At 40.9% G+C, this 144,179-nt stretch overlaps 1 protein-coding gene across 8 annotated transcripts; it reads right to left on the bottom strand.

Moving 5' to 3' along the window:
* Window positions 1-54,057: 54,057 nt before the first annotated feature.
* SATB1 (SATB homeobox 1) lies at window positions 54,058-143,259 on the bottom strand. Of its 8 annotated transcripts, XM_088521184.1 has the most exons (13): window positions 124,291-124,408; window positions 124,128-124,198; window positions 121,199-121,434; window positions 117,259-117,435; window positions 116,246-116,372; window positions 115,395-115,518; window positions 97,584-97,695; window positions 94,374-94,828; window positions 87,202-87,414; window positions 78,881-79,036; window positions 58,540-58,743; window positions 57,933-58,028; window positions 54,058-55,301 (listed from the first exon to the last, which is right to left on the bottom strand). In XM_088521184.1, the coding sequence occupies exons 3-13, from the start codon at window positions 121,407-121,409 to the stop codon at window positions 54,819-54,821; spliced, it is 2,358 nt and encodes a 785-aa protein (XP_088377310.1). In that variant the 5' UTR covers window positions 121,410-121,434; window positions 124,128-124,198; window positions 124,291-124,408; the 3' UTR covers window positions 54,058-54,818. The 8 variants fall into 8 exon arrangements, with proteins under 8 accessions (XP_088377310.1, XP_088377311.1, XP_088377309.1 ...); XM_088521185.1 differs by lacking the exons at window positions 124,128-124,198; window positions 124,291-124,408 and adding an exon at window positions 143,212-143,259; XM_088521183.1 differs by lacking the exons at window positions 124,128-124,198; window positions 124,291-124,408 and adding an exon at window positions 142,675-142,772.
* Window positions 143,260-144,179: the final 920 nt, after the last annotated feature.

Below are 144,179 nucleotides of genomic sequence, written 5' to 3'. Positions count from 1 at the left end.
GTGAACAAAGCTGCTAACGCAGTTTTGTGCATCTCTGGGTAACCTACGCCTAGATTTTGAAGCCTATTTTTACATGTAAGTGTTTTTATTAATAATTTGGAATCTTCTCCACAAAAACAACAACAACAACAACAACAACAACAACAAAAACCCTAAATTGCCTGTAAAACCATACATTTCCTTACAGCTCATCAATCATTTTTCCTTCAGCAAAAATTTCCAGCACCTATTAGGAGCCTTAAATCACAAAAGCTAACTACTCCTGAATAAATAAAATTCAGAACTTGGTATGGATGACCTACTATTTCATCCTGGAAGTGACAGAGGACTGAGCCTGGGGATTGGAAAAACCAGCATCATCTGACATAAAAGATGCTCCATCTTCAGGATAGAAAGCAAAATCTTCATCCTGAATAGCTTCAGAAATTGTATGTGTTCTTTGCTTTCTCGGCTTTCCAGAACTCATACCATCTCTCAGTGGGAGAGAAAAGTTTACTTGTTTTCTTGATCCAGATTAAAAAAAAATGTGTTATTGCCTCAGGGCCTCTAGTGACTCTAAAAACTTATATTTCTCCATTTCCACTTTTTTTTTTTTTTATTTGCAATCTCAGTATCTCAACATTTTCCACCCAAAAGACTTGTGAAATCTAGATTTCTGTAAAGCTGATTAATGGTATTCTGGAAGTAGCAACCAGAGCGGAATTTCTGCATCCTCAGTAACTCTTAGTTTTACCTCTTGCTGGTAAAAAACATGTGTGTTTCTATGTCCAACTGGATCCAATGCACAGCAGTCCATAGGCCTTCTTTTCTACTGTATTCCTCTTTATTTGACTTCTGTGGTCACACGCAGGAAATAAATGTGACAATGGAACATTAAATGTCAATATACATATGTTCATGGCAATCCCCTTCATGTTGTCTCCTCATAATAGATTTATTGATTCAAACTGTCTCTATTAGGGTAGACAAAAGGCAGATATATATATATATATGTGTAGAGCATGCCCTTCTGCTCCTAACAACAGTCAGGCATGTGTTATCCAAGTGTGTGGCAGTGTTAGTGAAATGCTGACAGTTCAGGATTACCACCTTTATTGCTAGGAGTCAGGTTGTGGTGCTCCACGGTGCAGCTATTATAGGGTGATCGTGCTAATAATGCGAGCTGTGAAAACAATGTGTGGCGATGCTAAAAGCTACTTCTCAAATGACATGGAGATGGCAGAGCTTTCTGGGTATAGCATGTTTTCACAAATGATACATCACAAGCCTAAATAATATAGATCATTTCTACATATTTTATTATTAGTGTGAAATAAATGTAATTATAGTGGATTTTAAAGTGCCAGGTGGCTGGTATTTTCTGTTTATCATGTATTTTGCTGCTGCTCTATCTCATGCTCATCTTAAGCATATTTAGTCAACACCTCTGACTTCAAACAGGCAAACTCTTTTATCTGACTTCACAGCGTATTCTTCTCACAGTGGTGGATGTCACCATCATTTTATCTTGACATTGTTTTCACCACGTACTGTGACTTCCATTCTTCCTCTCCTGCATTTGTGTTCCCTTCAGTGCCTTTTGCAGGAACATGTTTTGTCTGCCTGAAAGCAGAGTCACAAGGTATGGGGTAAAAAGGAGAAGCAGCCGTGTGGCTACACTGATGCAGACCAGTACTGCGTCAGTCTATTCACTCAGGCTTGCCTCTGACATCATATATTCAATTCAAAATGCAAACTCTTGGGGGCATACGACACATTTTTGCAGTGTTCTCAGAGGCATCAAGTTATTTTGGGTACCATCAACTAAAGAGCAAGGATGTCTATAGACTCCAGCACCCAAATCTGTTTAGAACAAGAAAGTAACTGCTTAGCAACTAAACCAGTGTTTCTTCTTCAAAATAACAACTAGAAAGTCCAATTATTCACATTAAGTAGCATATTTTGAAGGGACAGCATGAGATTTGAAGACTCCTGTAGGAGAAGTAAAGATGGGAGAATCTGGCCTGAAAAAGAATGAAAAATGGACTCTACAAATGACAGAAGACTGGTTCAGCCAAAGGTCAAGTGATCTGTGAGTTGAAGGAATTAATTTTCCAGGCACTAGCAAAGCAATGAGGCTTATCAAACAATGCTATTTTCCATGAAGGAAAAGTGCCATGGTACCCTCTATTTTCTACATTCATAGATTCCCATTAAAAAGAAAAAAAGAAAGAAAAAATTTGAGCAGTGAACAAAGACATTTGCCTCTAGAATGATGGAGCCATGCACATTTTCAGCTCATTTCTTTGCTGAAGATGTTTAAAAAGGCTGAAGAGAAAGCTGGAGTTGGTCAAATGATCAAATTTAGTGAAATTCTAGCCTCATTGTGGCCACAAGCATCTTGACATTTGATCACAACGTGCTCACAGTGCGCCTCTCATGTCTTGCCACACACCTCAGGCATCATCCATGGCAAGGCTTGGGTCTGTACCACTTGCCAGCTACCCTCAACTGGTATTCAGGATGACCACAGCGCCCAAAACAACATGTATGAGGCCCCACGTCATGAGATCTCCTGGTCTTTTCTCAGCCACCTCCTTCCCTCTCCTCTCCTCCCTTCTCTGTGACCAATATATTGCATGTTCATGTTGTTGTGGATATCGGTGTAGGGCACTGAGCTGCCTTCCTTGTGCCCTGTGTTATAATCACATCTCTCTGCTCAACTGTCCAGCAGAGTACTGAAAACCCAGGCTACTCCTGGCCACTACAACAGCTATAATAAGAGCCCAGCACTTCTCAGGGATCTAGCTTATGACAAGTTTCTTTAAATTAGACAAGATCTTAAGTGCCTCTCATAAGTCAGTCATCCTTCAAGTGCTCCCATTTCCTCCATGTGAGCTCTTTACAAATACATCCATCTGCTTTTATATACAGGAGTGTGACGAAAAACCACTGTAAGTACCAGGTCCACACGAAGATATCTGAGTTAGAGGTCCTGTCCCTACAGGATATATAAGACAGATATAAAGCATAATTTCACCAGGGTTCTCCTTCCTGCAGCTATTAATCCCATTCCTCCTAGGTCCCTGCTAAAGTCCAAAGGGAGTGCTGCAGAATACAGAGGAAATTGAAGATTTAGCTGAGCAGAATGTTAGATTTCAGAAGCTTTATATGCCACTGCTTCCTCTTCTCCTTGGTTTAGATAGTGCAAAATTTAAACTTTATCACCATACTAGTGAAATCAGGGCTCTTTTTTTAAAGCCATGCAAACAAAAGAAGAGGCTTTTCTTCTCCTGCTCCCCAACGCTTGCACCCATCCGTTGCTTTCTCAGCTGAAGTCATAACCACTTGTTCAAAAAGATTTGGCAGCCAGGCATTTCTGAAGGACATTTTATGTCCTATATCAAGCACGTGTCTTAAAGTAATGTCCAAAGTAAACGAGTTTTTGGGGTCAGTGGCTGAGCTGCTAAAAAACAGGGATAAAAATGCATTTCAGGCTGACCAGAAGCAGCTTTTCCCCCCTTTTTTCTTTATGATTTGGAAAATAAAATTGATATTGAATAAATTGCCTAAGGTAAAAATTCTTGCTGTTTTGAGTATTTTTAACAAATAAATAATAAAAAAACCTCATTAGGTAAATTTCAAAACAAAATGTTCCAAAACAGAATGTCATAATATTGCTTTGTAGAAAACTGAATCTTAAAAGTCTTGACTTCATCAGCTATTTCTGATTCTTTTTATGGCTGAGACTAGTCACTGAATTTGAAATAAATATATGGGTAGTTGTGGCCAACCTCAAACTGCATATTTGGCGAATAAACTGTTCTCGGGGGGGAAAAAATCCCCAACCCTAATTACAAGATCTAATTTCTTCTCTCGCATCACCTTTTGACAGAAATAGAGGAATATTTGGATTTTGAACCTAGCCGTTCCTGTCAGCAACAGGATATATTTGGCATTCCACTGCTTTCCTTTTAGGAATCAAACATTTCTCTCCAACCAAAGCATTCTTAAGCTAAAGGTTAGGGAATAATCTTCTCATCTAACGAGTGATCTGCCTCATCTATGTGTTAATTTCCCTTATCACTGGTGCCCTCCATAGAAATCTGGGTGTCCTCTGCACCTCAGGAATGTATAGGAATGTTTCCTCAACTTCCTTTCCCCAGTTTGCTGCAAGCTCTAATGTGCAGGTTTCTCTCCTTGCATTCTCCTTGTTTTCCTTTCTAGGCTGCTCTTGTTAGTTTTAATTACAGCAGTGGAGGACAGTATGCTAAAGAGCTCCCCAAGGAGGTGGCTCTAGTGGTCACACGTCCCCCCTGAGTGACAGCATCCGTTCTGGTTGCAGTACTACAAAGACATGGGGGCAATTCTTGTATGGATTGGTAAACGGACTTTATGCGAGAAGATAAATTAGCAGGCATCTGCGTTTTCTGTTTGAATAGGCTATGTGTGACTCAGTAAGCCTTTTGTTCAGTGGGCTAAAATATGGCATGCGACTCCTCGTCAGTACTGAAATTTTAAAGCATATTAAATTTCTATGGCATATTTTTTGAGGCGTGTAAAGAAAAAAAAATGTGGTGGATTTAGCACTGTGCCTTGCAGAACATCCACCCCAACAATAAAAGAAAAAGGATTATGAAAAACAATGTCAGAAATACCTGAACAGTTTTATACATATAAAGAAGCTAAGACACATGTGAAATGCTACTTTCAATTGTGGTTTTATTATGGTATCAATGCACACTGTGTGTGCATACATATGGTACAGATTCCTGTTGCTGTTTTTGTGACTTGTATAAAGCATACTGAGACTTACATCACAGGATGTGACTTTCAGAGGTGTTTTTACGCCAACCTTTGCCAAAATTCAGCACGTGATTTTTAGTTTGCACCCACCGTTGCATTTGCCAGCATTTTCCTGAAGTAAGAACACTAGGCTATGCATACTGTGCACTGTTAACATACGTTAGCTATGCCTTGTGGCAGTATTCAATCAGATGAATAAATGGAACAGTATGTCAATGCACAGTATGATTGCAATTCAGAATCATACGGAAAAGTTGATATTGCAACATCTGCAAAGACACTGTGATAATGTCAAAGAAAAAAAGTAATAATGCTGTTCTTGTTCCATTGGATCAAGTGCAAATAAAGCAACCATAGAAGGTATTTTGAAAAATATTTTTTAATGGTTTCAAAAATAATTATAATTAACAACACAAAAGAAAATGAAACCGGAATGCAATATTTGCATAGTGCATGCTAAGCCTCTGAGTGAGACTTAGTCTTTGTTTACTTAGCCTACGAAGAATAGATTACAAGATTCATCTCTGAGATAAAGCCATCAGTATGCTTTTGGACACTGCCAAATACTGCTACTTCTATTACTGTTGGTAATAGTAATTATTATTGCAGAAGAAATAGTGCCGTACTTAGAATATTGGGTGACACCAGAGGACAAGTTATTTTACTTGTGAGGGTTTTGAAAGAACCCAGTTCTATGCCTAAGGAGAAAACAGAACATCTAAATGAAGATCCACTAAGACTAAAGATAGGAATTTTCCATAATGTCCGACATTATAATAATCTTGCTTTCTTAGAACGCCAGCTGAAACGCGGGGAGGGAGGAGATTAGACGAGGAACAATAGATCAACAGTTCTCTCCATGCTTAAAAATTCACAGCACCTCTGCTACACCAGAATATTATGTGACAATAATGTTAGGCCCCTGATTTATACCAACAGATGCAGGGAAATTCCAAATTAAGGCTGTCATTTTCCCCTTGCTGCAGCCCCTCTCTTGGTACAACTTTATGTAGCCCCTCCGAGTTTGGTGGAGACCTGCCAGGTTACATGAGCTGAGGACCTGGCCCACCGCGGTGCTGAGGCCTTCGCTCTGCCTAAATCAGACCCACAGTTACCGGTAACACAGTTGTTCCACACTTAATATATATTTACAACACGCAGGTGTAAAACACACACAGTAAGGCCATAAATTTGGAAGCTCGCTATTAAAAAGCCTCCTGGTTATGAAAGGATTTTTAAAATATTCCCTTTGTTTTATCTTCAAACGATGCAGACCGGTGGAAAAAATATGCAAACGCTATGCCTTTAAAACACCAAATGCAACTGAGTTTTAATAACCTATCAGGATCTTAGTCCATCATAACATTTAATCTGCATTACATCTCACTTCCTAATCGCTACTCTCATTCCAATTGTGAGCAGAAAGGGTGGGGGAGAGATGAGAATTTCAGATAAGTGCCAGTAAAACAAGTTTGCTCTACAGCTGGCAAGCGCCGCGCACACGTTAACGGTGCCTTATGGCAGTATTCAATCAAATGATTCTATAAACTAAAAATAATCACCCTAATACTAATACCTATTATTCTTCATTGTTACCGGTCGCTATGGTGCTGCATTCGACTATGAAGAATCCAGCGCCATTATCGCCCCGCGCGCCTCGCGCTCCCTGAAATGTGATCTAATTGCGGAGCCCACACCTGTTCCACGGCTCGGGAGCAGCCTGCTTTTGATGGGAGCGGGCTTGCAGGCACGCACACGCACGGCCGCGCGCGGGCACGCGCCCTCCCGATCCACGCAAGGCGTCAGCTGCAGGGAAAATACGGGTGCGGGTGGATCGGGAAATAATATCGCAAGGAGTAAAAAAAGGAGGAAAAAAAAAAAAGGAGCTCGCGTTTTGTGGTCATTGGAAGATTGCTGATGGGTGCATAAATAAAGCATGCTGGAACATCTGTTCTTTGTTGTGCATTCAGCTTTTTAATGTCTTCAAAGAGCAGCACTGACGCATCACTGACTACCACTCCCCATTCAAGCAACATTTTACCAGAAAATAATAAACCTTCCTGGTGGGGTGCAAGGAGCCAAGGCATTTGGGCAATGCCATTAATTTGGAAATATCTCTTTTTCTGGGATTTTTAAATATCTCTCCCTTTGAACGTTGTTCAAATTTTGGGATCCAGCCTGGAGTCCCTATCAGCCTGAGCAGTAAATCAGCCTGAATATTCTACTCAAGCCTTTGCTTTCTCTACCAAAAAGAAAAAAAGGAAATGAGAAGGCTGCTGTCAAGTCAAAGTTTATATGCATTTTCTCCTCTCTTAATTCTAATAATTAAAAAAATTATGTCTAAAGGGATTCTTTTTTCCTTAAGTTACAGTATTTATTTATACTGGTAAAATTCAGCGGCAGTGAAGACCCCTGACAGTTTAACAATATTGGCTGGTTATTTTGATACACTGTGCTAGGCAGCAAAAGATTAAAACCAGAGCATCCTAGACTGAGAGAAACCAGCTTGAATTCTAAAATAAAATTTTAGCAGCATGGATTTCTCTTGCCATAGGCTATGAGGCTACTATGAATTTCAGATGCATCTCCAGAGCTGTCAATGAGGTGGAAAGATGGGACTGGCATTACAAAGATTTGTTGCAATGTGATTCAATGTAATTGCAATCGAAGGTATAGCAACATTAAATTGCAGCTGAGAAAGAGCTGTTTATGTATGTACAGTATAGCAATAAGCACTTGCCCCACCACTCTAGGACCATGACGAGAATTTCTTTGTGCTACTTTCTTGTGCTCCGCTCTTTCTTTCTAGGTCACAGCTCAGAGATATTGGAATACCAATTAGATGCTGGTGGGCTCCATTTGTAATGAGCCTGACAATGATCTGGTGACAGAATGCTTCACAAAACACAAACACCTTTAAGGACATTTTGGTAATTAGACACTAATCTCTCTGTTACATGTTAAGAGGGTTTTGGCCTCTCGATTGTTCATCTTCATTTTATCTGTTCTGTTAAGTAACTGTTGTTGCATAGCCTGGTGCAAGGAGTGGGAGATGGTGGCTTGTACCTGCTACTGACGTTGGTCAGGACAATTCCTCCCGATTTGGAGGGACCATCACCCCCCATCTCCTGCAAGCATCCCCTCAACAAAGCTATGCCTGCTTAGGCCAGCTGAGAGCCGAGCTTAAGCGCTGGGATTTGGGGCTTTCTTCTGTCGCTCCTTTTGAAAACTTTGTTGTTTTTTGACTCAGTGGTTCTGCCTGGAGAAACCACGAAACCTTCCTCCTTGGCATTTTATAAAGCCTGTGGCATGACTGTGCTACCACTAACATCAAAGGGTGTATTGCTACTGATTTTAATAAGAGCAGGAATAGTATCACGGAAATCATTAATGTTCTCACAGTGCTTTGAGATCCTGAGATGCGATCAGATGAAGGCAAGTGAAGTGTATTTATCACAAGTGCTGAAAACCTCTGATGAATACATAAGATGCTTACTGAGGTGAAGGATGGATCTTCTTATGGGTGGGATCTTGGTTTCTGCAGTTCTTAAACTGAAAATCAGCAATGGATTTCACTCTCATGGCATTGCTGGCAGAAAGAAAATAAATCTATTCTGATTTTGTGACTGGGAAGCCAAGGCATAGAGTACTTTAAAAGGCTTTCAGATAGAGTCTGCAGCAGGGATCAAAATGGAGCCCATGATTTTGAATCCTACCCGCTGTTATTTGGTGAGAATCCATGGACATGGATGGCTTCTGTTCCAAGATTACTGTGCCAGGAGACTTAAACTTGGTGGATTGGCAGGTGAAGAGAGGTATGTCGGGATCCTCACACATCTTTCACTTCTGTGGCTTGGTGATGATTTTGTTCTTAAATCTAAGAATGCTTTAGAAGGTGCACTGATAGGGAAGAAAAACATAGGCAGAGAACCTTTGTAATGAAAATAGAAGCAGGACAAATTGACCCTAATAACGCAATATTTAAATGTGTTTGGTCCTCTGTTTTGAGATTCTTTTACAAGGTGCCATCACGCAGTACTTACATAGTAATTGCTCATTGACCATTTAATTACACAAGGCTGTCACCTTTGCTCATAATCAGTACACAGCTTCCAAATAGTTGCTTTGATATCAAGTTGTTGAGGGCCTGTTCACCTGGTAGCAGTAGTCAATATGAATACGGGAGCAAAACCTGGCCCATGATAATTACTATGTAGCAACACAGTGTTTACATAGTAATTACCTTATTATTTTTATGGAAAAAGACGTGATTATTTTTGTCCTCCAGCCCAGAGTGCAGGCCACGCAGTAATTACTTTTGGGCATAAGTATAATTGTACCAACACACTTTTTATTTTTCTGCCTCTATCTTGCACGCACATGGTTACAAGTGTACAGTGCACACAGTTATTACTGTATTTATCAGCGCATCTTTTTTAAGTCCTGAACAAAATCTTTTTTTTTGGTACATTGGCCCCATAAATTAAAAGGTCACAATGAAGAACATGTTTCTTTTCAGCAAATGATCACAATGTCTACTTAAATTTATTTTTCTTAATGCAACACTCTTCTTCAGTGTCTATCTCTATCCCAGGCCTGTTGATGGAACAGGTCAAATCCCTGTGCCTCCAGGAACTTGTTTTAAAATCATATTTAAAGCTAAAATGAACTTGAAGATAACTGTGTTTTCTGGACACACACAGCCAGGTACTGGCTATAAGCCAAAGGAATATCTTGACTCACACATTAGCTCATCCTCTTTTGAGTATTCCATTGGTGACATTTCATGATGTTTAAAAGTGGTTAGCATTGCTTGAAAAGACAGAGCTGGAAGCGGCCGGGGAGAAGATATAATATTAGAGAATCGACATGCCAATGTACAACAAAGACCAGTCTCAATACCAAACTGACATTGTAGGTGGATTTTTATAGAATTTGTGACTGTTACTAACTGGGACTGAGTCTGAACGCTCTGAACATGGCTCAAAAATAGCTTCGACCAAGCATGAGAAGCTGTTTTCCTACATTTCTTAGGCATTAGTTTCCAGTCACTAACATGTCGGGTGCAGAAAATGAGAAAGCAAACTGTGCCAGTGCTTTGGATGGGAAGGGACCAAAATGCCTGTGTGAATTTATTTAAAGTCAATAGGCTTGTGTCAGCTGCCAGGTAAAACAGCACCAGACCCAGAGCAGACTCGTAAGAGCATGATCGACTATGATACAATAAGTATCTTTAAGACAAAATACATTATTTGAATGACATTCAGCATGAACTCAGGTGAAAAACTCCTCCAATATATGACAGACATGAACTTCCTAGTTAAAAGATGTATCTTTTCTGACTGCTCAATCCACTTTTAATGTCATATATGACTGTGCTTAAATCTGCTTGTCTTCCCTGTATGCACTGATTATTGAAGACAAAATTGAATACAGCAAAATATCACCTAATAATCTAACCCCCATATTTTAAAGGAAATCATAAGATTTCCTATTTACTACTTGACTATTTATGTTAATATGTCACCTGAAATGTAAGTAGATTTGGGTGTCTATTGCACTGAAGACATGACAAAGATTTATAAAGCTTCATCACAGTGAGCAGAACTCTCTGAGAATATTGACAGTGACTAATGCTGCCTACATCTCAATGGCAGCACTCTATACCTTATCCATTTTCTTCAGAGAACAATCATATTACTACCGATTAGTTCTTTCTATCCATAAATGAAAACTCTCCTTGCTTATTGATTCACTTAGTTCAGTCATTTATGATACACTTGAGTAGATACATCCTACTTAAAAAGGGTTGGGATATTTTCTTCTGGTCAGTGATGGGATTGGAGAATGGAGTTTGCAGTCTTGAAACATATTACATCTTTAATAGAATCAGCATACAGTTTTGTGGTATAGAGAAAGTATTTTGGTTTTCTGATCTCCATGTCATTCAGCATGAATAAGACCTGGCCAGAACAAACACAAATGAATACATCTTCTTTTAGCTAACTGCATGTTCTCTGCCAAAAATACATGATTTACTGTGACAGATCCTTGGTTGGGGATGAATAGATAAGGAGAAGAAAAAGAAGGATTTGAGAACATGGAAGAGAGAATGATAAGAAAGAAAGTACATATGAAGAAAAAAACATAAATGATGCTTGGTGGGAAGGAAAGGGAATGATTACATCTTGAAAAAAAATACTTCTTTAGTGGATGCTGGTATATGGAGACCTCTTCAAAGCATGTGATGCGTCCTCTAAAAATATTAAATATCTCACTCACTTCATGAGTCACATTAATTTTTCTCTAGACACGATTCCCACAACTACCTACATTTAACTGAGAACTACAACGTGTTTTTCAGCTCTGTTATAAAACTCTATAGTGGACTGGCTCAATTTTCCAAACAAAATTTGGGAAGGTGGGTAACTAAACACAGACTGCAAAAATGTACTAAGCAAGATACAGCTGGTGAGGAGTTGTCCAGCTCCATCCCTCTTGTTCTTTCTGGTTTAGTATGCAATTCCCTAGGCTTTGGGTGCACTGGAACCAAGATGAGAATGTTTTAAGAGGTCAAAACAACAGCAAATGTTAGTTTTCAATCATCAGAAGGTCTCTGTAAACAAACAAAGTTTGGGGGGTCCTTACAGAGCTACAAGATAGCAGCTATGTTGTGACCTTTCAGATTATTTCCCTAGGGATGTCTGATGGGCCCACACAGGTCCCAGGGGGACAAACCGCCCCACCAACCTTTATCTAGATCTACTTAAGAGAGAAAGCTGGACTTAGAGTGTCAGAAGTAAAGGTCAGTGCTCTATTTACATGAGCTTTATATGCTAGACTTCTCCCTATGCTTTCTTTTTCATTCCCCAGAGATTTCTGCTTAAATCACTCCATCCCTTGAACTACTTCTCAGTAACAATTTTTATCCATCCACAAGCGGGGGCTAAAGAAAGTCACTTTTGAAACACACACTCAGGCAGCAATATGCTAAGTAACAGCAATGTCCCGTCATTTGTGTTCTTTTCCTCTGCTGCCTGAGATCTCCCTCAGTTTCAATACCTACCACAGAACAAAGTATACATTTACTGCCAGGAATCGGAGCAAAATCAGCATTAGGAGAAAGCACAACTAGGTTCCTTATTTTACAGTAAGAAAAAAAAATGTCAATAGCTGTGTCTTTCAAGTATTGTGAAATCCCCAGAAGAAAAGGTCTTTATTACAGGAGCACCTTTCAGGCTTGAAATGCTCACTCCTCAATTCTGGAACAGCCTTATTTTCCACTATATCTGCTTTTTTGTCTCTGGCTGGTAAAAAGGGAAACTTATTTAATAAAGTTGGGGTTTCATCCAGTGATTCTTCATACCGGTAGGAATCTTTCTACTGAGTTCAATGGAAGCTGTGTTCTGCTCTTGAATTGCTATCATTTTCCAACAAGTGAAGACACTTGAGCATCTGGTGCTGTTCTAGCGAGCTTCTTACACAGCCTTGGTGAGAATTTTGAAGCTGACATAGAAAGAATTTTCCAGGGCTCACATGCTCTTTTGTGTCTTCTTTTCTTTTTAGAAACAGTCCTGACACACTTGCGATACTGTTTGAATATGAAAAAATAGATGATAAAGCTAAACTGAGCATTGTAAAACATTCTGGGCAAGCGTTTGCTTAAGTTTAAAAATGGACTTGCTTCTCTGTGCTTATACAATTTTTTAGCACTTTGGTAGAGCTGAGATATGTGAATGCTCTGGGAATGCGTAATTGAGGCTCCCCTTCCCCCTTCCCCACTCTCTCTTTGGAGATGGCGAGGGGCTGGGCTCTGTAGAAATGGCCATGTTGGGGACAGTGCTGGGACAGGCTCCTGGGGCTTCTTCTTTCTGAATTTAGGTGATAAGTTTCTCCACCTCTGTGTCATGATTGATTGCCTTCATTTAGGGCTTGAGGAACATCACTGACAATTCTACTCTTTTATTATGAGGGTGATGATGGTCTAGAAGGAGGAAAAACACGGTGTGATCAATGTTATCAGTAACAGTGAAGGGTCACAGCTAGATTTCACATATTCAGTGTCAAATATTCACACTGAGCTGTTTGTGCTCTCACTATCAAGTAGAAACCTACTCAAATTCTATGGAATGAGGATCACATTTAGGGAAAGCAGTCTGATCACATATGTGCCATTAGCAGAAAGACTGGCAAAAAAATTATCTACCGTGAAATATGTGCCAATACAAGTGCATACATGATACGCATGTGTGTGTGTGAAAATCCATTTAAACATGTTTGGGCATATGCATATGTATGAGTTTAAGTGTATCATCTCCTCTCTCTTTACCTCTCTTTCAAATACTGCTATAGCGAGTGCAACAGCTGCCATGATACTTCTCAGACTCTGTCTTCCATACAGGCCTGGGTACCTTTCCTTTTTTCCTCTCTGCTCAGTCATTTTAATAAAGAGGCCCTTTCCTTGATACCCAATTCCATAACTCCCACCCACTGACTCCAGAACAACTCCAGTCTCGCTTGTACATGTGCGCATGCTGAACAAGTCCTCATAAAATGCCTATCACATCATTATTTTGTTTAAACATTTTTATTTCTCCAGAGAATTTAAAATACACAAACATGTGATTCCATGAGGAAATGATCCAAAAGAGATTATAAATACAGCTATAAATGTCAAAGTTCTCAAAACATTTCACTGGCTCTATCTTCAGAAGAGACTGTTTACAGAGAAAACCCGCGTCAGTGTGTTTTATTATTGTTATTGTGTGTTAAATGTTACAAATGCAATCTGCTTGCCTTACACGTAAACCACAGTCTCCAAATATCTTTAAGAATCACCTCTATAGTTGTAGGCAGAGACAGGAGTATAATTTAGTAGCATATTAAGCAATCGCTCCACAGCAGGAAAGATTTTTGAGTTTCATGCAATTCTCATCAGATATACCTATTCTTAATTTTTCTGGAAGAGAATATTTTGCAATGGATCATCACCCTGGGGTCCATATTTGTGAGAGGGATTGATCACAGAAATTTTAAAATACAGACTTTTCAAAAATGTGTTCTTTTAGACTAGGGAATAGGCCATTTTTATTTATTAAGGACAACCAAAGCCTTTTTTCTTTTCCTATGTAATTTTGAATTTCTTTTGGCATTGGCCTTCAAAATGAGGCCTATGAGATCTCTACTACAAAACGCTCACGCATCTTTCCTTCTCCATTAAACAGGCTACCTCCAGAAATGAGTGAGTCGGAGTTGGAAGGAGGCAAACAAGCCCTAAATCTCTTGCAAAATGCAATATGTCTAAATTTGACAGTGTATGTTTAAAAGCCACAGCATGGAATGAATTCTAATACTAGAGTAGCACATATCTGAAATTTGTCATGGATATTTAACTTGTGAGAAAAAATATTCAGCCTGGAAGTTCTTTTTTCTGGGGTCTACTTGAATGTTGATGGCAGCTGTTTTCTGCAATTATGGAAAACAAAGTAATATTTAAATTTCAAGATGTCTCTTTAAGGACTGCACAGGAATTATGGACGCGGCTTCCTTGTAGGCACTGGGAACCTGCGGCAGACATTTTGTCTGAGGGTTCACAGGACATCCATTTTATGCACCAAGAACAACCAAGTCTTTTCCAATAGCCTCTACCCTAATTATGGGCAATAGCTTCAAAACTGGGATGTGCCACAGGGAGAGAACAGAAGAGGACAGGGACATCACTTGGGTAGTAGATTGTGAGCGCATTTGTTAAAGGAAAATACAGTTGGAGAATGCAAAATGTCTCCCCAACAACCAGTCTTCTCTTCCTATCTCACAAGGGAAAAAAAATCTTTTCTGACCACACATCAAATTCAAATCCCAAATTACACAGATATGGGCTTGTGTGTCCCATGCTATCTTAATCCTAGTCTTTCACCTTTATGACAAGAAGCAGAAAGGATTTGAAGCATTCAACATTTTATTATGCTTTAATTATTATCCTTTTGTTATGCCTGGAATGAGAGGTGCGCTCTTAGCCCCTTGAATTTCATCAGTAACTAAACAAACTAAAATTTTGCTCTTGCGCATCCATTGAGGCTATGCCCACAACTGCCAGAAGCTGAGAGGAGACTAAGCAGAATGTGGGAACAAGTTGATCACAGCCCCCTCTGCATCTGAGGCCTACAGCAGGAATGCACAAAAGGGAGAAAAACTGGCAGCACAGTGGGGCCAAATCACTTGCCCTTCATTTTTAGTGGTGAAATTTATTTATTGGCTGCCACTTACTGGCCCAATAGTCCAGGATTAGAGGTTTATCTCCTGAAAGTGGAATGTTTAATTCTAGTTTTGAATTTACCCCAAAACAAAGTCTCTGTAATTCTGGTTTTATGATTTATTGGCTGCAGTTTTCCCGAGATGAAAGTAGGAGTTCAGCAATCTGTTCTTGGAAATCCAGCATTTTGCAAGGATTCTCTGTCAGCAAACATGTGATAAGCAAAGACATTTTCTTGAGTTTCAGGCCAGTGCCTTATTCACAAGCTATTTCCCTCTTAAAAAACAGGTCTTCACTCTCCCTGTGCTGCTCTATTGATCAATCTGTTTTGAGAGAGAGTGTGAGCTCAGAAAAAGGAAGATGTTTTTTTACCACATTAAATCCACTGAATTTCCCTGAGCCAGACATGATTACTGTCCAAGTGGAAAGGGTTTTACCCTAAGTAGGCCTTTCTGGATGCTCCTACAGCACACAGGGAAAGGAACCAGTGAAACTACCAGAGACTAGCAACTTTGCGGAACAACTCCCTGTGGCAGAGGGAATTAACATGTTGCCTTCTGACACAAACCTTTACTCACATCAGCTAATATTTTGTGTCTATACTGGGAGGAGAAGCAAGGAAAATGATTGGTGTTTACCGTCAAGCCTAAAGCAAGGGGAGTATGCAAAATACAGCCTCCGGAGCTATTGCAGTGCTATAGTAACCTATGCTGTCTGCATTTCTGAGCATGTTTATTCCTACAGAATTCAGAGTAAGCTCTTACTCTTCAGTGGTTCACAAAAAGCCATCAAATTTTTTCTTCATTTATCTTTTTCCCTAGGAAATTACTTCATACGTGATTTCCAAGTCCTTGAGACCATCCATGGAACATAGCTCCACATTCAGAAGCTTTCTATAAGAAACAATGCCTGCTTGTGTCCTCTGGCATCTCTAGGGGCAAAGACTGACATCTTTGAATAAATGTTGTCTTTGTACCAGTTTAAAGTATTACTTAATAGCTCTTCAACTGAAAATGTGAGAGCTGGTATCCAGCAGAGGTCTATACCATTGAACTTCTGGTAGAAAAAACTTGTGGTGATACTGCAAACAAAATTGATATTCTGACCTTAGTGTTTAGGGAATCTGGTATTTGGTATCAGAGGCAGAAATCTCTCCAAAATCAGAAGATTCTGATGCTTATTGAAATTGGAGCACATTAATATAAAACTTATTTGGCCTTCAAAATAGTAGCAGAAATACATCAAGAATAGGATGCTTCTATGAGATTGCAAGTTCTCCTCCCCTTTTGGTTGGAAACACTAAACCAGCCATAGCACTTTCCATGCTGGTCAGAAATAAGAAGCCCAGAGACTTTCTGAGAGAAAGAATGGAAAAAGATCAGTAGATTTCCCTCCTCACCGCCCTTCACAACACCTGGAGAAGTTCAAGTTGAAACTAAATTTTCTATATTTAAAATTTTGTGTCCCTTTTTTGCATTATACATTTTATCTACCAGAGATTTTTAGAATTTTTATGTTTCATCAAATTTCCAAGACGGAAGAAGCAGGAGAGAATTAAATGCACTTGAGTATGTTTTTGCTTCAGCTTGCAATCCTGAGCAGATTATTCCATTTGCTGTACTTCAACTTTTGCTCTTGTAAAAACTGGAAAGAAGAGCTATTTACCGCAATTATTTCCCTACCCTCCATTCATGTCTAAAACAGTGACAAAAACATAATGGATCACTGTGTTCATTGAATAAACAACCCACAAATGCAACTTTATAAGGTACATTCCCAGGAAACAGATCTATAAACCTGGTAAATGCACCAAGACCCCATCAGGGATGTTTGAACTAAATCTTAATTTGTCATTCATGAACACTTCACATGCCCCTCTAAATGAGTTATGTACTGCATCATCGACAGGAAATATAACAGACTGCACGTTGGAGATACCAAACGGGGCTTGTGGGAGTGTTTTATGGAGCATTGCACAGGTGTTAACAATAGACTGGGTAACAGATCAAAGGATTGTGCAGAAGCCACTCGGTAAGTTTTAAACTGCTCTTCATCTACCTTGCCTGATAGTAAGCTGCATGTCCACTCCCAGCTCTGGTTTACCTTTTGAGTGCTTCCTTAACAGAACAGATATGGGCAGCAATGTTGCTACTGCTAGTTTGACTCCATGGCTTCCAGCTCTGGGATCTCCAGGGTTTTATGAAAATTCAAGAGTAAGCTTGAAGTTGCTCTAAACTGTGATGCTGACATGCTGACAAGTAGGCAGTCAGGCAAAAAGAAAAAAAAAAAGAGTGTGGTATAAAACAAACCCCATTTTTCCATTTTATCAGGCCTTCTACATGGGGCAGGCTGACAGATAGCCCAAATGGACAACATCATGAGACCATATCCTCAGATATCCAAAGAACCTCTTCTGTAATGCAGACTGGCTCACACGGAAGGCTGAGAGGCTGAGGAGGGAGCCACTCAGTCTAGAAGCCTTGCTTTGAGACTTGCAAAGAACACCTCTTAGGAAAGCCTGCCAGTGGTTCGTTAGCTTTCTGCTATGGATTTTCCTTCATAGTAGTCACTAATTCATAGGTGACTAATTCATGGAAGACTTAAGGGTTACTGCTTCATGAAACTGGGGATTGACATAATGTGGTGATACCCAAATGCCTGTAAAATCACCTTCCCTTCCTCGTCCTCCATCCGCACTGGAGCTGTATTTTCTCTCTGGATTATCAAAGAAGGGTTAGAAAAAACAAATAACCAGGGGTCATAACTGTCTAGATTTTGTTTTGTTGCAGTTTACAGACTCTCCCCTTGGTTTTCAATAAGCTTGAGAGCTTTGCTTCAAATCAGTAGTCATGGTGGCAAGTGCTGGGCAGTTGGCTGAAACAATTTTATCTTGAAGAGATAAAATAACATATTACGAATGGCAGTGACAAGGTTTCAATACTGACAGTCTAACTAAAAAGAGTATGTGAAAAATGTCTGCCCACTGGGCCTAGAAGTTGTTACTGTACTGACTGTGCTACAAAGGCACTAGCGCTTTTTGCTACCAAAGAAACAGATGGAGATAGAAACACTGATTTCCTTGTATACATTCTGTTAACATCTTCTCAGCTTAAAGTTTGCTTCACGTCCTAGAGCCTTCCAAATAGCATAGTAATGAATATGGAAGCACAGTGCATGTTTCTGACTGTGCATCAACAGAGTACAACACAGTGAAGGAGCCCTCCTCCTAAAGGTTATCATTTCTGCCTAGAGAACCTAGTCCCAGCAGACTAGCCACACCGTCTGGTGCTGAAAAACACCAGGCACAATTCTTGCTCTGAAGCCCTTACAAACAACTTGGCAGAAACAGCATTATTTTGCTGGTTTTATAGATGGGCTACAAAGGTCAAGAATGAGTAAGTGATATTCCAGTGTCCTAAACACAAGAATTGCCCTCTTTCTCACAGCTACTAACCTATATCAGCTGATACTCCATGTATGCGGGCTGGGAAGAAAGGTGCTTATTTCAGAAAAGCCCAGCCTGCTGACAGGCAAGACAAGCAAATGGAAATGTTGCAGCCAGACAGTTGCATTTGCAAGTTTTGAAAGTGGTTTGGCTTTCCTTTCTTTCTCTCTCTCTTTTTTTTTAGGCTATTCATTTGTTCTTCCAATCAGTCAGTCCCACAAAGGCAGAGCTCCCCAGGCACACACCCAGCTAGCAAACCTGCATCTGCAGAAGGTCCCTCCTTACACAATATGCAAATCCTTCTGGAAGCCGGGAGTCATTTGACTTATGAGGTTCCTGTCTTCTATACCCAAGTCATTCATCTAATTTACATGTATTCAGCTGCTTGTTTGTTTGCTTAGCATGCTAAGTATCAGTTTTTAGAGCGATCCCCCATCTATATATGCTCTTTACAGGGTGTGCTCATGTGTTGCACACAGGCTTTTGCTTTGTTTACCTCCCACTGACTCCCTGGAGAGGGCTGTGGTGAGGTCTCCTGTGCACTAAGTGAAGACTTATTTCCATGCTGTATAGTATGTGTGATATAGTGCGCTTCATTATCTGCCTCACTATAGGTCCAACTGCTCTGTTCTATGGTCTTCTCTCTCTTCTTTCCGTGGCAAATGAGATACCAATATTTTTTTGCATTCTTTATGTTCACCAAAATAAACAAATTATGAGCAGTACACACCACAGCAGGATTAGTGGGTTGGAGAATTAGCTTACATACTGTTTAGACTCTCTGAAAGAATGGCTTCATAAATCCTTCCAGGGAAAGCTGTTCTCTAGCCAGAGCTGTGGCGTAACCTTTGGCGACATATGATTTTAATACTTAAGATCCGTCAAACAGAAAGTTCTCCTAAAAACAACAACAAAAAAAAATCCAGTCTCTAGAGGTAAATTAAAGAAGGGACAGATAATTTTCTTTTCTTATCCTAAGGAATGTTTGTCAATTTTTCAAACTTGGTCCTTGAAGAACATATAGCTAGCTCTACTTGGGCACCTTGATAGAAACAGCTTGATTTTCAGAGGTGCTGACTCAACTTTCTATTGACGATAACGGCATTTGGATCAGGCCCTCTGTTTGTACATGCCTCGTAGGTAAACAGAAACTTTAACATCTCTTGCTTGTAATCCTCTCTTACATGCAGAGAACAAAATTCACCATGTGAAGAAAGGAAGGAATAAAATAAACATACAGGTCATGCTTGCCAACAAAAGCAAACAGCAGGCCCTCCAAAGCAGCCTAAAAACCTTCCCGTGAACGGCTCTGGTGTCTCAGTGCCGTTTTAACATAACAAACCCCTTCTGGGACTACCATGGTAATTGCTGCAAGAAAAATCATTTTCATCTGGTAGCTAACTATGCTGCATTTCAAGCCAGTGTCTAGATTATCCTTAAATACCTTTGACCCCAGGGAAATTTAAATTTAACCTTTTGTAACATTGCATTTGTCAGTTCCAAATTCCTATTACCATTATTTTAAGTTATATGTTTGATAGGCTGTGTGACCTAGTGCTGATAAGATATAATTGAGGCTGGTCAAAAGTAAACGATTGTTTCACAAGCTCTTCTGGGAACTGATCAACGCATATGTGTCATATCTTTCAGAGTTGACTGATCAAGTGCGAATAAGAAGACCAGGAGGTTTTCATCTGTCTGTTTTGGCATTTCAGCCTGTAGCCCCAACTCCTCCATATTTACAGCTGCAGCTAACTCTAGGCTGACAAGACAGGGGGAAAAAGCTTTTTCTTAAGTCCCTCCACATATTGGACTGTGGCACATTGAGGATGAAAAAGACATTATTCACTCACATTCCCTTGTGACCCAGACCGTGAAAACGGATGGTTCCCATGGAGTCTCTCGGCTAGCAAGCAGCATCTCCATAAGAATATTGTCCACAGGGTAAATTTTGTTTCTTATGACGATTTTTTTTTGTATTAAGAACACCAGAGTGAATTTGATAGCACTCATACTGAGGACAGTGAGAACTGGAAGAAAGAGGTCTACAGCTCACAAAAACTTGGAGTAAAAGCTGAGTTGCATTAAAAGAAAAAAAATGCCAGAATTAGTAAGTATTTCTGTTTGTCCTTCAGCTGTCCTCTCTCTCTTTTTTTTTTTTCTATTAAAATCTCAGGAAAAAGTGACAACAGTTCATCTATTTTATTAACATCTTTTCCTCCTAGGAGAATTAGATGGGTGCAGACAGCAAGGATGGAGAGGATTATTTTAGGTTAATACCTAGGGTATTAATTATATACCTAGGGTATAATTAGGGTATAGCTTAGAATCCTGGGATAATTATAGGAAATGGAAAGCTGAGGCTGAATATTTAAAAAAAAAAATCACTCTATCTGTACTGAACTGTAAAATACTTGCCCAAGAGAAAAGTTCATTGCTATGCATATGTAAAAAAGTGATGGACAAAGTGATTGGGAACTTACATCTTTCAAATGTCCCTGCTTTCAAAACATACTTTTCATTTTAGTGGAAGTGTTCCATGTGATTCACACCCACTGGCATCCTCTGATTTTCCCTTACGTGTTGTTTATATCAGAAATACGAGATCAGGCAACAGAGGTTCAAGAGTTGCCTGTGTGCTGAAATAGTCATACTACTCCTTTCTCCTATTTTCACTCTTTCATTGACACTTGATCAGCTCATTTTGACACACAGTGTCCAACTAAGAGAAGATGCGGGATGCTAGGAACCACATTAAATGTAGCAACGTTTCCAAGGAAGAAAAATGGACAGGATATAGGAAGTGGTCTACTCTGCTGCTAAACTTGGGGGTTATCTGAAGATGGTAAGAAAAAATGCAAGAGGAGGAATAAGAGGAGACAAAGAGTAACTGTCCCTGTGCCTCTAGCATTGATCAAAAAGTGGATTATTTGTATACCCTTTCCTCCAATGGTACCTGGGAGTACATGCCGCTTAGCCTTAGCTTCCTGCAGGTGGAGAACAGAGAAGACTGAGAATTACTGCTAATAGATTGAGCTGCAGGAGAGGGTCCGGGTTTCTTCTGTTCTTTGCAGGAAGCTAATTGCTGTCATCTTTCTAGGAGAGAGTGCCCTTGCAATTGAATCTCTAGAATTTTGCAACACATCTTAAAAAAGATTTGCTTATTATTTTGAGCTTTTCTTCTTCCTCCTCTCTTTCTGCTGATTCGCTACAGAACAGCTAAGAGTGCTGTGCATAAACAGCTAGACCAAAAGCTACTTAAGCTTTTGTCTCTAACTTTTTGCATATGTTTTCAATGACATTCAGAGACAATCTGTAGTTACAATAATGCAATGGATGTTTATTATTATTGCTGTTACAGTATTATTATACTGTACAATATTACTATTAAATTGTAAACTTGAACTCTGTGGTGCTTTTTTATAGTTTTCTGTGATTTGCAAGTGTTTGGGGGAGCATTTGCGTAAAATACAGAACTGATGGGGGTTTCATGTGCTCTACAGCAGATTTCACTTTGTAGATTTGTTTTAAAAGAGTAATGATGTCGCTCATTTTTGATTACCTTAGTTATTTGCTCTGCCTCTAGTTGGTAACAATTTTAATTTAAAGAAAGGATTCAGTGTCTCAGAGGCACTAGAGGATCCTGTCAGCGAATCCCACAGCCTGTGGGAAGTGCTGATTGATATTCAGAGCTTTAACACTTCTCATTTTGTTGAAGGAGGAGCTTCAACACAGACATCTAACTCTTTGGGCCCTATTTTTCAGTTTTTACTCCCCAGCCATGTGTCTCAGGCCTTGCCACAGGCACAGTGCTGAATTCCTCATTAGAGACCTCTCTGAAAGCAAAGAAGTAAGCCCACAGTTATAAGTAGTAGCTCTGCAGTTATAAAGTCCTCTGGGCAGTAAAATAGCACTTGTGTGGGTGGACAAGGCCTTCGTCCTCCTGATTTCACTCATTTTTTTTTTTCAGTTGTCTTTAATAGAGAATGAATTCTCTATTAAAGACAATTCATTCAGGCATTTCCTGAACTGGGTCAATCATGGGGATGTTTAAATGTCTGTGACAGCTTGGTTTGTGATTGTGCTCACAAACTGTGAGGAAGTTTGTCACTCTCCACTGATCTTTGCTGCTTTATCCACCAGTTATCTCCATATCCTTTTTGGGTAGGTAAGTTATTCTGTATTAACCAGCTGGTAAGCAGCTATTGCCTAACTTAAACATCTTGCTGTTGAGCTGAGCAGAAATGAAATTTAAATCCAGTAAGCAATGTGTGGACTCTACCTTCCCCTAGTACCTCATAGGGATGTTGCAAATTTCTTCATGGCCACATTTTCAACAGCTTCCCCACAGTTCTCCAGACAGAGAGAGGCTTAACTGTGTTCTTCCTTCTGAATATGGCAGAGTGAGGAATGAGGAATATGGCTCTGGAATTGTGACAATTTCTGATAATCTCTTTTTTTTTCTCCTCAAGAAATCAATGTACTGGTATGTTACGTGTTTTTGGCAAAAGCAAGAAGACAGAACATCTATCATGGAAAGGAAGGGGCTGAGGCCTGCATGAAGACAACAGCTTCAGGCTGACACTTCAGAAAAAGCCCAGAGGCCCCCTAGGGTGGGGATACTCTTTCAGCACTTGCTGCTGACTTGAATAGAAAGAGACAATGGATTTAAGCTCCAGGTAGGTTATTTCTACTAGAGTTCACAAGATGGCAAAGATAGGGGCTGCTCTGTGAAAGGCTTGGGCAGCTTTGCTGTGCCAGAGAGCATCTCGGAGGTGAGGTGCCACCACACCCCAAGTGTGAGGCCTGGAACAGAGCCCTGGAACAGAGCTTGTGGCAAGTTAAAGCAGTGGCTGGGCAATCACAGTCATTGATGTGAATGACTGATGAGGTTATGGTAGCAACTCAGAGCTCCCAGGCAATTCAGCTAGCAGTAATTACATGTGGAGGGCCTTTTCATGAAAACAGAGGGCAATAAGACAAGCAACAACAGTGAGAGTGAACATGATCAAGCCTAGTGATTTCTTGGCCAAGGCAACATAAGACTAATGTCCAACACTCCTCTAGTCATAGAAATATGCCTCCTTGAGAGTCAGGGGGCTGCAGGAGGAAAGCTGTGACTTCTCACCCATGCTGTCACTACTGGGACTCCTGACACGGTGCTCTGGAAGCTGTGCTCTGGAAGCTGGTAGTCAGCCACAAGTATTATTAAAAACCTGTTATTTCCTTTCTGCTTCTTGTTCCCCTGTCCCTTTCCCGATAGATGTTTTTCTGTTTATGTCCATGTGCTTAACTCCTTACCTGTGCGGGGAAAAAGATGTTCCTTGAGCACCTACACCACCAGATTTCCTGGTTTTCTGGGTTGGGAGATTGTGCCAGCTTTTAAGCATTTCAGGAAGAGTTCCCTAGAGGTCCCTCGCGGCTGCCAAAAAGCACCCTGGCAGATGGGTTACCACTCCATGCCTGGATGTGGGCGAGTGGGAGGACATGCCTGCTCATCATGCCACAGCCCTGAGTCGTCTCAGCACAGACACTGAACCGTGCTGCTGCCAGGTCGCTCCTGCTTGGCAGGAGGAACTTTCCCAGAGAAACGCTGCTCCTATGTAACTATTGATCTTACAAAGTGTTGCAGTAACTGATCATTTACAGTATGCTCTGTAATCAACATGAAGCTGAGCTTTATTGGAATTACCCTTGTCAAGGGGCTGGGGTATTTATCTGAATTCCTGGGTCACCATTGATCTGAGTGGCTGCAGGACTGCGCAGGTTCTCAATCAAAGCCCATTTATTTTAGCCGAAGTAGATACTTTTTTTTTTTTCTTGGAGACTGGAAATAAAAACCCCTCATCAGAGGTTTAAAAAAACCCGAACACTAATTAAAATAAATAACTAGGAATAGTGAGAATGTTTGCCCACAAGGCAGGTTCTTGCAGGCTGTATTCTTCAACATTCCAGAAAATAACCACCGAAAATTTCACTTTTTTAATTTTTTGCAAGCATCTGCTTGCAAAGTCCTTTCAGTAGCACGGTGGTTTCTCTTAAACATTTAGCATGTCACTGTTTGCAAAAAGGCAGGGAATATTTTCTCAGCACATTCTAAATTATTTGAAGCTTTTTGCTAAAATAACAAATTAGTGCTCACCTTAGCCAAACCCACAAATATTTGTACAATTAAACAGCAAGCTTTGTAGTCAGAACAGGAAAAGCATTCTCTTGTATTTTGTGGCGCCAAGCAGATTTTTTTTTGTCCCACTAGATTAAGTTAGATTAACCAATCAGATAAAAAGAGCAACAGTGAATGTATTAAACAATAAATTAAAGCCTTCTTTTTTAGGAATTTTTAATTCATTAGCTTTGATATTTGGAAAGATTGAAAAGCTGTGGAGGTGGGATGGAGATAAGGTCTTATCTGTCAATTAGACCTAGGGCTTTTAGAGGATTAGAGGGTAACTTCAGTACACAGGTGGGTCAAAACCAAACGAATGGATAGGAAACAAGGTGGTATGCTATGTCTCATAGACATCTCTCTTTTTTGTGCCTTATGTAAGTTATTGTTATGCAAGTGACCTGCACTCAATTCTCCTTATTTTCAATTCCCATCTACCGTAGGCAGCAAGGAAGAAGGTAAAAGTGAGAATAAAACTGGTTAAAAAGGGAAAGGAGAGGCATGGACTATTTCTTCAACCTGGAGCAGCAGCAAGAGCGCAGTGCCAGCGGGAAGGATCCAGAGAGGGGTGGCAGGTTGAAAAGGACCTGTCAGGGGGACAACTTCCTTGATGAAGGGTGAGGAGGAGGACCCCCTGCCCTAGATGCAAGGCTGCTGGTGCAACTGTCAGATGCGAACACACTCATCCATTTATTGAGATATTCCTCATCATTCACTATGGCCAAACCAAAGCTGAAATATTTCAAGAGTAGTTTTTAAGGGACGTGTGCAGCTGGTGGAAAGGAGCATAGCCCCCTTCCCTCCCCCCTGCCCAGCGCAGAAGAGAAATGCTGCTATTTTTGTGGGAAGCGTCAACGTACTGAAAACTACTCCATTGCTTTAATATATAATTTCAGCCTTTCTGTTTCCAGGGATATTTCCATAAAGACATGGTCTTTATTGCTTGCGAGATCATCTGCTCCTGCTGCTTATTCATCACTCGCAGCCGTATAACACACGGTCCTCTGTGACATCAGAGTCGTCTCCGGAGCTGCTAATTATGATGCCACAATCACGGCAGTGACTTCAAGCACGGGACGAGCAGCAGGAGCAAATGAACTTGCTAAGTAACAAATAGTCTGTTCTCAGGCAAATGTCCCCAGCAATAAACTAGACGGAGAGCTGGGGGGGGGGACCTACGGCAAACGTGACACACGGCCAGAAACACTCGCAAATAGAACATTTAGCAAAGTTTTATTTATTTTATTTTCGCAAATGCCTCTTTGATGTGACATGCTCTAACCAGCTTCTCTGCACCAAATTCTGAAAAACTTGGAAGAGCTCCAAGGATTTAAGTCACTTGCATTGTTGGCACAGAGGCTAAATGCACCCGATTACTCTGGATTTGCCCCAGTGTAACTGTGCCTACGATGAAAATATAATTAAAGTGACATCACATGGGACTTGCACATTCAGATTAGGCAAAATGCAAGAAAATTGATTGTAAGTGATTAGCCTCAAACCAAAATGGTTATAAATGGATCTAGTCAGAATCCGTCTTTCAAGAGTTAATGGTTATACAGGCATAAACACGAGAATGAAACCATTTTGTCACCTATGTTACCATACTCTTTAAATGATAGCCCTGAAGAAAAAAGTTAAAATGGCAAGGGCCACGTGGGCAAGATAACACTGTGGAAAACTTCAGGCTTCCTGTGGATCAACTTGGTTTCAAATAAAGAAAAAAAAAATGAAAGATTTGTGGAAACTGAAGACTCAGTGATTTTTTTTTTTTTAATTTACAGAAAGTATACTCTATATTGAACAACAACAGATGTCCTAGGAGTGAATGCAGGGCCGTAATTCACTCTCAAGGCTCTGCTGCTGTTCATAAACTGCTCAGGCGCTTTCTGACATCAGCAGAGTCCTGCAAGTGAATTACAGCCCCCTGCCCACGCTGGGGCCATACATTATTGCATGCAACGGGCAGCCAAGACACAGTTGGCTCATGTCACCAACTGGCTTGCAGGCAGACTTGTAATGAAGGAAGAATTTTTATTAATCAGAGGTATTTTTCTGAACGCCTTTGCCACTTTTAGGATATTTTCTGAAGCGGGCATTGGTACTGCTGTGTTAACTTTGGGATATGCTGCTGGAATAGGAGCGAGGAGCTTTGCAGAGCATGTTAAACTCCAGGGCAACATGATGTTGCATTTCATTTGTGTCTGTCTGTTCAGTGGGAATGGATATCAGGGCACCTGACGTGGTCTGGAGAATAGGGTGTTACATCCTATTACAGATAAAAATAGACCTGAGAGTGCCAAGACGTAGCCATTTCCCAACTACTAGAAAATGAACAAGATGGTAGATATTCTGATACTGGTGAATCTTTAATACTAGCTCATGAAGATTTAACATGCAGTTCAGTTTTAGCGCAGATGTAAACTCACATCTTACACTCACACCAAAAGCTTCCTTAACACAGTGTGGCTACTTGCACCATAAAACAACTTAAGCTAAGGCTCACCAGCAAATAATTCATTTTATTTTTTTGAAGATTTCCTTTTTTTTTTTTCTGAAAATATTTCCCAGCTGTAATAACTTTGTTCTCAGCCTTTTTCTCCTGGGATTTAAGTAACCCACAACCCCTTTTCATCTTCCTCAGTAGCTATAACACTACACACCGGAAGAAAATGTGGCTGAAATTCTTCACTTAAAAGAAATATACAGTTTGTGTTAGAATCCTTAATGGTTACAGACACCACCTCAGCCCCTACCATAAAGTCTTTGCTACCGTTCCTGCCCCCTAATCCCCTTGCCACATCTCCAACAACTGTCTGGGTTTATCAGGCTCTTTAGGCTGGAGGATGCTCAGCTGAAGGCAGTGGGAGGAGAGCAGTGAGTTAGCAGTAGGGGCTACACTGCAGTTGACTTTCATTTTGTTTCCCCTCCACTGCTAAGGATTTAGCCAGGAAGGTTAAAATAAGGACTATCACAAGAATCGGACTTGTAAAAAAACTTAATGAGTTTTTTTGCTTGCTTATTTTGGAGGGTTGCTTTTTTTGACAGAATGTTGTGGGATGGACCAAACTATAACAGCCTACCTTTTAGGCAAAGCTATTAATATGGGCAAGGTAACATTCATTAGGAATGAATTAGGGAAATCCTCTGATAGCTTTTATCAATGAGTTATATTTTTCTTCTCTGAACTACTCCTTTGTTTCCTACACAAAGGACCTGGTGTTAGGTAACCGTTTTGGAAGAGGAAAGAAATAGCATGCTAATGTAATTCATGGTCAGATGATATGAAGTCAAAAGAAGTTACAAATCTGTGTGAAGACAGAAAAATTACAATAGGCTATAGAGAGGCTAGAATCATCAGCAAAAATTGTATAAAGCGGTTCAGCATGAGGGAAAAAAAAAGAGTAGTTTCTATGGAACAATAGAGGCAGATGATCCAGAACACTGAAATTTGATGGAAAACAAAAATATGAAAGCAGTGGCACTGAAAAAGAGGGAAATGTTGTTATAGGGCAGTAATTAGGTATGAGTTTGCATTGCAAAAAGATCAGCCAAAAAAGCAACAGAGGACAAGTCCAAAATCTGGTTGTGCATGTCAAAGAGTAACATGAGCGGAGATTCAGATAGAAGCTGTGTTTGAGTTTACTCTTCCTTCCTGAGGGCCACAGGAGTGAGGGAAAAAATAGTAGAAAATCATTAATTTCTCTGAGTCTTTGATGAGGAATTTAAGATTTATTTTGTTTCTTATCCTCCAATAGCTTATGATCAGAGAGGGAATATTCCAGTCTGTTTTTGAGAAGTGCTGTTGTCCAAATCGAATCTGATAGAGGCCAGTTTGCTGGCCTGCCCCAAGGCCTGGCTCTCTCCATTGACATGTAAGTGCTGAGTATTCTTCCAGGTATCTCTGGTATTAAACAGCCTCCCTGCTGACATCCCCGTACAAACCATTACTGCATTTTTTTTTCTGTCTTGAAGAAATACACTAGTCTCAAACCAGTCATCTGCATGTTAAGCTGTATTTAGAACAAATCATTTTAAAGCAAAACAACAACAAGAACAACAAAAGAGCTATGCATTTTTTTTTCTAGATTTTTAACAAAATGTTTGATGTTGTAGAGATTTCCAAACAATTAATGTGAAATTGGGGATTGTTGTTCCCATGATTTATTTACCATCTATAGAGAACTCAGCTGTGGTGCTGCTGCTATTGCTACTTTTCCCTCTGCATTTAGAGTTGCAAACTGGTAAGCTCTTTGTTGGGGCATGTTTCCATCAATTTAAAGTGTGCTGGAATTTCAAGGTTCAAGCTATAGCAGTGTGAAGCAGAGCCATTTCAATGAAGCAGATGTTGATGGGGCTGGCTTTGGGGCTTTTCTGTTCCCTTCTCTCCCTGATACACCGTATAACTTTGGGGAGGTCTGAAGAGTCACGTTTTTAAACATGACTTTTTGTTCTGTAAGGAAGGTAGCGTGATTCCCACAGGAGGAAACGGGAGATCTGTGTCCAAAGGTCTGGGGCCCCTCCCTGCCTGTGCAACACTCGCCACATGCCATTGGAAAATCCATCATCAAAAGTCACTTGTTTTTGAAGGTTTCATCCCCTTTTCTGGAAAATTGCAGTAATGACCTTGTGATGGGCCCTCTTTTTGTCTAAAACGTGTAAAGCAAGTAAGCACATACCTGCTGGTAATTTCCTTTGCAGTGCTGTCAGCTTGCTGTTAAGAAAGTTTTTTTCCACAGGGGAAGAAAATGTCCAGGTTGCAGCAGATGCAAGCTGCAGACGCAGGCAGACACACTTGCAGAATGCCCCAAATATTTGTCCTACGCAGCTTAATAGACAGAAAAGCAGTGATATCCATGATGCATTCAAGCTGATTTTAAGTAGGGAGGGATACTTTCAAGTGCCATCTGAGGTGATTTGCTCTAGTTTTGCTCTCAGTGACACGAGGAGAAAGGCTGGTTGCCTGCCCATTGCCCCGATATCGACACTCTACCCTCATTGCCATCAGGTCCCAGCTGCACCCTGCCTGAGCCAGCCCTGCCGTGTCCACCTGCAACTACTGGGTTTAGTTCCTGCTACACTTTGCTGGCCCCAGAAGAGAATCGGTTTACTGATTGGTTTCTATCTCTATGTAGAATGGAGAGAAGCAACACAGAGATTGGTTGCAGATGATGAGGGAAAGGAGGTTGTTCTGTTTGTCTGTACTTTTCTTATCTAGATAAACATTAGTTTTGGTTTTGTTTTGGATTTTTTTTTACCACTGCTACTAAGTGCTTCTCTTGTCCTTTTAATACTTCATGGCTGGCTGTAATGTCATCAGCATAGCCAGAATTAGATCTAATAACAGCCATCATGCAGAGAATCCTAGATGCAGTACCACATAAATAAACCAGACTGGATATTCTACAGAATTGTAAAAATGAAATAAGGAAGGTGTGAAGTTAGGGCTTTGATTTATATGTGAAAAACTAGTGCCAAGAATATTGTTATGGGCCTGGCTCCTAGAGGCAAGATTTGTTAGCAGAACTGTCTCTAAATATTTATGCTTGGCTAAATAATTGCTAAATAATTCCAGTTCTCAGCTGGAAATTCAGGATCAGGCCTAGCCCAAATGAGTAGTTGAGTAGGATGGTATATTGGTATTTTATACAGCAGTACTCTTACTCAATGACACTTGCAACTTTCAGGATATAATTAATCTCCTTTTATAAAGTGCTCTTCATGGTCTGTCATTGGAACACTTCTTTTAGAAGTATTTCTTTAAAATAAATGAAGAACTTAAAAGCAATATATTCGGTGTTATTTATTTGGCAATTAGTAAAGAAACTTGTGCTTTTCTGCTCTGATTGTAGACTCTGCTTTACATGAACTCTCTATTTTTGTCAGTTAACAACTTTGTGTGCGAGAGTGAGATTATGCTATTACTGTCATTATTTAGGCTTCTGCAGCTTAGGGACAAGAGTTTTTTTAATGTTCTTTTTACCATGTTGGCTAATACTTACTGTGCTCAAGATTAATGGTGGGCTCCCTGTAAGGAGTTTTTTATGGAGAGACTCTAGAAGAAATTACCTCTTATGAACATACAGGGAAGAGAGCGCCTCATCACTCAATGCAGCTGGGAGACAGACATCTACAGTACAATATTCTTGTATTTTCCTCATCTCCGAGCAGTGTTACAGTGATGTGGCAAAGGGGACTATTTTGAGTTTATGATCATGAAACAAAGAAACATTTTAAAGGGACCTTGTCAAGATTGGGAATTATGGTGATAGTGCAGGTCCTTGAATAGGCTGGCTTTTGCTTACCTCTCTTGTCTTTCCCAGACCATCCCCTCCTCCCTAACAGACCCCTTCTGTAAATCTGTTGAAATAAGCCACGGTGAGGATTTATGTCAGATGTGATCACAGCAAAGTAGCAAGTGACAAGATGACAGCAAATGGGAAAAGAATTGCTTCTGGGCAGTTAACACAGGAGCACCAGGTCCTGGTCATGCTGGTCTGAGTGAGCAATGGGCATCACGGGCTATTACACACATGTGTGTTGAGATTTGAGTGTTAGGGATACCCGATAACATGTTCTTGGCATCAGTGAGTCAGTAGGTTAGGGTTTTTTTAAAAAAAATGGGTCCATATCCTTAGAGTCAAAAAAGTATTGACTTTTTTGAAGATCTGTTGATGGGCAATAGACATACAGAGATGTTGGGGAACATTTTCAGGGTTCATATGCCTTGACACTGACGCCACAAAACTCTGGGACAACCTGACAGGGATTGCCACTTGAGAACCCAAACCTTTCCTCATCTCCTCTCAGATCCCATTTTAATATGCCTGATTGCCAGAAGCACAGAAGAGGGAGAAGCATTTCTGTAATGTTAACAAAACAGCTTGTCAAAAAATGCACCCTAAAAACTTAACACGATTGATATTCTAGACTCTAAGATCTTTATTGGATCTATGGAGAATAAGGTATCTCATACCACTTACATGTACAAAGCAGCACCTATCTTCTGAAGCAGATATATTTTGTATATTTATGCAGAAACAGTTCCTTTATGCATTTTCAAATGCTCCTGATCTAGTTTAATCAATTAAAACTACATTAAATGCATTTGAATATCTCAGCTCTTTTTCTTATCAATATAATTCTCAAATGTTTTCAGAGCCCAAGGTGATGAAAAATAGATTCATTTACTCTATTACTTCTTATAATTGTGGTTCCAAGATTTTTTTCTCCTAATTTTGAAGCCACAAGAAGACTTTATGTGGCTCTAAAACTGCTGTTGGTTTTCATACCACAATACTCAAGGGCATATCTCCCCTTCAGGCTGCTATTGTTTGCAATCTGGAGATAAAGGCACACTTGATAAAACTCTTTTAATGATGTTAATATTAATACTTTGGTAGAATACTTTATCCTCTAGTAATAGCTTTAAAGAGTTTGTTGAGATTTTGTCATCTCATACATTTTAATAGAAAATGAGGTTTGTGATTAACAAGAAAAATATATCTACCTGTTACTTTATTTTACTTTCACTGTCATGTAACGGCTGCCAGTGGAATAATGTATACCTTGCACCATATGTAGCTCAGCACTCAGAGGGAATGCTTGATGCTTCAGATGGCAAAGGAGGTGCAAAGCAGTTATGAGCATAAGCGGAGGCCACACTGCTTAGTGTCAGTCCCCGGGGATGCTCCCTGCAGAGGGAGCCTGCTGTGCAAGGAGGGAGTTTATCTATCTGATGGGGGAAAGCTCCCAAGCTGACACGTTACCAGCCCTTCCCATACTCCCTTGGCAAAGGGGAAGGTCGTTTCCTTACCTGCAAGAGAGCAGCACTGCGTATACCCTGGAGCAGAGCCTGGAGCTCCTCATTTGTCCCTGTCTGCTCCTTGGCAAGTATTTGTGCCGGTGGAAGTAGAAGGGTAACGTGAGAGCGCTTAACTGCAGGGCGATGGAGAGGAGGCAAGAGAGGAGTCCCCAGGTGTGGGGGGCTTTGCAGGGTGGAAATGGCACCGGTGACCGCGCAGCATGCGGGGCACACGTGGCAAGAAGCTCTTCGTAGCAGGCAGGGACATCCTGGGCCAGCGTCGGGTCCCGCGCAGGCTGTGACTGCTCCCTGTGCAACGGGTTGCACCGGAGAAGGTCTGGATCCTTGTAGCAGATCTGCTCTAATGAAAGTCAGGACAAGAAAAAGTTCAGGAGCTACTTGGTGCTTAGGAGCACTTGCTTTAATGCTGCCTGTCTACCAGCCATGGCGCTTGCTCTACTAATGCCCCCAGCTCCCGCTTGCAGCCCACTTTCATTATCTGTGTTATACATCTCCTGAGTCTTGGCCAAACTAGCCATCCTCCAGGCTTTAGGTTCAGGCAGTCACAGGGACTTCAGTACCCTGCTTGCTTTAGAAATGGGAATACCAATGACATTAGCCTATCGAATCTGCGGTCTCCCGTGTGTATGTAAATGCACAAAAGCTAAGGCTTCACTAAAAGGACTTTTGCCCCAATATGAGAAAATGTCCTGTGACTCTGGCATTCATCGAGGGAAGCAGCATTTGCCACATGGGCCAGAGGTGGCAGCTCCCTCCGTGGAGGACGGGGTTGCTGTGTCCCAGCATGGGGCTGCAGCACTGCTATGTGTGTTATGATACCCCTGTCCTTGCCCAGGTCAGTCTCCTCGGATGCTGCCGTGTTCCCAGCTGCATAATTTATTGGGCTTGCCACATGAGGGCTAGTGAAGACAGCCAGAATGAAGTGCTGTGCCAGTAACAGCCTTGGTAAATTAAGTAGTGATGGGCTTGAGCAGTAAGATTTTGATATGGATCTGAATTTTGAACAGCTCGAGTTCAAGGGAGCTGGGATCCTGATTTTGGGTTCTGTCCCATTTAGAATTACAGCAAATGAACCCATCACCATTTTGAACCCAATGCTTCACACTGTGATAGTGGCTGTGGGAACACTTGATCAGCTGCTGTCAGTCAGAGCAATAAATTGGCCAGCTTTGTGTCAGCTGATGAAAATGCTGCAGGAAAGAAAAGTGCAGGCTTTCAATGTCCTTTGGTCTTTTTACTCTCAGGCCGAAAAACAAAGATCTTCATAATAATATAAATAAGAGTGAATTCCCCTGATTCCCGTCTCTTTCAAGCTGGTAAAACAATCATCTTCTCTTCTTGCAATGCTCATCAGAGCTCAATTCTTTGTGTCACAGCCAAGTATAGAAAAGCCACTGCAAATTAGGGAAAATAAACATTCTCGTCTTGCTTGTCATTTGAAGTTATCTTAACCTGATTCTAGCTGACTGCCACTTTGCAGGCCTCGTTATTCAGCACAGCTATTTCTTCACCTGAAGGAACTTGCCTCCTCCTAAAAAACTTCTCTGAGGGGGAAAAAAATTCCACCCCTCATATATGGGTGGATTTTAATCTTCTAGTCACTGGGCAGGATTTATGTGCTTCATAATGAGCTTCCACCATGGATCGGGCTTGGGATTTAAACCTGTTAGGTCTGGTATAATGTGTGGATGAAGGCTAATCCTGCTTGGAGGTCCCTAAAAAGACATACCAGCATGTACTGGTGAGCAAACCAGTAGGACTCTCTATATTCGTAGTTCATTGTACTGATCTCCTGTTTGGGCTGTTCTGAGGGCATCTTCTTACCTTTCAGGTCCAGTGTGTAACTGTGAGCTGACACTTGGCTGATGTGTTTAACCTGGGATTAATGCTTTGTGCAAAGTGTAAGGTATGGCTGTTACCTTGCAGGAGATGCACTTTAACTCGTCCTGAGAGTGTTGGAGGCAGAAAGCCTTCACCTTACATTAAGGAAATATCATATAGGCTACAGGGTAGCCTTCTCTTATTTAGTGAGGAGCTGGGCTATTATTTCCGCTAAGCTTGACAACCTCAGGTATTAACAGTCTCCTTGACCTGTGTTAGATGTCCTCTACTTATGTGCAGGAGTGCTAGAAATATAGAGCTAGAAAAAAATGAGTGATAACTCACCGAATGCCCAGTGTTCATCACATCAACTTTTTCCTTTCTCCTCTTGTTGCCCCAAGATTAATTAGTAGTATTTCCTGGACTTCCATGGCCAGGGAAACTATTTCTCAGTTCATTTATTGTTTGTTTTTGCCACTCCAGGTGTAGTTGTTATTCCTGGGATTTCTTCTTCCCTTGCAATTTTTCTTCCAGCATCATTTCTCTTTCAAATAGTTTTCATTGCCCTGAGTAACCTTGCTACCAAAGATAGTGGACTTTCTAAAAGACTCTTTAAGTCTCTTCTTCTGTGAATAATCCTAATTGCCTAAACAGTCCATATGGCTTCCATAAGATTACTTGTTTACATAATAGTTTTTCTCTCTGCCTTACTGTCGCTTTCAATCTATCTGGTAACCCAAGGTTATAATTGGTCACAAATACTTTGTTAATTTATTTCTGCAATTCAAAAAGAAAAAAAAATCATAGTACAAGGTTATTACTCTTTTTGATGGTTCAAAATTCTAATGAAAATCTCTAGGAAAATTCTGAACAATTTTCATCTTCTTGGCTCTTCTGATTCATGTTTTTAAAGTCCATTTTCCCTATCAGAAATCTACTAGCTTTGCCTAATGTGTGTGCATGACACTAAATCTGACAGTATCAACAGTACAAATAAGATTCAGGAAATATCGTTGTTCTGAGGAGGGCTTTTCTGTTTTGATAGTGCCACCATGCACTGTGGTTCCTGACTGTCCTACACTGCCTTTTACGCAGTTGCCTTTTCCCAGGGAATTTTCAGGAGAAATTTTTAAGTGTGACGAGGCGATAATCTGTAATAGGATTTCTGCCTACAGAGTACTCGCAGGGTTTTGAAGCTAACAACTTTAACTAAAGATATTAAAGCATTCTTGAAGTAAATGTGCCCAAAGAAAGTGTGATCTCGATTCCAACGCAGAACAATAGACGCCCCAACTTAAAGGCTAACTGGTAAGTGCAGATGTTCAGGGATCATGGCTAATTACATCAAAAGCTGGCAACCACTGGATTCTAAGTACCATATGTTGTTTCTCAAAAATAAGTGATGCTGCTCCCATCCAAAAGGCTGCCACCACTGTCAAGGAGCTAATAAAAGAGTTTGAGGTCTCAGTGGATCCGCACTAGAGCCAACGATGTAACTTTGAAGCTGCCACTTCACAGATACAGCCACACAGATACAATTTGTTTGCCCAAGACCTAGACAGCAGTGCTCAAGCCACAACTGTGAGAATTAGGCTTTATTCCTTCTGAGAATAATCTTTCTAGCAAAAGAATCATGGCAAATTTGGGAAGAAAACAGGGTACTGATGGTAACCTTGAAATTTCACAGTGTTTTTGTGACTATTCTGCAAATATTTCAACAGTCACTCCTTGTTCTGTGGAGGATCATGCAGACTGAGGCCCATGGATGTTAGCCGTGAAGAAAAGGAAATATTATTAAGTAGTTCTACACTGAATAGTTCATGTAGCCTGGTCAGAAGTATCTATATTCTGAAACAACATTTGTGCAAGAAGGATCTGCAGTCATATTTATTGATATTTAGATGTTCTGCTTTTCCATACTCACCATTTTTATCTGTTTTATTAAATGCCAATCGCAGAAATCAAACACCTCAATTTGTGAAGCTATAGTGTAAAAACATAGGGGAAAAAAAAAGAGTGAGTGCTGAGGGCTCTGAAGTTTAAATACTTAAACACAAGACCTCATCTTCCATTTCATTGCAATAAATGGGAATTTGATGAGCAATTTGAAGAATAAAGTCATTAAGAAACCTAATGTTATGCATCCAGTTTTGAAAAGCCTATGCTGTATAGTTTTTATGATACATTATTGTCTTTGTATTTCAAATGTGTGGACTGTCTTTCTTACAAAATAAATATTTTCTTCGAAATACCTCTAAATGGGGAATAAAAAAATGTGCTTTTAGCCAAGATCAGACTTTGTAAAAGTAACCACACTCCTAAGTAGCACTAGTCTAAAACAGCAGCGTAGAAAGTTGCCACAATAAACTCAGCTTCAAAGTTTCAACCAAGCAACATGGAATTTAGTGCCTGAGAAGCAAAACTTCTACCTATTACTTATTATGACAAAAACTTCTAGCTCATAACATCTCACATAGCAATTGTTATCAAGAAAAGCTTCACCTAGCATGAGAGGTGCATCACCAGGTGTGCTGGAGCAAAACTTGCTGCACTTGCACCTTCCTGAAATTGCTTATAGCTGTGACACTTACTATCCTGCTGTTTACTCACATTTAAGATTAAGAAATTATTCATCGTCTAATACAGCATGTAATGCCTCCCCTAGAAAACACCTCTTCTGTGCAAACATACAATGTATTTATTATGAATGAAACTCATTAATACGTAGTGCAATCAATATTTGAGCTCTTGCAAATATCAAATGCTAGAGGTTGCTGTTTGGTGGCTGTTTGTCTTAATGTCAGGATTTGGAGAACACGTTGTACTTCAGCAGAGGTATCAATTTCCATAAGTCAAAATCAGAAGTCGTGTCACCTGTTTTGCCATGTATCTACTAAATCTTTCATCTGTCTCTTGCACGCATATTGCAGACACTAGTCCCGGCTGCAATACTCACTGGCTTCACTTCTTATGAGTGCTCTCTATGCCCAAACCATGAAATGCTTTTTTTTCAGATGACTCCCTGTTAGGTTACCTTATACAGAGGTAGGTTTCTTCATTCTTAAACAGACTCCCATGGGCTTACTTGTATGCCTCATTACGTTCAAGATGCCTTAGTCTTTTCTGACTCCACAAAATGTAGAAAATGGGTTGGAAATGAGAGTAGCTCTGATCAAATTCCTTGGTGCAGCCTTTGCTTTCCAGGCTGCGCACTGCTGATGCGCACTCAGAGCCACGACGTGGAGGTACAGCTCCAGCTATCCCCAGGCTGACTCTGACCCCATCAACACGTGGGGCTGTAATGGGAGAGGTGGGTGAAGCAGTCCAACAAAATCTATAGGAACCAGGAAGCCAAGGCCCTGACTGAACCATCAGTAAGGTAGCTTGACCTCCCCCAAAGGTAGTCTCCTCCCTTCCTTCCTTCCCTTCTCTCTTTCTCTTTCTCTCTCTCTTTCTCTTTCTCTTTCTCTTTCTCTTTCTCTTTCTCTTTCTCTTTCTCTTTCTCTCTCTCTTTCTCTCTCTCTTTCTCTCTCTCTTTCTCTTTCTCTCTTTCCTTCCTTCCTGCAAAACTTGTTGAAATACATAGGCCAGGTGCTTTGCATTTTTTTTTTCTCAATACAAATCTCCTCACTGTAGCAGGACAAGAAATACTGAATTCAGAGCAAAATGAATTCAGCTGTTTTTTATTGTTTCTTGCCCTTCTCCTGAGTGATTTTTTGAATTTGGGTAAGTTCCATTTTGGAACCCTAAGAGTTTTCCTTTGCGACTTCTTAACCTTCCTACGTTCAAATTTCTCTTCTTGATCATGAAATTATATATATTTGTTCATTTTTTTCTTCTCTTTTTCCTTACATCTGTTCTTTTAAAATGCTTGTTCCACATCTCTCGACTCTGTTTTCTTTTCCGAGTGAAGAAAATTCACTGCACCAAATCTTATTCAACATAAAGCTGGTCTGGAGCCATCCTACTATTTGTTAGGGCCGGTCTGCTCTGATTATTTATTTTATTTCATTTACAATCACTGTAATGCCTGACCCATTCACAGCAGACATCCAGGCATCAGACTTCCTAGCCTCACTACCAGTAAATATAGGAATACAGTAAAATCTAAGAATACAGCAAGATCAAGAGTATAAACAGAGTTCATAGTGTCAAGCTGAAATCATTAGCTGTATAAAAACAGATAACCCAAACTATCACAGCAGTACATATGCATGTAATTTAACTCTGTTACAGTCATATTTTAAGATGTCATTGTGGCACTTCCTAAGCTGAAATTGCATTTTTTCTCTATTTTGGGGCCATTAAGCAACAAAATTCCTATTTGTTCCTGCAAGGAAACATCAATGCCGATTTCACTGGCTCATTTTCTGCGGTGTGGATACCTTGCAGTGTGGCCACAGATTTGGAAACCTCCTTTCCCCCACTTTATTTTTCCAACAGCCTGTGTAAATCAGTGTCATTCCGTCTAAATCAGTGGAGCTATACTGATTTACGCAGGCTGAGGCACCAGCTGAAGACGGTCATAAATTTTGTAGTGTTTTTTGACTTCAGACTTGCTCCTTTTTCAAGGATATGTGTGATGAGATCTCTCATGTAGCCCATGGAGGACAGGGCTGTTTCTTTGCTTTTGAGAAGCAGTGTAGGGTTGTGCTACATATAACTCCTAGAGGTGTTTTTAACTGTCCTTGATTGTTCTTCCACTAAGTCAGCAGAACAGAGCTCTGAAGAGACACAGTTTTTCTTATTCTGACTATATTTTTCTGTGATTTCTTGTGAATATTGACATCTGTAATGCGTAACATATTAACTGGATAAATGCCACTTCAAGCAGTGCATGTCTGAACTTAAATTTTAAGCAAGAAGAGTCTCCTCTCCTTCACATCACAGAAAGCTTATACACAGTAAAAAAAGAAACAGTTATCTGCTGAACTGTATTGGCGTCCTCCGATATAGCCATCTTTAAAGCACTCCTTTGGGTAATAGTACTAATTAAATCCTGCAATGCTTATTCAGTCTTCTGTCCATAAAAACTCCCACTGATGGGATCTGAGAGTCCTCTGAAAAGCAGGGCTAACTTACTTTATTTACGTGTATAGATATGGATTCAGATGACTACCATTACAGAGTCTCTTGGAAAATGTTGGCTGCTATGCGTGAGGACCACAGAATAAGAAACTTCAGGAAACTGAAACTGAACTGAGATGAACTGAAAATCCAGAAGGAGCTTTTTCAACCTTCTACCAGCACAAAGATGGAAAGAAAACGGCAGTCTATACTACTGAGTAGAATTTGGTTTTTTCAAGGAAAACACACAACAACAACAAAAACACATATTGAAATGACAAAAAAGGGAATGTTTCAATGATACAGAAGGAATTTACAGGATATGAGTTCAAGGTAAGGCACGATCACAAAAAGAAACTTTCAACTATTCATTCATAATGCTGTGTTCTAAAACACTTGTAAACACTCTGGAGAAAAGATCTACACAGAGCCATAAATATCAGGAGAAGGGGTTTGCTAAAATACTATTTTGATGGAAAAAAGAAAACAGAAAAATTAATTATACTGTAGTGTGATTTAGGCATATTGCGTATGGATGTTCTAAGTAAGTCCTTAAAAATTTGTTACAGTTGGTGAATGGTACAAGACACACTGGTATTTCTTCAGTTAGCTGTGGGATAATACAGAGAGGCCTTGGAGTGTCCAAACTTGTGATTTGAGCAGTGGGTTTTGTTCTTTTTTTTCATGCTGAAGTAGATCACATTGTTATCAAGTATTTTGTTATATTCTGCCTGGATCTAACTAGATTTTGGGGGGTGAGGTGGGGGTGGAGGAGTCGTGGTGTTCCTCCTATGTTTTCCATTGCTATAGACATGCCAGGCCACTGTGAATATGACCTTCAAAATGTCTCAGCAATTCTACTTTACCTACTTTATTGTGGCTACTAAAACCCAGCTTTCAAGGCTGCATGTTTATATTTTGATGATTCGGACCTTTATTTCCTGAATATCAAGCATCTAAATCCCTTTGGTCTTGCAAAGATAAAAGAGGACTGAGGAGGGATGGGGATGGTTTCTGTATGTCACTTGGAAGACTATCAGGTAGTTTATTTTTTGCCTGTTCATCCAGCTGCTCAGCCATTTACCATCCTAATAAGTCTAAGTAGGCAACCTTCTGTTTCCCTAAGGAGTCTAGATTGCCTGTGGCTACGTGGATTGGTCTCTAATAGACAAAATATCCTATGTGCAGAAGAGGTCGTGCTGGTTCGTTGACATTTGCTCAGGGAGGGGAGTTTGCCATCCCTGTCCATCTCCTCAGCTGTTTTTCAGGCAATTTCTGTCTCTCAGAAACATCCCTGTGGCTCCTGCATGTTAGCTGCCTCCTCCTGCGCCACTAACCAGGGTTCAGCCACGGAAGCATGGGGGCCTGGGACCCCTGCATGGACAGCACAATTTAGAGTGGAACTGAGCCCTGAATGCCCCTTCTTAAAAAAAAATAAAATAAATAAAAATAAAATAAAATAAAATAAAATAAAATAAAATAAAATAAAATAAAATAAAATAAAATAAACACAAGGGTCAGAGCAAATAAATCTCCTGACCTTGGTGCTCAGGCTGAAATGTCACCCCAGGTGACCCCTGGCACCATGGGGGCCGGATGGGAGGCTGCCCTTGGAGATGGGCAAGGCAACTACCAGCTTTGAGGAGCTCCAGGCCCCCGGCCCCCTGGCCACGCTGCCCCCAGGCACAGCCCCCGGTGCCCTGGGTGGCCCAGCACCCCGTGGGGAAGCCCACGCCACAGCCCCCGGTGGCCTGGGTGGCCCAGCACCCCGTGGGGAAGCCCACGCGCCCCTCTGGGGAGGCCAGGGCTGCCCTTTCCGGCTCTGCGGCCGTTTCTCTGATGTCAGCTCCTCTGGATTTGACATTAATACCTCAGGCAATTAGTGCTTTCACAAATCAGTTGTGAACGGCGGTTATAAACTGATTTTAACAACTGGAGCATGCTGCCACGAGGAAAGCAAGCAAGCTTTTCAACAGCAGTATTTTAATGAATAGGAGAGAGAAAGTGACTGTACCTACTGCTGAGTGTGTTGTATTGTGTTTTAAAGGAAACCAGAGTTCGGCTGTATTTTTTTCCCTCCTAAGTGGTAGAAGATCAATTCTTCTGGCTGGACACAGCACAGGAGAGAAGTTCTCAGGTTTGTAATTCCCTCAAACAGGCAGCAAGCTTGCAAAGCAATTACGGGCTTCTGTGGATTAGGATAAATAACCTCTCTGAACTACCGTGTAGCTACACACAGAACCAAAGTATATCCTACAGCAGTCTCTTTGCTGTGCTTTAGTATAGCTCGAACCTACCAGAGACTGACTCGATATATGACTTTCTCATAAGCCTGGCAGTAAGTGAAATACTTATGAAATATCCAGACGATTGAAACAATGCCTGCTTTTCCTTACCTCTAAGGCAGGAGGAAGCTCAGTGTGCCCTCTTTTTTTTCTCTTAGGGGGGAGGTCCAACCAGACACTGTATTTTTTTAATGATATTGTCTTCTCATGAGCTCGCAGAAAAAGCTGAAGTTGTGTCTGGGGGTGGCAGGGGATGTGGTGAGGACAAAGCAACAGAACATGAAGAATTTTCCCACTGAGATTTTGAAGGAATTTTATGAAAATGTAAGGAGGCCTCAGTATTACCAGAAGATACCAAGGCACTCAACTGAGTGAATATCCACTTTGATCTAAGTGATGGATGGGTACACAGATGTCATACACATCAGTCTTTACCTGTGCATCCATCATGGCAATATTCTTAATCCTTCCCACAGAAAGAGATGTTCCAATATCCTCTCTAAGGCCTTTGGATTGCTGTGGTGGAAATTTTAGGAAGAAACAGATCCCATGCTTCAGTAGGGTTCAAGGGTTCTTGGCCTCCAAATTATGACATAAGGAAACAAAAGATCTGAAAGGAAGCAAACAGGGAGAAGCAGGATGCTCTTTAGTCCACAGCCTTCCTCCGAGGACCAAGCTTAGCCTCTGATTGGGGCTGCACAGGGGTACCCACTGCTGGACCAGGGTGCTTCAGCTGAGTCCTGGACCACTTACCATTGTTAAAGGAACCACAGTGTTTTAAATGAGACATAACTTAGCCATTACTTTCTGGTTATAATCCAAATGAGTAATCATATTTTACACAAGTTGCACACTCTTCAGGGAGCGTTTTTGATCTAAGGCTACTCACTATTAATAAGGTGGACCTTTACAGCAGTAGGTGATAACTCATTAACATTCTTCCCTGGACCTTCTACGTTTAGATGTTATGTTGATGATGCTGTCTTCTTGTACAAGTGCTCAGAAATAAAACTCTAATATAATCGGCAAATTAGCTGCAGAATAATAAGCTTCATTACAGCTAGCCAGCTACTCCAGCCTTCTGCTTTTATCAATGAATTAAAAGCTCTTCATCTGCAGTTATTACTGTAACATGACACGGCAGCAATGCTGAATAGTTGAGAAGGCGATTTTGCTGCGATAAGCATGGGCCCCCACAGGCTCTGTGGTTCAGCAGCATGCATCCCTAGCCATGGGATTGTTCTCCGTAATCAAAGATTTCATTTAAAAATAAAACTACATTACATCCAGTGCGCCTGTAAAGGCAGGACAATTTTAAAACAGTCCTCCAGCGTCAGGGTGTCAGTCTGGGTCTGCAGGCAGACATAAATTCCCAAGGCTAATTCGGTCGCTGCCTTCCTACCTGTGTTTTGTGCAGGGCACAGTGCGGAAATGTTCATGTCCCTGTGCGAAGAGTAACCTCAATAGCTGGATGTTTAGAGAAACTCTTGGTACTTTTGAATTACCCAGTAGAACGTTATTGCGCTCTGCGTCTTTATCATTGCTAGTATCCTAGGTTTTTGCATTCGGAAAAGAGTAGAGCCTTTAATTCTCCAGCCCAAGATTTAGAGACCTTTATGCTGTTACTTTATGTCCGTGATGAATTTCCCATGTTGCTAGAATTCTACTTGGCATTTTCAAAGGGATGTGGCTAAGGGGGATGAAGACAAATGCATTATGAAAAACAGCTTGAGAATATTCTGAAAAATCATTTAAAGGTAGCTGTCAGCTAAACACATGATTGGATATCCCTACTAATGGCTGCAGAAATTACCCAGGTTTTACACCTCCCATGCTCCCAATTGCAACTTCATTTTGAAAGGGCCGCTCCCTGGCATTGGTGATACCTTCTCAGGTGGAGAGTCCTTTGAAGGGTGATCACTGGACACAAGGACACCAGGGCCATTGTCTGGAAGTAGTGGCAGACTGGACAGTGAGAGAGAAGTGCCTGGGTGCCCAGGGCTGAGGAACTGTAATGGTGTGAAGAAGTCTGGAGAAACTTCTCCTGTGTTTCTACTGGTGAACCCTTCCTGCTGAGGGAAATGCAAATATCAATATGGTTTTATGCCGACTATTCTTAAGAGCTGGGAACCATTTGTGAGGGGTGGGAAGAGAAGAGAAGCCAAGCAGGGAACGAGAGTGAGGTGTAATGTCACAGTGGGACTGCAGCTGCCCTCTCTACATTGAAACTCCTGGGCTTGAAAGAAATCACTAAGCAGTACAACAGCACACCAAGAAAACTACTGTACACTGCTATACAAATCTTTTTCCAGTGGAGGAATTTCTCTTAAAAATTTGATTCTCCTGTGCAATATCTAGTAAATCTATTAACATTGTTTTTGCTAGTCTTCTCCTTCTTCCTTTCCTTAAACTCTCCTTAAAGTATGCCTGCACAGGACATCAAATGAAGCACTGGAAACAGCCTCTGTTGGCTATGTACAAGTTAATACTCCTTGCTGGCACGAATAAAGGCATGGCGTGAAGGTGGGAATGAATATCCATCAGAAGCTTTTGGGTTACACTGCAGTTCAGAAGAAGTTGTAAGTACTCATATGTTCAAAATCTAAAACTGTGAAAAAGCCATCTTTTCAACATCTAGAAAGTCCTCGTTTGTGGAAGTTTCTGTCTTGCAAGTTCCTTTCTGCAAGGATAAGCATATGCCCCGAGAGCCCCCTATGGAGGTAAGAACTTGAAGATTTCTACAAAGGCCTTAAATCTTTTTGTTAAATAAAAAACACTAAGGCAATCTCAGCCTGAGACTTCATGGCTTTTGAATGCCCAAGACATGACTACACAGATCAGTATCTGGAAAAGAATAGCCATTTTTTGTGCTGAAAAAATGTGTTCCTGAAATAAATGTATTATTTGCCGTGTGTAAGGAAAAAAGAAAAAAAAAAGCATAATTTTCTAATGGGAAAGTTCATCTGCTATGTAGGAAAGTTCGAAGAAGCAGCTTTTTTTGAGTTTGCATGACTTTTTTTTTGTGCAGGTATTTTAAAATGCCCGTTCAAAAATTAAATGCAATTTTGTATCTCTTCGAGATATTCCACGTGAAAACATTTTTCTCCTAAAAAAATTTTTTTACCCTCGATTTGATTTTCTTCTAGTCAGCTTTAATAATGATTAATACTAGCTATCTCCTTATACCAACTCTTTCTTGGCACATGCCAAAGGTAGCATGTATAGTCTGTGTTGGCTACAAAAATATCCTGTCCAATCCAGGCACCATTGGCCTTTGCAGGTGCTCCCAGAAGGCAGGATGGGAATGTTGTGCTCCTCGGACCACGCAGATGCTCATTGCCAAGGAGCTGGTGCAGAGGGGGGCTTGGCGTTGCCAACTAGCCAAACTTGTCCGCAGCGGAATCAGTAACACCGTTGAAGTGCCAGCATTGGGAGGCTTCCAGGTTTTTCGGTGGCCGCCTTGGTCACTGATATTGGTGCTGGACGGAGGCCAGCTGTTTTCTTCTGGGCCAGGACAGTACTTTTCCAAGGGATGGTCCATCCAAGAACCAGGTAATGTCTACTGTGTTAACTCCTGCAAAGATTTTTTTATTTAGCTTTACTGGGGATGAGGGTTGGTTTGATTTCTGTTGCACATCCGTCTCTGTGTAAAGATGAGGCAGGACTATTTCTGCGCCAGGAGAGGCCCATCATTGCAGGAGAAAAGAGAACAAACATTCTCACAGTATAATCAATCTTATACAGCAGATGGATACAGTAATTAGAGCAAAAACAATTTTGCCAAGAATATTAACATTTCAACAGTTTATCAGAAAGGGGGTGTTGACACCGGTCAATAATTTTCTGATTATTGCAAAAACATCTTAAGTTGTTGACTATTTTGTGCAAAATAGGACAGACTAATTTTGGCCTCCTGACCTTGTTTACAGCAATGGGAGGTAGCATTGCCACCAAAATCTTTTTTAAACAAACAAACAAGCAAACATGTGTTTTCCCATGATTTGAAGGTGTCGTAGGCCATAAAGATGTACAAGGTTTCCGAAGAGCATATTTATTTATATTTTGCTCAATCTCGTGGTACTTGGGTGCACGCTGCAAAAAATTAGACAACTGTTGCCAACAGTTAGCACAAGTCAAGCCTACCCATTCCTCCCCCTCTTCCTATGTGTGGATGAGATAAACATCATGCCTACAAGCCTGAAAGAAATAATAATAATAAAAAAGAACTTAGAAGAACCCAAGTTCACTAAAGTTTAAAGCACTGCCTTCACTGAAGAGGAAATAGCTTTCCTTTAGTTCCTACCAGCTGGCAAATCTTTGTGAGACACAGGAGGAAATTCTGGAATGAAAAGAGTATAGATGAGGGATAGGATATTTTGCTGCCATTACTGTATGTTTCAGTCATCCATTTGTTATGTTTCCTTTATTTTTCCCCATTCTACTTTATCATTCATTCTGGATCAGGATTCATTTGCATGTTTTCTCCGTTGTGCCGTTCCTCACTTGTCTTTTTTGTTACTCTCCTCACACTTTTTCACCTTTGGGCACATTAACACGTGCACTGCTACACAAACGTAGCGGATTCTCACGCTGCTCTGAAGGACCCTCTCATGTGCCTGTGAAAAGGAGCTCCTCCACTGTGCAGCTAGGTGCCTTGATCTAACTTCAGATTACACAGCTGGATGCAAACATTTCGGAGAAGTCAGCACAAATCCCCTGAAACAATTTCCTGCCCCTACAGCTTGCAATTGTTCGTGTTTAGGTCCTGTGAAAGGATGGGGGCTGAGGGTGGGGGTTAAGAAATCACTTTGTTTCTTGCTTTCCCTTAATGAATCACACAATTCAGGCTCTGGCTGAGCCCAGGAAGGAGAAAACAGCAAAAAGAGGGAATTTTCTCAGTGACAGTACCCAAATCCTGAAAGTACTAAAGTGAGTAAAGACCCAGGCATCCAAACAGGAAAGCTGCATATCCTGTGCTGCAAATAACGTTTGTTAGTGGTGATAAAACTTTGCAGCTATGACTCCATAGCCCTAAACTACGGCAGTGCAGATTGCTTGATAGCAAGAAGCAGTACTCGCAGCCAAACCAGGGAGGTGAGGGGTAGTAGGGCCTTAAATCACTTTTGTTAGCTCCAGGTGAAGTGCCAGGTGAAGATGAGGCCAGTTCTTCCCATAAATCAGAGCAACACAAAGACTGTTTCAAGTTATGCTTGGCTGTTCATGACCTCTCTGGGATACGGCAAAACCCAGGACTCAGAAGGCTGAGCTAATGTGCTGGCCACAAACATTTCTTTCCCATCAAACAATCTTATCCTTGGGAACTGGTGTGAAGTGGTACAGGCCAACTGTCCTAAGTGTGTCTTGGAAAGGACATCACATTGGTTAGTCCTCCTTAGTAGAGTAAATAATTATTTACAATATGCAGCACATTTGCTTCTCTGATTTACCCTTGGATGTTATTCCAAGGGAGTTGGTGAAGCTGTGCTCCAAAACAGCAGAAAAGCTCAGGAGTGCCATAGCAAGATGTCCTTCAGCAGATAACTTGGACATCAGGAGTTGCTGGATCCCAAATCTGACATAGCTACAGGTATCCTTAGATTGTAGGAGTAACCATCCCAGTATCAGACACTGTGTGGAAAGTATTTCTAGGCATTGCTCTGCCCTCTTTTATGCAATAAAAAGACTTCTTTTGTGTTTTGCAAATGGTCTTTTCTTCAATAAATGCTGCAGCTCTAGAGGCTGGTCGTTCCCTGCTTGATTTAGCTTCTAGCTGAATCAGTGCACATCAAGTGCATGGCAAAAGGAGCATCTGCCCAGCTCTTCTCAGCAGGAACATGTGAACTGGGATGACCAGAGAGATGCTGTACACTCATGGTAGGCAGTCTGCAAGGATGATGCATCTGCATGTCTTTTTAACAACAAGTTGAGGTGCCAGAACCAACGCCCAGGAAAAGCTTTCGTGTCTTGTCTTGCTTCTCTTACTCATCTGCTGGCTGCGTGCAAGGTAGAGCAGCCCCCAGGCTACCCTAAATGTGTCCAAAGTGGGTGTGAACTGGCTCTGGGGTTTCCCCAGATTTCTTAAGTCAGGTATGTTGAAGCCTTTGCTGTGAACTCTTGATAAGAAAGCAGTTTTTTCCTCTTGCCGGAGCAACAAAGTCGGTGACCGTCAGGAGAGCTGCTCGGCAGCTGCAATAGGGAAAGGGCAGCTGCTACTCAGAGCTCTTGCAGCTGCTCCAGGCTGGACCCAGTGGGTTAAAAGTCTGGACTTAAAAGTCTGTGTGAGAATAATTGTCCCATCCCCTAACTGTCTGGCAGTGGTTATAATCAGCAGCTGATGTACTGATTAAACGGGGGAGAAAATGGGTAAGCGGGTAGGCTTATAGTGGCAAAAACAAGAACATGCAAAATTGAAGCTAAATCACTGGAAATCGGATCCTTTTAATCTTTAAAAGTCCAGAGTGTGGATCCAAAGATCAAGCGGTGCAGGCCATGGCAGTAGAGGGAGTGCCCGAAGGGGCTGAAACAGACTGAATTTTGGCCTTCAAAGTTTGTGTAAAGCATCTCTCAAATAAAGGTGGAAAGGAGCAGGGCAATATGGAGCCAAGCCCTAGGGCAGCCTGTAGCAGATGTTGCTCACTCTGGAGCAGGGCTCCACAGGACACGATGCCAGCCTGAGGGTCTGCCTGCACAGGAATGATACATTGGATTAGGCTACTCACCCTAGCTTCAGGAATGAGCTGTAGCAAACATGAAATGCAATCATATTGCTTTGATCTGCTTTTTTTTTTTGCCCAACAGTGTGCTTGAAAGCAGTGGCACGTTCATGTGCGGCTCAGCACCCAGTGTAGGCTGCAGTGTCCTGCTGGCCAACGTGCTGCTCCGAGTGCGGTGTAGAAAGCCCCCGCGGGGCAACTAGAGTTTTTGAGACCTGGGATCAAACTAACACATTTCTGTGATTCTTCTGGGCCTCCCATAATGGCCCCTACATAGCTTGGGAATAAAATCTCATGAGGGGATGGTGCAAATATGTCATTGTTCTTTTTCCCCAGTCATCCTGGAAGCCCTTACTTGCCTTTCCCCAGGGTGAACCTTTTTAGCGGGCTTCTGAACAAATAAAGGAATAGGTTGGTTAGACCTGAATCCCAGTGGGATGTGCACAGGGCAGACTAAAAGAAAAGTGGCACCAGATACTAAAATATGGCTAGAATAAAATAAAATCAATTCCTTGGAGCCAAACAGGGTCAAAGGAGCTGTAGCTTGCTCTCACTTCGCTTAGAGCATAGCTGTGAACAGTGAATGCACTGGTGCCATGACAGTGGCCAAAATGATTTGGCTGCAGATTTTCATACTGGTGTATATGAAGACCTGTCCTTATTTCCCAGTACTAGCTGTCATGCTGAAAATGATAAAGCATCTCTTTTCCTACACTTTTGAGAGGACATTCTCATCTACCTTTCCCCTCCAAGGTTTCCTCTGAGGTAAGATGTTTTCCAAATTGCTTTTCCCGTGTAAAAATATTGGTGACTTGGGGTGTTTAGGCTGCGAATGGTTGCGTGAAGGATGGATAAGCCATTGTGGAAGGTATGAGGTGCCAGGAAGTCCATGAAAATGGGGCAAGCAGGGACACAGAGCTGTGGACCAGCGCTCCGTGTCTGCCTTTAATGAAGATCCTACAATCTTGGTAAGGCTGGTCTTGCAAAGGCTGCTTATTTTGCAAACTGAATGGCATAGCAGAGCAGCCTTTTCTTTAAGTACTGCCTTGTAAGAAAACCCACTGTAGAGTTAGTAGGATTCTGCATGAATTTTTCTGACCCTAACAATTTCAATTCATTGCAAATAATGCTTTAAGATGGCTATAGCAACCTGAAATAGCTCTCAGAAACCTGCTCGGGGCAACTTATTTGCCCCTAAACTGAGCACTTTTATATAATTGTGTTAGACAACAGATGTAATGCTTTTTTCTATTCTCTTACACTATGAAAAACATCTGGGCCATACAACACATTTGAATTTTTTAACTCCTGTGGCACATCTGGTGTGAGGAGGAGTTGGGCTGTAGGAGACAGCTCAGAAAAATGGATTTGCAAATGTGCTGCTGGTGGTGGGGTGTGATCCTGCAGAAAAATGAGATTTCCTTTTTTACAGCCTGAACATGCTGTGTGGATCATGTGGGTAAGGACGTGGAAAGAGAGTCCTGACTTCACCTCGCATGGTAGCTGTCAATCTGCACCTGCGTGCCCAGTGTGCTGGGATGGTATCGCAGCACATACTGGTAGGGGACCTCCATTGCCCTGGACGGCTGAGGAGTTTGTTGTGTTATCCTGCATCTTGTCTGCCAAGGGAAATCCCATGATGACTATTGATGATTGTATGTGTGGGGTCAATAAAATTTTCTATAGGTCTTGAAGTACCTTGAAGTATTCCTGCGTATCACTGCAGCAGAACGAGCATGTTCTTCCATGTGAGGAACAGATTTGGGCCCTTAGTGATGCTCTTGTCCTTATCTGTCCTTTGACCATCTCAGTTGGAGCCCTTCCTCTTTTATTTTCCTGACTCCTCTTTGGGGCCATGGGCCTACTCCAGCAGACCTGACCCTTGGTGAATCTGCTCCTGACATAAGGCCCTTTTCTCCCAAAGGATCTCCTTGAGCTCAAATTCAAGCGATTCTGCTGGGCTCCTGGTGCAAGTGGTGACTACCTGTATGATACTGGGTATGTTCTGTCCTCGCTGCCTCATACCAACACTGGGCATCCCTGTCTGAGCACTCTCATGTCAGCAGTCAAGAGGGCATGTGGGCCAGAGAACCTGGTCAGGTTTACGTGGAACGAGGCTGCACGGGAGCGCGGGCAGCCCTCCAGGAGCGGGACAAGAGGGGAGGCTTCCCCATGGCCCCCAGCATGGACCCCCAAGAGCGCTGCTCCTGCTCCAAGGAGGAGCGCTTACTGCAGCGTGAGTTATTGGCTCATCTGCTGTAGGAAAGGGCTGTGTGGACACAAGGTGCTGTAAGAAGAACAAGCTAAAATTACATCTGTGTGCAAAAAAGGGCCTGGGAGGGTATTTATATCGCTGCTTTGCAATGGGACTCAAAGCACAATATAAATCATAAATCAGAAAGCCTTTGGTGTCTGCAATGGACCTGACATGAAACCACAGACTCAGTAAGTTAAGCAGAAATGTTAATTCTTGATACTCAGGCAAACCTTTCATGGTACCATCTAATCTGCAGTGGGACTTCTTAACGTATGGGGCCTTTGCTTTGGCAAGTGGACCTGGTGGCAGTATTTGGTGCTTTCCCAGTCCACGACCAAAATACCAAAATACTTGACTCACTCTATCACTGTTTAAATCATTCCCTTCCTTCTCCATTGACTGCACCTTCCAAACTTAGGGAAAAAAAATGCAGAATAATTTACTTTGAAATTTGGATTTTTTTTTTTATCACCTAGCTAGTCTAAAGTAGCTAAATGAAACACAAATGTAGAAATCCTGTATTGCAGGGTAGGGGGTCTTTATAGTGATAAGCACGTGTGACTGGGACTTCAGACCACCCCAGGGCTGCGGTCTTCTGGGAGTCTGGGCCATCTTTGGTTATATTTCAGACTTGGAAAAGGCATGCTGGAGACACATGCTTTATCATACCGGCATAAATCTTGTCACTTACATATATATTAATGGGAACCAGCATATAGTAAAATATTCCGCTTCTTACGGCATGCAGCATAAAACATGGTAAATACTTCCAGTTTATAGTAAGAGTTAAGTCTTGCCATCCCCCCTCAGCTGCCTCTTTTCTAGGTATTTGGCTTTCTGCACAGCTAGATGTATATAAAACACTCCCCTTCCATGCTCTCTCCTACTAGCTGGTAAGTTCTACTAGTAACTCCCCAACTAACAGCATTCTCTGGCCCCAGTTTGTGTCATGTTTAGAAAGTCTATGTAATAAAAGTCTAGTTTAATTTCTTAATTTTTGCAGAAATTTGAAAATCATTTTACAAGTTTATATCAGATGGTAAGAAAAAGGAACATAACAGGACATAAGGTATTTTCCAGGTAGACTACCTGGTCCATGAGTCCAGGTGATATGTTTGTAATAGCCTAAGTCCTCATAATTCTGGGGTCCTAAATCCAAATTTTACACTTAAAAATGCTGCTAAGGATCTAACAAAGTTACTGTGGGTCACTTAGACCAAGGTAAAAGACTGTCCTTATAGCCGGTCCACTAGACATGAAAATGCCCTTGTATTTGGAGGTACAGCTACGTGTGACTACAGAGCCTGAGCTACTTGAAGGAAAGCCTCAGCAAGGCCAGAAAAAGGGAATACAAAGACACCTGAAAAGAAACAGCTATAGCAAGCCCACATGGTCTCTACATCAGCATCTGCAAAAATTGAAGGGATAAAAGAAAAGGAAATTGCTTTCAAAATAGCAAAGACCATTTTATAAACATTTCTGTAGTCTTGGTCTTCTGCTTTTGTACTTGTTGGTCCTGTTTCTGGCATTAGAAATGCTTAGCTTTCAGGGTGGAGAGACATATATGGTGGGAAATTCTTCCCCCTCCTTTCCTTCCTACTCCACCTGTCCGAGCATGTACACACATATTAGGCTAAAATGGTGGGAGCTTTTTTGCTTAACAGCCCTATTGCCATGGTTGCTTGTCACTTCAGCCAGCAATATTATGTGATATTCACATCAAAATGATGCACATGGCTTGAGCCAGGGCTGGTCCTGACACACAGCTGTGAACAGGGAGCCCTCCCAATACTGGGCAGGATCCTCCTGACAAGTGAAGGGCTCCAGGGGTAGCACAGGGGACACTCTGGCCTTGGCTTCTGTTGTGCAGCCAATGCAACCAGCGCAGGTTTGGGGCGCCGGTAGCTTTTCAGCTAGTCCAGACCCCTCTGGAAGAGCGTCCATTCTTTCCAAGCACCACAAGGCCAGATTACGCTGCCTCTCCCTCATAAGGCTCATTTCCCTCCCCGCGTGGCAGAAAGGCTCTTTTGGGGCTGTTTTGAAATCGGAGTGGATCCAAAGTCTGAGTGAAGGGTCCCTGCACAGCCCTAAGAGCACCCAGGGGTGCTGTGCCTGGGAACGGGGCCTTGCAATGCGGGATGATTTAAACCCATGGAGTGAACACCAGTTTTGCCACCTACTGCAGATCCTCTTAAAGAACTCAATACACCTAAAAGGAGACATTTTTGAGAACCTAAGCATCACTTGTGCCTGGGAATCTCATCCCGACGACACTTTGCAGCCTTCTACTCATTTTAGAACAAGGGCACTGCAGTTGCATCTCGCGTTAAAAGCGGAGCCACGCCGGCTTCCAGGCTTCTCTCCCCTGAGCAAGGGGAACAAGTGCTCACTCACAACGTTCAGCCGTGGCGCTCTCCAGCCTCAACGTGAGTTTTGCATAAATTCCAAGCTCACTCCTTAATATGGCTTTATCAACAACCTTATTAGTGATCATTAAAAATAATCTTGCTCAGAAGGGGACTGCGGGATACAAAGCCCATCTTTCCTATTTACTTTGTGACTATTAATACTTTTTTTTTTTTAATGTTTCTACATTAGTGTAAGGAATAGTTAGCATAATTCCAATGTAAAATAAAACCAGCTGTATCCATTATAAGTGCATTACTGCCAGGAACTGTAAATATGTTTATGCCTGATAGCCTTTTGACTCAGTAATATCCTGCTATCTTTGTTGGGCAGGCAAGTTTTTAAACCAAGGAAAGACAGGTTATGATCTTCATAACCAAACTGTGTTTCTTTTTGAAGTATGCTATCTAAATTCAAATTTTAAGGTCATTAAAAAAAAGTCTGCTGTGATTTTAGAAGCGAACAATTGAAATGTCATCTTCAAAGTGGTGGCAAGAAGGTACGACGTGCACTAAGAACAAGTTGTTCCTCCCAGATACACACATACGCAGACAAACCCTGCCATATCATACCATACAAACAATTTTAATTGTGTAGTTACAGTCAATAACCACTCCTAGTCAGAACATTTCTGCATAAAGAAAATTGTGATACACTTATAAAAACAGCCAGCTGTAACAAAATAACTGGTGTTTTCATAGCAATAAACTCATAAAAAAGAAATACACCTTTATACAGAAAATTTATACAGCTGTAGCTTTAAAATTGATTGTAAACCAAAGGAAGACACATTGCAAACATCAATTATTTTCACATTAATTGCATAAGTTTCTAAGGTGATCTATTAGTTTTATTTACCTAAGCTTATTTGCATGATAGTAAAAATTGCATACAACAATAAGAGTGAAGCTTATAGTATGAATTGCTTGGATAACATAGAGCACTTTTTATAGGCAACTGTGTAAAGCACATTTTCTCTATTTAAAACTTTTAAGACACTTTGTTTTACTGCCCATCAAAATACATTTATAAATAGAAAAAAAATCAGTATGATAACAAGAGAAGCAATATTACATTTAACGGAAACTTCCAAAAAAATTAATTACAACATGATGCTGCAGGTTCTACAAATAAATAATGAGGACTAAATTGTGTTTCACATTTTCTTTTTCATTTTCTTTAAAACCATGTAACAATGAGAATGGAAAAAAAAATACAGTGACCTTTATTTCCAAAAGAAAACAAATCTGAATTACGGCAGTGCCATATAATACAAGGCATTTGTTGGCATATGTTATCTTTAAACTGCATTCCACAGTCTATAGTTCTTTTGTAACATACAATAGAACAAGAGTAACAAACTCTTTTTATTTTATTTTTTTAAATAAATGTGAGTTTCCAAAGATCAAGTGTGGAGTGCTACAGTAATAATTAAAAAACAAGAACGAAACAGAAACAAAAAACAGTAAATCACAAAAGTTGTAATGCTTGTCTGAAGGCTCCAGAATCAAAATCACTGGTATCATGCTTATTGGGTACACTCACAGTGTATCCAGTGAACACAAATTAATATCAAACAATCCTCAACGCTTCATCTGTTGCTGCGAAGCAGTTTGTAAAACAGAGTAAAACATCTAGTGCAGTCTGCATTATCCTTTTTTCAACTTTTGTGCAAGTTTTGGAAGATTCATTGGCCAAACAATGAATAATAAAGGTTTTTGACAGAACGCAAGATGGAATTTTCATTTCATTACTAAATACCAGTGGCACTGTTGAATGAAAATAATACTTTTAGATCAGTCTTTCAATTCGGCATTAATCTCTGTGTTCCCTTCTACTGATAATTCTTCTTCTAGTTTAACTGAAAAAAGCGTGTTTGCATTTTTGTCTTGGATGCTGTCTTCTAAATCCTTGAGCAACTCTTCCTCCTTGTATTCCGCCACATCCACCTCTAACCCGGAATTGTCCTTCAGCTTCCCGTGGTGCTTGAGATAGTATCGCTGGTTCTGAAAGAACTTGATTATGGTGTACTTGGGGAGGTCAAGCTGAGCCGAGAGAGTCTGGATTGCTTCTTCGTCTGGATACAGGCCTACGTCTTGTATGAAGCTCTGTAGGATCCCAAGGGCTTCCACAGAGATCTTCGTTCGCGGCCGGGGTTTCTGGCGATTTTCATCCTCGGATTCAGCTGGCGAGGCTACCGTCGGTTGCCTTGGGGGAAGCCTGGGACCTGGCTGCTGTTGCTGTTGCTGCTGTTGTTGCTGCTGTTGTTGCTGCTGCTGCTGCTGCAAGACAAAGCACATCGTTTTTCGTACGCGCAATGTTGCTCGTTTTTTGTGTCACCAAGCAAACCCTGAGAAAAATTTGCAAAGCTACAAACAAAGGCTCTGTAAGTTAGAAAAAGATAGAAAAAAAAAAAAAGGACTCATTATTGCTGGTACTAAGGAGAACCAGAATTAAAATATGAATTAGTAACTCCCTGTATATCTTGTATGTGTCTGTATGCATGTAAACAGAGGCTTGGGATAAAGGGAAAGTGGGATACAGGCAGAGAGGTGGAACAGTCAGGCTTTGTCTAACTGAAAACGCAGATGACGCGGTGTCAGTGTGGTTTTGCTAACAAATTTGAACGAACATGCTCCATGAGTCAAGTGCAGACAAGACAAAATGCTAAGTAGGTGACATAGTATAGAATTAACTTGACCAGCTTAGCCAGAACTGTAGCAAGGGCAAAGTGAGAAAAGTGCCAGATGAGGGCAAACACACAGGAGCTCTGCCAGCAGCAGCAGCTGCTGCCCAAAAACAAGGGCTGCAAATCTCCAGCAATGGCTACACCAAGGAAGCGGGGGGAACGCGGAGCATTTTAGCTAAGTGCTAAAATACCCCACGACCAATCTGACCTTAGCACGCACCGCAGTCCTGTCAAACTTGCAAATCTGAGGACAGAGTGAGTTAGTGGGCAGCGCCTAACGTCACGCTGTTAAAGCCGGTCTCGGCAAGGACAAAGGGATCTGGAGGTAGGAATTCTTTATTTCCAGTTCTGGCTCTGGCCCATCTTGCCTGTGGTTTTGCAGAGTATCTGCCTTGCCTCTGTTCAAGTACCCCCAATATAAAAACAGGGAACAAACACATTTACCTGCTTCGGTGTTTGTGCTGGGGATTATTTAGTTAATATTTATAAAGCACTAAGATGAAAAGCTCTAAATAAGTTGTACTATTATTATTAGAAGGGAACATGCTGCATTCCAAAAATTCAAGCAATAAAAATGAGCCAGTGTGCACATCAGAAGAAAAAGATAAAGCAAATCACGATGTAAATAATTAACAAGTGCTTAAAATGAAGTTTTGCAAGCACAGATTCAGAAACATTCTTGAAAGGTGAGGCACTAAGCCCTAGGGACAGAAATGTTTTTCTCGTTCTCCAGTGGAGTACATTATAAGATCATGTATAAAATCAAAAGTAAATTTATCTGCAACTGTTTTTGTTGACAATTCTTTTGCTTTACAGCACAGGAAGCATTGGTTAGTAAGATACTTTGGATCAGCAAATTTCATGTCATATGGTACAAACCACCAGTTATTATTAAAAAACAACAGTAGCAAAACAAGCAGTTGCTATCACTAGATTTCATTTCCCTTTGCGAGTATCCCCTTGACAGTTTTGTATGTGTCAGTCAGTCGTGGTTCCCAAGCTTCCACTCGCAGCCCACTTGCAGACCCTAAATAGCACAAAATATTGCATGAATAGCATAAATATTGGATGAATTGCATTTCTGTCCAGTTTGCAGTGCCATTTGTAGTTGCAGAGACATCACATAGGTCTCAACATGCACTTTAGGAGCCACTGCTCTGACTGATCTTATTATTGTAAAATCAGACACAAATGCTGGTGGAATTAGGGCTCTTGTCTCATCCTTATTCACATACATTCATGTTTTATGGTCTGCGAGCAGTCCCATTCAAGCAATCCCAAAGAGACTCAAAACTCTACTCCCAGCACATAAAATTCTTACAAGACTTGAGGCTTTGTATATACAGTCAAAAACTTGTGTCTTAACTACACATTTATGCATCTGCAAAAATTACAGTGTAGAAGAGCACAGGCAAAACTCAGGTCCGATCTCCCAATCCTTACTCTTACAAGTCATATTAAGAGATTACAATGCAACTGCTTGTGTGAATAATATTTGCAAGATCAAACACACAACTTATCAGCAAGGCAAGAAAATCTAAGTAAGTGGCATAGTGGTGGAATGATTATACTGTAAGCTTCTCCTTTTATCCCCTTAAGAAGTGATTTTATTAAAAACAATGTACATTTTCAAACAAGTGCTGTTTTATTACTTAATATAGATCTTTCTCTCTCTTTTTGCTAAATCAAACAGCAAGTTTCCAGCCTTTCACAATTATTTTAGTACTTGATATCCTAAGGGATTGTCTTATTCAGTTTGCTTTATCTTTAATATACACTCGTGTGGTTTCTGGCGGCTAGATAACTCTCTCCTTCCTAGCCTTGTAAATAGTTTTCTATATGGATAGTACAAATGATACCCTAGGTCTCCGCTGAGGTTGGGGACTCTGAAAAGCCCCAAGGGGGTAGTTTCTGCCCTTTAAGAGGGAGCAGATAAAAGGCTGACCTCAGGCCTTTAGTGGGAAGGGATTACAGAGTGTTGGGCGGCTCGCAGAGGCAGCAGTCCACACTGCCGAGCCACCCTGCGCTGCCGACAACAACAGCCAGCCGCGCTCCGAGTTTGTGGGCCACCTCGCTCGTGCATGAGGCTACTGTGTGAGCAGAGCCTGTCCCCGAACAACGAGGACCTGCCACGGCTGCTCCGGGATGCAAGGCGCAGTGTGGAGCGGGTCCTGCAAGCCCCGGCTTCTCTCCCTGACCCGTTGAACTCGTGCCAGCTCACCTGCGGAGCAGCACCCAGCCACGGTCCAGTGGTCAGCAGGCCTGGTAAGAAAGCGCCTCTATGCTCTCCTTTCCCAAGGGTGGTGGGAGAGGGGCTCTAAAGGAAAAACAAACAAACATTGACTCATCCCAGGTCTCAGCTGGGGTTAAAGTGGGATGAGGATTCAGGCTGGGTCCCCTTCCCTTCACTCCTACCTGAGGTGAACCACAGCTCCTGAGCATTTTTGGCTGTTCTTAAGGCTTTGGGCGACAGCACAACCATTTCCTCCCACTTTGTCAGCAACATTTTTGAAAAACAGTGCCAAGTACTTCTGCCATTCAGTCCTAGGTATGGACTGCTAACGTGGGCAACTGCTTCTCCACCACCAAGCAGGTGCACACGAGCCACCACGTCTACGCTGGCTCGAGGAAACCAAACCGAAGCAAAGACGTGGGTGGCCGCCCGCCTCTCCTGTCAGTGCCGGCGGCGGGCGGCAGCGCGCCGCTATCTCTCGCTACGAGGAGACCTGTATTTAGTCTGGCCTGGAGGAAAGAAACACTTATTTCCTTTGCTACGTTTAAAGCTTTATTTACTTAGTGCTCTGCTGGATTGGCCAAGGTAAACTAACCTGAATCTGTTCTGCTGGAACATGGATAATGTGGGAAGGCCTGTCACCATGGTGATGAACTGCATTGCTTTCTTGTTCATAAATGGCATCTCGTTCAGGCTGAGGAAGACTGAGGAACCTTCGGATCATGGAGAGATTCTCCCAGAGGGTCCTGTTCTCTGGTGAGGGATCTTCTTTCCAACGTAACAGCTCACAGAGCCACCCCTTGAAGATAACACCAGCAAAACATTAGTTTCCCTCCCTTCCGCGGGGGCAAAAGAGGGCGAAACGCGTGCTTGAGCAACGCCGCGTTCTCGCGTGCCCTCCCTGGGTTACAAAGGACTTTCTCATTGCACACGGGGTTTAAATCAAACATCAACACACCAAGAGGCTGCCACGCTATTTCACAGACCTCTGCAAAATGTGGGCCTTTGGGAAAGCACTATTTTGTTGGTGCTGCGTAGCTTGTTCAGAAACACCTATCGATCACGGCAGAATCCCCTAAGCGCTCCGATTCTCTTTTGTCTGTTTCCTTTTACGCAAGCCTACATCCACCTGTGAGCCTTAACACTGCGTTTCAGCAGCTGGTAGGCTGTCCTCTGGGCATTTTTAAAAATCCTGGTACTCCAGTTTTCCTTACTCAAAATAAGGAAGTGCTTCAAATATCCGCCTTGACTGCGGAGCGACCTACTGTAAATCATCGTGATGGAGGGGCTCCCTAATGCCCTGTTAAAAGAAAGGCATCTTGCGACTAGACGCAGAAAAGTAGTATCTGCTTCCTCCCTGCCACGAGCAGAGGGCCACGTGAGCTTATTTCACGTGAGAGATGTTGATCTGTTTCTGGATCTTTCTCACAGATCTCACAGAGTTATGCACGCTGTGAGGGGCCTGGGGGGCACGAACCATGCGCGGGTTTTGGGGCTGCCCTCCCACCATTCCCAGCCCCGTGCGCTGCCTGAGAGCGCCAGTCCTCAAACCCACACCCAGGTGGGCTCTGGGGAAGCAGGCGAGCACACGGTATATGAAAACAGAGAAACACAAAGTATTACACACATACAACATGCATATTTCTTTTCTTAGCTTCAAGGATCTGTTTTCAAAACTGTGTCCATGCAACTGTATTTCTTACTACTGTAGGAAAGATAATGTGACATTTTATTGAATCAACAAATAATATAAATGTACAGAAGCTTTTAGATCGTTTCTAAATGCAATGGTAGTTTAAAAATGGTTTATCTGGACTAGCTCTATTACTAGATACATAGATACAATAGAGATATAATATGTGTTTTCTTCAAAACACTCATATCTTTAGCTAGCAGTTAATAAATGCAGTGTAAAAATATCACCATAACAGGAAGAGGTGAAAGTAAACAAATAATCTTAATTCATTCATATTGTATAAGGAAATATTTAGTGAGGTGTGCATAAAAATTTAAAATATATGCTCTCGGATATAAGTGGGAAACGGAGCAAATGACACAGGAGAAAATGCCCCCGAGAAACAGAAATAATCAAAATGACGCGTATTAGAGAGATGGTGGTAGCACAGCGGAGAAAGCAAGAATGTAACGGGGGCCACTTGGGCTGGTGCTCGACAGGAGCACAGCAAGGCCCGGGGGGCCCTTTGTCCCCATGGGGACCTTGTGTCCCCAGGGTGCTATGGCAGACAATGCGCATTGTCCTACAGGGAATGTCCTACATTGTCCTACATTCCCCTACAGGCAGGGAAGGGTGGCCCAAGGCCTCACGTAGGGCACATGTGACACAAGATGTCGTGGGCTATGTGAGGCGCGGATCATCCCTGCACCTACGGAACCAACACGTGGCTCTCGCCATCCTCGTGCTCCCATGGGAAAAAAAGGCAGGATTATGCTCAATGGTAGTGGTAGTTTTCTGCAACAAGGTAAATAGATGCAATCAGAAAGCGTGGAGGGAAAGGGGAGAAGAATCAAACCAAGATCTTTGAATTACAATACAGCTACCAAAACTTTAATTAAAGAAAAACCCACCCTACCCCAAAGCGTAACAGCTGTCCTTTGGATGTCTGCAGCCTGCACCGCTTCCCATCAGGACCTCTTTGCAATGCTGCTAAACCGGGAGCAGAGCTGACTACCCCAGCAGCCAGCAAAAGCAGAAAGCCATGAGAGCCAACCTGTCCCCTGCCCTTACAGCTCTCTAAGGTATACACACTGACTTACAGAGAAATCACAACATCCGCTTAGAAGCTGCACATACTCTGTCTGGTGACCATGTGCATCACAGATGTTCTTTGGAAAAAGGCAGTAGAAACTCTTTTTAAATGCCCAGTAATAATAATAATTCCCCAGCAATCATGTTTTATGCTGACTGAACATCTATTTCACAACAACAGCTTTTATTACCTAAGAAATTTCTCTCCACCATAGAGTCTTTTCTATGTTTCTCTACTTAGTAGAGTGGACTTTATTTTTATTAATTTCTGATAACTAACATTACATTTACAGTAGTTTGCTATTAAGCTTTGCACTGAAATAATACTTTTGATTCTTTATCTTTATTTAATGAGAATGTCTGAAATGTTTTTGTATCTTCCAGGATAAATAATCAGCCAGACTTTCTCACCGTGATTTTTAAGTTCTGTAAAATTTGTAAGGTTTTTTTTTTTTTTCTATTTCATCTAAAGAAGTTTTAAGTCCTGTAGTTAATGTAGTTTAATTTGCACATGAGCCTAGCAGGGCTTAATTGTGCCCTCTTACACTCACTTAAGTCTGGAGCAAATTCTGTCAAATTCAAATGATTTATTTCTGATTTAACAAGATCAGTATAATCAAAAGAAGGTTTGAACCACTGTGTTTTCATGTGCTTATAATTTTACTAGAAGAGAAAAAAAAGCGTAAGATTATAAAGAAATGTTTATAGGCCAAACGAGATCGCAATCAGTTTGCGCAGCGTATACAGTACATTGTTAAAAAACAGACTGGCAATAATTAGGCTGATATGCAGCAAAGCAAACCCCCCAAACTCGGCAATGACATTGGGAAGAACCTGAATTTTAAAACACAGCAAATTTGCCAGGCAACATTACGCTGAATATAAAGAGAGTACAAAGCAAAATATAAACATTAGCCACATGTAAATATGTTTGTAGAACTTTCAGGATGTTACTACTTTTCAAACTGACAAAGTTTAATTTGACACCTTCTGTTCTAAAACCTTTGTTTCTATTCAAAATCACGCCTTTAGCTGCTATCAATCACTATGCTCTCCCCGTTACTTAAAATACTGGCATGGGCCCTGGGTAAGCTGAAAATGCCATGCAGATGAATTCTGAGATAATATGTTCAAACCTGTTATATACAACACAAATCCTGTAAAGTTATGTATTGTAAACCTACATTTATTGGGAACTAAAAGTCTTAAATCCATCTGCTACAAAGAAAATACTGTTATGCACTTTCAAGTAACCAAGTACCATCTGCAAAGGTCTTGCTACAGTAAGCAAGAAATGGTGAAAAAAAAAGATGCTAAACCTAAGATATTTAAAATAAATAACAGTCTTCTGTCTGATTTTCTGATGGGGATTTAGTAAAGAAACATAAGACATTAGAGGAAAAAAAACCTGTGAAAGCTGAACTGCCAAACCATTGCAGGAAAAGCGCAAAGAGGAGAACTAACAACCATTAGAATCCGCAAGACCCCGAGCTTATTTTAAAGGAAGCATATATCCATTTTACCTATATAGCCACCTGATATTTTATTCAGACAGTCTACATGGTGCTGTGTTTAAATAAAATGTTCTGCTCTCTCCTACTTTCCTGTAGAGCTTCAAACAACCCACTCCAGGTTTCCTGTATCTTTCTTATTAAACAAACAAACAAAAAAGATTTACATGTGCACTTAAAAGTGTAAAGACTGATTCTAACTAGATCAAAGCGGGCAGCATTACAATCATTAAAGATGTTCTCTGAGCAAAGCCTCCCAAATCAGCAGCAAATATATCCAGCCTGGAAAAAAAGGGCTTCAAGGTGGAGCAACTGAACTCTCTTGTTTGGTGCATTTGTTCTACTGATAATAATTTCCTAAATGATGAATATTTCTTACAGTATAACTAACAAGGAATCAAACTTTTTTTTTTTAAAAAGCTGTAATTTGAATCTAAAAAGGCAAAACATTTTACAGTATCATTGCTAAGACATGAACAGTTTTTCTTTGGTATAGTATAAGTGAAATTATTTTGTATCAGTCTCTGGGGCATATAGTATAATAAAAATATACAGTGTTAGAAAGAATCAGTCTAAATAGGGAGGTATTTGATGCAAACATTTTAGCAGAAAGTGTGAATTGCATTTCAGCATCCACTATGAACAAAGACTAAGTACATAATCCATTAAACAGTACTTCTAGCTCAAAAAATGAGTATTGTAGACTAAACTAAAGTAGGCATTTTGAATGAGCACATTTTCAGCAACTAACTATAAAGCTAGCAATTTATCCTTCAGCAAATAATTTTCTACTTTTAAAAGAATCTGTAAGTGTTACTTATGCTAATGAAGGCTGTTTTTAATCTGCCCACAAACATGCTAATAGAGGGCAATTTTTTTTATTTACAATGCTGAAGGCACTCCAGTTTATAGAACACTGATATGAAATTACACTTGGTAAAATGGGCTCTTAATTGTCTGAGCAACCCAAATCCTTCACCTTTAACACAAAAGCTTATAGACAAAACAAAGGAAAAGAACTCATGAACTAAACTTTAAACACTGACTTCTCCCCTTCAAAAGCCATCCAACTTGCCTTACAAATCTCCTTCTTGTTTCAAATGGCTGCGTTCATCATAGAGATTTCCATTTCTTTTTGAAACAGAATCCATGTATAAAAGAGAAGAAAAAAGGTGGGCATTGCTACCACAGTGTACACATGTCCTAGCCTTAGTATTAGGCTCATGAGCTGCTCATTGTACAGAAAGGTTGCTGTTGGAAAAGTCGTAATACTTTGACTGAGATACATAATGGTTGCAAAGGAGTACTGAAAGCATTTTAAATTATTTACTAGGTTAAAAGGGTGAAATGGTACTTTAAATACATCAAATTTCATCATCTGGGCCATTTTTTGGTGGCAAAGTGGTATTGATCTTTCCAAATGCTTAAAATTAACTATTTCCAGAAGGTCATTATTTGATTAAAGGCATTAAAGTTGAGGGCAAGAAATGATGCACTTTGTCTTCTTTCCCATTCAAATAATCATGTAATTTAATCAGAACTATCCCTTCATGTCCTGTAATAAAAATGTTTGTCTTAAGATATTGTTCTTTACCTAACATATTAACCTTTAAATGTTATGAAGTTCTTAAGAATAATCTCTGCTTAGAGAAGATTCTTCCATAATGCAATGAAAGGATCTCCAGCATTTAAATTGATAAGGCCAAATTTCCCCTACACATTGATTGGAAAATGCATTAAACCCTTCAACTGAGATTTCTCAGTGTTCAACAAGATTGAAAATTCAGGGAGTTCGGAATAAGTAAACTCATACATATGGTATTGCCAAGCAGCACAGGCAAATGTCACTTCAGCACAAACAAATGCAACATATCGGTAACAATGGACTCTGCTTTAATTTATCTTGGAAATGCCGTTTGCCTGACATTTGTATTATCCCAAAATCCAGCAGGGAACATCCACTGCAGGATGCAAACAGCACTTATCCCAGCCCCAAAATAAATCTTGAGTTTATTTAAATTTGACTTCTTTCGGGGTGAAATACCTGTGGGTTCGGGTATGAGTACAGCCTAGATGATCAAAATGGTCCCTTGTAGCCTTAAATATTCTCCTGGAATTTCCTGACTGCTGGAGTTTTTCTGACTGCAGGTTTATTTTTCCTATAATACATAAATTGACCTGATTATCTTCTATGCAAAGCTGCATAGGTCTAAATACTTCCTGGAGGACCTGAAATCTACTACTAGAAGGGTCACTGGATATTTTCTAAAATTTTAAAAAAGCAAATGATCTATATGGCTTAGTAGCTTTTGATACTGAATGACACATTTGTCAGTGAAAATCTTTTCAGTTTGGCTTGTATTTTCAAGAAATGTTAAAAATCACTCCTGTGAGGCATACACTTTCAGGCAATTTTCAAAATGCCTGGGAATATTCCACAGTCCAGGATTTACTGATTTGCTCAAAAATGACAGCATTGTAATTCAAGAAGCAAAAGCTGTTTTTCAGGCTGTTCCAGAAGATCAGTAGAGATACCAGAATAAGAATTCCTCTCCTTGAGATCTGGCCTAAAGTGATAATAAACGTCCCCAGAAAGGCAGTTGTTTTATTACTTTATTTACACTAATCAGTCTTAAGATTTAGGCTTTGCCTTTGAGCATTCTACTAAATCAGAGAAAGTTTGAAACCTGAAGCTGTCCTTTATCTCCAGATATCTCGGGTTTATCTGTTTTACCGGCTTTCCTTACTAGATCATTGAAAGGGGAAGCCCAGATGTGAATTTTGAGCAAATCTGTATCTGCCATCGTAACAGAGGAGATTTAGTAAAACAAACAAACTGGAAACCCCACAACCTCCTAGGGCTTTTCAGAAGAAAGGTAAACTTTGCTAGCAGGAAAATCTTCCTTTGAAGCAGATCATGCTATCTCCTATCACTTCTTTTTCTACCTACTATTCAGCTGCAACACCGTTCTGGTCTCATCCTCTTCTCCAGGTTGTAAAAAAAGATATCCAAGGAGCCAACAGTGATATGGATAATATTTCACTGGTATTTTTGTGTCATTTTATCGGACCGATAGCTACAACACTTACAAATTAGATATCTATTTCTACTTTGGGGTACATCTAAGCAAACAAATAGAAAAAGCAAACTTCTAAAGCAACCTGTAAAATTCAGTGATGAGTAGCAAACGAGTGCAGAAACACCAGCACCCAGACAGCCGCGGCCCCGCGCGGGCAGTCGGGTCTGTCATCTTTGACCTCTCTGCACTTTGCAGCCACAGGTTAGTGACTAAATCCCTGTACTATTAAAAAACCTGCTGGATTAGGCTGTGGAACTGTATCAAAAGTGTGTAAAAGGGTGTAAATTCCCCGAGTAAGAACACTGGAGATGCACTTTCAGTTCTTGGAAAGAAAAGAGTAGAACACCACTTCTAGCCCTAGTTCTAAAACTGGCTAAAAATGCAAAATATCGTTACTTTTGTACATTTCCATACACAGTATACTGAACAGAGTATATCGAATAATCTAATAAAGGATTTCTCCCAAACTTAGCTACACAGCTCTTAGCCTCGTCCACCTTTCCTACCCCTTATACAAATTTATCTTTTTTACAGTATTGCCTTCAATTGCCTAGCAATGATAGGCAAGACCTAATCAAAAACATGCATTTCTTTGAAAATCTTACATAAAATGCAATTATATTTGTATGTAAAAAAGAAGGGAAAAAGTAATATATGTAAAAGATAGGGGGTGAAGCTTTATCCTGCCTTCCTCTCCTCCACATCCCTTCTTTTTCACACACACATTTCGATTAGCATTGACAAAAATGGACTTAATAAAAGAAATTAAAACAAGAAAATACAACTGCTAATTATTAAATAAATCGGTCTTAGCCTGGTACATTTCTTTTTATAGTAGAGGTATATAAAATGGGTCAGTGGGTTTCACAGAGGGTAACTGGAAATATATAGCCCTTTATCTTTTATTTAAGGAAAGAGAAGTAGTGATTTCACTGCAATATCCATGCTTCATGTAAAAGTAAATACAGCCTTAAATTCAACCAAAACCCTTAATAGTCTCATATTTATTTACTCTTAAATGTGTAATCAATTTTGGTATGGCAGCTATATCTAACAGTTTAGTTAGAGAAGTGTCTTTAACAGAAAGAGCCTGGCAGTTTTTAACATCTTTTTTACTACCATCAATTTACATGTGAACAGCAAATGTTTATTATTATGTTACTTACAGAGATTTAACATTTGCTTTGGGGAAAGACCTCTAGTATAAAGGCCACAGGCCTGAAGTCTCACTTCCACAATTACTTACACATGAATATATCATATTGTTGGCCATGTTTATTTATTTATTTTTAAAGACTGCAATTTCCCGGAGGGAGTATTTTAAATCCCTAGCTTCTTATCATACGCTTTCCCTTTTCAGAATTCATTTTGGATCATAGGAAGATCTAACACACACTGAAGAATCACAAACTTGCGGCTATTTGGACTCGACTGTAAATTCAGTTCCCTCGAGAAAATGTTCCAACGAGCAACATCAGCACAAAAACACACTGCCCAAATACATTTTCAGATACCCTTTTGCATTTTGTGGCCTTTTTTTTTTTCATACATATTTGAACTAGGCATTTATATATTCTGATAAAAGTTGACCTGCTTTTAACATTTCTCCTTGCAATTCAGATGGATTCTGTAGCTCCTGGTTTCATAGTAAAGAACACTTAACGTACGACAGTGCCGAAGGCGAGGGGTGCTTTAAAGAAACTGAAAATAAACTTTTCCCTGGCTTTCCTTCAGATTTGGCTAACCACAGATAGAAAATTAATAATGCCCTAACACTTAAAGAAAAGAAAAGAAAAGAAAAGAAAAGAAAAGAAAAGAAAAGAAAAGAAAAGAAAAGAAAAGAAAAGAAAAGAAAAGAAAAGAAAAGAAAAGAAAAGAAAAGAAGAAAGAAAGAAAAAGAAAGATCTTTAAAATGCACACCTGTCAAAGCCAGAAAGCTCGCAGTAAGTGAGAAGGAAGCAGTCAGAAACATACATCCCACCCACGGGAAAACGAAGGCAGCGAAGCCTGCAGAGAGCCACAGTCCCCCCACTTGTCGCATGGCGGCTGGGGGCGTAGAATTAAAAACGTAGGAAAGCTGGGTCGGAAGGGAAAGGGAATCGGCACGAAGCGGCTTTGGGGACTTGGGTAGCGGCTGTGCTGGGCACGAGAACAGCCTCGAAATCAAAGAGGACAGAAAGCTCCAAGGGAGGGACGTGCTGAGGGTTCAGCTTTCCTCTCCGGCTAAGAAAACTGCCACGCGCGCTATGCCCAGCACTGCCCTTATTTATATATTTTTATTTATATGTGGTGAGAGCCGGCATGGCTATTCCTGCCCTGCTCCCTCCATCCCTGAGCCCCCCAAATTCATCCCTTTGGTTAGACTCGCTCCTCCGACTAAGAATTGCAAATAAATGTTTAGAGGTGAAGCACACTGCCTACCCCAAAGCAAACAGAAGAAGAATCTTGTTTAAGCCCTTCATATATATATATTTTAATAACTTTTTATATAAACAGTAGAATGTTCCTCTGCTGGCAGAGCTGTTTCCTATATGCTGCAAATACTGGAGATGTTAAATCCCCAGGTCAGCAAAATTCCCTAACATGCAGCCAACTCGTCACATAAGCAGTTCCACAGATTTAACTGATATATATGTAAATCTTGCTGATCTGAGCCCTAAAATGTCAGGGAATTTTACTAAGGACTGCTCAGCCCCAAGATCCTGAAAACTATCTTCATTTGCTTCTCAAATGCCATCCTGAAGTAATCTAATGTAAGGGAACGTGACACAGGAAGAAAAACAGGACGACTCCTGAATAACAATGTGCATTCCGATAAAATTTGGCAGATTCGGAGTTAGATAAATATTTGCAAACTGGAATTTCTCCCCACTTAGCTAGCTGTGTGCTTGCAAAAAACTAGTCATTATATAATGACAATTTGGGGTCACTCATAACTAAACATCGAAAGTCTGACTTAAAGGTTCAATTTGAGAAATGTAAAAATGGACATAATGAGAAATCAATAGGCATAGTGAAATTACAAACAAAAATAGCAGCGATGAGGGAATGTTGTTTCGTAGCTCACCATCACCTAGCAATCCTGTAACATCCTCTCCTGGCACTATACGTTCGGAATCATGCATTTCAAAGTAAGAGAAAGAGCACACCTACCTATTATTTCTTACTGGCCCAGTGACCCTTCACTTGAACTTTAATTGGTCTCTACTTTCATAAAAGAGAGGTGGGAGAGAGTGTCTTTTATTTTATTTATTTATCTAATTATTTTTTTGGCCATGCAGGGCTTCCAGACTGCATTAGGTTTTTTTAAAACAATTTTACCAAAGATGAATTTTGGACCCCTGCAAGATTCCCAGTAGCTAATTTCTCTTGTTACTTCTTCCTACGGCAATCCATCCTGCCTTGCTCCAGGCTTATTTCTGGAACACCTGCAGCCAGAGCACCGTCGAGGACCACCCTGCCCCTTTCTACAGGTCTCCCATGGGCCAAGTGGTACCTGCATAGGCTTTTACCTGCCCCTGCACTAATCTTGGGTGTCACCCATGCAGCCAGGTTGTGTGCCACCCTCATGCCTCCAGCTGGCAAAAACTACCCTGCTTGCTGCCTTCTGACCGACTTTGAATACTGAATCTGAGCTGTGTGACTCCTGCACGTACAGGTTTGATTTGCTGGATTCCTATCAGACATGTTGCACCATTCACGTCACCTGGGGATACCCGCAACATCTTCTGAGCTGTCTATGCACTGCCACTCTATACAGTAACATTTTTTCTTGGCTGTAAGAACTGTTTCTGAAACTTATATTTTAATAAATTATCAACATAATGCATTTTTTTTAAGTATAGGAAAATTAGCCAACAGTAATGACTTTAAAAAAAAACGTTACCAAGCATTGAAAGCTGTTTCAGTAGGGCAAGGTGAATAATTTAACTGGAGAAAAAAAAAAGGATTTCTAAGAGGAAAAAAAATAAAGGAATTTCCAGAGAGCATCTAGTTTTCTAAAAATTAATCCCACTCTGTTTTCATATGAGAAGAAATACTGGAATGTTTTCATTAAAAAACAAAAAGAACAATTTTCCATTTGCCAAAATTCTGGCTACTTTGGGGCTTTTTTTAAAGAATCTTTTCCCCAAAGGACGAGGTCAAGGGAAGAGTTCACAAGGAGGCAAATTTCATAATGAAAAATTTTGGTTAAAAAAAAAAATCTTTCTGCTGAATTCAGGGAGCAGCGAAAGCTACATTTTGGGCTAGAAGTGCCTCCTAGAGCGAGGTGCTCGCTGGCATTTTATTTGGAAAAACAGCACAGTTGGATGACTTCTTTAATAAGTGGGCATAAAAAAAACAGAGATTAAAAAGTCTCGGAGTGAGAGACAACTCCCCCCCCCCCCACCATGTGACACCTGATTTCTTTGCCAAAGCAACCAAGGCTCCCATTAAAGGTCAGGGAGAAATAATCCCCAACGAAAGCGGCGTCCCTTTCCCCCTATACGTTCACACTTTTATTTCACTCCCTTACGGTGAAAGGCAGACCTCCGCGCGCACACCCGGAGACACACACATGCACACAGGGAAACAACAACCGAAAGAGTGAAAAAAAAAAAAAAAAAAAAGAGCCTGAAATTTTAGTTACACCACATGTGGTTTTCATTTGTGAAAAATGAACAAGCTGTTTGTGGTTAAACTGTCTAATCTGCTGTTATCAATCTAGCGCTGCATTCAAGATTTACAGGATACATCAGCTTCTGTGCCACATTAGCTGTAAAAGGGAGAGGGGGTGGGAGGCAAAAGGAGGAGGAGAGAGTTTATCCTGAGGAATAATATTTCCAATGCAGCCACACTCGCACTACATCTGGTTGTGCTGGTAGCGGCAGTTAAATTGAAATATTTCACAGCGTGTGTCAGAAACATGCAGAATGGTAATTATGACAGATCTGATTAAGCCTGAGTGCCACTAGCTCCCCGGCCAGCGCCGGTTGTGCAGGTGTGACCTTGTGCGTGCCTGCGTGTGTAAATAAAATTAATTACAAGCGAGAGGGCGAAGGCTCCGGTGACATCACAAAGCGGAGGAACTCCCACGGGGGAGACCTAATGGAATATTTTCCCTCAGTCTAATAATACAGTTCATATTGACTTGAGGTAATTAGTGGGATCATTAAAGCAGTTTTCCCGGCGTATTTGGCTGCCTGATCAGATTAGTGAAAATGTTCTTCAGAACAAGCCCTGTGTGGTCTGCCAGGGAAGGAGGAAATAAAAAGCAACAAAGCATATTTGGGGATGATAAGCAGCGCTGGACTTTTTTTTTTTTCTTTCTTTCTTCCTTTTTTTTGCCCGGCTGCTGCGGGGAGCCTCGCGGCCCGGCTCTGCGGCCCCGTTGGGCTCCGTGAGGCGAGCGGCGCGCGCCCCCGCGCCACGCGGGCTGCCCCTCGGGGCCTCTGCTCCGCCAGCCCTCGCCACCACCCTGCCCGGCCCTGCACCGCTTCAAAAGCAGGTAAAAACCCCGCTCCAGTGCGAGCGACACTGCCACTACTGTTAAATACCGGGGGGAGGAGGAAGAACGCATGCCTAACCTGCCCCCCTCCACACACATACACCCAGAGCTGAGAGGCCATTATTAAATATATATATATATATAAAATATAGGTTTGTGAATGAGTAAAATTTCATTTTCTAGCAAGCCACCCCTGCACAGAAAGGGGGAAAAGAAAAAAAAATAAAAAAGAGGAGAAAGTTTAGCTATAACATGAAGTCTTCCACGGTAACAGAACACAGATCCCTAATCAAGAAATGGACCATTTGTTTAAAAACAGTCTATTGAGCATGCTCTACCTTGCAAATGGAATATGCCAAGCTCTGTCACAGATGGCAAGCTTTGACAGTTCCCATCCGTAGCGTCGATACTCGACAGTTCAGCACAAGATCAGTGACATTCTGTCTCATTAGAGCCACGCTAATTATCACAGCTAGTTTCAGGGGAAACCATGTGTTGCAATGGTCAATTTGAAGGAGTCTGTGCATCAACAAACTGGTAATAAGGATCAGACACCTTATTATATGACAGCATGCTGCCTATGATCTGATTTACTGAATCAGAGGTACTGAGGCAACACTGAAGCCTGATGGGTTATGGAATCGCATGTACACAATGCCTAGCTGAAATGCCCTGTAAAATATGGGGAAATTGGATGGAGACAACGCAAATAAAAATGTAAAAAAAAATTGTGGAGCTATAATAATAAGGTCTTTTTTCATTTGTCACTAAGACACGCGGTTCAAGATACTGTCGGTGAGTTTTATCTTTAATCAAATCAAATAACTCAAGATAAATAATTCAAAATGAAAACTGTAAAATTACGGATTGTGCTAAATTATAATTCATTCCATACTCTGATTTTTCAGTTTCAATAACATGTACCAAACATTCCTTATGTTGTGTCGTCTTCTCTCTTTAATGTAATTTTATATTTTATAAGGAGCTTTCTCGACTTGGCTCCCTTTCTCTCTATACATTTAATGACTTAAACTTGTACTTTGCCTAGATTCTCCCACGCATTCCTGCTCCTTCCACCACCAAAACCAAAACCAGGAGAAGTGTCTGCTCTTCCTGACCCCCTGGGACCTGCTATGGGGCTACATCCTGCCAGGCACTCAGCAGCGCTCGCCTCCTGCGCACACGTAGCCAGATGAGGCCCCAAAAGCCTTAAACATCAACTCAACATTAACTCCCGAATAGCGAAGGGCAGGTGCATGGAGCATCCCTCCAGGGAACCTCTCCTTGGGGCTCACACACGGCATCTCCCAAAGCTGCTGTTGCTCCCTAAACTCACTCTACAAGAGCACGTAAAATACTCCTGTCGTCACCTGCCCCTGGTGGGAACCTTTGGTCTGAGCGGATTTGACCCTGTATGTAAAGCACGCCGAGAAAGCTCATTTTCCTCATCCGCATGTCAACAAATTCAGTCTTCGCCTTACTTGCTGAAAGGGCCCCCAGGAGCTGACTGAACTGGTTGATATTTTCCTCTCAGAAGTTAAGCATTTTCCCTTCTCTACTTTTTTTCTTTGGCTTCAATTATATCAGGGTCTATATTTTTCCCCCTCCTTCTACATTTTTTTTGTGTGGGAAAAAGCACACTGATATATGAATGACCTTGGACATTTTAAGGAGGCTTCTTCTTCAGCACATCTCTCTGGATTCAAGAAGTCTCTAACTGCATGTTATAAGTGGGAACCAAGAGCAGTGAAGTCAACCCACCTCGCCAACGTCACCCTAATAGTATGGGATATGCTCAGGATTGAGGCCAATCCTTCTCCAATTCTACCCATATTAAACGATGAGTGAGTTAACCAAAGTCATCTTTTTAGGAATAATAATAATAAAAATAAAAAGGAAATTTGCTAAGGTTCTAACCATTCTTTCAGAGAAGACGGATAAAAGGGAGAAGACCTGGAGCAGAGGAAGGAGCAGGAGCGCTCCATTTCACTTCTGCCACAGGAAAGTGCGAACCTCCTTCCCCTCCGTGCCGAGCTGGAGGGAACCCTATGACTCTGCAACACGAGATTTTGTGAAAGAAGCAAATCAGCTTTATCTGCCAAGTTTCACAGTTCCACCGAAGGGCACACAGTTTTATGGGGCAGTTCCTGAGCGCGCACAGAAGCCCATCGCTCTTTCTCGCTTCACACTCTTCCTGTCCCGCTGACACCCGATCCTGTCCTGACTCCTGCTGCTCTCCTGCTGCCCGTGGCACCTCTTCAACTGCCAGAGGCATCGCTGCGGAGCCGTGAAGGGGGCAGGGAAAATAAATAAAAAAGGAGGAGGAGGAGGGAAAAAAAGAAAAAAAGGAGCCTGATGTACTTTTGCTAACGTTTCCTGAGTAGTGCATGTATCTTCCCACGAGGGTGAAGAGGTTTCTAAGGGACAATGAAGGATCTAACAGCATGTTTTATTTTTACCTACTATCTTTCTATGCAGGATCCCTGCGCACTTCACAGAAACTCCATTGTAAACTGAGGAGAAGAAAAAAAAAAAAAAAAAAGAGAAGGTTTTAAAGCCAAGATTTAAAAACAGGAAGTGACTCAGCTGCTCTCAGGGAGACAAAGAAAGGAGAATATTCCTCCCTGAAGTGGTGGTGGCCCTGCAAGAGCAAGCACCCTCCTTGCCCCCAGGCCCGTGGCCCTTGGACAGAGCAGGAGGCTCAGAGCAAAGCAGGGTGTGACCAGGAAAAAAGTGAATGTTGAGACCCCCCCTGGTAAAGCCATGTTGTTCCTGGAGGGTTACTCTTGGTGATAAAAAGCTTTCTTTCCCCCCACTGGAAAATACTTGAATAGATCATTATATATCTGCGGTAATGGCGTGTTACATCTTCTTGCCAGATCCACAATACCGTGCTTGTTCAGTGTGGGAAGCTGCTTAAAAATGACTTTCCTATTAGAGTATATAGCTTAGTCTCTAGATGGAAAAAGCCAGATCAAAGATACAGCATTTATAAAACTGGCTGGTTAAAAAGATAAAAGTGAGATAACAGACATCAATTTTTCACCATAAATCTCTGGGTTTACTACAACATTAAAATTTCCAGTAAAAGCAGGGTTTTATATACCTGAACTCTAATGGCCTATTCTGAAAATATTTGTCAGGAAAAGCATGGTATTTGCATGCCAAAAGCAGTTTTAGTGCCAATGTTTAGCATTCCCTTCCCATTTAACTCCTTCCGATCTACTTTGCAAACCTCAGGCATGCTTTCCCATGCTTCCCCAGCCCCAGTCCTCCTTCGCACGCAGAGTTGAAAAGGAGGAAACTCCGGATGAGTTTCCAGATCAATCAGTGGTGAAAAGCTGGACACTTCTAATAAAAGGCCACTGCACAAAGGACTCATGTGGTGGCTTAGAGCACAATTTACAGAGTGCTCTTAACCACTGATTTTACCTCTGTGCTTTGCACGCACACCTCTTAATTTCAAAGAGGATTAACAACCCAGCCAAAGCGAAGGGCCAGGACAAAAGGATGGGAGATTAGGCAACCTTGTGTCTCATTTCAGGAATAACGGGTTGAAATTCGCTTGAATTACATGAGGTTGCTGGAAGTGTGGGTAGTGCTCCCTTACTTTCATTCCCAAGTTAAAATGGAAGCATGTGACTGTGAGAGCCAAGTGTCTTCAGCTTCCTCTGCCTTCAAGGTAAAGGCATTTTTACTCTGTGAGAAGGCAGAGCATTTGACACCTATCTGGACATATACAGCAGTCTGTGGGGCGGCAATCACAAAAGAGTATCAGCTGGACCTACTAATTCTACTATAAAGTAATTGTCCTGAGGTGTGCAGGCTAACAGCCTTACATGGGAATCTCGGAAGTAGAAAAGTAAATATTACTTCAGTATTTGCAAGCTGGGATTTCCTAAATTTAAGAAAGGCTTAGAATCATATGCTGATATTCAGCAACATTTTTTCTTTCTTCCCTACTTCCTTCTAGCCACACCTTTTGGAGATAACCCATTAAAATAAACATAATGTCTCAAAACATAGCAAACATACAGGAGCACAACAAGTCTCTACTTGCCTTATCTCTCAGGGCTGTTAGGTTTGGGGGGTTTTGTTTGTTTGTTTGTTTTTAGGGAATAAAATTAGATTTCAGCATCTGTCACCATCCAGAAAAAAAATCATCCCTGGCTCCCACATGAAAACATTGTAACCAATGCACAGTTACTGAACCATGATGCCTTAATGATCATTACACAAATCAACTTTTTTTTTTATTTGAAATAACGAAATTAGGAATGTGCTTCCATAATTATTTGAATCAGACTGTCAGGTTACAAATTTAATAAAATCTCAATATGATTAAACCTTTAAAGCAATGTATACCATACAAATTCACGTATGTGGGGGTTCTTTTCCTTTTTCACTTATTTAGGTGTGCTGAGTAAATTTTAGGAAACAATATTATAAATATAATGCCCTAGTCCCATCAAAATCTAAATAAGTGGGAGCAGACATCCATCATGTGATATCTTTCATTTGTATGCTGTTTTCTAAAGCTCTCTTTCTAAAAAAACCTAATAAAATAAAAGTAGGCCTATTAGGCAGACCAAACTCACTAAAAAATGCAAGGTTTTAAATATTGACATGAGGTGTTTTGTTCTAAAATCCAGAAAAGAAAATATGCATTCAAGCAATTTGAATTATATGATCTTGCTTAGATCCTATGTATAAACATAGCAGCTGATAAAATTTGCATTTTGTTTTAACGGACATTTTGTGATAATGTATTGATCCTTACAATTCTTATGGATCCTTAAAATTGTTAAATGCCTAGAAATCCCCAAAACGGAGGGAGTGTACATGCTACTGTAAAGCCAGAGAATTTCCTAGCGGAAGGAGTCGCCTCGCTCAGTCCTAACATCCCTCCGGCCCGCGCAGCCGACGCAGCCTGTCCTTCGGGAAAGGCACCGCACAGCGTTTGAGGAAACCACTGCAGCGCATTGGGAAACTGCTCGGGTGTAAAAGAGCCCTCACCAAAGCCAGGGCACGATCCTACCCCTGCTATCACCAAAATCTCTTCCTGCTTTCGTCGCTCCTTCCTGGCCTTGCCTCACGTTGCGCTGAAACCGCCGCCGATTCAGGCCTCCACCACCAGGCCAGGCAAGCGGTGGGCCCGGCTGCGGGCCCCAGGCCGCCCTCATCAAAAGCACAAATGCAGCACAAGGGGCAATGCTGGAGTTTCACCTCGCGTTGCCTGAAGAGAAACTTGGTGGTGCAGCATTTAACAGCGGCTGCGCTCTGGGTGCTCCAGTCTGCAGTGTCATCTGCAGTGCCCTGGCTCAGCAAGCCCTGTCACTTTGCAGACACTGGCTACTCAGAAGCCCCGTCTCGTGGTGACACAAACCAGTTTATTCAGGAAAACACATAAAAAAACAAAAAAGTCCTCCAGCAGATACCTGCCTTGGTGCACTGGAGGAGCTCCTCTGGATCACATACTGGGCCGTGCTGTAACTCCAAGAGTTTACATTCAGCAGTTAATCAAGGTTTTATATCCAAAATAAAAGGACAGGAATGTTCAATTTTTGCCAGGTTTAAAAACAAAGATTTTAACCTACACGTCATTTTCTACTACGTGTCCTCCAGACTTCGCATTTTAACTGCAGGTGATAATCCCAGATTTTCCATTTCTGAGTGGGAAACCAATATTCCCAAATAGAAAAGGCAATGAACCTCCTCATGAACCATTTAAGAGCCTCTTAAAAGAACCTTTAAGACAAGTCTCCTTTTCTGTGTGTGTAGGAAAGATTTTTTCCCTAACAAATAGCTCTCTCCTTTGCACTGTAGGAAAGCTCCAGTATAGAATTTCTTACATGACAGCTATTGCCTGCAGCATACGTGGCTTGCTACATATTTAAAAAAATATTGACTGCCTGATTAGCAGTCAAATGGTTAGAGAAAACCAAACGCATTCAGTTTACCTCTGGGGTTATTTCTGTGAAGCAGATTTCTACTACAAATGGCACGTTGGCTAACTACAGACTGTTACTCTATCCTTGGGAAGGTGTCAGTCTTGAAACCTTGCTTAAATACATAAATTAACATTACATTGCTTAAATCTGGGAGCAAAGTAACCTCTGAGGATAAGGGCTTAATCTCCACAATGAACATGAAGAGAACTGGGTGTTTGCTTTCATTTACTTTGTATACTCAAAACATAGCTGTTTCAAAATTCTTAATTTTATACCAATGCTCATACAAAAAAAAAAAAAAAGAAAAAAGAAAAAAAAGAAAAAGTCACTTCATCTTCTGGAAGATTTTATGCCTCGCCTTGATTACTCGTATCTTTTACAATCCGCTTCAGGAGAGCTGTCCTGCCTCAAAATTTTAAGACTATGTACTTCAATAAATACATTATCACACAAATAAAATCTTATCAAAATCATATGGGCTGATAGATCAGATTCACACCGTAACTCTGCCGAGTGTGGTTGAGGGAAAGGGAAGGTGTAGAAAGCAGACAATCCTCTAACTCCTAGCCTTGGCATGTAAATAAAGACATCTGAGGAGCACACAGGTTGGAAGCTGCAGTAACATTCTATCATAATTAGAAACATTTCAAGAGCCCTGTAATTTCCAATCAAAATTACAGTAATTTCCGATATACAAGCCATGATTCATGACAGAATTTTTACATTCCATGGGAGATTATAGTGGCCTGATGTATGACACACTGAGTACAGCACTAACATAAACAATTCAGTTTAATGTTTAAACAGCACTTGGTGTTTAGAATCCCACAATAAAAGAAACATATTATTGTAGAAATTATCACTTTGACAGTGATTGAAGGGTAGGCAGGCATGTGGCCTATAAAGCTATAATTTTTACAGTCCACAGCTTGAGTTTAATCATTTTGATATAACATTTCCAAAATATCCCTTTAAATGTTCCTTATAGCATATAACTTAAGAGACAACATCCTTTCTGTACAATGAAATGGTGTAATCTCCAAAATGTGAACACTATAGAAGTCAAAAGTTAAATAATATTAGAAAGCAAAGAGGCACAGAAATACTGAAGGCCCAAGAAACACTAGGCTACCTGATCGTTACCTGCTTTAACTGGAAGATACTGAATTTCTCTACGAAGCCGTATTAGAAACGTAAAGGAAAAAGATGACTGAGTGAACTTAACATTTAATCTAACATGAAAATTTAACATTGTAGTCATTGGCACCTTTAACATTTCTTTCAAGTTTCATAAAACCATGGATCTCATCTTTCCCATTTTTCTGACTTGCTTTTCCTTTGCTTGCTTGGTACATTGTCACTTAGGTCACAGTTCCACACACTGTCAGACTTCCTCACGAGACATGCAACGTAGGATAAGCACGCGCAACAAGAGAAGACCTCGCTTGCTTAATTCCCTCTCCTGCCACTAAACTTGTCAGAAATATTTTGTTTGAAAAAGGGAAAAAAAGAGTAGTGCACTGCACGACAAGGGCTTAAAACTGATTATGCAACGTATGTGTGTGCACATGTACAAGTAACCAAGCAGCCTTTGTAGTCCCTAAAGATCAGACATGTTTCCTCAGGTTTAACTTGGATGACTGCATTTTTTATCAACTCAGATGTCTGCCCCACTTCCAGGACACATCCTCAGGAGCAGGTCCTTTTCACCAGGCTCCATTTCTAACAAACCGTTTTCACCAAAACCACCCCCCTAAGGATTCCTGGTTACCAGCCCGTGCAACTGCAAAACCCCGCGGCCGCCAGACTAATTCTGCGGCAATACGTACAACTCGCGCATGGCTTTTCCCTCATTCACACCAACTATGAATTTATGAAGCGGATGCTTTCGGAGCTGTGCAACACCCGCAAGCGTATAACGAACGCATCTCCCCGATGGGGAAGAGGGAAGAAGTAGCTCAGGAAGCCACTTCTCAGCTGGGTGCAGTGAGTGGCAAGCATGCGTTATCTTTAGACTCAACACAGAGCTCTAAGCCACGGCCCTGCGCTGTCGTGCTAACCCGGGCAGTCATTACAGCTCACACAAAAACAGATCCAAACCAGGTGGAAATGAAAGCCGCCGCGCCTGGGAAACTTTACCTGGCTTTTGGTTGCTGCCACCTTTGCAAACAGTGCTTGAGACACCTTAGCTCTCTTCATTTCCTGCTGAATCTCATCATAAATGGAAGCATTAATGTTCATGGAATTATTTTCTGTTTTTCCATTCCTCTCTGTAGCAATAGTAGCAGTTTTGACCTAGAAAATATATTTTGAGACTTTTTTATTATGAAAAAAGCTATTTTACTCTCTTCCCCTTCCTCCCAGTAGTCACCCCTTCCATTTTATTCCTTTTATTCAAACCTCTTCAGATACTCTTCCAGCATTTCAGAAATTCAACATTATAAGTTCTCCACAGTTCAGGCAAATGTGAAACAAAAAAATTCAGCATATTGTAACAGGTGAATGCAGCTGAAATGTGAATATTGTCAGCTAACCACTGTGAATTTCAATGTCATAAAATAAGTTAAGTGGAAACCTGTCAAACAGCCTTGGAGAGATTTGTGAATCCTTACATGAGTCCTCTGCCCCACAAATTAAGTATAAATTGTAACTACAGCATAAAAGAATCTCAAAGGAAAATAAAAGCACAGGTACATCTCAATTCATGCCTTGCATCCAGTGCATCAAAATGCATGATAGTGTACAAAAGTTGCCATTTTAGGTTTAAATTTCTCTTTAACTATTTTGTTATCAGTTTAATTTTTAAGCTATTTTTAAAACGCCTATTTAAATATACTCAGTCACAAAACCAAGATAGGGCTTCCTTAAAACTATTAAGTCTTGTGTTTTGTTTACATGCATCAAATCTATTTTTAATATTTATTCTTCTTGCAGTCCCATTAAAAATAAAATTAAAAATAAAAAGAATGAAAACATGACAACACTCCACTACTACTTTTATTTTCGCTGCATGTGCATTGTAAAGGAAAACCAGAAAAATATATTGGTGGTGGTATGATGCACAGGAGAATATCACCCTCTGCCTCATCACAAAGTTTCTGGAAATTATGGAATTGATGCTTCAGCACCAAGAAGCGTCCCACCAAGGTTACAGCGCAGTTTCTGCAGTACACTTTGAGAGGGGCAAAAAAATCAGCAGGAATTTCAAGATTTTTCCAAGAATATCCCTACAATATCACCTCCATACATAACAGTTTTCTTCAGCAGCTATACAGGCAATTCTTGCCTGACAGTAGCAGACCTAGAGGTGAAGGAGAAGACTGGATTTCTGCCAGGAATCCACAAGGTGATGATGCAAAATCCAGCTTTTTGATTTTGATTCAAACCTACTGATTCATACTGCAACTGTTGTGAGCTCCATTAGTTTAGCCATTTGGAAGTTAGATGCATAGCCTAAGTCATTCAGGCTACCTCTAAAGTTAACAGACAGAGCAAGGTACATCCAGAGGGTGATTCAGCCTATTCTCAGGGATGTGTCCAAAACCACAGTTTCACTATCAGTTTAATCCAAGGCAAGTCAGCACCTTCCTGTGCTCTGAAGCCCCTCAGGGTTTCAAGGGAAAGATGATGACAGGATAAATCATCTTTTAATCTCACTCTGCATGAGCTTTCATTTGTCATGGGATCTCATGTGTGAGTCAAAGGCTTTGGGTGAGACACATACTTAGGCAAACCACCAGGTCATTTTTTCCTTGAAATGTCATTTTTAATTCATGGTAAGTATCCTCCACGGTACCTTTAAGTTAAAATAAAATAGTCCAGAACCTATGAGGGCATGACACTTTTGCTGAGCCTGATTTGCCTATCAGGTGTTAGAGGAGCAGTGCTGATACCTGCCTATCAGCTGCAAATGGAAAAACCTCAGCGAGAACAAATCATAGGTAGCTGCTTCCACCTGCCTCCTACTGGTAGGCACTGGGACTTTCTAGTGGCCAAAAAAATGGAGTACTAAATGACACAAGAAATGGAGAAAAATGCCAGGTGGTTGTTGTCAAGTCTATCATGTGGCTTGTTTTCATTTAAAAACATTCTGTAGCTTGTGGCAAGCACCTGAAGAGCGAAGTGACATTTCATATATGATATAGTGGGCCTAGACCAGCAGGAACATTTGAGATGCCTGCGAGCCAGGAACGAGGGCCACACCGTGAACCTCCATTCTTCAAGAGAAAACGCAGGGTGGGAAGATACCTGCCTCGTTCTGCGCAAATTAGCTTTGGGCAGCAAGAGCAGGTACATCTCCTGAATACTGCACAGCATAACCATTTGCAAATTCAAAATAAGTGGCAATTTTATAACCTCTAAATGAAAAGGACCCACCGGAAGAAAACTGACAACCAATGCCAATGTTATATACTCCAGTACACTGTAATATATTACTGGAGATAGGTTTCACTGCTTTCATGTGAAAAGTAAGCTAAGCTAAATTAGAAAATTAAAAGGTAATGGCTTTGTGGTCAACACATCCTCTTGGACCACACGTTTAAACTCCATCAGAGTTAATTCAGTGCTTGCAAATGAGGTACTCCTAACTTGTAATCAATCTTTGATAGTCCTTAGGGGCTATCAAAAGAGGATGAAGATATGCAGCTAAAACATGAAATTCCACAGTATCTTTGGGGAAGGAAATGCTTTGGTCTTGAGATCCTGATCGAACAGTCTCTTCTTCCATAAGCGTGATGTATGTTTGATTGCTACTCGGCTTCAAAAAAACAGCTCCATGCTGTAGCAATGCTTTGCAGACTACTTCATTGACCTGTGAACACCCAGGCTGTCAAAGCCTAAGGCTCACACACAACATTGGTGACAATTTGTGTCATGCATCTTTGTCCAGACTGGTCAATGCCCACTTTAATACGGATATGCATTTAACTCAGCGGAACTACTGAAAACACCCATCCTGGTAGGCAAATTCTGGTAGGCAAATCTTATTTATCTTTCTACAGGTACAACACAATGCTCAACTTTGCAGCATCTACTGTATCACTAAGCTAGAAGAAAAAATCCTTCTGTTGATATTGAATAGGGAAGTGAGCGACAGAAAACTCCAATATCTCCAACAAAATGCCAAATTAGCCCAAAGACCTTCAGGACGGTGAAACTCTTGAAGTTATAAAATGAGCGACTTGGGGACTATCAAGAGTCGCTGTTCACAACCACGCCCCCTCTCTCTCCAATTTTAGTAGTAGGCCAGGTATAAAAATTCTTCCCTAGCTTCCTAACAATTTCTTTTTAAAGATCAGGTATAGACTGTGGCTGGACTAGATGGACCGTTGGCCGGCTCTGGTCTGATAAGTACCATGTAATAACGCTAATTAACCTCCTGGAGGATATCTGTACAAAAGACTGTTTCATAATTGGTACACAGCAAGCAGCTATTCTGTTGTGCTGAACTTAGAATTGGGTTCAACATAGAGGGTGTTTGAATCTGGGTTGAAAAAAACACCCTCCTCCTCAAAAAGAGCCCCCCCAAAAAAAACAAAACAAAAAATGCAACTTATGGACTTGGGAGGAGGTGGAAAAAAGATTCATTTTGGAAAGAAAAAACACAACAAAATATATTCTCTCATCCCATCCACACTTAAACACAACCTCTCACCCCACCCACACTTATACCCACATTTTCTGTTTCCAAAAGAAACTATAGATTAGCTAAATTGTTTGCAAAAGTGACTGCATTTTGCCAATATTAACTGGATAAGAAAGCGGTACTTTACCAACTTATAACACTGAGCATTAGAGACTTGCTTGACCCTCTTCCTATCACAATCAATTTAGCAATTTAAAAATACTTGGAAAAAAAATAACACATCCATCCCCTCCCGGCCTGCCCAGATTCGTATTTTATCCTCAAATAGGATTGATTGATCGGAGTAGTGCAAACTTCGGGATTCATTCAGGTCTCCCAAACAGAGGCCTGGCTGTTGCCGAACCAATCTGAACAAGCCTTCCCCAACAAGGAAGCTCACCTTCCCCTCCTTGAAACCGAAACAAAAAAAATCTCTTATAACACATTCTCACAAGTGCCGTTTTAGCTTGGAAACAAAAATCTTCTTTAATCCTGGTTTAGCTTTTAATATTACATCGTGCATTAAAATTCATAAAGTAGTTCATTCCAGGCAAAACAAACTACTTTTCAGTTCTGCTCTGCAAATAGCACAGGAGGTACAATAAATGCTGTTGCTTTCAGAATAGCTTTTATCAGGACAAGGTTTACTACTACATTATTACAGTGGCGCCTGGAAGTGCAGTTATAGTTAAGTGTCAGTGTTTCCATTAACTCTCCTCCATGGTGGTTTTTGCAGGGGGAGACGGTTGCATTTAATATTTTGTTCATTTGGAGTTTCATTAAAATGTAATTTGGCACAAGGACTATCAACCTAAATCTCAAATTGTTGAGAGGCTTAGAAATACAAATTTTGCTGGTGGCTAAGTATGACTCGTGTGTATGTTTGAATGCTAGAACCCCACAGCGAGGTTTAGTGGGAGCTGGAGTTATCCAGAGTCCCCTGAATTGGAGAGTCACTAGTCTGAAAAAGTAGCAAGAAAGTGTCTTCCTCAACACCTGCCTTCCAAGAGTGACATCATATTTCTGGGACCAGAGCTGAAACTGCTTTAGCAGGAATGAGTGGTGTTTTATCTGTAGACAGGGGCAGGCCAGGATTATATTTAGGAAAATGAAGATTTTCTTAAACTGAGTATGCAGAACAATGACTCGTGCAAGGTTTCTGGATACTTCTTAAAACACTGTCTTGCTAAGATTATATTCTGCCTTTGACTTACATGTACTCTCTTTTTACACAGGACGACAGTGAGCCAAAGAGTTAGCAGTAATTTTCTCTGGGGAACAGAGTTGTGGGGGCAAATTCTTCTCCAGCTCTGCTAAAATGCAGATTATTTGCTCTTCTGAAAGGAAACAGGCCTGAGTGCAGAAAGGCCACCCCTGGTGGGCATCAGGGAAGCCCTGAATATGGCTTGACACTGAACGGTCCCTGAAGTTTCCCAGCTCTCTCTCATTCCCATGCAAGATGCACTAGTGTCATCACTTGAGCTTGACTTAGAAATACCCAGAAAGGACATCTGTGCTAAGCTAAAGGTATTGAATAAAATAAAATAAAAATAAATAGATGAATAAATAGATGTGAATAGGAGAAACAGAACACGAAAAGAGGTTTTTCTCTTCCCTCTAGGATGAAGAAGTTGACCTGTGTATCCATGCAGTCCCTACCTGCTGGAGATGATGTGAACATTTACAAATTCCACTACCCTGGGAAGAGTTTAGCACAGGGCTTCTGTCACAGGAAAGTGACAAGGTGAACAACACTAAGAAACAATTCTTGTGCCCACTGTCCACTCATGGTCAGAGCACTAGTGTGGAAGATAGCAACAGACTTCTACAGCTTGACCCACGGGGGGGCCATACACATATCCTGATAGCTCAGGCATTAGAGGATAATGATTTCAATTAAAAAAAGAAAAAAAAAAGAGAGATTTTGCTTTTTTGTTTAAGGTAGAAAGAAACAGAGAAGTATGGGGGACAAAGAGCTTCTTAAAGGATTTCAAAAAATAGCTGGAAACAATCCAGGCACATTTGCTCAAGTAGCAACTAGTAAGAATGCTGTAAAAATGAGATAAATAGAACACAGTTCCTGCTAACTCAGGCACCAAGATTTAGGCTTGGTGAGTCCCTACTATCCCAGCAGTCCCCCAAGGTCACACTTTCTGGCTTTGCATGTAACAGCATGTGTAATTTGCACAGAACAAGCCCAGCCACCAAATGGTTAAGTCTGCTCTACTGTCTGGCCACCAGTTGGCAACACAAAAATGCAAAATAGATCCTTTTCAGGATGTTTATTTTCACATCCTTCCGAAACTGATAACTTGCAAATGCAAAATAAACCTTCATGTGTGGCGTATTAGCTCCCATTTTTCATGGTTTCATAGTTTAATTGTTTCAAATATTGCATTAGTCTAAAGATTTAATGTTAAATATGTTGATATGTTGACTCTTGTGTAAATTCTGTCATCAGAATAAATGACCTGTTTTGTCTTTCAATAGTTACTGAACAGTTATTGAATGTCTTTCAATAGTATTCAAAAGTTCACAGCTAAGCTAGAAAAATATAATGCTGTATTCCTCTATGGCAAACTTTAAATAATTGCTTAGAATAAATTTTATAGTTGTTAGGATTCTAATAGTTTTATTTCCTTAGTATAATATATTCAATGAAATGTAGGCATTTTGGAGAGTAGAGAGTATCAGGCATTTTGGAGAGTAGAGAGTATCACAGCATCACAATTAATAATTTTGCAGTAAGGTGACTATAAATTATTTCTTCTATGATTTGTAAAATTGCATTTGGTAGGCCAATTAGTAAAATAATTTAGTTTTTGTTTCAAGCATTAAGTATTGCACTTATGTTACTAACATGGATATTTTAATTTTGAAAATTAGGACACAGAACATTTAGTAGCAGGTGGCAAGTGCTACACGTGCTTATAGCAGGATGATTCTGAAAACACTTAAAAAAGTCACGCAGGATCCCAACTCAGGGGTTTCTACGTGCAGGTCTGCACGAATGCACGCACGAGGTAAAGCACGTATGTTTTAGAACATGACAAAAATAATATACCAAATAGAAAAATATTTTTTTTGCTATAGAACTATTAGTCTATAAGGTTTCAGTTTTAACCAGTTTCTCCTGTTAAAAACAATCAAAACAAAATTGTATGCTTTTTCTTCACTTTGGGCTCTCTATGTTATTCGATTACCTGTACTCCTGATTTTCACTAAAAAATCGTGATGTAAATATATACAAGAATGCAGCAGAGAGATCTAACCCTTCCCCAAATCCAGATTATACTGTAATCGTTGTCTGTAAAAACCTGAGTTGCACTTCCTTTCTGGCTGCAAGGGATTTATATAGTTTAAGGTGTGAACTGAAACCAGTTCAAGGACTACCTCTGACTTGACATTCTTCTGGATGGTCCTGTAATTAACTCTGTTCTTTCGCTGTGAAATTGCCCAAGACCACTTGAGACAGAGTGAGACACTACCTTGGCAGAAAAAGATAAGTTAAGCATGAAGGGTTAGCCTTTGCTCTGAATTACCTGGACTGTGGGAGCAGGGACAGACATTCCACTAAACTCACATGTTATTTTAAATAGAGTTATCAGTATTTAACTATTTCTCACTAAAGCAGTACTATGTAAATAGACTCTCATCCTTTATCTTGAATACTATCTATAGTGGATTTCCCAGACTAAACTCAGTTAATGATAACAAAACTAGACCATTAGCACAGCCTGTTGCCTTCTGCAAAAAAAATTCCTTTTCTCACGAAAAGTACTAGAGCAGGTCAGAAGTGATCTTCTGTTCTCCCTTTTCCTACATTTTTGTTATTTGTTACCTTTAGTGTGGTCTTTAACATCCATTAGCTGCAGAAAATTTAGAAAAATAATCTGTGGGAATTCATAGCATTCAGAACGAGTACAGAACATAGTCATAGGCACATGCTTGAGCTCGGTCTCGGTTAGTCAGGGTCTGCTCTGTACTCGTATCATCACACAATTCCCACATCCTAAAACTTTGCTTTTATTTATTTATTTATTTTTGCATATTTTATCTGGATTGTGCATTCAGCATGTTTCCTATATATCTATATATGAGTTTGCTTTGTCCTTGCAAAGCTACAACCTTGAGCCCCAGGTTATTTCTGGGAAGCTATACCATATTCTGGAGTGTTTCACTCACAGCAGCATTTCTTCCTCATGGAAATCCTATGTATTCCTATGGCTGACACCCATATTTTTCATGCACTCTAAACCGGCATAAATTTTAAAGATTCCTTGACAGATTGCATCGTTTTGTTTTGGAGCATTAAGCAAATAGACCCACTAGATTTTACAGAAATTTGAGTGAGGGCTGAATTAAGAGTTAATGAACATATCCCAGTCTTCCAGGGCATGGGTACAGCAAGACTGCATGCTCCAGCGGAGTCACTGAATGGATGCCATTTGGACATACAGGCATGAACGAGAAGAGCGTTGCAAGTTGTCAATGGCTTGACTTAGTGAAGGAAAGCCCAACATTTTTGGGGGGAATCTTATCTTCTCTATTCCTTTAGTTGCCTGGAAGATGATTTTTAAGGCAATACGATATACTAAGTGATTCTTCTATTTTAATTCCCACCCAGTTCAAATTCCTTATTTCAAATTGTAACATGAGAACAACATTAGAGCAAGTAAAAAAAAAAAGGGGGGGGGGGGAGTAAAAAAAAAAAAAAAAGACACCATAATTTACAGAATTTATCTTAAAAATAGAAAATATATAGCAATAAGCTGCTACTATCATCCAAGATGTTTCCTAAATTTAATTTTGTGAGGCACGGAGAGCGCTTTACTTGCGGAGGGCGGCTCGGCGGCGTGCTGATGAGAGGTGCCGGGCCCATGGCAGAGGCTGCGTTCAGGCTCCTTTCCCTTTCGTCCTGGTAAATTCGATCCCGTTCAGCTTCTGGCAGCTGCAAGAAGTTCTGCATAGCCCGAAGGTTTACCAGCAAGGACTGCGAGGCAGTCTTGGGATCCTCTTCCTTGCGGAGGATTTCTGAGAGCAAGCCCTGGAGGGGAACGGAGGAAAGAAAGGCTACACAGTTAGCCTAGGTGAGCTTTTGGAAAAACGTGCTCTGTGTTTTTACAACCCCTAACCATTCCTTTTGATCCTTTCCTCTACGTCTACAACAAGAACCATCAAACGTTCACTCCACACAAAAATATATTAATGACAATTTAGGCAGCAGAGTGCCTCAGTTGTACTTCTAATTTTATTAAGCATCTGTTTTACATACAACATAAACTCTATTTGCCTAATTGGTCTCCTTCCTTTTACTGGCTCGACTTGCCATAAAATCTTTCACAGTCACCAGACATTCAGAGAAGTTAGGAGTAAATGAAATTGATCTATTTAGAGGCACTAACTTGTTTTAAGGCTTCCCAGACAAAAACAAACAAACAAAAAACACGTAGTAAACTTATAGAATTGGCTTTTCACATTTCCAGCAACTTAAATTGTACCTTGGAAGAAGCGATATTTCAGAATTAATCTGAGATGATAAACACATAGTGTTCCTAGAGCACTGCTTAACTGATTCACGTCCATATTTATTATATGTCAATACTTTGCTTTAAGAGGGGAATATGACCATTAACAAGACCAAACATACTAATAAGTTTAACAACAGGTGACAGAATTCACGGTTGGCAACTGACACTGAAGTCAAAAACCAGCAAACCTATCCATAGCCCTGTTAGAAAAGGTGTAGGTAGCAAATATTTTTTTGACTTAAAGCTGCCAGGTATGTGGTGATGTCCTTTAAAAAGCACCTAAAATACTGCATGGAGTTTTGGGACAATGGTTGCAGGTTGACACTGTCTCGAGGGAACAACTGGCTGAGGAAGGCAAGTCTGGGAACTTATCCCTGGTTTCAGGGAGGGAATGGCGGTCCCAGTTCATCAGTCCATTTACTTGGAGTCCCACAAAGATGCGTTAAAGGGAGTCTTGGAAACAAAAGCAAAGCAGCGAGCAGGGCCCTTGTGGCCGCGAGGCAGCCGCAGGCGGCAGCGGCCTCGCACAGGCCGCACCAGGTCTCCTGCGCAACCGTTGGATCGGGCGCGCAGAGGTGGGGCAGGGATGGTCATCTGTGACACCTATGACACCCATATGAACCTGGGACTGCAATGAGAACCTTAGTGTCAGCAGGTTCTTGAAATCTCCCCTTTCCTTCCACAAAATCCTCCTTTTAAATATGTCAGATATACAAACTGCTCTACTTCCTTGAAGTGACAAGGTAGGGACAAGGAAGATAACTTTTTCAAAAGCAAACATGATATTTTTAAAATAAATGCTGTTGCCATGATGGGACAAGGAGAGGGTTGGTCTGAGAGGCTCTTATGGCTAGTGTGAAGCCAACGTGCATGCTGCTCTGAAGAAATAGCACAACCCAATGCTTTTTTCTTGAAGAGTTCCATTTAAATTCCTTACCAAGGGGTGGAGAGGGGAGGAGGAGAGACAATAAAAATGCTAAAACTGAGATGCAATCATGATTAAGGATTAAGGAATCCTTAGGGGGTGCCTCCTATGGAAACCTACTGCACCAGCTCTACTCCCTGGCACCTCCGCAGTGACATCTGACCTAAAGAAGGTATCACCTCTCCTAAAGGTCCTTTCATAGATGCCAAAGCCCCTTACAAACAGCCCAAGAGGGAAAGGGGAGCCAAAACGCAATCCTGCTTCCAGCACCGAACCTCAAACACAATTGGGATGGGGACTGGACTGGAGAAAAATAAATTTCTGGTGGAATAAATTTTCTTACCACTATTCCTTATGTTTCCTCTTTTATGGTGTCCAGGTAGAAACTATTCAGAAGGTGAATATATGAGTCATAGACAAAAATAGCATTTGTGAGGATCATGATTTTCAAACATTTTTATAGTGATTAGTCCCAACAGTAAACCAACTTATTAACAAATTTGCAAGTTTTTATATAGGAGTCTGTTATTCTTTTAAGTATATATTATACTTCTAAGGCCACTTCTTTTAGTGTTTGCTAGTGGTAGGTTATACTACCCATCCTCCAGGAGTGTCAGAAATGATTTAGTGCCACTGAAGACAAGGCAAAGCTGCTGCATAACACAGGATGTAGGGCTGAGGTGTAAACGCATGTGATCTCTGATCGCTTCGCTACTGAATAGTGCAGCAGGATTAATAATAATAATTAAAAAAAATGAAGAAAGCTCAAGTGGACAGATCACTGGCAGGAGAGGAGACTCCTGCCAACAACCCACTGCCAACAACAGAAAGTATCTTTGCAAAATAGTCTAACCCATACTAAGAATATTGGCTGATATAAACCTTTCCCACAGAGTGGGCAGCTTAAGGAAGTAGAAAAGGCTGTTTTTCCTCACGTAACTTCCCCTCCCTTCAGTGAAATAAATACACAAGGAAAATAGATGGAGGTATTTCTGTTGTGGTTGCCAGTGTAAGCATTTCTGCAGGACAAGCCTTGGTGGTTAGAAAAGCCATAACATAATCAGGTCCCACTCCTCCCTACTCACTGCTACAACTTGTAGCCTGAGGATGCGGAGGCAGGAAGGCTGCTAGAAGGCGAGAAGGATGTTTTCTTCTAGGGCCTTTGAACCCTAGGATCGGAATACATGTGTGGGGAACACATGGAAACAGGCCCTGTGCGAGGCGCGGGGGAAGTTTCTCTGCGCCCAACACAAGTTCAGTGCTAGTGCTTCTTTGTTTTTTTTTTTTTTTTTTTAATCAATAAAATTCAGCTAAAGATTGTATGACAGAATATGAAGCAGGAAAATTTTAGAGAGAAAGCTTCAGCCCTCAAATCCTTTCTCATACTGGCAGGCAGAGATTTACTATTTATTTAACTGGGCTTGGACCGATTCGCCAAGATACAACTCTTGGTGTGTTCTCTTGATACTGTACAGGCTAAATGCCCCCTTGCAAAGGTATGATGAGCCCTCTCGGGCACAGAGCGCCCCTCACTCTTCTTCCCTTTTATTCTTCTCTCACTGGGAATGTATTTTAAGATATTACCAATTCTCACTTGGGAGAGGAAAAAAGTTCACGTATCATCACAATATAATTCATTACTAATCGCACAAAAATGTTCAATAAATTTTATCAGTTCTTTCAAAAGCTAATTATGAATTCTTTAAAACTGGAGATAAACGAAAGTGCCTGCCAAAACGAACATGAGCACTGCCTGCCTGGCCCCCCGTTTGTCTCCTCTTTGAACATAATCACCGATTCCAATAGATTTTATCAGCCTCCCAGAACTTCAAAGCTCACAGAAGAAAAGCGCAATTTGCCCAAACCTCCCCAAAATATGCAGAGCATCCCTGTGCGCTGCCTGTCTCCCTTGCAGGGGGCTGAAGTCACATGTCCAGGTGGAAGATTATTTGCAAGCTCCTCCCATGAGCCTGGATCCCTGCCAAGTAAGTTATAAGCAGACACATTCATCTATGTCGCTTAGTAGCAAGAGGAGAGCTGTCATGATAGTGTAATAGCACCTTTTTACCTTTTATTCAATAGTGATATGGATAGTGTGCTTTTTCTTAAATTACACTACGAAGAATTATATGAATACAGTGGCAATTTCTGTTATACTTAAGCAGGCAAATTTCTCTCTACCACATAATTTACAGAACTCAAATTCAATAAAACATTACATGATGGTCCATTACTGTTATCAATTTTGAATTAATCCATCTTCATTTTTCATTTTACTGGAAAATGAAGTGTGCCAAAGACAAAATGGAAGGAGGAAAAAAAAGTGCCTGAGAAGGTGGTTGGTGTAAACCTGGATTTTGTTTTAAAATTTCAGAGAGCGGTTTTCTGCATCCAAGTGTTCACCCTCAAAGTAGCAATTGCCCAGACATCACATGAGCACTGTCCTAAATACACACAAGTTTTCACATGTGAAAAAAAAAAGGCACTTATATGTGACCGAAACAAAGGGTGTTCTCATCAATAGTTTTTTGAACAAGAAGGCTAAGGGCTGAAGGAGAAAGGACAGAGAAAAGCATCTGGCAGACACCGAGAACTAGTCCAAAACCCTGTGATGACAATCTGCCACTTGTGGGTAGCAGAAAAATGACAATAGTCAGAGGTGGCAGAAGCAGTGAAAGCAGCAGAGCAGAGCAGCAAAGAGGAGAAGACTGGACTCCAGTCAGTCTTTGCAAGAGCCCTTCCCAAGACCTGCACATTTTCCAAACTATTTTCCAAACTACCACGCTGAAGCTAGGGAGAAATGATCCAAGAAGAGATGAAGAACACCCAATTTTTTTAGATGTGGCTGAGGACTTTCTTCTACCTCTATCCTCTAAATGATAATTGAAAAAAAAAAAAAGGAAAAAAGAAAAAAAGAAAAGAGAGCTAAAAGTAATTTTACCACAATTCCTTGTTTTGGGCAGGGAGCAAGAGAGTAAGCAGAAACCTTTCTAGGCCACATTTTTCCTCCAGCCTCCTTGGAAAACATGGCCAAATGCTGAATTAGCACTCTGAACTGGTAGAATTCCCCCCACGTAGCCGAAAATCCTACTAAATTCTGCGTTCCCATTGTGGAGTGTGGGGCTATAGAATAGGATGTGCCAACATCGTCAACCACTTCAACCCAAGTCCGTTTTATTGCCAAAACATCAAGCTGCATCACTCAGTTTAAAATTCACTTGCTTCCCTTATTTTTATGTTGCAAATGAATCTCTTCCTTCATGTGCGACTATATCTAGACACCAGGTTTTTTTGCACAGAACTCCTACCCAATCTCAGAGAGGTCTCCTGCCTTCAAAGCTGATACGGTCCCTGGACACGGCTCAAATATGCTTATGACAGTTTCAAAAATGTCACTGTTAAGCCTGAGTTAGCTTTTTATCTCAGAAAACAGTAGCTGAATTTAAACAAGCATTACTATTTGCTCTAGCCCCCAAAAAGGACAGTAGGTTTTACATCAATATTAGAAAATAACTTCTAAAATAGCATCATTTATTGAAGTGTTACCCTCATTTTATTTAAATGTGATCCTTAAATAAATCCTTGAATAAGCTGTTACCAATTCTGAAGTACAGCAAGCAAAACAAATCTAAATGCTTTCATAGAAAAAACACTATGCCTGTACCTATATGCATACCTTGGCTTCCGCTGTTGCTGTGGGTATAAATGTCAAGTTTTAACCTGGCAACAAACTCCTCTGGAATCACTGGGGCTTCACTTGTCTTTTTTCTTTTCTTTTTCTTTTCTTTTCTTTTTTTAATGTATGGTAATCAGGAATCAGAATATATAGCAGGAACCCGACCCAGTTCTGACCTAGGAATCTGACCTAGGAATTCTGACCTAGGAATCTGGTACTAGTATTATCTCAGGGGCATCTTCGTATGCTGGGTCATATGAATTCTATGTCCAGTCAGAACCAATCATCCCTGTATTTTAAATACCAAATTATGTTCATGCACAAAAGGCATATCAAAATCTGTATGTAAAACTAGCTGACAAAACCTGAACAAATGAATTTGGAGGGGGAAAGAAGCTGGGAGAAAACAAGCTGCTTTTTTGCTAGTAAGTATCTAATGCATTATTTATTTTCTGAATTATTTGTTCAGCTTTTTGCTCAGGTAGGATAACAGCCCCAGATGATGGTAACTTGAAGCAATTATTATAATTTCAATACTTAATATTACCAATAGACAAAGTTACAACAAATAATGGTGTGTACTTATTTATATAAATATCAAGTACTGGAGCTTAGGTAAGTAATTCCTATATAAGTTACACATGCGACCCATGAAATAATGTATAAAAGACGTGCCTGGTTAAGAGGGAAGACACACACACACACAGATGGACACACACACGCAGCTCCACAGAGAAATCACACCACGTCTGTACTTCCTCTTAGCTACAGGAGGACGTAAAAAAAATTAAGGCAACAATAATTCAGAATGATTACAAATGATTTGCTGCTGCAAACGTGGTACGACTGCATTGGAAATGGTTCCCATTCTGTTAGCTATACGGGGAGAAACATCAATATTTCAAGCAAGGCCCAAACTATAATTTCCTGCTGTATTCTACAAGGGAGAAATACTTGTTCCTGAAGTATTAAAATGTGGAAACCAAAGCCAATTTACTTACATATATTTAAAATACTTCTTATTAAGAATGCTACTATATTTTCTGTTAAAACAGATTTTTTTTTTAAATGAGATCTTATTATGTGCTTTGGATATACTGACATTTCTCCTGTAACTTCTGCTTGATTAAATTCCATGCAACATGGCATTAAGTTAAATTCATAGAGCAGAATAAATTATAACAGGGTTAGCTTCTAAAACAGGTGTAAAAAATAACACATTTTAGTGTTACTTATCAGCTTTGCTAGGGCTAAAGCTTTTTTCTGCACTGAAGAGCTGAAGTATATGCTCTGATGTGGACATCGGCAATCTCAAAGCACCAAACTGCAAAAGCACATGAAACCTAAAAATAAAACTTTTATTTTTTCAATTAAGGTCCTTTCAGAATGTACCTATGAGTTGTGGTGTTAAGATTTTCATGAGATAGAGAAAATAAAAGTAAATGCAAATAACAATAAAAGACTATTTCAAGAGCACCCAAGAAGATAGCTGCTCCATGCATGCATATGGTCACTATAACTATGCTCTACAACACAAAAGGCAACATGTGGAGTGACTTCGAGAAGGCCGTGGACCTGTTCATTTGCCTTTCCAGCAAAGATTAAGCCATTCAAAACCATGGCAATTGGAAAGGAACGAAGGCACCTCTAAGAACAGCAGGTATATCCACAAACTGGGTCACTGGAAATCTGTGTAATGTTTCCAACAGAGATACTGCTGGGAAATGTGCTTCTTCCACAGGAGCTAAGGGTCAGGGCAGAAATGAGGAGAGAGACTTACAAGGTAATAAACAATTTCCTGATTATTACTGGGAAAAAAAAAGGAAAAAAAAGAGAAGAGACTCTCAGATTAAGAACACCAAAAAAATACTGACCTGAGTTCGGTTAAAAGCCACACGTGCAAATACTGCCTGTGAGATTCCTGCTCGTTTCAGTTCGTCGCGGACCCACTGGTAGATTTCGGAAGACACCTCTGTGTTTGTTGAGACCTGCTGCTCCAACGGCTTGTTCATGGATCTACTGACAGGAGGAGGGTGGTTCAAGTACTGTTGGTTTAAGGACTGCTGGGCTAGAAGTCTGTTCACTGCATACTGCTGGTTCAGCAACTGGGCCATTACCAGCTGCTGATTGACCAGCTGAGGGCTAATGGGAGTAGATACAAGTCCAGGGTGCAGGTTTGGGAGCGGGGTCCGAACGGATGGTTGACTACCATGAGAAAGCTGAACAGGGGATGGAGGCTGTTCGGCTGTGTTCCCTGGGACTGGCTGCTGACCGAAGTTGACATGGTTGGCACCTTGTTGGGATAGTTCAGAAAGGCTATCCATCTCAACTACAGTGGAGAAGAAACATTGAAAAAGCCAACATAAGACTAGAGACATACGGGCAACCGTGCACTTCATGCTCCTCACAAAACATGCTAATAAAAATAAATAAAGTATCACATTCATGTCCAAGCTCACTGTACTGTCCATCCTAGTCATCACTGCTACTATATTTTGCCTTCCCAGGAAGGCATAGTAGATGTTTAAAAAAAAAAAAAAAAAGCCCAACAAACAATTCAACATCATCATGGAGCCCTAGGACAAGCTAGCAAAACACCATAACTGAAAGGACATGCTGGAAATCATGTAGGGCAAAGCAGCAACTTTCCCAAGTGCTTTCCCAAGGTGCAACTTTACAATTGCCAGAGAAAACATGAGCATGTGGCTGCAGAAAGCAGACATACACACGATGGATATAAAGCGCTTGAGACCAGGGTGGCAAGCAACTAGGAAAGCAGCATGGACCAGAGAAGGGAAAGCAATCCATATGCTGCAGAAAATCCGTGTGAAATGGTGAGTGCATATACAGAAAGAGAAAAGGAGGTTGGTATTGGAAAGCACACCCAGACCTTTGTGAAAAGGAAGAGAAGGAAGCCCCCAGTGACTAGTTTTGTCACTCCTATGGAGTCCTCTCTATCTACGGCTCCCAGCCACTGGAAATCTGCAAGAAGCAGGACGGGGTGTGGGCCTTCCCATGCTCTGCTCATTTCTACACGCAGCAGCAATTGTATGGGGCTGCTAGGAACTAGTATAATTTATGTAAATTACACAGATGGGCTGCTTTATCTTGCAACCATGTATGCATCTTTTTTTTTTTTCAGTGACTTGCAACATGGTTGATTTTTTTTCTTATATTAACTCATCTGCCTTGACACACCCTCTTTTTTAATTAACACTCGTCTTTAAACTACAAGAGTTCTTCCAGCTCCCCTTTTGCACGCAATAAGGTGATATACAATAACTGCAGATTAATGTAAAAGTGCCTCACTTTTGTCAACGTATGCCACTTTTTCATTTTAAACAATCTCAGTTCTAGATTTTTAGCAATCTTAGTTTGCAATTTTAGTTTACCAACTTTATTTTGGAAATAGCTTTAGCAAAATATGCTTTTATTTAAAAAGCAAAAATCCAGCATTTTCACAGAAGTGAAATGCTGTAGCATTTTTGTCATTTAAAAGAGCGAAAAAAAACAAAAACCAAAACCAAAATAACAGTTATCTGTGCTTTTCATAGTAATTGTGATCTTCATTAACAGTTATTCAGTGAAAGATCACCCTGTCCTCCAGAGGGATGAGAACTGGAAGAAGAAACTGGCACCTGGCCTGCCAGCTGCACCCCTGCCTTCCCCCTCTCCTCCACCATGGGCCGGGAGCGGGAAGGCAGGTTGGTCTGCACAGAGGTCTGGTGTCCCGCAGGAAGCAGGCCCTCGGCAAAGCTCCTTGTCCCTGTGCCTGGCAGCGTGGCTTCAGGGACACATCGGCCTCTCGCCCCACTGGGTTATGCAGAAGCAAGCACACACACACACACCAGATTTCATATACGCTGGTTTCGGTGTCCCCAAAGGAGCAGCCTATGGACCCGTCCTGGCAGCCGGTTCCTCAGAGCAGGAAGCGCGGCCCGCTCCGTGTGGTGCGGCGGGCACCATCCGCAGCGTTTGCACCATGCACAGCGCTCGCCGCAAGAGCCTCCCTGCCACCGGAGTGGGAATGGCCACGTCCCCCCTTCCGTGGCCACGCTGCTGGCACACGGACCACCTGGAACCAAGCCAAGTCTTACCACCGAACTTCGATGATCTCAGAAGACTATAAACTTTTAGAGCGGTTCAGCGTTACGCAGACGGTGAAAGGCAGATTAAGGAAAGAAGCCGCCTGTTTTCGCTAGCGGAAAGTAGAGATCAACCCAAGCGGGCCATTCACTTGGAACAGTAATTCAAGCAATTATCACAAAAGTGATGCATTGTCTTCATTACAGCCTTAAGCTGTAAAAGGCAAGGAACCCGTTTTGGTAGCTGGATGATTTTGCTTCAAATACTGAAAGCTAAAACAAACCCAAAATCCCATCCCAGTGAGGTCCCATGTCTTCATTCCTTTGAAAATTATGTAGAAATTTTCTGACATAAACTGTTCAAAGTTATGTTAACAAGTTTTAAGAAATAGTTTTAAAATGGAGAATACAGAAATAGAAAGGGTATTAAAGAATTACTGCTCCTGCTGCTACTTTTCTTCTCCAGTAATTTATGCATGTTGACTAGAACAGGCAAACAATTGTCCCAACTATTACTTAAAATTAATGGCAACCAGGGTGCTGAGGTTAGAGAAAGATGTGAATTTATAGAAATGGAGCACTCTTGTTGGAAAGCAGTGACAGTTATAGAAGAGTGTTTCTTTAAATATACGTTAGCTAGCACAAGAAAAAAAATCATACATTAAAAAGAAAATCAGTCCGTCACACTTCTAGGAACAGGTTTTTTAAACAATTATTGCAGGCTGTAGAAGATCTCTACATTTACAGAATGACAGCTTTACATCTCTGGCAATCCACGTCAGTTTGGCTGCTTCAATAGCAAATATTTATTTAAATGAATTCTTCCACTATATATGTACTTTCTACATCTACTCATCAAAAGCATCCTAAACTTGTTGGGAAGGGACCTGGCTCCTTATGTGACTTATGTGACAGACCTCAATGTGACACATAATGGTATGTATCCACCATCATGGCAACATTTTCTTTTTTTTTTTTTTTTTTTTTTTTTTTGCTTACCCATCATATCTTTTGCCTTCTTGAAATGTTTATACCACCTTCCAAATTCCTGACATTTTGCTGCTGAGACATTTGCATAGTAAGTGCTGTTCACAATGGAAGAAATCATACTCTGTATGAAAAGGAGAAAAGAAAAAAAATGATCTGTAATACATAGCAGTACAAGTCAAAGCACAAATTATTTCAATTGTTGAAACCATTTTTTATTTCTGGAGTTTGAGAACAATGTTGCATTTTTAATCCTATTGTCCAAAGCGTTTTAAAAAAACTCATTAATCAAGCATTAAAACAAATCAAGGTATACGATAAGCAGGAGCAGGAAAAGCAGATGTACTAAAAGAAGAAAAAAGTTTTTCACAAAGACACATTGGGCAATGGGACGGGCTAAGAACTGAAGATTTTCATCTTGAAAACGCTTTTTTTTAGTACTGTTTCTGCTTTTAAATTCATTTCATTCCTCCAAAATTCACAGAAGTTTACAGATCGACAAATGTTATGCTGCCTTCAGAAATGCAGACAACCCAAAACATCCATGTCCATTCACTTCATGTGACCTTCATACAGAGCTGAACCCAGAAAATCGTAAGACTAAAGTTAACTTGAATGAGATAATAGCAGGATACAGCAAAGTGGTTTATAGTAGGATAAAACACATACATAACAGACCTGAACAATCCCAGATTTTTCCTAAATATGATATTCAAATGATTCACAGAAATAGGCTTACAGAAAACTCTCATTGTCATGTCTAATACTATAACTGAATATTAGCTGTAAAATATATTACAAAACAATAAAGATTTTTTTTTGCATAGTATTCTGGAGGTATCAGATAGCAACAGTGAGAATTTCACTTTCTGCTCAATTTTAGCCAATTTTAGTACAGTTGAATTTACAACACATAAAGCTTTCAATTCTAGTACATTTTCTTACCAAATCGATTAAGACTAAACCTTGTGAAATGAAGCACTGCTCCAACTTGAAAATTATACTCCTGATGTTTGAACAACAAGATTAGTAAATGTAACTTCAGTAGACTGAACTTTGCCACCCTTCAGATTTTTGTGTGCAAAGTAGTTACTTTTAGCTTAACTACAGGAATTGCCCAGCATATTGAGAAAACAATGACAGCCAAGAAGACAAAGCCCGATTATTATGTTTCTTTGCTATTCAGCATGTAACATTTAGCTATATTTGTGCTGTCGTAAAATCAATGTACAGCATGAACCCTTTGTTATACAAACTGTGATAAGCACTAGAAGAAACAGTTTAGAGTAAAAATGCAATAAATATTACTATAAGACTGCCTATTATAAGGCTATTCTAGCTTCTGAGTAAAAGTGCCTTGATTATTGATCTTAGTGAGGTTCATTATAACCATTTGTTTTCTAACGTGCTGCTCAGTAACGTGCTATTTGTGGAGCCTCAGGACCGTTAGAGTGAGGCTGTATTATTCATGCCACGCGTGGATACCCTCTACTCATCAGGAAGCTATTATTAAGTTTTTCTGAATCACCAAAATTCTTAGCATTCCTTGATATTAATCTGGCATTTCTGAAATTAGCTAGAAGCCTTTTGTCAGTAATATAAAAGTAGAACAAAATCTCTGACTGTAACTCTAGGCTGAGTGGCCTGAACCAAGCTCAGCTGAATCCACCTTCAATTTCCAGTAGAGCAGAGGTATCATTAATGCCCAATACTTATAAAATTGTTGTTTGAAGTCTTTTAGAAATTAAGCCATTTTAAAACTTGGCACATGATACATGAGGCGTCATTCAAAATTACTCCTACAAATCTAAACTGAGAAATTACACAAGCATGTGGACAACTGCACATGCAACCATGCATTTGCATGTGCAGAATGGGGAGCTGCACACCTAGTGGGCCACTTTGCTCATAGTAACTTGTGCATATTTTGTGGTTATAATTTAGATTTTAGGGTCAATCTTTTTTTTATTTTGATTCTATACATTTATGATATCTTCTCCTGAAATCATGGTTTTAATAAGCATGAATACACATATACCATTAGTAATTTTAGTGAATTTCTTATTACCAATGATGATGTTTGCCTAAAATTTCCTAGTCTTCTCAATGCATGTCATTTTACAAAGAAGATATATCAATGTCATGGCAGTTTGTGATATTCCCTGCTTTCTCGGGAACAAGTTTAATGCAGTAACTGTATTTTATAACCAAACAGGCAACCGGTCTGTTTAAACACTGTTAAGAACTCTAGCTTCTTTGACAAGATGTGAATTTGACACTCTGATGGCTAATATCAGCATTTTTCTCTAGTTTTTTAAAGCAGCAAGAAAAATACATCACAGATAATACCATCATATTTCAAAATTAAAAATATAGTTTTATTAATTAAATTAAAATTAAGTTTTTCTTTGAGAACACTTCACATAAACATTCAAGTGATATTACCTCCGCTAAGAGGAATCCTCATCAGGAGGAATCAATGATTTATTTACTAATTCACTGAAAGCAAAATTTTACAAGTCAGGTGAAATATTACTACCTTGTTAACTCTGAAAATAACTTGACAACATGGAACTTCGTTGTTTCTATTCTTTATTTATTATGCTGTTGTCAAACTTGCAGTCATGTCAGTGCAGAGAGATGCACTTTCCTATAGAGAGTGGCAGAACAAAATTTTTGGAAGGTAGTAGTCTACAGCTACCAGAAAGGCAATCCTTTTATGTGCCTGGAAAACAAGATTATTTCCCATGTATACTACCTCCAAATTCTGACTCAATCAACTGCTGGCCAATGGATTTCTATCTCCTGTCTGCAGAGTTTTTCTTTGGAGTTCATCAAAACAAAGCTACTAGAAAAGGCCAATCCCTGTATGGTTTAGTGGCAGTTTACATATATGAATGGCCACTACGCACAGGGTCTAAACCTGAAGATTGAAACCTCTGACTGAGATGTCTTCAGAGATCCAAGACCTAGACTGGAGGAATGCTGAACCTAATGCTCTTTCCCAAGTCACCACTGCACATGAGGAGCTCCCCACATCTCACTTTAGATTTATCCATAATGAAAATGAGAACAGTCGTACCCAAAACATATCGTATTATAGTATAGCCGAGGCAGACACCTGCATGTCACAGAGGCAGACACCTTCCATGTACAGGGAATATGAATATATCATAGAAGTATCAGACATATTTGAATGCATCATACTCATCACTCATACTCCGATTTCCTTTTCACGCATTGCAAAGAAAATTGATAGAATGTAAAAACTGGTCACAAATCCATAGATTTAACATCTCTCCTACAAGTTTTTCCTTGAAAAAGTCGCAAGACTTCTAGACCACAAATTCCCCTTTCTCATCTCCCGGCACCCCTTCCCCCAAAACAGCAACTTGCAGCCCTTTGCTGAGAATCAGAACATCTACTCTGAAATGGTGCCACCTTCACAGAAATCCCACTATTCTGGAATGATACCATCTGCTGCAGCCCAAGTGCTCTTTTTTTAGCCAAATAAGTTAATTATAATTAGGCATCCAACAACTGTGTGGAGGTAGGGCTAGATTCGTTCTGAAGTTCAGCTGAGGTTCACTCAGTGTGGCTGGAACCAAACCCCACTCTCTCGGGAAGATTAAATACCAAGAGGGTGGAAAACCAGACACCTCAATTTCGCAAAGAAGTTGGGGAACTTTTGGGGCGAACATGTTACATCTTAGCCAGAATTCATCCTGAAATTTGAAAAACTGATAAAACAGCAGCAGCAGTTGCCTTTCGCAATGTGCCTGAGCCGAACGTAAGGTGCATTCTGCAAGACCTGGGGAGCACCCGAGGGGTCCGTAGGCTGCCTGGTCACCGCAGCCACCACGGCAGGCGCTCCGAGGGAGGCATTTCCCACCGCTTCCCCTAACAGGGCTCCCAACCAGGTGAAGCACTGTTCGATCCCTGCTAAAAGTATACGGTTGTCCTTTTTGCAAGACAACAAAAACAATGTTAATCAGGTTAATTCAATCATCTAAACCAAAACTGTTCATGCTTTTCTGCCAAATCAACCAACCACAGCAAAATCTGTTATCAGTGATTGCTCAGCTTCCAGTCAAAAAAGCTTTTAACCCCCACAGTCCCAAAACTTCCCCTAAATAACCTTAAAATTATTTTTATATGGGTGGAACGAGGTTGTTTTCATGCCTCATGAAGGGGCAGTTGGGCTGCAGTGTTTGCACAGGGCAAATGCTCCCTGCTGAGCCTGTTAGGACGTAAGAGACACAAAAGCTTCCTAAAACAACTCAGCTGAACTGGATATCGGGGATTCCTCCACAAATGAAACATATCCCTCAGAAGAAGCATTGTAGCCAAACTTACTTAGGCCTTTTGGATTGTTTAACTAGGAGAAAAAAAAATCCAAGCTTTTTTTGCAACTCATTCATCAGTGTTTAAAGCTTCGAGCCTGCTCAGTGGAAGGGGCAAGGGCTGCAACAACTTATTTACACAATTATCTAAATACGATTAAACAGCTGATGGACAAATATTAAACTGGAAAATGTATAGTCATTTCAGCTTAATGTAATCCTCTTTCTGTAAACACCCAAGATGATTTTTTTTCAACCAGAACAGTCCTGACATCTCATAAGCCTAAGGGTGAATAGCAAGAGATTGTTTTTGATAGTTATAAATATTCAAAAGACATGCAGACCATCTGCTTTCATAATACAGGTAAAGCAAGACTGAAATGGTGACTGCTGTATAAAAATGGTTCTTTTAACAAAGTCTTCCTCTCCTCGAAAACTATAAAGACAGATGTCAAAAACTGTTTACACAGGGTAATCAGGAGCGTGCAAAATGTAATATTCCTTTTACACACAGTGCTTGCTAAAGAGATTTTTTTTTCTTTTTCTTCCCATCTGTGTGTTGCAACACATTTCTACAAGTTAAAAACATTTTTTCAAACAGAGATCTCATGAATACCCAAAAACATGCTATCTGGTTTCTGAATGCTAATTAATTTCAACTAAGGAATCTGATTCCTTTTTCTGTAGGAAGGAACGCATGCTTTTGAAATGGAGCACTTCAACAATGAGAGCCACTGAAAACAGGACACCCCGCAAGTTGAATTTTGCACTAGTTTGACACTGGCTATTTCCACGGCGGTTTTACATACGAATCTGCATCTGTTCAATCTGGCTATAGGACAGACAGGAAGAATTCTCCCTCTGTTCAAATGAGATTTTATTTACGTTTTACTATTTATCAAGTTTTCCCGTATAAAGCCTTATAACAAGGTAATGATTTTGTCAAGAGCAGTAGAAGATACCTTATCTTCCAAGCAGAATATGAACAGTGCTGCCCATAAACCCTACAGTCAATTTTCAGAACTGAAACACTAATCTTGACAGTAACCTTTTAATGTATTATATTAATGGCACAGAGGCGTTAAGCACCTTTTTTATAATTCTCAATAAAATGAACATTTACTGAACAATCTGTCAAACTACTGGCTCCATTTTTTAAAGCCAAACTTTTAAGGCTCTATTCTATTTTCACTTCCATAAATCCTTCACTTTACATCCCTAGACACCAGCAGAGTAGCACGTTCCAATGCTGCAACCATAATGTGCCGAAAGAAAGAAAGAAAGAAAGAAAGAAAGAAAGAAAGAAAGAAAGAAAGAAAGAAAGAAAGAAAGAAAGAAAGAAAGAAAGAAAGAAAGAAAGAAAGAAAGAAAGAAAGAAAGAAAGAAAGAAAGAAAGAAAGAAAGAAAGAAAGAAAGAAAGAAAGAAAGAAAGAAAGAAAGAAAGAAAGAAAGAAAGAAAGAAAGAAAGAAAGAAAGAAAGAAAGAAAGAAAGAAAGAAAGAAAGAAAGAAAGAAAGAAAGAAAGAAAGAAAGAAAGAAAGAAAGAAAGAAAGAAAGAAAGAAAGAAAGAAAGAAAGAAAGAAAGAAAGAAAGAAAGAAAGAAAGAAAGAAAGAAAGAAGAAGGAAAGAAAGAAAGGAAAAAAATCTATGAGCTTTTGTCCCTAGAGCTAGTTTGAATAGTGATAAATTTGCAAAACAGAATAGAACTTAAAGATTTGGGGGGAGGGTAGAGAGGGAGGAGAAACCTTTTCACAAAGCAGCAGGACAGAGGAACTTTGTTTCCCTGATACTAGCCCCTATCAGTAGCCTTTGTTTGGTAGCAAACCAGTGGATTTAAGCATAGAAATCACAAACATTGATTTTAACACAAGTTGAAATCTTAGGGATGTTTGTTGCTTTCTTAAGAGGACTAGTTTTATTTATTTATTTATTTATTTATTCTTCAAATGAGAATGGAACATCCAAACTCCAAATGGATAACATACTATTACCCCAAATCAAAGATTTTAGCCTGTCTGAACTCATGCCAGCCCACATGCAACAAAATCACAACCAGGGCAAAATGTTGTTCTCAGTGTACTGATATGGCAGAGAATTATCATCTGCCACTTCGAATAAAACCAGACCTATAGCTCCAAATACCCAGCCAGTAGCTGTTTTTTGGACAAGGAATCACAAGCGGACAGCTTAATTGCATATGAAGAATTATATTAAATTTGTTGGTCCATTACCTTGAACTATAGCAAGTAATGCAATGGAATTTTTTGTCATATGCCCCATAAACATGTAGAATAAGGAAAAAACCCACAGATGGACAGAGAAGAAAAAAACTTTTGTTTGTGCCTTTGGCATTAAACTGGGATGGCTATCTGACCTCTATACTGTTGCCAGGGTCAGGAGAATTAAGGATCTGCATGGAAAAGAGTGGTCATATAAGTTAGAACTGCCTACAGGCAGATTTAGAATGACAACACAAGCTTTTTTTGAGACACAAACGCATCTTTCCTCCTTCCTCCTATCCTCGTTCACCTAAATTAGTGCCTCCTGCTTTTCTGCCTTCTTATGCTGTCTTTAAGGGTTATGAATGTATATATTAAGGTAAACATAAAACTATACTGAATTTAATGAGAGAAGACATAAAACAACAAGAACTTCAATAAATTATATGTATATAAATATATCTGCACACCAGAAGACTTTGAAAAGCAGAAATGAGGATTCATTGAGGATTCATTCAAATGAGGAACAGATCCTTGCCTTACTTTTATCATTTTGTATTATAAATTTCCAGTTGCTGCATGTCAGAGCAGCATTCTCCCAATGTTTTTCCAGCATCTCCCACTGAAGGATATAAATAAAACTCAAATAAAAAGTTGCTTTCCAAGATACTAGTCTTATATCTACAAAGGTTAAAACCTTAACAGAGAGAGTTAGGTAGGTGGGAAATGTCAATTCAGATTGGAAGAACATAACTGCTTTACAAGCGTTATGGCATGTTGCCCTAAACCTAAAAAAAAAAAAAAAAAAGGAAAGGAAAAAGAAGCCACAACCTCAACCCATAAGTTACAAGGAGACATGAGACATTTTTGTCTTCATCATCAGGTGTCCAACATGATTCTTTATAAGCATTTTAATTTTTATTACATACTATTTTTAAATGGTACATACTAAAGAGTAAAAATATTCCTGGCTATAAACTCTTCCTAAAACCAAAGTGAATAAAATATAAAAGGCAGTAACTGATTTCCTGGTTTTCTGAGTGCAAATGGCCCTTCGCTTGCATATGACCCTATCATTCTGATTCTTCAGTGCTTTCACTGCAAGTGCTCTGACACCAGAGAGGGGATGGGTCATGGGCAGGGAAAGCGCTATCCAGTTCAGACAGGAATGGTCCTAAAAAGCTGTTACAAAGCAACTAGATTAAAGGTTCCCGCGTGAGGAAGCGGAGCCGCGCGCTCCGCGCAGGCAGCGTTCGCCGACGGTTGCCTCGTGTCCGCGGCACGTCGGGGCTGAGAACGGGGAAGCGGGAGAGGACGGCACGGGCTGCACGCACGGGATGCACCTACAGGGCAGACCTGCATTTCTTGTCCAGGAATCGAGTTTGGGATAGGAGGGGTCAGGGCTTGGAGATCCCGCATACTGATCTGGGGAAAAAACTGAGGAAGAGAGTATTCCTTAGCCTTCACCCATGGTTTATACTCCCAGTCTTCCTGCAGGGAGGACTGCTTTTATTTGCATCAAGGTCAGAATCCTTCTGACTTCTTTCCTTTTGATCTATAACATACCTGGACCTTTAACTGATAATGCTGTGCGTAACAGGTGAAATTTTAGACCTATTAATGCATTAAACGTAGCACAGACACATTAAAAAAAAAAACCCTCTGTGAAAGGTGTACATATATTTTCCTAATAATCAAACTATCCTCAGCCACCTACAATTCTTATTTCCCTCTGCTTTTTTTTGTAGGAGGCTCTTCAAAATGGCATGGTATTATCCCCCAAGTTAAGGAAGATTTCCTTGCTGGGAAATAGGACATGATTTTCAGCAAGACTCTTCTCGGATTCCGCTGTTCTGCTAGGCAAAGCATCAGATGTCTGGCATGAAGATGAGCCCTAAGGCACAATGTCCAGACAAGAAGTCATCAGACTCAGTAGCACTAACAGTTGTCTTGCTGAATTTCTTTTGGTGTTTAGGATAAGCCTTTTCTTTGATCTCTTTTCCTACACAAGTTTTTGCAGATTTTAAAAGCCAGAAGGGACCATTATGAACATCTATCTGGACTCCACCTAAAACAGACCCTAGTTTTCAACCAGCATTTTCTTAATTTGACCAGGTTACCCTGTAGCTGAGCTAAAGCAAACACCCTATACTGATCAGAAGACTTCTTGTGCTGGATCTTTCACCAAATCCCACGGTAATTTGTTTGACTATGTATATAGATCATTTTTTTAAACGTATGACTAGTGCTTAGTTCCAGCTGTGATTTCAGACATCAGCAGATCTCTCAGACCGTTTCAATACCCCTGTAGTGCCAAGCGTAACACGCTCTGCCTCTGCTGTGTCCAAAGGGTTGAGCGTCAGACCGATCGTTTCAGGCCACGGGCCTCTCCAGGAGCCTCCTGCACCCAGGGCTGCGACACGCTCCGTCACGGAGACTCCCATAGCTGATTCCATGAGCACACTCTTAAAGCTACGAGCAAAATATTTCCTTGAGAAAACTGTAAGAGTTTGCTAGAATACAAGGAAAGGGACTTACAGCATAAAAATTTCTATGGATCCTTAACTACTGCCAAGTGACATGCAGGTAACATTTTAAGCAACTGCTTTTCCTCTGTGTTACTGCCATTCAATGGCAAAAGATTTGTGAAAAGAGTAGATGCTCTGAATTGATAAAGAATATGAAGCTGGATCAAGATTATTCCAAAGACTGCTTTACATGTGGAATACACACATGCAGTTTGAGGATTTATTCCTTCAAAATATCTTCTTGTCTCACATACAAAAAAAATAGAGCTAGAATAGGTTTGTCACAATAAAACTCCTAAACAAACCCAAAAAAAAAAAAAAAAAAAAAGAGAGAGAGAGAAAGTGCAGAATAGAGAACAGAGCTTTTAAGAACTTGAAGGCATCCCACGAATGGAAAACCGTAAATGTACCTATGCGGCTGACATATTTTGGAAGGATCTTATTGTTTTATATATTAAAAAAAAATCCCAGAGTCTGAGTATACTAACCCAAATACACAAGGTAGGTAAACTTAGAGACCTGAAGCCGCTCTGTCTTCAGGAAGGAGACGGATAATGACATCCCTTACAATTGCCTCAGTCTTTGTCCATTCTCTGATCAGTTTGCTCAAAAAGTATCATCTCCATGAAAAAATCTCAGAAGATGGCCAGCCCAGGCACAGGTTAGGCTTTAGCACAATCCCCTCTCCCCTGGCAAATTACTCTTTAGAAGCATATGAAAGAATTAAGATTTCCTACACTGAAAAAAGACAGAGAGACAGAGAGACAGAGAAAAGGCATGCATACGGGGAGAGTCTTTCATGTGCTCCCACCCTTGGGGAAGAGAACTTCTTTTTTTCTTTTTTTTTTTTTTTTGGACTAGTTTATTCCATGGCTTGGAGTGAGGCAGGTCTCAGAGTGCTGCTGTCCTGAAAAACCTGTCCTCCAATAAATGCTGCAAGGCACCTGAGCAACCTGATACTCTTTTTATTGTTCTTAAAGAAGTGTCCAAGGAAACACAGATAAAGCTTGTCCTCACCTTAGGATTTCCAACCATGTCTCATGAAATGAAAAAGAAACTAATTACTATTTTAAAAGAAAGAAAAAAAAAGTGGGGGCAGGAGTGAGCTATGAGAGTTTTGCTCAGGGTCCTGGGCAAATCCATCTCTTTTTTTCTAAGTTACGATTAAAGCCAAGAACTGAGATGAGTCTGTCAAGGTGAGAGGTATCTCTTAGTGCTACTGCTCAAGAACTGGGTCATGCTTTGCCTTCATTCCTGCCAGGTAAAAAAAAATTATAAACTCCATTTTCTCCAGGCGAATCTTTCTGTGCCGTAAGACAAGCACACGTCAAGCTACAAACCCGCTAACCCTAAAGCTACAGCACCTGCAGAACTCACTCGGCTTTTGGGCAGGTTGTATAAGCACACAGATCTCCGTGCCTCCCACCACCGCTAGCAACAACTGAACCAGTTCAGGGAGGTCTCTGCAACCCAGTCGCAGCCGTGATTAAGATGTAGACATACGTATCTCCTTGCCCTTTAAATAGAAGCCTTAATTGGCTACGTGGATAGCAGTTTCCTAATGGACAGAAATTAAACTCCGTTTAATTCCTGAGCAGACACTTCCAATACGCAAGGTTTGCCACACATTTCAGGGGGGAGGGAGGGGGAGAAGAAAGCAGGAGAGAGAAAGAAGGCGCACGCACAACTCTCTACCTCTGACAAGCACCGCGGAAACGCAGCATGAGGACCAGAATGGCATGAGTGTGGCAGGTGTGAATTGACCTGCACTGGCAAAGCTGCGAGCTGGGAAACTTGCAAATCACATGGTTGTGCAATACTTGGCTCCAGTCAGCGCTATCATGTTCCTTATTAAAAAAAAAAAAAAAGAGAGAGAAAAGAAATCTTAAAGACATGTACATCAAGTTAAGGGATTAACTGTCAAGTGACATTACTGAAACAGAGACAATATATTTCTTTATTGTTAATGAAATTCAGTTAAAAGTGAAGGAAGTGATAAAGAAAGTACTGTTTTGTAATGTATTTTACATAAGAACGTAATATAGAAAGGGAAGTGCAATTAAATCTTAATGTGGACTTTTTTATTTTTAGTTTATCATCTGGTTTACATTTTGAGCCCCTTTGCAGCAGTAAATTATGCTGGCATTTCTTAGGGAATAACTGCCATGTTAATTTAGTTTAATAAAATAACTGACATAGAAAAGGGGGAAAACAAGCAAGAAGAGAGAGCCCCCCCCGCCCAGCACGCACATACACTCCTTATCTTTAGCCGAGTATTCAAACACTTTCTATACGAATTGTCCGTGGTCCAACTCCGGCACCATGTAATAACACAATGCAGAACAACACAGTACAATGCAATCTTGGATTTCTGTAGCGCCCTTCACGCAAGCATCCCAGGGTGCTTTACAATCATTATGAGTTAAAATTAAAACTGAAGCACATACAATTCCTAATAGAATCATTTTAAAAATGCTAAACAGAACAAATAACTTTTAAGTCTAGATTTAAAAGTCCCAACAGTCAGAGCTTTCCTTGCTTCAATTGGCAATGAGTTGCAAAGCTCAGGAGCAAAGCGACTAAAGGCTCTCTCATGTTATGTTAAAGGAGCTCTCATGTTGTTTATACTTGTGCAGCCAACAATTTGCCAATAAGAAGAAGAATCAAAAAGAAGTCTTATTTGCAGCTTTGCTTTAAGAAACACTGGAGGAGTGGCTTGTTAACCCTCTAATAAAGTTATGGAAAAATCAAGGGTCGCCTTAGGCCAGGAATTGACTGACTGAGTTAAGAAGTATATGGGAAATAGGAATGAATACAGGATTTTGTAGCTCTGTATTACTTGCCTGCCTCCAAACCCGCTAACTATAAAAAATAAATAAATGTAAAAAAATAGAAAAGCTTTTATATAGATAAAAATATAAAAAGAAGAACATAACAGCACGCATTTTAAATTCTAGTTATTTTATGTACTTTTTTTTCAGTACCACCAAGCCAAGAGAAACAGAAGCTGAGCAGTGCTCAGTTCTACAACATATGTACATTTTAGAAGGAAAACGTATCAGAAGAAAATGTATTATACTCTTTTTTATCCTGTCACTTCCCTACAACTTGAAGACCATATGATGCAAATAATCATTCACATGGCAGTTCTCAAAACTGCTGAGATACTATCCAAAGCACACAGAAAGTAAGGAGGACAGCCACTGAAATACTGCTGTCCCTTAAAAAAAAATAATAATAAAAATTAATAAATACTCGGCTCACAGGAAAGCTTGGGAGGAAGACAGCTGCTTATATGCTATTCTCTCCCTGTTTGGAGGACAGAAAAATTAGCTATATATTTTCCCCTGTAGTAGGGTCTTGCCCTCGGAGAAGGCAAGAAATTAGTTGTAAAAATGACGCATCTATAAATACCAAGATCCCCTATATACCAATAAAGAATATAAACTCAAAATATGAAGAAATTTGAGTGTTTAAGCTCAACTCGCTATACTCAACTTGAACACGACATTGTCGACATCAGTTAACAGCAAAATTTAACTCGGAGGCCTTAATGCAGAACTTACTGAACAAACAAATACTGATAAACAGTAACAAATAGACAAGGCAACTGTAAGCTTAACTGTAAAAATAATAAAGAAAAAAAAAACATAGTTAATTAAAAATATCCTAAAAATGGAGATCCCATGTCAGCCTGCAGAGACACGAGACCGAACACTCTTGAGCAACTGGGGAATGGGCTGAAAAGGCCCTGCCTGCCAAAACCTGAGCCCAGGCCCTCGAGGACTTACTTCCCCCAAATAATTAATAACATCTTCAAAATCTAAAGTTCAGGAACATCTAAAGGAGCAAAAGGAGCCACATTCCTTTGCAAGGTTATTAATTATTGGGGGAAGGGAGGGGAAAGAGGAGAGAAAGAAGGAAAAGAAGCTGCGCGCAAGCAAAGAAACCTGAGGACTTCACCTCAGGTCTAGACAGGTAAAATTAGCAGAGGGAGGGCCGAAACTCCCGTTCAGTTTTGTAAAGAAGGATTTCAAGTATGCTCATAAAAACCTTTGCATTTTGGCAGTTTTTAATAGCTTGCTCCTTGCTTATTTACAGGTCTAGAAATTTTAGTTTTATCAACGGTAACTTTGTGTTTGGTTCTGATTTTGGGGAGGGATTCAATGGCTCAGGAGTGCTCAGAACCAGAGCCAAGACATTGAAGGGGACTTTCCTTTTGCTGCATGTTGGCTACGATGGCCACGTTCATTTGGATCAGGTAAACCAAAAACCATTTCTGTTCCAAGCAAGCTTCCTTTCTCGCATTCCTACCAGATGCTATTAAGTCTGCAGGATATCTGCATAAAGCAGCGTGCAAATTCAGGACAGGATATTTGAACAAAAAGGGAAAGTATTTGATATATACTGTGGTCATGTCCCCAGCAGTCAGTTGTTCATAACTGTACGGAGGTTTGATCAAAACACAGCCGGGATAGCTATATTTTTTACCAGTGTCAAACTGTGTGGATTTTAGTACCGCGGCAGCACTTGCTCAGTGTGTGCAGACGTTTTACAAGATGCATGCAGGTATCCCTCTAACTGGAAAAAGCCCTTTGCCTTGATCATCCTGTGCAATATTACATAAAAAGACATTGCACATATGGAAGCAAGGGAACAAATACCTTCAAAAATTTTAAAAAATGCCATGCATACAAAGGACTAAGTCCATATGTCACTCCTTGAAAATACTGCATTTCAATTTATATATATATATACACACACACACACACACACAAAACCATGAGATGCTGCATGTCAGACTCTAAATCTCTTATTGATAACACACTGGCTATTAGTGAGATTTCGGCTAGACAAAAGCAGTTTTAAAAGATAAGGAAGATGAAGAAAAAAGAAAGAAAAGAAGAAAAGTCGGAACAAAACAAGAAACCTACTTCGCATTTTGGGATGCTATGAAGAAGGAGAAAGAATACTTTTCTTCACAAGTGATTTTATAGTGATTTGTTAAATTAAAAAAAAGTGATAAAACCTAAGCCTGCCTGTAAATAGCAACCAAGATCTTAAAAAAAAAAAAAAATCTTTTTATAGAAAAAGCTCAGGTGAGAAAATATCAGTTGGAAAGTCAATGTCAGTTGATCACTGCCATATTTTCAGAGCAATGACCGATACTAATTAATCCCTGCAATCTCTTGATTTAATAGAACACTTGTTATCTTCTTTTCACAGACTGAAACAGTGAAAAAATGAAGTATGAAAATACTAGAACTAAGTATTCTAGAATTAGAATACTAAGCTAAAACTAAGACTAAATAGAGAGATGAAAGGAGAGTTAGCCAAATAACGCTAACTAAATAAATGCAACTGCTCTGCCCGACTGCTCGGTTCAGAGCAGCTCCCACCAGCCCAAGGCAGAGCACAGGGTCTATGCAAGGGGTTAGAAATAAGCAATGATGGTGCAGCAATTTATTTACAACTCTTTGGAACTAAAGAGCCAAAACAGGAGGGAAAGGAGCTGTGGACCACTCATGAGATGCACCAATTTAACAGAATGCACAAGATAGAATTCTGTCTAGAGATTAATTCTGGGCCAAGCTGCTTTCCCCATCAAAACAGGCCTGGAGAGGAAACACAAGCAGAGCGAGCATTGCACGTCAAACGCGACAAGTCTCACCCAGCACCTGCCTATGCTACTAGGCACTAGCAATAAAACCTGCAAGCACAAGGTAGAGTCTGAACACGCTGAACATGCACTGCAGCTCAGCACTCAGGAAAGGCTTGGCAATGCCATGGGAAATCTGCACCCCCCAAATCTGAAATACTTCAGAGCCCTGTATTCGCTTCAGTCTGTCCTGAGGACTCCGGCTCCTGTCGGCGGGGATTCCCCGTGATTCGGGCTTACCCCGTGAGCGGGATCCCTCGTCTTTGGGCTGGCCACAGCACTCTCGGAGTGAGGCAATCACAGCGGCTTCAAAAGAGCCCGGGCGTTCACCCCTTAGCGACAGCAGAACTCACAGAGGTTTTCTGCTCAGAAGGGTATGAAGAACTCATACCTGCTGTGCCCCAAGGTTTTAGTGTGGCAAGAAAACAAATGGTTAAAAAAAAAAATCCAGAAAATAAAGTGGAAGGTGCCATTAAGTTTTCTAGCCTCTATAATTAAGACAAACTGGATCTCAAATACAGTTTGCTTTTGCCTACATATTTTCGAGCCATTAAATATATTTGCACTATAAAAATAGTTTGCTTGGTTTTTCTGCAGTACACAAAATATCTATATTCTGAATAAATGAGACCAACTTTTTAAGACACAAAATGCAAGATTAACTAAGAAAACGCTGTAAATTCTAACTTAGGATGATGATGCTGAGTCTTCTATTCTGAAATTTTGCATTTGAGATGTCATGTAAATAGCAAAATAGCTTGAATACTTTACAAGAAATCCCTCCGTATTGATACAAAATAAAGTATTGCAAATGGCAGAGGCAAAAAGAAATAACCGTTCTCCCTTCGACTTCAAATCATTTTTCTATGGTTAATAAATTACACCCATAACAGCATTAATAAGTTATGGAAAGGCATCACTGCATTAGTTTGCATTTTTGATGAAGCACTTTATATAGCATTACCTATATTCAAGAAAATATGCAAAAGAAGAAACGAATCATCTAAGGAAACACCTTCAGCCCTCTGCCTCGCTCTTGCCTCCGACCTCAGTAACGGGAGTACCACTATGGACTTCACAAACTTCAATATATTTAACAAAATACAGACACTCTTAGATCAGTGTGCTTTGTGTAGGCAAGACATACTATTAGTTTAGGCAAGTATAGGAAGCATTCAGATGCATTTGGTCAAGTGAAAAGGACACCGCCAGATCAACACATTTAGGTACTGCCGGCCCCCTCTGAAGCTCTGCAGAGAAATGGCAAGCTTTAAGCCATCACCCACTATGACAATCTATTTCTTCCAGAAGTTCAGACTAAACATATACATTTTAGATTTCACATGATTTGGTCTTTAAAGAAATGGACCAAAAGAAGAAAAGCAAATCTGGTTTTAATTTTTTTTGCAAGTCAGCTACTATGCTGCTGGTAAAGATAAAGAGATGACGAGTAAAAGTTGCTTTAAGCAACAGGAAACCATGCACAGCTTCTTTTAGAAATGTGAAAGTGCAAAATAGTAAACAGGACAAAATAGGAGTTTTGTCATTTGAGGTTCTGGAAGTCTCAGGCACTGTCATGAAAGACCATTACTAGACATGATTTTGCTAATTAGATTTTTATATTGATAAAAAAATCTTTTAGGTAAGGAAAGAGTGTAACCGCTTAATTGTAGCCAGTAGCACGATATTGTTTTAAGTACAGCGATCCTCGAAACAAACAAACAAACAACTTTTCCGTTTCCTGCTTCATGATTGCATTGCCTACATACATACAAGTCGCTATGCGAAACACTATGCCCAAATATATAAAAAAACCCAACTCCATCTCCATAAAACCTGCTTAATTTCCATCAGGATCCAGTGAAAGTGAGCATTCATAGACCAAAAGGGAGAAAATCCCAAATTCCCGGCAGCCTCCATGAGCCAGCAGTGCAAAAGTTCACACGCTCTTACAATGTAGTGTGGCAGGCACATAAAAGATAACTTTGCAGACATATTACTAGAATGGTTTGCAACCAGTGAAAATAATTTTGATTACTTCCACTCCAAAACTTCCTATATTGTAGCCACATCACTGAAAACAATCTAACCATAGGGGAAAAATACTGAGGGGGAAGCAGCCTGCTAATATATCTGCTAGAAAGACAGATGAAGAGAGAAAGTGTGATTCTGTATAGATTAAGTGAAGCCTTTCAGAGACAAACACTCCAATATTCGGAGCAAGAGAAATAAAATCCCTATAAAAATAATTCAACTTCCTTAGCTTCCTCTTTCCACTCCCTGCTACAACCAGCATCACTTATTCGTGAGCTGAATTTCTGCCGCCATTGCACCATAACAAAATTCATCTTAAAATCTTAAATATGAAGCCTCCCCTCCCCCCCACATCATCGGGCACTACTGCATAAAAACATGTAAGTTGCTCCTTCACAGCAATTTAAACAGATGACAAAAAAAGAGAATACCACCAAAGCACAAGGAAAGCATCTATTCAATATTTAGCAATGCATAATTTGAGATTTCATTTTTGTTTAGGTATATTTTGATTAGAACTAATAAATGGCTGATTTTCCTTTGGTTGTTTGCAACAACAACACATCATCCGAAGAGCTTTATTCTTTATTCCCCTCTCATATAGCATGCCAAAGACTGTCTCATTTTATGAATTAGCATTTAAAACTACTGTAGGTTATCTAACAAGCATTCAGATTCAATAGTACTTTTGACAGCAGTAAGTAAAGAGCTTTTTAACATCTTGAACACATGTGCTTGAAAAAAGTAGTTACATCAAAGCAGTTCAAAGACTGAAGACAAAAACCAGTTAAAATCCAGTTTGCTGCGAGACAATTTTAGTGTGGTGTAAACAATCTTCCACAACGCCCCTTGGGAAACGCTGTACGACTACGTTCAAAATGAATCAGGCATATTTATAAAGATCATGAAGTGGTCAAACGAATTTGCATTTTTGGCAGATTCGCTCCACAGATACTACTTGCCGCAGTCTGTAGAAATCTCAAATCTCACATCAGTGTTGCCTATAGTGCTTTATTATTTATTACATGTTATGCTAAGTACCTGTGAAAGGGGACATTCCTTGGCCAATGAACTCTGGTTCATATCCTTCAGTAAGTCCTTCAGAGCATTTCTTACTGTTGTGTGAGACCATTGTTCAGGAGGCAAGTCTTCTAGTTTAGGGCAACTATTTGAAACACAGATTAGAAAAGGGATTATTACAAGATTGCATCCTGCTGCAGAACATTCCTTTAAGACAGACAGATTTCATTTTGCGCATCAAGCAGATGCATCTGGAGATTGCTCTCGGTCTCCTGATTGTTCCGATTAGTTAATTACTTTATACAACACATCTGCTGTATTGATGCATGAATTATACATCAGCTGCATGTGGCGACTATTTTTTCATGTTACTTCTACCTTCCTGCTCTGATGCGCTTGGTAAAACAATTTAAGGTGTAATGCTTTCTCACGACTGATCATGAAAAGCATTAATATATTTACCATTTTTTTCTTTTTTGTTGCTGCGAAATGTAAGAACCTAGACAGCAACAATAAGTGTGAGCAAGTCATTCTTTTACAAAAAGCACACAGATGGTACTGTTCATGATATGCAAAAATATTTTTCTCTTAAGTAAACTTTATGTAAAATGCCTTCTTGTAATGCATCATTTAATTGACTAAAATGCAATATACTTTTAATGAGATATCCAAAGAAAATCTATGTATCAGAGCTATAAAAGTTTTCTGCAATAGTATGCTGCGAGTTAAAGAAGAATTGCAGCAACTAAAAAGGAATTTAGAAAAGCCTTTGTATTTTGAGCATATAGCACCGGGGGAAATAAATAGGAGCAATATCAACCACAAGATCAGACATGTAACAGATCATGTCCCAGCACCAGTGCACAACTCACCTGTGTAGCTGGATTTTCAGCGTGACCACATGGTACACATCCTGCAGCATGTCTGCTACTGTGGCATCAGGGGCATCCGTCACATAGGAGAGGGGAACGGGATTCCACTTCCCGACCTGGATTAGCCCTGTGTGGGGTTTTGGGGTGGAGAAGTGGGGAGGAAGGAAGACAGGAGAGAGAAAAAACAACAACAACAACAAAAAGAGGAGGAAAAAAAATACCTGTTAATTCCTAGCAGCAAAGGGAAAAATCTGATTTTAACAATATCACTTTTTTTTTCTCTCTTCTAACCTCATACTTAAATTAGTCAAGATAAAAAAGCCAATACCTGCCCCCCCACCATATCCTCCCACCCACACACCACCAAGGACAGTCTCCATCTACATTGTGAAATTATACAAATGCACTACATTAGAGATTTTTTTTAATTATGTATAGAAGCATATTTTCTTAAGTTCTGATGAATTCAATAGGACATGATATAATAATTACCATTCTTCTTAATAAAATATAAAGGATTTTTGCAATGGAAGGACTTTGTACAGTAAAAAAAAAAAAAAAAAAAAAAAAAAAAAGAATTACTTTTCAGTCTATAAAACCATCAGGAACAAAATAAAAGAAACAGAGCTGGATATTCAGTCATAAATGCAAGTTGACTCTCAACAGTCCATCTGCTCAAATATGCTTTACACTTCCTTGTGGATCCTCAGTGGAGCAGATTATTAAGGTCAATAAGCATACTAATGATTCAGTTGAAGTCTTTTTTTTAAAAAAAAAAAAAAAAAAAAAGAAAAGAAAAGAAAAGAAAAAAAATCTACCTCAACATTCCCCATAAATAAAATGTGCACTAACTAAACACAAATATAAGGGAGGAGGAAAAAAAATACAGACAGAGAAACGAGCAAGAACTTTAAGAAAAAAACAGGCATCATATTCCTGAAATTGGGGCCCCTCCCCCAGCAAGACCCCACAAGCAAACAGAAATCACTGTACAATTTCCAAATCTTATTTACCTTTTGCTTGGGCAGCAGAGCTGTGAGAATATCCAAGTGATAGCAATGCCATTTCAATCAGTTGGTTGAAAAGCATATCCTTCCTCACCAACACAAATTCTGCATGCTCCTCCTTAGAATCGTACTCAATGGCATTTTCATAATGTTCCACTACACAGAAAACTGGAAGCATACTTCCTATTAAAAAAAAAAAAGAAAGAAAAAAATTAACGTATTAAGCTTGAGCTGTAGCATTGTAGGTGGGTCTACAAAGCGTTATGTAAATAAAACCTGTACGAACAGGCAGATGAGGTATCCAGAATCATCACAAATATTTGATAAACACATTTCCCGAGTCTTTTTCCCTTGCCTTCCCCAAAACAGAGCATTCTATAAAACATCTATAGATCTATGAAAAGTATAAATGCAAATTTATCTTACTTGATCAGCTACAGATTAAAGAATTACCTGTCTATTGAAATAACAAGGTTGAGTGAAGAGAAGTTGATTCTGTCCTGCCTGATTTGCTGTGAGTAGCATGCAGTATGAGAACCTAAATACATACTGCAGATGTCCTCGGTGTGAGCCATTTTAGTACCATCTACACGATTTTGTGCGTTAACGCTAAAACTTTCACAGTTCTGCCAAAAATGTTTAATTACCTGCAACATCAACAGCAAATCACCCTGTGTGTTACATGTGCACTCTAAAAAGAGTGCGCAAGGAAATAAGACAAAAGTTGAACTGATTCATGCTTCATTCATTGAGAGCCCTCGAGCTCTATTTACACTTGAATCTTTTAAGAAAGAAAAACATGATTTTTAATGCAGCATTACTAAGTGTACCTGCAGTTGGGGCCTCTTTCTTGCTGCATGTACTTCACGTTTGGCATTTTTGTACTCAGCGCTATTTTGGTATGCCAGAAAGTAATTATTAATTTCTAATTTTATAATATCTTGAGACAAACTGTTCCTTACGATGCACAGAATATCAAGCGAACAACTTTTTTTTTTTCTTCTCCCTTCTGACAACAGCCAAAAAATTAGCAAGTGACCCAAGCTGTTAAAGGGAGAAAGCCTCTTCTAGCAATCACATTTCCAGACTTTGTGAAAATCCCCCCCGGCCTCCCAGACAGCCACGGATGACGGGCCGACCTCAGAACCGCAGCTTTGGGCCCCGCTCCTGCCCTGCTGCGCTCAGCGGCGCAGGTTAGGATATCTCACTGGCAGAAAGCAAAAGGGTTAAAAGCAGATGCACAGAACTGTCTTATGGCAGCCTGCCAGAGGGGTATCGTCTTTAGCATAAATGATGACAAGGGTTATTTTAACAGGGCACCCAGGAACTCCAATTAGTCCCACAATGTTAATGCCTCTATAACCACTGCCCTCTAGACTTACAGAAACCTTCTCACCTGTTAAGGTGCGCAAGACATAACTGTAGTTGAGAGGAAGATTTACTGCTGACAAGAGAGAAATGCTTTAAGATTGCGTTCTGCTGATTTGTGCTCTAGCATATATCAAGAAATCACAATATATAAAAAAAATACCTTTTAAGCATGTATATTTAAACTACATCTGTTCACCAGAGAGTCAATCTCTGGCAAACAAACCCCTTCGGGCTTGCTTGGAAAAGCTCACAAACTCACTCCAGTTTGCCCAATAGGCTCAGCATGAAAGACAAGACTAAAAGCTTGCCAATATTTATATAGTGCAGCAAGGAGGTTTTTTTTTTCCCCCTTTTTTTGTCTTTTTTTTTTTTCTTTTTCCCTTTTTTTTTTTTTTTAAGCCTAAGTGAGATTGGTCAGGAAGGGAGAGAAGACCAAAGCAAAAACAGTCCGTGCAAACTGGTGATTTCTTCAATGGTTTTAATTAAGCTGCGGAGAGCTTTCCAAAACACGCACATACACACACGTCACCTGAAAAAAGGTCTCCCCCACCCTGCTCCAAGCTCTCACAGTTCAGGTACCCCTACTACCTGTGCCTGAAGAAGGGACTCCACATTTCCAAACAGTTAAATATGGGAAGGTAAAGCATGCCCAGAGCTTTGTGCTAACACACCGTGCCTCTACGCTCAAGAACAGCGAAGGCACGGCTGTTTTCTTCCTTATCTCTCCTACAAAAATTAGGTTATTATCGGACACGGAGCTAACAACGCACAGGTGCTTCGCTCCGTGCCAGCCCGTGGCCTGCCAGCTACGGCGTCTCACAAGTTGCAGCAGCCTGAAAAACGCAGCACTTTGAACAACACGGGAGCAAATTTTGATGTGCAGCGTAGATACCAGAGGTGGATCCTGGCAGTGTGACACAGGTATCATCTGACTACAAATCAAGCTACTAAATCTTTTAGCAAACTGTCACTGGTGTCCTTCTGTTAATGTGAAAAATGTTATACAGGAGAGCACAATCTCAGCTGGCTGATCACTCTTGCTAGCACTTGGCAAGACCTCCAAGTGCAGCAACTTCATAACCTTCTGGTATTAAAGGGGAGAGCATTGGTCAGTGCTCGCTGCTAAAAATACAACATGATTTAAACCTGAAGGCAGTGTTAGAGCTTTTGCTGAAGGTTTACGAGTCTGTGTAAACAGCACGTCTGCCATAAGGAGCAGGGAAGTCTGTAGAATCCTTGTCTAAAACTGTCCTGGCATTAAAGTTTGCTGTGCAAATATCACATAATACCAGAGACAGCTGAAATCTCCTATTTAGGAATTTATGGAACTTATATGTTTGCAGGCGTCAGAAAGTCCTTTTTATATAGCCCCACTGCTTCGGCGTACAATATTAATGCACTCTGTTTGAAAAGCCGTAATAAATTATATTTTTAATGCTCTTACCCTTGCTTTCTTAAGATGCATACATTCTTGGCAAACAATCAATAAATAGGGTAATCATGAGCAGAGGCCAAAGAATTTGCTGAAGTGCTGTTTTTCCATTTTTAATAGATAAAGATCTAACAATACGGACTGCTGTGTCTGTTCATTTCGGGATCAATATATTCTTTGTTTTCACCAAACCGAGGAAAAAATAAATGATTGTACAATAAATGTTATGCATCAGACACAATGAAATTCCTCTGCCTTCTAACTTCATGCGTTTAATACTCTTGGTTGCATTTTGCACTTTGCTTAGCAAATGCAAGAAAAATCTGGATTACAAACATATACCAATTATACTGAGAAGAGTGGAGGCTGTTTTAAAACAAATGCCCAATTACATGCAGCATAGTTTGATTTAAATTAACAAGCCTGCAGCTTGTGGTCAGTAAGGCATATTTTTTGATAAGCAAGGTTTAGAGATTATTCTTCACTAAAAGTATTTTTTAGTGCAAACAAAAGGCATCCATATACAAACATCAGTGATTCTAAACGTGCCTTTTCCTTGTGTAAATGTCTAATTACAGCAAACCAGCCACTGAAAAATATGACACCCAAGTTGTTCATTGTTCAATAATGAATTGTACTTAAGAAAATAAACTGCGAAGATTGACATCATAAATGACTTTTCCAATGCGATACCTAAAGATTTACACTCTCTCCTTCAAACCAACTTACAACTGCTATGGAAATACTGCTGCCCCTTCCACGCTTGAACCATCACTAAGAGGAAAGGCGAGAGTTTGTTTCGGGGGCTCAGCATTCACTCTTACATATTTTCGCATTCCTCAGCCCAACACTTATTCAAAGAATGAATTTATTATATTACTTGTATTTCAAGGTAAGAATTTTCTTTAATCAGTACAGCTACCCTTTACCTTAACAAAAACCAGACTCCACCCTGTAAAGCAAGATGCTCCACCCAAGCTTAACATTTCCCAAATGCGATTTATATCAGAGTTGGGAATATATAATATTTTAGAACGGAGATTTAATACTGAAATATAAATGAAGTAGAGTCTGCAAAAATATGTTTCCCCCCATATAATTATAACCCATATTTCTCCAATGCAGAATTATCAAAAGTGTTACCTTTTCTAATATTAGTTTTCATCAGGTGTCCAGAGTGTTTTAAAGGCACTCCTTGCATTTTAGTTCCTGTACTTCCAAGTCTTCCTCTTCCTAATGGGCTCCCATTCTGTTCCAAGCGCGCAATTTTGGCTGGTGGACCCTTCGGATCGCTTACATTGTTAGACATTTCTGAATGTTCTTTCCCCTGAGTTGCCTCGTTCAAATGATCCATACTCAGTCCCGCCTCTAAAGATCACCTGCCATGATTCAAAAAAAAAATATATGTTGTACACGTGTGCGCATATGTATACGTACACAGCCTGCACATGTACAGAGATATATATGTAGAGTGAGCTCACAAAGAACAGATAACTATTTCAATTAGCCAGAAGATTACTTTTTTTTAAAAAAAAGAAAAATTACATATTCTCCAAAATTACCTCATACCCCACTTTATAGAGAGATCGCATCATAATCTGCTATACTTATTTTTAAGAGTCAACTAGAGTACCCCTATTAAAAAAAAAAAAAAATCTTTAAAGATATTCTTGCAGGTGTGAGACAGACTAATACTGATAGAAATGATGATGATTTTCAAGATATGTGCTCCAACATAACTATTATTACAAATCTCACAGAAAGGTTTGCTATTAATCCTGGAGGCTTTTATTGTTGGGATGGAAAAGAATAAAACAAAATCTAGTGAAAGTGACCTCAGTCTATGTGGTAAAAGAATGGAAGCACACAATAGAGAGACTGTCAAAACTTTAGTTAGGGGAGCAACAGATCTGTTAGCAATGCGGAATATCATTCATCTACATTTTTCCCCACAGAAAATAAAAGTAGGGATAGAATTTAACATTTAACTTAAATGGACAGCAGCGGGAAGTGGCCGTTCTTGAATTTCCTAGCTGATCTTATACGAAGAGTTTTTCAACTTTGGCAAAGTTTTAGATATGCTTATGTAAATTTTAAGATGTTAAACTTTAAGTGTTAAATGGAGTATTGTTTCTTAAATTAAAAAAAAATAAAAAAGGAAGAAAGAAGGCAGAATCTCACAAGAGATAACGCTGAAGAACCACAATTTCTACATTTCTTAAATATAAAACAACCCTTGGTGATGCAAAGTTACATACTGGCATAGGTACGTGAAACCAAGAGAGAGCAAAAATAAAAAAAAAAGAGGAATTAATTTCAATTGCAAACTAAGGAAAGGTATACGTTAGCAGGCTTATATTTCCCCTTTCACAAACTTTTCAAACCTCAGTCCACAAATAACAATTCCAGTTAAAACACTAAAGTCCCTCAAATCAAGACCATAACGGAATAAGTTTTGAGGGTTTTTGTCACTCATCAGGATGTATTTTATCCAGTGTAAAGGCGATCAGTTGCTGAGAACTGAGTCATCTATCTGGTTATGATTTCATTCATCAATAATGCTATGATCATCAGCTCTTTCACCCTACCTTTCTCTGGCTGAGAAAGGTGCAGCTACGCTGACAATTACGCTATGAGAATATAATACAACCAGTAAGGACAGGTGACTATAGACATTAATTTATGAACTAGAATATACATTACTGAGTGCAAATATTAATTATTAGGGAAATCTCATTTATTTACACAGACCGGTGAGAATCTGATAATTGCTACTTTCTTTCAGTTGCCTAGTAATTCACCACATTTTCTGCATGTTTCATAGCAAAGCTATTAAAACCTAAACATCTTGGGATTTTTCACGTGCTCTGTATCGTTGGTATATACACCAGCGACAATTCTGTAAACTATTCTTTTTTCTTGTTTGAACACAGTGCTGCTTTGCCCGACATGGTAAAGAAAGAGGTAATATATTAATCTGAACATTTACAAGCTTAAGAATGCCACCGAATCGCTAAAGTTTAGAAAATCATTATTTATCCTTGTGCTTTAAGGTGACATGCTAAGGGTTACCATTAATCTTGGTCCCATCTGTTTTCGGTCCTGTGTCTCATTAACGGTAAATGTGCCTTATTTAGCCACTTTTTAAAGAGATTATTCTCATTTTACTGTGTTAACTGCAGCCTAACCACAGAATTACAGACTCAAATCATTGACATCTTCCGACATTTCTGATGATGCTCATATAACACAGGGCTGCTTTTCTGAAACTGGTCTCTCAAGAATAAGAAGATTAATAACAACAACAAAAAAGTAAAAAAAAAAAAAAAAAAAAAAGAAAATCTGGAGTAAGATTTTTTTTGTTACTTTTGGCAACTTCAGAAGTACTCCTATGCACCAAGGTTCTTGCTACAGAAAGTATCTAGTCATCATGAGTCAGAATAGCACTACATCATGTACAGTGAATAAAAGTGATAGATCGCAATTTAGTTAATACACCGAGCACCACCAAAACACCGAATGGGTCATTTTAGCTTGGCCTTAGAATACCCTCCCATCGGCATCTTTTAACCGCTTAGTCATCTTGTAAAAAGCTTTATGTTACAAAGCAAAATTACATGCACATAAAACACCTAATTTACTCATTTAAACTCCATGCCCAAGGCTAAAGTTCAGTGAAACCTCAGCCTGGAATAGTGATGAGCAACGCTCAGCCCGGCCTGCCCAAGGAGGCACTCGCAGGGCATCGCTATCATCATCCCCACACATCCCAGGCCAAGAGTTTCCCGGGCTTCCTCCGCATCTAGGCATCCTCCGTAACTACAAGTTCTCATCACCGGCATTCGCAGAAGAGCACGGATTTTCAAGGCACGGGTTTCCGAAGCGCCAGCGAACACCTACGGACGCACCGCGCAATTTCTCAATGAGCTTCGCGGCGGCAGCGCGCCGCTGGCGGGAGGCACCGCCGCTGGGGCTATATTATATTATTTCTTCCCCCCCTTCTGGATTCAGCCCCCTCCCCGTCCCTTTCCCCTCCTCTTCCCTCCCTCCCCCATAAAAACCCCGTAATCACATTTTGAGAGCGGCTCCGCACTTATCCGTTCCATATGGCTCTCCCAATCCAGGCCAAGCTTTCACTGTGACCTTTTAAAGAGACAAAGAAGCAAAGTACTTATCTAGAAACAGAAACACTGCAGTTTTCTGAGTGAAATTAGCAAAACCGACCCGAAACTCACCACTTCAAAACTTGACAGCACATAAATAACAAAAACAAAGGAGGGTTCCTTTGCAGCCCGAGCTCTTGAAGAGGAAGAAGTTCAAGACTGATGTTTTCTAGGTGCCCCCCCCCTTTTTTAGCGGGGGGGGGGGGGTTGGGGGGGAGGGGAGGGGGCAGCAGACCTGAGGACTACTTCCCTTAATATTCTCTTATTTCTCTCTTTTTTCTTGTTGCTATTTCCCTCTAGGCGGGGAGGGGCAAAAACAGATATCGAGAAACAGAGTAGCCATGAGCAAAAAAAGGCAATGGACAAAAAAATAATAATAATATATATAGTATATATATTATATATATTATATATCTGTTGCGAGAGCCAGGTTATCAAGGTTTAGCAATGGAAGAAGCAGACGAAGATCAAATGGATCAGACAAGTGTAACGCTAAAAAAATAAAAAATAAAAATTAGGATAAAAAAGTAGCAGGTTTAAATTGAGGTGGAGGGTGACTTAAGCCTAGCTAGCCTTTCAAAAATAAAATCCGTGCGACAAGGAGCAAGTGAGAAAGGGAGTTATTAAAAAAAAAAGAAAAAAAAAAGGAAAAAAAAAAGCAGCAGCTTTTCTATCCAGTGTGAGGAGCAGAAAGTCTACTTCTAGGTTGTCACTTACACTATTATTCTCCAATAGGCACCCAGAGGAGCAGCACACACAGAAGGAGCTCGCTCCCCTCCCCCTCCGCAAAAATACACCCCTTAACAGCCCCCAAACTTTCTGCGGAAACCTCAGCCCCAGAGATCGCTCCTGAAGATTTAAAAAAAAAAATGAAAAAAAAAGAGAGAGATAAAAAGTGCAGAGAAAAATCGCAGGAAAAGGCACTAAAATGCCACTTTTAGTCTCGCCTTCGCGGTCCGGGGAGAGGAGGGGAAAAAAAAAAAAAAAAGAGGCAGAGAGGACCTGTCTCCTCTCATTTACCGGGGGCTGTGGTGCGAGAGAGGGGGGAGAGAGGAGGGGAGAGAAAGGAAAAGAACAGAGAGAAGGAAGGAAACACACACAACAAGGCACAGCAGCACCACTACAAAAAGTGACGAGGTTGCACTCCCTCCGAGTCCAGAGCCGCCAGAAATTATAATTTAAATATCTATATTCTATATATATATATAAACAGTTGTTTCGCCAAAGGAAAAATAAAATAGAAAAACCTGGGAACTCCGAGAAGAGTTACTCGCAAGAAAGAGGGGGTGGAGGGCAAAAATATAAAATAGAAAGGTAGCAAAAAAAAAAGGCAACAACAACAACAAAAACCAAACCAGCAAAAAAGCAGTGATGAGCGGAAAAGAATAATAAATCGCCTTTTTTTTTTTTTTTTTTTTTCAATTCTCGCTCCCCCCGTCTGGCTGAGCAGGGTTGTTATTTAGGCCGGTTTGGTGGTTGTTGCTGGATGTTACAGGGATGTGTGTGTGTGTGTGTGTGTATGTGTGTATGTGTGTGTGTGTGTGTGTGTGCGTCCCCGGACGGAGCTGCCTCGCTCTGCTCTCCCCCCCTCCTCTCTCCCTCTCTCTGTTTCTGTCCCCATTAAATTATTAGTTGACTCATCACTACTCCTCCTCCTGCTGCTGCTGCCGCCGCCGCCGTCCCCTGCTCAGATCCTCCTCTCCGCTACCGCTCGCTGCCGCTGCCGCCGCTGCTTCTTCTTCCTCCTCCTCATTTTAATACAAAATAACACCGAGGCCACCGGCTTTTTTTTTTTTTTTTTTGAAACAGCCCGAGACGGCAGGAGGAGGAGGAGGAGGAGGAGGACGCAGCCTCCCTGCTGCTGCCCGGAGCCTTTCCCCGGCGGCCCCGGATCATCCGACGCGTCCTGAGAGAGAGAGGGAGAAAGTGGCAGAGGAGGAGGAGGAGGAGGAGATGGTGGTGAAGGAGACACAGCGGGGGAGGGGAAGCCGGGCGAGGGGGGAGAATAGCAGGGATGAAAAGGAAAAGGCGGTGGAAAGGGGAATTCGGCGTAAGCGCCGGGGTGGCGGCCGGGCGGGGGGCGCGGGCAGGCCGGGCGGCGAGCGGCGAGGGGGGTCGGCGCGGGGGAGGACGAGCGGCTTCCGGGCGCGCACGAATTTGCAGCGCGCCCGTGCGGGTGAGGCGGCCCTGCGCGCGCCGCACACAATGCCCGGCCCCGCGCAGCCTCCGCGCGCGCCCGCGGCGCGACGCGACGCGACGGCCGGGGGGAAGCTCGGGGACAACGACGAGGAGGAGGAAGGGGGGGGGAGGGATGAAGGCTGAACAATATCCTGCCGGCGTGCCAAGCGCCCGCCCCTGCGCGCGGAGGCTGCGCGGCGGCTGCGCGGCGGGCAGGTGCACGGCGGGGGCGGGGGCCGCGCGGAGGATGCGCGGCCACCCCTCCCCCCCCACCGCCACCGCCGCCGCGGAGCTTCCGCGCCGCCCCGCGCAGGGGCTCCGCGGCCGCGGGAGAGCGGGGAAAGCCCAGGGCCCGGCGGAGCAGCCGCGGAGAAACTTATTTTGTTTATTTTATTTATTTTATTTTTCCCTCGTCCCCCCGCCTATTAAGGGCGGCGAAGGAGAAGCGCCGGCTGCGCTTTAAGAGACGGGAAAGGTGGGAAATGAGTAGCCCCCTCCCCGCCCGCTCCGCCCGCCGCGGCGCAAGGCGGGGAGTTTCCGCGGGGCGGAGGCCGGGCCACGCGCGCGCCCCCCACCCGCGTCCGCGGTAGCGCGGGGGCCACGCGCGGCCACCCCCGCGGCTGCGCCCGCCCCTCTGCGGGGCAGGGCCCGCGGCCCGGCGCGTGGAAAGCGATAAAAACAATAAAGAACGATAAAAATAAACCAAGGTGGCAGCGTATTGACAAAATAAATAACCGCGAGACAGGCATAACTTTTTTTCCCACAATGCACCAGGGAGGGGGGAGGAAAAAAAAAAAAAGTAACCCAACTAGACAAACTTGAAAGCAACAAGTTTGTACAGGCTGAGAGATAAGAGAAAAATTAAACTTCTTTATTGATAAAATGCCTAGTGTTTTGAGAGTTACATCATAGAGCAAAGAAAATGCGAACTACTGCACGCGCTAGATAGCCAAAATGTTTAGAGTAGAAACTTCTCTGGGGGGAAAAAGCATGAGCCGAATGTGCGGGCTTGAAGCAACAGAAATACTAAGAAAGGGGGAGGTTAATAATACTTTTCTAACGCATAAAATGAAAACACAACAGTGAAGCTCCTAAATAAAGAACAGGGAAATGAATGAAGAGCAAAATTATCACTACAGATATATCACCCTAACACCAGCACTTCATCCAAACCAGGTAAAGAAACAAGCTGATGTCTACTGAAATAAGCACAAACAGCATACGGGGCATGCAGAAAGAGGAAAATGGTAATAGGGTGGAATACATGAAATATTTATTGTATTCGGCAATGCACAAAATAGATTATAATCTCAGAAGCAAAGAAATGCATTGCTTCAAAATGAATACAATGTTATATAATGTTGTTATTCAAAGGAGTGCAAGTAGAGGTGGAAAATAAAGGAATCATGAAAAGTTGTACATATGTTGCATGTCCTAAAAAGGTTACTAAGATTGTTACTGAGAGCCCTGAAAAGGGGAAAACAAGAAACATGCTTTGCAAAGAAAAACAAGGGAAAAGGTAGACGACATCTTCCTTAACATATGATCAAGGGATAACTGTCTAGCAGGTTGTTTATTTAGAAACCAATCTTTTTTTCTTTTCCAATGAGATAGAATGAATAGTGTTCAGTCCCTTAAATAAATAAATAAATAAAAGGATGGGAGAACAATTATATTTGAACACCTGGAGGGAAAAAAAAGGGGGTTAACTAGTTAGGTCCAGACTTTGTGGGGACGATGGAGAATAACAACATTGTGTCACTTTTCATCTTTACAGAATACCTTAGCAGAGAGCAAGACTGACCACTAAAAGAGAAAATCATGTGAGAGGAGAGTGACTGAGCTGGCAATATGCTGCCTGCAACATGATGGAGAATAAGGACAGTGGAGATAATCTGAGAGATAGGGGGCTGGTTAGAACAGAGTAGATTTTTAAAAATATGTTTTGGAACAAGGTCTGCGGACTAAAACACCACCTTGTAAAAATGACTACCAGGTATGTCAACAGCAACAACCAAAAAAAAAAAAAAAAAGAGATTAAAATCTGTAAATCTGTTCTAAAAATGCTTTTGCTTTGGTGCCACAAACCACTCTCTTCATGGTCAAAATACCTTAAAATGTTCAGATTAAAACAAAGTGATTAATCTAAAAAGCAGACACAGTAAATTAAAGGAGCAGGGAGATAACAATCTGATAATACAGGAGCACAGAAGGCCTAATAATGATATTATTATGCACACTAACCAAACACTGACAAACAAATATTCTGTTAATTATATAATCATGCATATGCTTCCTATGCTCGAGATGAATGATTATGGAAAATAACTCTGTTCTTGAAACTCCATATATGTACTTATGCCATATAAACTCCCGACAACGTGGATTAATTTAATTTCTGAGTATCGCTCTGGTAGAGTATTCACTACAGACTTTTGAATGCTGGCATGCAAGCCTCGCTTCGACTAGAGAGCCAGAATTAATGAACGCTGCCATATCTCGACATATAGACAACAATCAGATTTTTTTTTATCAATACCAAACTACTTGGAATAAATTTAAGATACAGATATCTGATTTTCCTTTGACCTATTCCAGTTTGCACTCCACTGCGTCAGCTTTTATATTAAAATGTTCCACTAAAATAAAGATATTTATAATAAAAACATATATAAAGAAGAGAAGATGAATAGATATTGTCATGGATACATATGCAGGCAATCATTTAAACCTGCAGCAATAGGAACATCACATTTTTCATAGCTTCCAGTCAACATGGTGCAGACAAATATATGTTTAATAAAGCTTATTAATCCTTAATAAAGCCATTGCACTGTATTTATGATGTTTAAATGCATCTCGCACGGGGCTGTGCTGAAATGAGACATACTTAGAAAGTTGGACCCCGTTTTCGCAAGTCGGCGGTGAATTCCCGGCGAGCGGCAGCCTCGCTAGCTGCCCCAGCAAGCGAATTCCCCGGCGCGGGTGCTGCCTCGGTGCTGCCGAAGGCCTCCAGCCTTCACGGGTGCAAAATAAAGGAGGAAACTCGGGCCTATGGCTCGGAGCTTGGCTCCGGCGCAAGGCAAACAGAAAGGCCCTGGCAGCAGAGCAAATCCCGGCACAGCCGCACGCTCTCCTTTATCGGATTGCTCGGGGGAGATGGGGCTGATTGGGTTTGGTGCGCGCTCCTGACGCCTCCGCAGCCCCGTCTGGGCACATGGAGCAGCCTGGCACGGCCGCCGCCGCCGCGTGCGCCCGCTCCTGCGGCCCCGTGGCCTGGGCACCTCCAGCTCGAGGCGCTTTCCAGTCTCCTACTCTGCATTTCTCCATCAAACGCCAACCCGAGTGCTCAAGGCGCTCGGGGCGCGTTAGCCAAGGCGATGGCAGAGTCCCCCACGCCCCACGCAAAGTGACATCCCAACCTAGATCCTTCGGACTGCAACCTGGCCCAGCCTGCAGAGTGTGCCTGTCAAAAAGCAAAAGTGCGAGGAAATGAAATTCATCGCACTGAGAGGCATCGCGCACAAGCTGTCGTCCCCTCTCACATTTTGCATGAGCAATTTCTGCTCGTTTGTGTTCTCTCACATACCAGGTCCTGAAACAGTTACGTAAAATGAATATTTAACTTAAAATAGTCAGCTATATTGAACTGCACTTAATTGCTTATTAAGTGAAGTAAATTATCCTTACCATATTTGTCAGAGGTGAAAAACGTACATATATGGCGACATGTAATGCACTCATTAGTTTACAGACCCCAAATCCCTTGGAAAGTATCAGATATCTACACGGTGTCCCATGGTACAGCATTTTGCAGTTGGATGTCTCAGCTAGCTTGCAGATATGTAAAATCATATACAAACAGACATCTCCCTATTGATTGCTTATGCGATGAGGCTCGTTTACTCCTGCAAACATTTTCTGCAGCCTCTTTCAATCATGGCATCTTCTTTTAAAAATAGGATTAGATAGGAATATGCAAAACATGGTTTGGCCTAAAATAAACTACTTTTAGTCAAACCACCGCACCGTTTTGCATAAGTGCCCTTCACTGCCATACGCCTATTTCAACCATGCTGGTTTTTATTACTGACATAAATACACACGTTTCCTGGGGTGAACCCCCAGAGTCATTTCAGTTTGCCCCTTGCTGCCAAGCAAGTCACTAAGAGGCAAATTTCTGGAAAAAAAAAAATATACAGAGTAAAAAAATGCCAGAACTGTTTGGCGTGGTGGAGGAAGTGAAGGGTGAGCGTGATCGCTAATAAGAGTGCAGTGTTTCACCTGTGGTTGCCTATAGAAATCCTATCTGGTTCAAACTGTAACAGACAGGTATTCACTTTTTCAAAAAAGATCACAGCAATGAGTATTAATAGATGAACTGGGTAAATTTCACCCATTTGTTCCCCAATCTCAACCTGTGCGGGGGACGGGAGGGAGTTCACTCCTTATGCATATGAGCATTGCAACTTCCACAGGCACTGACTGCACTTAACTTAAAAATCAATCAATATTTTTATATCTCTGAGTTTCAGAACCACTTCAAATAGCAAGCTTCAACTTACAAAAAAGGAATGTGGGCCAATACCCTCTTCTGTCTGTAACAGTTGACTTGATCCTTGATGAACTTGTAATTTCTACGTGGCAGTGACAGCCAAACACTTCCAAAAAAATAAAACAAATAAAAAAATGCAATAATCTTAATGCAATTTAGCATCTGGAAGCAAGGAGAAAAGCTGGCAAAGTATTTGTCCTGCAGGTCACTAATTGCCCACCCTTCCCTGAGAGGTATCCTTTTTTTCCAGGTCACACAACTATGTTTAGTGGGGAACTTGGGGTGATCATTACATCACTGGGTAATTCCTAGGCAAGAGATGGGAATGTAACTGTTAACTGAAAGAAGTGCTAGTTGGTTCATAAACATTTATTTCAGAGGTGCATCTGAAGAGCATCTACTGTAATGTTTTAGTTTACTAAGAACATGGTAACAAATAGTATAAAACGGCTAAACATTCCAGAGGTAAACTGTGATCCACCGACATATAAATCAGGAGAGCTTAAGTTATTTTTTACTTATTAAAAGCAAAGTTAGAGAGAGGTATTTCTAAACTGTTGTGTAATGTACTTTGCTGATTCCACTTACTTTCCCCCTCATGCCTCATTTTCCACGACCTCCAACTATTGCATTTCTTTCCTGGCCTTAAGTGCACCCCGAGTTAATAAAACGTGAGGGTTTTAGGATCACAGGAGCTTAATCCATCAATTCTGAGTGAGGGCGAATTTCACGTATTCCGAGCGAAGCTGCCTGTTATGGTGCAGAACAGTCTGAACCGCTGTGGTTAGCACCACGGAGGGATTATTCAGGCGCTATGAGCTACGGTTCAGACACGTGTTCTGCTGCGCTCCAACACCGGCGATTTCTTACACAGGAACCCTTCATCGCCGGGACACACTGGCCTCTTTCCCACTGGCCTGGGAGTCTGAGCAAAATCTGCTGATAAAGATTGTGCATTGCAAACATGGAAGAGTTTAAGTCTAAGGAAATGGTTAGAACTGATTGATGACTTGAACTATGTCAAACTTTCATTATGAAACCCAAAACCACATGAAATGTCCTGTTTCCAGTTTCGCTGTTAACTCAGAACTCTGCCCAGGTTCTGCTACACTTTTTCTAAGGTTCAAAACCTTTTAAGTAAAACTGTATCTAATTATGGCCAAACCTGACAGGAGTCAATATTCATTGTACATAAAATGCATGCAAAATGTGTGGTTTCGGTGTAAAACAAATTGAAAGTTGGTGGTTTTGGCCGAATTTGCTTTTTCTTCTCATGATGTTTCCAAACTCAAACTCAGAAGGTTCCACAATAACAAAGACCAAATGAATGTTTTCTTTTTTTTTTTTTTCCACAGTTCTTTTAAAGAACAAGATACCTGTTAATATTCATAGTTCTTTTAAGGAACAAGGTACCTGTTAATATTCAGGCGCTAAAATAAAAAAGCTTTAGCATATGGAGTGTCATGAAGATAAAGGTCATTTACACAAGTGTCAGGGTATACTTAGTATAAATGCACACAACATAAGGCAAAAACAAGTCACTTCAAAACGTTCCTTCATGTACCCTGTAAATGTTGAAAAATACTTTTGCTGAATTTCAAAAGAAAACAGAAGAGGCAAAAAGGTAAAAGAAAAAAACGGAGAAAACATAACAAAAATGTATTCAAATACGTAATATATCTATTTGCTAAAACAGCTACATTTCTAGATTTCCTGTTAAGCGACCACAGTGGAAAGGGATCATGATAGATAAGAGAAGTTGTGAATCTACTAAAATGGGGCATTTTTTAGAGTGAGAGGAGCTTAATATTTATGACATTTTGTTTCTATTCTGGTGAAAGTGCTTGGGGTAAATGCCTCAGTAATTGTGTAAAAAGTATTTCCCACATTAAATACAAAAACTTTGGAGAAAAAGTTTGTGTTTTACATTGACTTAGGAATATCTGAGTAAGGAGTATGTGGGAAAAATAAAGCATGTACATGAAGTTTCATAATAGACTTTCAGCTAGGTTAGAAGAAATAACCTACAGAGCAATTATTTTCACAGCATCCATGTCCATTTCCTTAGGATATCTTTTATATCTCATTTTAAGTCTGGCAGGTTATTTTACTGGTTCCTCTCTGTATTGTTTTTTTGTTCAAAAAAGTGGGTAACACGCTCACGAGAAATTTTGAAGTACTCCGCTCATGAAAAATCTGCAGTGCATTCTCTGAAGTCATTTTTTTATAGGACAGAAAATATCTCTGTGCCACACCTGAGGATGTGCAGCTTCAAGTGTGGGTGGGGCCCGGTGAAGAAATGCTCCAAATCGTTGCAGTCCTAGAAAATTATTTTCCCTATCAACTTACCTGTGTTTCTGAAACACAGGGTGTCTTCAAATACAACAGCTCCCCAATAGGCAACTATGTATGAACTATGCAAACAACGACAACAACAACAAAAAGATAAACCTGTCATCACACATCTAAGCCAGTGATTGAAGCTATTCTATAATCTTCCCTATAAAAAGAGGAAGCAAACATATTCTGCATTTCTTCTACTTGGTACCAACTGGTACCAAGTACTGCTGCTGTGGGAATGCAGCAAAGGATTATTATCTACTTGATACAGGTGGGTGCAAATCTTTCTATGACCAAAAGAAATATTTTGCCCAGTCAATACTGAACTTAATAAAAGGCAGCAAAGCAATCTGCTTCATTGTCAAATGATTGAAAGAAATTTAATTAATGCCTCTGGAGGGAACGCCTATATAAGTATCACAATCACAAGAATGTGTGCATATGCATATATGAATATATATGCACAGTCATAGTCTACCCTGTTGCTTTAATGTCACTAGCACTATAGGCCATAAGCAGCTGAAGGCAGAACTGAACCCAGACAATTTAAAATATCGTGCTGACATAATTTTAAGGTTAAAAGACATGCTGTAATTTATTAGAAGTTTAAATGCTAGCTTCATCAAAGGATTACCCTAGAGAAAGGCAATGCCAGCAGACAAACAAATTACAAACAGTAAGTTAGGAATGGTGGGGAAATGAGTTTATGCCACACTGAGAAAAAAAAAAACACAAAACCCAAAAAACAAAAAACACAAAGATGCACGAAAAGCAGTATGCTATGTTAGATGTTTATCTATACATAAGAGACAGGTGTCACAAAAACAAAACAAAAAAATCATGAAGCTAAGGAGAAACTTTAACTCACCAGTTTCCATCTGTTATATCTGAATTCATGCATAATTGATTATTCTTGACTGGTAAGTTCTTTTTTTTCACTAGCCTAACACAGTTTTCTAAACATTATGTGTTAAATCACCACCAAAGTAAAGGGTGTTTGAGAAACCGTAAGGGCAGAATAAAAATTTTTAAATGAAAAATAACATGTCAGTTAATAATAGAGCTGACCTATGTTTAAGAGAGAAATTTTAATCATGTGCATATTAAATATTAATAACCTATTCTGTTATTGTTATAATAAGGTTAAGTAAGCTTCTCCATGCTTAAGGAAAGAGAAAAAGTAGGAATATGTAACAGTGAAAAAAGCGCCGAGAAGCAGAGACATAAGGAAAATGTGTCAACAATAAACAAGAGGAAATGAGAAAGAAGGAAAAGATGAAGGTGGAAACTAATCTCTATGTGTCATTATGACTGCCAGAGTACTGGCAAAGAAGCAGCATCCTTTTATTTCAATTTTAATCATTTCTGAATTTTAATACCCTGCTCCTTTTGTAATTCTCCTGGCATTCCCTATATGCATCCATCCCAGCCAAAACACCAGTGTAAATTAAATGGCACGCAACCACACCACTGATGTAGTTCTCCCAGTAGAACCAATTGAGTGACCAAAAAGCAGAGGAGGTATGACTACTTTATGTCCCCGTAGACCACTAGCCAATTAAGTGACTTAATGTTCTTCAATTCCTTTAATTTTGAAAAGAAGGGCAGTGGTTAGGTAACCCGGCAATATACAGCCATTAAAAAAAAAATAAAGCAAGCCAGTAGTAATACAATAATCAGTGACCATCAGGGCCTGGAAAAATGAGTTTGCTCTCACTGGCACTAAGGAGCATCACATGATTATTTAATTACAGCTCTAATTTTTGTCTCGTGGATGGCAACATATCAACAATTAATAGGGCAAATAGAGGAGACTGCATTTTTAAAGAGACAGGACCTATATGAAATACTGCTTGGAAATGCAATGTATCAAACCGGATAATATTTCTTAAGGCATACCTTCCATCACGCCACACAAAAAATGAGCTTCTATAGGTTTAGTTTTTTTGCATGGTATCTATCTTTTAGAATGCTTAGAAATTAACAACCGCACCTATGAGTATCCTAATGTTCATTTTAAGTGGTAATGCATAAGCCAGTTTCTCAGAGGACATACAATCCAAATAAAGTCAGTAGTGGAGCCTCAAGTTTCAAATGAAAAAATGTTACTACGACATGATCACATCTTTTATCTCAAAAAAATATATATATTAAAAAATTATTCAGGAATAGCCAAAAAGATTGTGGTATCCAGTGAGTCAAGCGAAAAAGAAAAAAAAAAGAGGAAAAGGAAAAGAAAGTCAATAAAATACAGTCAATGGGACAGGGGTTGATTTTGATTGATTGATTCTGCTGGGAGAGTTTCTTACTAAGAACACTGAAAGGAAGGGCCCAGCACCAACACTGCGGCGCTCCTGCACAACACCGCTATGTAAGCAGCAAACCCCCAAACGTCCCAGGAGGACATAGGCAGGGTTGAGAGAAAAGATCTGCTCTGCAACGTTTGGCTGCAGGTCCCGTTTTGCCCCGTGTGGCAGGTGACCTCCGTGCAAACCCCAGGGGACTCTGCCACACGCAGCTGCACAGCGCCTCGCAGGAGCTGCAGGATTATTGGAGCCTGCAGAAGGAAAACCCTAATTTCACGTGCCCGATCTTCCTTGCAAGCATGTTCCTTTCCCACAGCAGTGTGAAGACCAGATTACTAATCACATACATGTATATTACCCATAATGTATTTATTTCAGACAACATTCAACAGCAGACGTGGGAAAGGCAAGCTGCAATTTTCCTCTAAACAAGAAGATGTTCATGTGGATAAAACAAACCTATGAAACTATACTAGAATTTTTTCAGTCTTACTTTTCAATACAACCTGAACATGTTTTTTTGTTTGTTTGTTTGTTTTGTTTTGTTTTGTTTTTGTGCTAAACCTCTTCAACAACCAAAGAAATGCTGAGTTTGGGCCCCTGTACAGAGATGAAGAAAAAAAAGAAAGCCCTGCCAAACAACAGTTCAAGTAATATTGAAAAAGGAAAAGTATTATAAATTTTTTTTTTTACAATAAATGCCCCACTCCTCCTGCAAAATGTGTAAATTAAGTTGTTTTCATTGAAGACATGAACATTCTGGATTGCAGATCTTAATCTATAATCTTAAAAAGAAAGCTGGCAAGCAAGAGCTTGTATGTAAAAGTATATATCATGCTTTTTATGCACTGGTTACTATACAGATAACAAGTCTCACAAAGACTGTAATTAAATGTCTAGTGCAGAACTAACACTAAAAAGCATTCAGTATTATTATATTACAATGAATCCTTAGAAGCTAAAACCGTCATTTTTTTTTAAGTTTTAAGATGACTTTAATTATTCTTGAGACTTCTTATATTTATCCAGAAAGCCCACCTATGATGAAAAACACTAATAACTTAAAATCTTTTCAATATATGTCTCCACAAATATATTGAATTAATCTTTGATTGTGAATGTTTTTAAATCCGCTCTGAAGTTTCTTTTCACTTTATTTTTTGCCTTTGCTTTTTTCTGTGTGTGAGTTTTTGTGGTACATGTGCATACGTGCTCTCTCTCGCGCTTTCTCACTTTTATTTAACATATTAGAATTGGGGAAACCAGACGTGTTTGATATCTCAACTTTAGATGCTGCTTATTGCAAATGCTTTTAATTACCTGTCTATTGCAAACAGGCATATTCTTAGTAATGTTACTGTAAAGCAAATACGTCTGTAGCACCTTCACATGCAGGTTTCAGTTCCGAGTAGCAACTCTTTGCACTTGTGCTGTGCAATGTTTTCCATCCTAAGACTGATTTAAGACTATAAAGAACTAATTAATCCTACAGTGCTCCATGAAACCTATGTGCTAGTGATTTTATAGGTGGGTAACAGGACCCGAGGCATATTAAAGCCACGTTTGCAGAGATGCTGCATGTAGCAGCTTCCTCGCCTTGCACGTGAAATCGCGAGCGCCGTGCGCTTTCAAGCTGGGCTTCTGCGGGGAAGAGCTGCGGCAAGGGCTCACTCGGCACTTTGCCCAAGAGGACACGTTTTGTCAGCATCAGTGCTGACACCGGGCCCTGGAGCTCCAGACACGGGGGACGATTAAGGGACAGGCCACCAGGTAGCGTCTCCCGGCCAAGCGCATCGCGGGGAGCAGCAAGTGGGGCATCATGCCAACCGTCGCTGCTGGCCCAATGGATCCTGCCATGGCAGGATCCCGGGAGGATGAGATGCACTCTAGGTTTAAAGCACCTCCCTCACCTCCTCAGGTCATGTCATGTCCTAATGCGCCAAGTGGAAGGGCTGGAGCGGATAGGTGCTGGGAGGCAGGCGAGACTGGCGCAGCTGACGGACGTTGCCCATCCGGATGCTTTGTCAAAAGGTGCTGTTCGGGTGACCAGGGGTCTGTGAGCAAGCGAGTAGCCTCTCCTGCCTATCTATCTAAACTGCCCTTCACCAAAGGAAATCATGATATAGCAAGAGCTAATCATCCTGGAGCCATAGCTGTGCAGAAGAGTCACCTGCAATGCTCTAGAGCAACTTGGGACATACCTGTAAGACGGCCCTTATAGCCCGTCCTAAGCACAGCAGGCACATATACATATGGAAAATGGGTCTCAGGAGAGATCAGTGTATATGTGCACTCTTCAACAGCAAAACGGCAACCTTGGTGCATGCAGGGAGTGTTTACACGCCGCTCATCCCGCACAAACACCTAACACCGACCCCGTGGCATAAGTGTAAAAGCGAAGGCCTACGAATCTCCCCAGAGAGCCTCCTGACTTGTGCCGGGGTGCGTGAGAGGCAAGTCAGGCCCAACAGGTTTAAAAAGAGATATTACCAATTCAGACAGTGCCTGGGGTATGTTACTGTGCTCTGTTAGAGCACTCCACGATTCCTCTGCTCTTGCTATCGCACTATCCAAGATTACACAGAGTAAGGGCAGATTACAACTAGTACGGGAGATAAGGACAAGATCAGCGCATATCAACAAGGTCAGTACCATAAATTCCATTTAATATTAGTCTCTATAAAGATTTATGCTTATTGAGAGCATCACAATGCAGAAACCATGAGAAAGTCAACATTTACAAAGCAGCAAACGGATACCAATTAGGTAACAAAGTGCTGGTGATAACTGTGGTAAACTGAGATGCCACAGGATGGCAAATGTCAGAAAACACCTACTTTTTTTGAAGGCACTACTATAGCATATCCTTTCCACAGTAACAATTACAAGTTGTGGTCAGGTTCCGTAGAGAGTTCATGATACTAGTACCGAAGGGACTTGACATACAAGCTAACCATGTTAAATATCATAATTTCAGAAATTTGGAGCAAAATGGGCCCCTCAGGTAAAGATTATTAATGGAATTCCCTGGCAAAGGATTTAGGGATGCTTGGCAAACTTTGAGGTACTCACGCTAAGGTTATGTGCAGGTTAACAGTGAGTCACTTGGGCTGATTAGTCCAAGACAGAAAGCAATATCAATGGAGTTTGCTGACGTGGATTTTATAAAGTTGCAAAATTTTAGTGTAACAAGCAATAAGAACTGCAAGTGACTCTTTAACCGTCAAACTGTTTTACTTTTTTTTTTTTTTTAGAATCAGTAGCAACTTTGTGACAACTAAAGTTTAAAAAATGCACTTGATTGCATAGTGACAGATTTGCAGAACATTTTTCATCACACACACATATGTGCTTTCAGTTATTAATAAAATGCTTCTGCCCTTAATCTGCCGTTGCCTGAATATACAATTTCAGTGACTTGGATAGACAAATACTGTTAAGGAATTCTGTTTTCCCTAGTTGAAGTGCAATTGAAAATCACCAAGTAAAACTGAAGACTGTTTCTTTAAAACTGGCTTCTGCATGCCATAAAGGAATACAGAATCATTTTTCTTTAAAGTTCCTCTCGGAATGGAACGATAACAAAACTTTCTCTTCTTTCCCCCTTTTTATATTTATTTATTTTTTACTCCCACCCCCTTTTAAACATGGAAGACTCGGCTGCCCCGGATAAAACTGCAGGTAGATATTAAAATGGAGACAGACATTATTTAGTGGCGACAGGAATATAAATACACGCACTAACCTATAAACCGGTGTTTACTTCAGGAAAGTAAGTCATATTTTTCCTCTGATTGCTGTGCTGTCAGTTTAATGCAGCGTAAATAAACAGTAGGTGCATGATAGCTTTAAGTAGAAAGTGTTCATTCCACAAGAGGAGCAGATTACTGGAGCCTGCTGCCTATAATGGCAAAAGCAGAACTTCCATTTTACCTGGAAATATATCCTCCCATGCTAAGAGATTTGTGGCTTTTCTATTAAATTAATTTGTCAGAATTCTATGAAAAATACTACACAGGCAAAGAACTTCACCCAAAACATTCATTTTTGCAGCCCTCAACTTGAACCGTTTGAAAAAACAACTCCTCTGTAATTTCATCATCCCATTGCTCTAAATGAAAGCTCTATATAATCAACCTAATATAACAGAAAATAAAATGATATATAGAATGCCTATACTTTGAGTTATTCTGTTCTTATAAATATATTCCCTGACTGAAAGTAAAAAAAATCCCCTTTGGAAAAAGCAATGATTTCTAAGAAGATTGTATATACACTCTACATCTATTAACATAAATTATAAGAAAGTAAAATGTTCCAGATGTGTTTAAACTGTTGTAGAAGGAAAGTTTGTGGCTTCGTTGTATATGTATTAAATATATCTAGAGAGAGCAATGCCAGTTATGTACAAGGCAATAAAATGCTTCGGTAGAATCTATGTTAAAAGAGCATAGTTCTCAGATATAGGACTAAAACATTTAGAAAGTCATATTTCCTCTATTTTAAATTCAAAAATTTACTTTTAATAGCATTTTTTCTATATATTTCAGTCTATTTAGATAATAAATACAGTAATCTACTAGCTTTTTCTGAAAAAAAAAAAAAGATGAAACCTTAGGAAGGACTTCAAATTTTATCTGATGGCACTCAGATTAGAAAACAGGTGACAACAGAAGTGCTTCCAAAACCTGAGCATCTGATACAATATTTGATTGTTAAAAGATTTTTTTTTTTCCAGGAATACCAGACTATTTCGTCTGCATTTCCCAAACTGCAGTCACACGCTTTCAAACCCCCCGACCAGAAAGGCAGAGTAAGTGAGCACGTATCAGGACTTCCCTACCCTTTAGACGCTTTTGTGATGAAGGGGTGAGCGTTCCTGCAGGACTTGGCGTTCGGACGCCCGCGGGGCAGCGGGAGGCACCGTTTGGGTGTCCCCAAAGAGCCGCAGCAATAAGGGCAGGTGCTGCCCGCCGGCCTCCGGGGCCTACGCTGCCGACCCCAGCGGGACCCTCCTCAAACACAACCCCGGGCGGCTGGGACAGATGCCCTGCGCAAAACGGCGCGTGCCACCACCGAGCGACTTCACGTGCCTTACTGCTCTTTCGCAGCAGGTTAGGATTTCTGCGTATCACTAAAATACCAGGAGACCAGAAAGAGAAACTGTGATAGCTGCTTTCCCATTTAAAGTGTCAACAACAAAGAGTCTAAAAAGGAAACTGCTACTTTTTTAAAAGTGTATGCACAAAAAGCATTCCATTTAAATGTTTTTTTGTTCCAGTAAACTCTTTTGCATACAAAGGACTTATTTATTACATATTTGAACTTGTGGGAAAAAAAAAGAGAGAGAAGGAATGCACTGATTCCTGAAATAACTCTACAGGCTTTTTGGAGACTTTCCTCCTCTATGTTCTTGTTCTCCTTAGAATAGCCTTATTCCAGGGGAAGAGGAATTCCTGGGGTCAGTTGTTTCTTTTGCACTAGCCATTCGTGTTCAAGAGGGCCATACAGAGCGCGGTACCCGAGGATTTCAGTTTTTCTCCTATTGCCTTCTAACGTGTGCGTGCTATCTGCTCATCCACACGCTACCATGCACGCACGTTACCTTTTCTGCTTGCTCTTTTTGTTACCTACTCTCTGCAATTGCACGTTCCTGCGTAAACCGGTGCTTTGACTAGAAAAGCAAGGGAATGTCAACAGCAATCTGAAACGGAAAATGAGGTGGAAAATGAGTGTGCGTGCAAATGTGCTAAAAAGCATATAGGAACACGGGAGTGAAAAGCGCACTCTGAAATTCTGCAAACAGTGCTGCCGAGTAATGAGACGATACAAATTATAGAGAACATCCTACATTCATGCCTTTACACTCCATGCTTACTGTTGCAAGTTGGTTTTGAATAGTGCGCCTGATTTGACACATTTCTAGCTAGTGAGTGTGTTAAATGTCTGAAGAGATAGTGAAATATCCAAGCATTCCTTGTGCTAACTAAAGTTGAAATTTTACACTTATTGTAACCTTTTCTAACAATGTGAGAAAAACAGAGTAAATATATTAAATTTGTTTCACAACAGATGCTTAGGTTGTTAATATTTAAGATGCCTATTCATGCTATTCCTGTCTGCACATTTGTCAAAAATGTAAGCTTGAATGCTAATGTTTGCCAGCAGACTACAGCAGACAAATATACGGATGCACTATACCAAAATAATATAAAGTGGGAATAAGGGACGGCTGCAACTCGCACTCAAGTAGTGCGGAGCAGCGTGAGGGGCTCCCAGGGGCTCCTGCCCGCCTTGGAGCAGCTGAATTTGCGGGTTATTTTCACGGAGGCAGCGCCGGTGCCGAGCTCCGCTCCGCTCAAACTCCGGCCAGCGCCGACGGCTCCGCGAACTTGGCGTTTGGGCGAAGTTTCCCTCGAGGGTGGCGGAGCCCGGAGCCCGCCAGGGGAAAACTTAAAGCGGGGCAGGTGCCTGCCAGGAGCGCGGCTCCCTCCCGGCGCTGGGTGCGCGCAGACATCGAGGAAAAAAATAGAAAAAAAAAAAAAAAAAGAGAGAGAGAAAAAAAAGACGGTGGTTTGGGCAAAGCTCAGGCGGAGGTTTTGCCGGCGGAGCGAAAGAAAAAAAAAAAAAAGAAAGAAAAAGAAAAAAGAGGGGGGGAGAAAAAAAAGAGAGTGACAGCGCGGAGCGCGCACGGGAGGCGCCGGCGCTGCCGCCCCCGCCGCGCTGCGGGCCGGGGGCGCGGGCCGCCCCCCGCCACGACGCCTCGCTGCGCTGCGCTGCGCTCCGCAGCGCGCAGCCCGGCGGCCCCGCCGCGCTCCCGCCCTCCGACGGCTCCCCGCGCCCTGGCCGCGGTGTCCAGCGCCGGGGCGAAGTTTGCCAAACTTTTGGGAGCGCTCGCGGGGGGCTGCGTGTCCCCCCCTCCCCCCAGCCACGTCCCTTCCCTCCCTTCCTCCCTCTCCTTCGCGCCCCCCTGCGCGGGGGCGGCGGCAGGTGCGCGGCGCGGAGCCTCCGCCGCTGCTGCCCCCCGCGCCCGCTCTGCCCCCCGCGCCCTCCCCACCGGGCCGAGGAGCGACTCACGCATGGGAGCGAGGCCGGCGACACCTCCGGCTGCCGAGGCGCCCGCGAAGTTAATTGCGCCGAAGTTCAAGTTGTCTGCGCACCATCGGCAGTGGGCGTTTAAAGGAAGGAGAGCGAGGAGGAGGAGGGGGAGGGCGCAGGGGGGAGAGGCTCGCGCGCACACGCGCGCACACACGCGCGCACACGCACACGCGCGCCCGAGCCGCCGCGCCGAGGAGCAGCCGGCACGGGGAGCAGCCGGGCAGCAGGTACCGGCGCGGGGCCCGCGCGTGTTTGCGCGTGTCCGTGCGTGTGCGCGCGCTCCCGCCGCGGCCGCGCACGGCGCCCGCGGGCGGGGCGCGGTGCCCGCGCGGAGGGGGCGGCGGGGCCGCCGGGCAGCGCGGAGCCCCGCGCGGCCCCATTGCCGTCTCCGCGCCCGCGGAAGGGCCCCGCGCCGCCTCGGCTCCGCGGCCCTGCGCGCCGGGGCCGCCCCGACGGTCCCCGCCGCCCTCTGCGCTCCGCGCCGCGCAGCCCCCGCGCTCCCCCCCGCCGCTTCACCTGGCGCGGCGGGCGCCTCGGCACCGCTGCCTCTGAATTCGCCTCTTTTTAAAAAAAAATCTCATTTTTTTTTCGTATAATTTCTCCTTGGGCATTTTTCTTTTTCCCTCTGTTCTTTTGTTTTTAAGACCTTCCTTCTCTGCCTCGCCGAGGCGCCGTTTGGACGCGGAATTCCTGGAAAGTGAACCTGGCGGTGAGGGCAGCTTTCCCTGAAAGCGGCGCCTGCTTCTTATTCCCTAGGAGGCCGAGAAGAGAGGGGACCCTGGACGCCAGCCCAATCGCCTTCCTTATTTGTTTTGTTTGATTTTGTTTGATTTTGTGGCCGCTTTCCCCCTTCAGCTCACGGAATTGACAAATGCATTTCGTGTAGGCACCTTTGCATGTCTAAGAAGCAAGACCGAGACCGTGAAGTTGACACGTCCCCACATTTCTTGGTAAACCAGTGATATGCTCTTCCATTAATTGGTATTAGAAAGTGCACCCTTGTCACACAGCTATTGAATAATCATTAATTTGCAGAGGATACACGAGCCCAAAGGTTAATAATAGTAATAACAATTAATAATACTGACTTTGCCAGCAGGAAGAATACTTTTTTTTTTTTTTTCTGTAGTTATAGAAGGTAATCCCATGCCCTATACATTGGCTACCAAATTACTGCAGCAGCAGAAGAAATTAATTTAGCCTGTTATCTCCGTGTTATCTGGCCTCTGCATTTTTCTCCCTTTAAAATGTATCGTGCACTGACTGATTTTAAATAGAAATGCTAAGCCTTTAATCAGTTCTGACATTTCCACGAGAAAATAGTAGCTAGCTCTATTAGGAAGATTAAAATTTCTTTTCATGTATCTGATTTGCTGCAGTGTTTTGGAACTACTCATTTCTTGGAGAGGCCTTAGCTTTTCCCACTCTTTAGGTCGTATGGGGTAATAAAAAGGAAGCGCTGAGGGAATGTTGCCCCTTTTACA

This window comes from Tinamus guttatus, unplaced genomic scaffold (assembly GCF_059628265.1).
Source record: "Tinamus guttatus ecotype Peru unplaced genomic scaffold, ASM5962826v1 Tinamus_guttatus_pri_ptg000115l, whole genome shotgun sequence".
In the NCBI taxonomy this organism is placed as follows: Eukaryota; Metazoa; Chordata; class Aves; order Tinamiformes; family Tinamidae; genus Tinamus; species Tinamus guttatus.
The sequence above is the reverse complement of the archived record's forward strand: the minus strand, read 5'-3'. Positions and strand labels throughout refer to the sequence as shown.

Bases quoted from the DNA above. Each gene is read 5' to 3' on its own strand.
- SATB1 (XM_088521185.1), bottom strand. From the start codon at position 121,409: ATGGATCATTTGAACGAGGCAACTCAGGGGAAAGAACATTCAGAAATG. The intron at 87,415-94,373 runs GTCAGTATTTTT...GTTCCCCTCCAG, and splicing joins TGGCTTTTAACCGAACTCAG to GGCTTGCTCTCAGAAATCCT. The intron at 58,029-58,539 runs GTTAGTTTACCT...TTTTTCCTTTAG, and splicing joins TTCCAGCAGAACAGATTCAG to AGCCCCTCTCCCACCACCCT.